A 144,179-nucleotide genomic window follows, 5' to 3' on the forward strand; every position below is an offset into this window, starting at 1 on the left:
AATATTCGTTTTGAAAAATATTTTCGACGATTAAAATTCTGGGAAAAAATTTTATTCCCAGTTTAAATAATGGAATTTTATTTTGTATAACAAACATGATGATTATTACGAATTGAAGTTAATATATTATTATTATCAAATACATACGATTGTATTTGTATAGATATGAATTTAATTTGTGAAAGGATTTTATGCCATCCGCGAGGTTTAATATCATAGCGATAAAGAAACGCGAAACACGCACTGAGAGAATTTATGCAAACTGCAAACTATTTTACATATTTTTATCGCAAACGAGCATGTTTCGATAGTTACATTGCTCCGTGTACAATTTAGCACGTATTTTACAATCTTTTATTAAAGCTAACTTGTCACTTTTAACAAGGAAAAAAATTGAAAAAAAAAAAAACTTGTCATCGCGAATAAAATGAATTTCCGTTTTTATTGACTTTTACTATCGCACTACTATCCGACTCTTTCGAATAAATTAAAATTCTATGAAGTTTTAATTTACTATAAACTATAAAGTTTTAATTTACTTGGCAACATGATACCACTTATAACGTAGCAAATTCGAATTATTGTTTATTCAAGATTATAAACATTCAAAAAATCAACAATTTCAACAATTTTAAAAGAATCTCTCAACAAGTATTTATCCATTAACACATCTAAATCAAGAAATTAATCTCTCTCGAATAAGAATTAATTTCGATCCACAACACGAATCATCGTACTCCGTTGTACAAAAATTTAAAGGGAAAAAAATCCAAGACCATTTTATTATCGTCATCTCGTCATCAAAAACAAAGAAGCAAAAAGAAAGAAGCATCAAACCCAACTTAACTTTCCATAACCATATCGCCATCTCGATTTCCCTCGATCTCTCGTGGCCGTAGTTTACGAGCGGTTTACGGATCGATCGATCGATCGATCGATCGGTTTTCGGTACGGTAAAGTAAAGTTTTCCTCGGAGCACGAGGGGAAGGTGGAATGGTAGCCCGGCCATTCCGCCGGTGCACGTGGCACGTATGTACGTACACCTACCCAACAGTCGCGTTTTATATCTGGCGGTAACGTTCGCGGCATATTTTATACTCGCTGACTTATGTTTAATTCAGCGGAACACCGTGGCTCCGTAGCTCGCATACGGACGAGAGGAGAGGATCGGCGAATGCGGGAAGATTGAGCGTAGATTGGCCGGGTCGAGGGAGCAAACGTCGTGAAAAAAGAACGGGCGGAACGGGTTAAAAATTGAAAACGCGGCAATAATTTATTTTCGCCAACATCCGAGCGCGCCTTCCATGTCGACCCGCTCCACGCCTCGAGCATTTCGATGCGAGCGATCGCCTTTTCGCCCTCCCCTTCGCCCTTCTCTCCTTCGCTCTTCATTCGCGTTTCCCTTTTCTACACAAGTAGAAACAAAGTATCGGGAAAGTTTTTTCCTCCTCCTCCCCTCTTTCGCTCGTTGAACGTTCAGTTGGTTCAGTTGAATTCGACGGATTCTATTTGTAAGTCGTCCTTTCATCTTCGTTTCTCTTTATTACAAGTTTGGAAGAATGAAGAATACAGCGTTCCTTTCTTTAGAAAATTATACCATTATGAACTTTCGATTTAATTTCGATTAAATAAAAGATGATAGGTTCTTAAGGGATAAAAATATTTATCTCATTATGGCTATAAAAAGTATTTGCACACAAAGTATTGCTTCTGTTAAAAATTTGATACTATGAAAATGAAACTTGGAACTGAAAAAAAAAAGATCCGTAAGTATCTATAAAATTTACAACTTCCTTCTTTCTCAACGACGAATCCTCCAATATCCTCAATATCGAAAATTCCCCAAGAAAGTACACTTACGTTACGCTACAATTTAAAATTATCTTGTGAAGTTTCACAATGTTGAAAACGCCTCTTCGCTCGATTCGATTCAAACCTTGCCCCCCCCGATTTTATCGCGCATCGAATCCACGAAATTACGGGATCACATCCTCCGCACATTCCCGATTTTTTCATTTTCCATATTCGCGCTGGTCGATAAAAGCTGGACGAAGGCGAAGGGGCGATTCGCAGGAAAAAAGGGGATGACGCGATTACGGGAACCGTTGTCGCAGAAAATGACACGGAGGCCGCGTAGGAGTTTCTCACAGAGTTTTCTCCTGTTCGTCCCACGTTCCGCCGGCCGTCGTCACACCCGCGAAACACCCGGTGGGCGGCACCCGTACCGTTTCACTGTATGCTGCTTTATAAATATATGTATATGTAACGCGCGCGCAATCTCTGGGCGAGGAGGTTGCACGAGGAGGTTTCGTCGTCGTTGAACGTCGCGCGAGCGGATGATATAGTGGGGCTCGCTCGAAAAGTCTGGATGATGAATTGATGACGTTACGAGACTCGGTCGGCGCTGTTCCCTTCGGATCGAGATCCGTCTTGGTTGTGGAAGGTATTGTCCGGGGCGGAGAATGGATGTCGTCGTGGTTATAATTGGTTAGATCGGAGCGGAGGAATCGCGGGACGAATGTATTAATTTGTTGTTCGAGAGGAAGTTTTGAGGGTGGAAAAGATTGGAGAAAAGAAAAAAACGAAGACATCGTTTTTCTTTGGATGATTTTCGAGGATATAATTGGATAAATTGTAATCTTGGAATTTTCTTCAAATGTTCGGGATTTGAGAAGAAGTCTGATGACGTTATTCGATATGATAATTTATTTTGAGGAAGATTGGAGATTATTGTATATCGAAAATATAAATCAAAATGCAGGAGTGGGTTTTGTTTGACAATTTGCGTTCTGGAAAGTTGAAAAGCTTTGAATAAATTTTAATAGATAAATATGGTAAACTCGTTTTCAGAAAGATCGAAAAGATATATTATAAAAAATTTTAAATGGACCGGTAAAAAAGATTCGAATTACCTTTTAATAGAACGGTATGATAAGAATTAATATAATAATTTGTTTTTTTTTAGAAACTTGAAAGAGATTCAATATTTCATTTTAAATACACGTGATAATTAGGTTTCTGAAAAAAAATTTAATCGATTATAATAGATTCTAAAAACTAGATTGCTCATAATGGATTTTGATAAGTTAATGTAGGGATTTGAAAAATAGTTTGAAAAAAATTTAGAAAAATATTATAAATCAATGTAATAATTCGAAAATAACATATTTAAAGAAATATTATTTTGAATCGATTTAATTAATTCTAAAAATATAAAAAATTTTAGACAAATTTTAAAAAATCAAAAGCAATAAATCACTACAAAAAATTGTCTCTTTTTTTGAACACGAGAAACGACTTTACAAAAATTTTAATAAATCTACATAATAGTTCAACTTTTAAACTGAAAAAAATGCATCATGATCGATTGGCATTTATATCTATTTTGATAAAACTTGTTAAATTTTTTTTATTTATATGATTTATTGATTTTATCATATAATTCTAAACATAGAGTGTGTTATATTTAAGAAGGCAATAATTATTATTATTAAAATAACGATTGGATGTGTGTATCAATTATCGTTTTAAAATTTAATTCTCTAAATATCATCTATATTACTCTAGAATCTAACTTCGTGTTATTTTCTACTTATAATATTGACGCAAATTAGGCTCAATTACATAAAATTTTGCTCGAATTAAAATCCATTAACAATTATAACATTATACACATCCTGCTATATTTTATCACAATCTCCATATCGAGATACTCTCCTATACAAACAAACGATTCCTGTTTACGTCTTATTTGCATTTATAAAATACCTTAAGAAACACCATTTTGCATATACGTAACATCTTTATCTATATCTAAATATCCGCGAATGTTAATTTTCCGTTCCATCGAGCGCAAATTCCCTTAAAATAATAAAATACAATCCCTACGTTCAAACATAAAATTTCGTCCAACTACCTAGAAAAACTAATCACTAATCCCCAATGACAACTTCATCTCAATTATAAACCGTCCTGTCAAAATATCCCTACACCCAAACAAAATTTCAACATCATCCAACATTACTATAAAAACAAACTTCCAAACTGATCATAATTCAAAAAAACAATCTCAATCCCAAATTAAACATCAAATTTCGAAATCATCCAACGTTAAGTATAAAACAAACTTAATAAATTATAAAATCAGGTGGATTTTCCAGCCAGAGAATCCTCTAATCCTGCACGTTACAATTCAACCCTCGTTTCGCAATTTTACCATCTGATTGTATCATTTTTTTTTTCACTCGTCTTACGAAATCGCGCGCCTATACATACATATATATATATATACATATATGCATCAGGCACGGTCTCGCGATAGGGACGTTCACCGTCGTATTTTCTATCGTAAAATCGCGGCGTACACTGTTGCAAGAACGCTCTCGTTCCGAACGGCCACGGGATACTTAGAGGAGAGAACAAGGAGGGGGGAGGAGGCTCGACGATTGCATCGACATTGCGGAGGCGAATGTCTCCGCGACTGGACTATCGTTGTCGAACGACAACGATGCAATCGAGGGCACCGATCGATGTTTCCTGCGAGGCTGCTAAAGACATTACGTTCTCATGTTTACGATACCAGGGTCGCGGCGATAATTCCGCACCGTGGTAAGGGCGTGCGGCTATTATTCCCCGTTTGTCCGCGAGAATATGCGACAGGCGCGGCCTTATTCCGCCAGATACGGAACGATACGCTTTTCTTTTCTCTCTCTCTTTCTTTTTACGCGACGATCGACACTGGGATGGGATCCTCGGGATCGGATCTTTGGAAAAATTTCACTCGCTCGCTCGAAGGCTCGGTTCCTCGGCCGCGCGACGTTGAGAATGAGTTGATCTTTGGATTCGCGGTGGAAAGGTCAAATCGAGGTATCGAATCGGAGGGGGGGAATTATGAAGACGATATGTGAAAGAATCGAGAGGTGGTTAACGTTGATGCGGTTACTGCCCGGTTGAAAAATCGAGGAAGTCTTCTTTATCTGTGTGAGTATAGATTGTGAGTCGATTAATTTATATTTGTTGAAGCGTTGTGTTCTTGAAGCGTTTAAAGTTTAAGAGTTGAGAATAATAATTTTGGCCATGATAAGGCTTAATTTATAATTCCAAGAATAATTCTTTAGAATATTCTTAAATATCATACGAAAATTATACGATATTTATTAAAATAGTTTGAAATACTCAAAGTATATCTTTTTGCTAAAATCCACGTTTAGAAACTATTGAAATATAATAACAGTGTTTTTGCAATCATGTATTTTCATAGTTTCATTCAATTACAAAAATTACGTCACTTGCATCATATTTCCTTTGAACCCTTATATATAAGTTGCAGCAACGTGATGCAGCAAAATTAGAAGCACGCCTGGAATCTGATATTTTTAGTCCACCTATCAGAAACCAACCCTAATTGTTCTCGTTTTTCACATTTCACAAAAGTGAATTGGTTACAAAGTAGCAGAGAAAGGCGAGGAAGATAAATGATACGATAAACGCGATAAGGGTGTGAAGAAACAATAAAGGTCAGGGAAGGTGTTCCTGAAATATGATAGGCTAATAATATATCTTTGGATTGGATATTTGCGGTTTCCATTCCCTGTAGTAAGGCACAAGTTAAACGAGAGAAAGGTTTCGTGAAAGGTCAATGCGAAAATTTTTCACCAAAGAATCGAATGGGGTAAAAATAGAAAATTCCATGGAAACTTGATATTTTCCGTCCATCCTTCGAAATTGATCCAACGTTTTCATAATTTGATACAGTTACAACGTTATAAATAGATAGGAGGTTGTCGTTGAAAAAGAAAAAAAAAAAGCAGCAAGTGCAAAAGTCAGAGTGAAACTTGTGAATGCGGTTTAACCAGTGAGCGACACGTTTTACTTTTTCCTTTCGAATATTAATATTCGTTCCTTATCTAAGTAGTGTATAATTTGAATAATATCAGCGTGAAATTACGAGCTCTTGAAAAAGTGCGAATGAAAAACATTGATGTAAAAATTGTAACTCATGCGTGTTAACTTTTAAGAGAAGGCAAGAAATTAAATAAAAATATGAGTTTGTTAGGAGTATTAAATCATGGTGAAAACGACTATAATGTATAATTTAATAAGCTAACTTTATATATATATTAAAGAGATAAATGTAATACAATTCTTTATAATAATATATTAATATACATGTATCTTTAATTTACTTAGATACACAACTATGCACAACATATATTAACTACATTATAACTACATCATATTTTGATAGATATTTAAGCAGTGCATTCATTTAAATACTCCTTAAAAACAAAAATTCTATTAAAAAAGAAAAATTCAATGAATAAAATTCATTTTTAAATTTTACAAAAATCTTAAACCTAATCACATTAATCTAAAATAATTATATTATATCTTGTCCCAATAATAATTGCAATATAATTCTAACCTAAAAATCAATTCTACTATAATTCTAAAATAACCCTAACCTAACTATCCCATTCAATTTCCAAACACCAGCACACACGGTGAACAATTAGATCTCCAGAAATACTTCGAACCCACGTAACAACAATCTCAGCAATATATCTAGTAGTAGCAGGATCGATAAATTTCCCTTCCCCATAAAGTTTAATTAATCGGGTGTCGACGCAACGAAAGCGAACCCGCGCAACGAACGAAACAAACGAAAAGACAAACGCGAGAGAATTCATGCCTAGGAAAGAGAAAGGGTTTCAGCAGGCGTTCCTGGAACGTGGTATGGATGGCATCCTCGAAGGATAATACTGTGTATAGCCGCATACGTGGACGAGTACACGACGCGACGATTGTGCTCGCGTAGCCCGGCATTATAATGGATTCAAACTAAGGGTTTGTATTGAGATATCAGTATGTGGCCGGGCACCGGTAATGGCCTCCCGTTCTAAGAACCCGCCTCTGTATATCCAGAGCAGATATAGGATATGCACGGGATACTCTCTCTTTCTGCATGTGCGATGCAAGGTATATAACTATCTATATACGTATACCGTATAAAAGTCAGATTTTGAAGGAGTTTCGAGAGAGAGAGAGAGGGAGGTGTAATCGAATTTGCTTGAAAATCGCGCGGAATTTCCATTAATTTCACTTGTATTCCAATATGGATGTTTAATTCTTGGTGATTTATATTAATATTTGTACATGAAGGGATACGTTTTTTTTTATTTCTTTGAATTATGAATGGGATTCGATTGAATTGTAATTGTAATATCGTAGAAATTAGGAATAATATGTGAACAATTATTGAAAATTGTAAATGGATATTAAAATTCCTCGATTTTGTGGATTAATTAATTGATAAAATTGCTTCGAAAAAGAAATATGATTTATTTCTTGGATAATTATTACTAATAATTAATTATTGCTAATAATTATCTATCGCTAGTTATAAATCCAAATCACTGATATAAATTTTCGTTTTTTTAATAAACAAATTCAAATTCGAGTATATTTATTCTAAAAGAATACTTCCGAAATTTCTTCCAAAATTTTCTAATAAAAGGTGTCCAAGATATGCTTGCCAAATTTCTCGCGAAATTGTTGGCGAGAACTACCTAGATCCACTAATAGCTATGTACAATAAGTAAAATATTTGAGAAATTAAAAAACACGTATACAATCAAATAATTATTTACACGAGGCAACAAATTATACATCAAATTAAACGAATTAATTAAAATACGATACGATTACAAGAAGAAATCTCGTGATCTCAAATGTTCGATTAATAATCCATAATCAAACCCACGAGTCTTATGAAACTCCCAGTGACAACATTTTACGAATCAAAACAAGGAAAGAAAGAAAGAAAAAAAAAAAATCAATCTAAACGAAAGATCTTTCCCCAGAACCATAAATCCTTTCAATCGTCGAAAACTGAAAAAATCAAGCTAAGAATTTACAGTTAGTCACGAGAGTCTCACGTTTCATCTAAGTTTTACGAGGATTTCATCCGATTAGGGTAGATCGAAATCGCGGATCCTTATTGAGATATCAGTTGGTTGACGCCACGGTAATGGCGGGCCTTGATTCTCAGAAGGGCCCTTCTCGCTTATGATACGCTGCATCGCTCTCTATCGCTGGCATCATAACTCACTAAACTTGCATTCATGAACGAAAAGGTGAGAGGGAGAGGCTCGAGTCGTAAATTTGCCCCGCGAGACGCCGTGTGCGCGAACGTGTAGAATTAAAACCCGATACTATAACTTCTCCAATGATTTTTTTTTCTCTTTCTCTCTCTCTCTCTCTCTCTGTCTTCCTGTTTTTCTCTGACGTTTACGCGTCGGGCCAACGTTTTAACTCAACTTTGATAAATATGAGACGAGAACTTAGCGCTAGGCCAACAGGTGTGAACTCTTTCAGGATGCATTAAATCTTGGCGGGCGGAAGACATCGAGGAGAGAGAGAGAGAGAGAGAGGGAGAGAGAAAGAATTCGAGAACTCGATGGACTGGTGGTTGTGGAACGAAGGAAACGAATTTTGTTGGAATTTATCGAACTTGTGGAAGAACAATCGAGTTCAAAGAACGTGCGAATGGATACGTAGTTGAGGTTAAATTGATCGATGGAGTTGGATAATGATGATGTTTTCCTGTTCGAGAAAGTTGAAATATGAAGAAGTTTGTTATTTTTTGAAAATGGTAATGTCGCGAGAGGAGGGGGAAGGGGGATAATTGTGTAAAGATTAATAGCCTTTTCTCGGGAAAAATTTTTTAACGACGAGAAATGTCGAAATTTAATTAAACTGAGAAACCGAGGGTTTTTAAATCATTCCGGAGAACGTAATATATATAGGAGTTGTTATGTTGCATAGCGCAGATTGAGTGGGAGAACGATTGCGTTAAGAGAACGTGCAAATGGATCGCGATTATTAAGCGTTATAAGAGTTGGACTGGCCGAGGATGATGTTCACTGTTTGAGAAAGTTGAAATATGGAGGGATCGTTTAAAAATTGTAATGCATTTTCGAATAAGAGTACCAAGATTAATAGATTTATGAAGATTTCTAAAGAGAAAAATTTATCATGGAGGGCATTAAAATTTAAATGGACTCATTGAATACGTCAAAACAAGACATCCATTTTCGTTTCATTGCTTTGCTAAAATTAAATATTCACGAAAATTGTTGTATGAAATTGTATATTATTAAGAAAAAACAAAAATATTCTATTTTCATACATCAACACATTCCTTGAAAATATCGTAGCTCCAGCCAAATAAACTCATTCGTATCTAAAATCGAGCATCATCTCGAACGATATGATTTATGTATCCGAGCCGATACGAGAAGTTCGAGGAGCATACAGAATTTTGTAATGTCATTAAAAACAGAGGTTGCGGCGAGAGGTGGTGGACAACGAAGAAAAAAAGATAAAGAAGAAGTGGAAAACAGTCACGAGCGGACGAGCCTCGGGTATCGTAAATCACTATCGACCTATTCTATTCAAATGAAACTCGTGTTCTTCCTCTGTGCAACGTCTTTTGCCTCCCCCTACCGTTATTTCTTTCTCTGTTCGTACAATGTATCCAATGGGGGATTTTGTTCTACTCGGAATTCCACTGTTAACGAAAGTATTAGGGACTTATCTGGTATTCCGAGTTGGCCGATTAAATTTGCGATTAAATTGAAGCCATTTGTATTCATTAAGAAGGAGAGGGCCGAACTATGCTTGGGACACTACTAATGAAATCGCATGACCCTTTAATGGCTCGCGTAGCAAAATAACTTATGAAGAAGTACGCTTATTTCGACTACGTTTTTAAATCTGTTATTCAATATATAATTTATCAAATTATTTTTTTAAAACAACATCTTTCCAAACAAAAGAAAAAAAGGATATTCAATGTATTCTCAAATGTATCGATTAGATCGTGTTTTAATTAATGAACAGATTTATAAAGATATTTATACAAAGGAGAAACAAAATTGTAAGATATTATTGTTGCAAGATTAATCGAAATTTAATGTTTCTTTTCATTTGTTTGGCGATCCAATAATAAGCAAAAGAATTTATATTTTTGGAATGATACAAAACGAGTTACATATCTCATAAAATAGTATAATATATTGAACGACATAAAAGTAGATATATAAATATAAAAATATATTATACAGTTAAGATCTCTATCTATAATTTATATTATAGTGTACATACATATATTTGGTTATACGCGTTCATGACATATCATGAAAATATTCCTTACATAAAAGAATCAAGACAAGAGAATAACGAGACTGCGAAACACAGCGGCGGCGTAATAAAGGCCGATTCTAGGACTCGGAGAAATCATCAACGGGAAGACTTTCTATCTAATCCAAAAGCGTTCGCGATTTCGATCGTTTGAAAACGAGGAAACGCGTTTGGCGCGCATGCGCGCGCACGTTCGATTTGTACCGCAATCGGATGCATAGTTGGTGCGTGAGGATACGAAAAACGAAAAGAGCGATGAAAAAGCTTTGAAAAACCGTCCATTAAACGTACACGCAGAGGCCTGCCCGTATGTAGGCGACTCGCGGACAAGAGTATCAAGCGGCCTAACGGTAAAGCCACGTACCGAAGAAACTCGGTTGCTGCACGACTATCTACGTATCGAAGACACCTATGTGTGCGCGAGCGCGCGCGCGCGTGTATGCGCGTAATGCGCGCGTCGACTGCGTGAGCCCAGCCACTTACGCGTAGGAAATTCAAGTGGACGGATAAAAGAAACTAATTAACACGAACGTTAAATTTTCACGATCAACTACCGCTTAATATATTTTATCATGTTTATCGTGTTGAAATAATGCGCAGATATAACTGCATATATGGACAGAATCGATATTTATACGCGTGCATTTGCGCAATTATCGCACGATCATCAGTTCTTCCTTCGAACAGGAAATTCATGAAATTTGTGAAATTCTTAAAGTATGATTCGATGACCCACTTGTCCGTGTAATTGAACTTTATTTCGAGGAAAATATTTAATCTTGGAAATAATTTATATTGATTGTGGATATAATTTATGTATACGTTCTTTTTTTTTTTTTTTTTTTTTTTGATAATGTTTATCTAGTCGCTTTCTGATAATTCTGAGTGGTTTGTCACGTTTGAATTACAAATTTGTAACAATTATAGGCAAGATGTCACGTCGATGGTAATGAATGAATATGAATATGTACGACGAAATAAATTCGATTTGAATTTCTTATCTCTTTCATTCGACATCATTTATGAATATTTTTTATTTTGTTTTTTAATTATATGTACGTTACGCTAATAAACTGTACGTATATGTATATATCATCAATCATAATTATTTACACAATAACATCGTATTATAGAAAATACAAATAATTGATGTCGAAAAAGAAAATGATTGCAATCTTCTGTAATAAGAGAAGATTTTTTTTTTTTTTTTAATTAATAAAAATAATAACGAGACATCGTGACGAGCGACCATAAAAGTTATTTTAACGTGCAACACGACGTAATTTTTATGATATGATACTAATTGTAAGAAAATAAGAATTTTAAAGTTTGAAAAATCAATTGATATCGATATCCTCGCCACGCGTTACGTGATTAACAAGATTTTGATGTTCGCAGTTTCATGTTCAACTCGAAAACGCATGCATTCGCGATTCTATAAAAGTAGAACGAGGGGAAAGCCAATTACCGCAAGCGTTTCATTCGCACAAGCGTGAACATCCTCGTTGCGTTAGTTGCACTATCACGAAAATTAACAAACAATTTTGCTTGTGAATCGAGATTTGACGCCCGATAGAATCCAGTTAATAGAAACCTAATAATGGTACGAAATAACGATTAATTATTTTCAGAAAATAACTCTATCGAAACGATTTATGAAACGATTTGAATAATTTTCTTTTCAATTTCAAGAAAGTACCGTTGAGTTGAACGACACCGTATGATCGATAATCCTATAGATATTAAATCATATTTCATTTCGAATCGAAATAAAGAAGAGGAATTATTATTCTGGAAGAATAATTTCCTTTATTTTTTTTTTTTTTTTTTTCCTCTTATTTATAGAACTCATATATGTCAGAATTGAGTATTATCGCGAAATAAACTTTCATTCAAAGCAATTATTCGGATGAATTCGTCTTTTTTATATCTACTCTATCATTTTGTCCTAAATATTATTATTTGAATAAATAATATATTTGAAAGATTCTTCATGATAGTATATTTCTATGTGAAATTTGTTTATATTATTCGTTGCATCATCTGGGATAAAATTTCCAATATTGAAATATTTGCATTTTAATGTGGATAAATAAATAATTAATTAACTATCCTGGATAAAATTGAATCTTTGAATAATTGAAAGCTATCAAAAAAAATAAAATTGAAAAAAATAAAATGTAATCGTTGAAAACATTGATGGAAAATTAACACATGTTTACCATAATTCTTATTAATGTCCTTGGGTATATATACGTATATACGAAAGCTGAAGTGATTAGCAAGAGAAAAGAAAATCTCAACGACAGAGACTTTTGTCATTACGAAACCATCGAAGACGAAACACGGTCATAAGATTCGCGACGATCGTAAAAAATCGAAGGTTACGAGTTTCCACGAAGATTAACGAATTTTTCATCGATTATTCTTTGCCTTTCCATCATATTTTATACGAAAATAGAATTTATAGCCGATACACGAGTGCGAGTATGTATTTCTACACAATTTTACATAGAGAAATAAAAGCTGAATGACTATGGTTATTATTAACAGCCTTTAATAGGTAAATATAATTAAAATATCATTTTTACGACATGAGCAAAATGTTGTTTAATAGATACTATAAATAATAAATAAACATAATTAAATAACAATTCTTACAAGAATTTGTAAAGTCTGAGCATAAGTATCGTAAAATTGTGTAATTGTGTAAAAATTTTTTATATGCTGCATATGCATGACATTGTATATATCTTTTCTTTAATTGCATAGAGTTTGCTTGAGACGTTAACCTTTGGATATAGTGAATTATTTATTACTATTTTATACTTGTATTAAAATTTAGTATTTTTTCAATTTTTAGTATCTTTGTTTTTTTTTTTTTTTTTTTTTACGATTTATTTCATTTCTCTAAATAAGTAGTTTTATATTTCTTTTCATAATTATGTTGGTAAACAATTATTTTTTTTTCAATTTTTACAAAGAATCTAATATATATAAATGAAATAAACATTTCAACTATGTAGAATAGAATAATATATTTACAATTATTATTATTTAATATTAACGGAATATCGAAAACACTTTGTTTGTTTTATGGAACGAAATTATGGTGTTATGGTATTCATCAATGAGCGAGAGACTCCATCATGGTACAAAGATCCTATTGAACGGAAACTTTCTTTCATGGAAACGGTACTCGCGCAAGGAAAACCGTTTTAATGAAAGCAGTGCGTCGTAATAAACTGGTAAGACCACGACAGACCGTGGTAACTATGAAAATGGTATAACAGTACAAATTCCATATTAGCGTTGATATAACGAAGAAAACAAATAGAACAATAACTATTTCCCTAATCAACGTTTATATTAACCACCAAATTAAAAAAAAAAAATATTATCATCTATAGGAATTGAAAAAAAAAGGTTAAAAAAAACTTAACTTGAAGAAAAAAAAAGAAACTAAATTATTTACGTTACGTAAACCAATTTAAACAATTTTTTACAAAAAAAAAAAAAAGAAAGAAATCATTTCAAATCAAATTCAAAATACTTTTTCCACTTTCCTCGCGAGACCCCCTTTTCTCCTAATCTTTCCCATCTAGAAAAAACCAATCTTTTTTTCCCCCAGAATTTAGAAAGTCAACTTTCATGCAATCGTCATAGTCCACCTACCAACGAAACAAGGGAGAGACAACAGAGAGAGAAAGAGAGAGAGAGAGAAAAACTTTGCCCTTTCCGCTCACGTACGCTAATTTCAAACTAAATGCTGCTCGTTGATTACGTACCGGCATTCAACTAATAATACCGACCATTACTATTCCGTTCAACGTCTCGGACCTTCGTCTCGGATGAGTGGCAAGACGATGAAAAAAGACGATGAAAACAAAACCAGGAAAAATAGAAGAAGGGAAGAAAAGAAGGAAGCAAGAAAGGAGGAAAGAAAAGAAACGAGAAATAGGGGAAAAACTACTGAAGAATAAGAAGGAGAAAAAGAAAGGGTCCGCCTTCGAAATGTAAATGCGGAAAAGCATGAATGGACGAACGGCGAATGGTCCCGCGACAACGATCCTTAATTACGTTTGCACGACGCGCAAGTAGTTACGGATAACGTTAGGGCAGACGGTTGGTAGCTGCTTGGGTAATTGGAATGCACCGCGGTGCAACGCGGTGCAACTCGGTGCAACGGCTGCTTATTGTTCCTCCTATTGGCGCGCGTGCACTTTTGCCCATTCTCTATCTTCCTCATCCGGATGTGCGTGAAACGGTCGTTGGTATCGCGGAATCCGGTCGCACTTGGACGTTCGTCTTACGTTCGAACGTCACAGAACATTAACCGGTAAGTATTACTCACCGATCTGTTCGCGCATGCGTGTGCATTGGCTGTTTACGTGTGCGGCTATATAAAGGCTTTCTAAAGATGATACAGGCCGCGTAGAGGCGTACACACGGTACGCATTGCACTAATAAAACTACTCGTTCGATCGATTAATTGTTTTTCCAAATATTATTAACGGATTCCGTATATTTGTGAGATTTTGAGCAGATGTTTCGAACGGACTTTAGTTGTTGAAGATAATATTGAGAACGAATTGTATTGCGTAGTCGAGCGAATTGTATTGCGTAGTTATACTTAACGAGTAAATGGAAATCACACGTTGCGTGATGAGGGTTTTATGTTTTCGAAAGAAATGAACAATATAGCGCGATGCATCGTAAATATTTTTTCAAAGAGTGTTAAGATCTAATTTTTTCTTTCCACTTTAATTAATTAAGATTAAGGTGTTGAGGGAGGGGGGAATCATGGGAGAGTTGTTCGTTCAACGAACCAAATAATTGTTAGTAGGACAGTCACATCAAATAACAGTAATTAAGATGGATTCATGAAATTTTAATTATGTTAATATAAACTGCGATTAATTTGAATCGTTATAATTGTGAGATAAACGCGAGATAATTACATTTTTATAAATTATTTCCTTTTGAAAAATTACCAGGACGTGTATCTATAAGTTACGGTATAAGTAAGTATTACATAAAATATTTAAAAAAAACCTGTATTCAAGATAGTGTTACAGTAAACAGCTGCTTCATGCAATTATTTAGAAAGTAATATGGAATTATTTCTAGAAAAAGAAAAAGAAAAGGAATTATCCGGTTACATGCGAAGTACAGTTTCCCCATCAAGAAATTGATCATTATCAATATTTTAAATTACACGTATACACACAGCCATTACAAGAATCTTTTTTCAACACAAGAAAACACGAACACAAAAATGAAGATACAATTTCTACTCCTGTACAAGATCGTCAATATGAAATTTCTGCGTAAAGAATATTTAACGTCAATATTTATTTCGCTTGCCATTCAAAAAAATTTTTTACAACGAAATAAAATATGGTGATACCTTCAACTTCATAAATATATTAACATCAATTGCATCGTTCAATTTTTAATGCATCCATGCTAAGGCATTGTCGAAAAGAAATTGCCTATTTAATACTGTTATAAACCGTGTAACCGTGATGATTTAATTTCCGTTTTAGAAAGTCCTATAATAAATAATTATCTACGACTAAACTTTTAAAGGAAACGTTACTCATAGGATGACCTATAATATAATCTCAATTTCGTGGCTCACTCTGTACACTAATTGCCCCTCGTCACGAAGAAAACAGTTTCCTCACACGTTACTAAATAACGTAGGCAGCGAGGAGTATTTTACAAAATGAAATCTAAACGCGCGCGACCCATTAATTCTGCCACATACAAGGATCACGTGAAAGGGATAAGAGCAGCAGCTTCGAGGAATGGATTTGTTAACATCGAATCAACGGATGAAATCCGTTTACGAGATGCATCCACGCGTACGCGAAACGGTTTTGCCCGGGTCGATTGTCGGCAAGGATCGGCGTGTAATCGCGCCGAGATGAAATGGTGTACGTGTAACAAACGAGGTGAAAGTAAGAGACGGGCGCCAGATCGAAACAACGAAACCTTGAGTGTGTAATAAGTACAGACGACGTTTCGTAAATGATCGCGCGCGGCATTAGACGACGACCGGTCTATTATCGTTTATTTCTGCAATTTCTAAACTGAAAAAAAAAAAAAAAAAACGCCACCGTTTAACCAAACCGCCTTTGTCACGCGTGAAATTTACCGTGAATGAATTTCGTTTGAAAAAATGTATTTCGTATTTTCAATTCTTTCGTGATGATCTATGACAAAACGATCTATATTTATATTTTTGTTAGACGTCTTTTCTGCGATATGGTTATTCACGATACGCTCATTTGGATAATATTGCGAATATTTTGTCAAATTGAATTTAGATCCATTTAATAAATTAAGAAATCACTGGGTTCCTCTGAAAAAAAGATAGAAATTAAAATCAAGAGTTTGAAGAACAGAGAACTATTAAGAATAAAGTTACTTTAATGAACAATTAATAAAAATAATTATAATACCGAATGATTACCATAATCATTTTATATATCAAGAAATATTATTCGATATTATTTTATAGATATCACACAAAGTAACTTTATTTGAAACTTATCCTAAAACTAATGAATTTTTTTCATCCTGGTACGGTATCAAACTCTCTAAACAAGTATCGATCTAGTTCCCAATTACCCGTTCTACCGCCTCCGCCGGTTCCCAGTAGTAAGGATCAACGAAAAATGCCCACTAGAACGCCAGACGCTTCTCAGAACCGGGTTAGATTTATCGTTAACCGCGGCAAACCGCGGCCATCGAACGAAATGAAGTCAAACGGGGGATCCATTCTCGCGTATTAAGGGCGGTCGCACGAGCCGAGCAAATCGTTTTGCAGGAAGGGAATCCCCAGGAGGTATAAGAGGCGCGTCGTTGCCGCGGTGCTCGCAACAAAGTATATTTTAAAGGCGGCGCGGAGGAGAGGAACGGACGTGGTTGAGCGACAAGACAAAGAATATCAGCCCGGTAATGGCCGCTGTAAATTTCGCGTTACCGAGGCTGGAACGATAGACCTAACGGACAGACGGATGGACGTTCACGTACGACACAACGCGTAAAGGGACTCGTTTTGCGACTCCTGGGTGGAGCGGGGGAAGGAGGGAGGAAGGGGGAGGAGATTGCGAGAAAAACGAAGCAACTGGTAACATCTACTCCCTCTGGGAGAATTTATCTCGATCCGTTAACCTTATGGCTCTTGGACCATCATTTTCACCACTGTCCTTTTATTTTGTCGATAAAAAATACAAGTTCTTGAGGAAAACGTGTGCGATTGTTATGGTTTTCTTTGAGATTGGAAATTTGAATCGGAAGTTCTACTTTTTTACTGGGACAGAATGAGCTATCGATGATGAGCTTCTCGATCTATCGATCCTATTGCAATTTTGTGAAAAATATATGTTGTAATTTTGAGAGAGAAATTTCTATTCTTTGGGTTAATATATATATATTTCGATCTTTGAGATAATATTCGAATTTTGAAGTAAAATTTCTTCTACCCTCTGAGACACGATAATTATCGAGGATCTATTAATTCTATAATTGTTAATTGGATTACTTTTTCATACTATTATGTTTTCTTTATGTTGAAAAGTTTCCTACAGTCGAAAAATCGATCTATTTCGTAATCTTGTGAATATATAAATTATGGATACATTGTGCGTTTTTTCAATTATTAGATTACTTGTTTGATTCTATCCTTCGTTTATCCTGATTAAAACGTAATATTTTAATAAATAACAGTGTAAGAAGAAATTCACAAGAAATTCACGATATCTGCAGCGGTGTAGAGTAATTGATTCCTCGAAGGCGTTGCACCAGCATTAATTCCACGGCGAAGGACACCCTCGAAAGGCAATCTCTTACATTTTGTTTTGCGAGCAAGTGTCGTATTGACAGTTTGCGGTTTGTCGTACAGAGATGTGATATAAATATCATATGTGAAATTACAGAGATATGTGGTATGTTCGTACATCGTCGAAGATGCTGGTCTTTCTTTCTTTTTTTTTTTTTTAACAATCTTTAAAGTTAATGTTAAAATATAATAACGATGTATACGTGTTGAGAATAAGAAGAAAATAAACAGACATAAGATAAATTGAAATTTTGAGTAATGGAATTTCAATCATTGTAATTATGTGTAATTATAGCAATTATTATAATCATTGTAAGCTTGAATATTTATTCAAGAAATTAAAATTGAAGGAATTCTGGTTAATCCTTTCTCGACGAGTATTTCGAACTTGACAAGTTACCTATTAAAAATCAATTTCTCGGCCAAAGATAAAAAAAAGGAAAAAATCACGAATATCTCGAATACTCGTCAAGAACATAACACGAATATTATTTCAATCATAATGCATTTTGCTCATGTACTAGTTTATTATTCGAAAAATATCAAACAACTGATACAGAATGTAACACCTTTGACAATTTTTCAACTACCTTGAAAAGAAAAAGATTATCAACATTAAAAATCTAATCTAAACGAGTGGAACTTTATTTTTATCTAATCATCAATCAAATTTAAAATCTAAATCTTCCTCCCTTTGTATTTTCCTCTCTTTCCAATCAATACTTAATACAATATCCATGTAAATTTTAATTTCATTTCCAAAAAAGATCAAATTCGAGAACTTTTAAATTTCTTAAACCAATTAAATACATTCGAGAATAAAACTCTCTCGAATTACTCTTTTGAATATTATTGAACATATCATCAAAAGAAGTATCCATTTACGAAAAAATACTCTCTCTCTCTCGATAATAAACTCTCTGCTCTCTTTTTCTTTTCTTTTCTTCCCTCTCCCCCTTCAATCACTTTCTCAACGCAGCGAACTCAAAGAAATATCAAGGGGCGATCGACCTTTGAAAACTCGCCTTTCGAAAATCGAGGCGCTCTCTAGCCTCGACCTCGCTCGATTTATCTCCGATCCGCCGTGTAAAAAGTTCCTGTACACACGCGCGCGCGCGCGCGTGTGTGTATCGATCATTACCACGATTTGCGTCAATGCTGACCACCCACGTGCACGCACCGAACGCTGATTAATGCCCCCGATTTCGGGCTCGAGATCGTTGCTAGATCGTTGTAGATCGCGACACGCGAGCCGGCGTCACTTTTGCTACACGTACCGCTCGATCGTAACGGTTGTGCAAGGCCTCGCCGCGGACACTTAACAATCCTAGCCGCGAAACGGCCTTTCTATTGGTATTTACGGATAATTGTCCATTGATATTGGTCGGTGGACAAGATGGAAACGGGTGTTAATCGGCTCGATTTTTGTGACAGCGTGGAAGTTGGCACGAGTGTTTGGTAAAGTATGTTGGTCTGTGGATACGAATCGAATTTTTCGTTCGTTTGAAAATGAAAGAAAAAATGATGGAAAGACGAAAATGTTCAAGACGAAATAAATAATAGAGTTGGGCATTAACCGATTGAAAAATTAATTATTAAAATGTTTGAATAAAAATTTGTTCCTAACTATTATAATTGATTTTTTGCTTTTCATGTAAATCTTGGTCGTTTGGCACTACAATTATTTGCGATTATTATTATTACATGTTTTTGAAGAATAATAATTATCGAAGTAACTTTATTCGTAATTGTTCGACTATTAAATTTTGCCCATCACTGTCGGATAATTGATTAAATTATCAATTACACGATGAGAAAAATAAAAATTGGATAATTTTCGAATACGAATGTTTCATATATGATGATAACAGAAAAATGGTAATATCGCGTTTAATTCTTTTAAAACATTTTGAATTGTTGTGTGGTAAGTCTCATGCTAAGAGATAACGAAGAAACTTCGATAGATTTCTTTAATTGAAATTTAAAATTTATGTTGAGATAATATCGAATTTCCTTCCCTCTACAAACATTAATGATACTTCTTCGTGTAATAAAAGTTTTATTTTTAACGAGTTTTATACGTTATATGATAACCTAGCAGCGTAAAACGTTCACCTCGCTCGAGCGGGACAGATATTGGTCCAAAAATGGAAGCATAATATTCAGATTTCTGAAGATATAATCGGATCGAATAAAAATATTTAGTAAAAACAAAATTTTACGATATTTAATTTCAAAAAGCGAGCGCAAAATCGCGAGTAATTTAAAAGTTATAAATAATTACTTGAAAATGAGGGAGATAATTGATAAATAAATAAAAGATATTTTCTAATTAAATCTGACTTTTGATAATAAAAGTTCAAAAAGTATGGCAGTACTAAATCTCACCTGACCACTTTTCAGACCTTGTTCAGACTCAAATGACCTTTCTATCGGAGTCTAGAGGTGCCATTGATCTTCGGTGTGGTTAATACCACAAACTCGGGCAGCATTCGATTGCATTTATTAATACTAAATGTAAATCGATACGATTTTCTGTTTTCTTTTACTATTAATTCGATGATCAACGAATTTGCAAAAAGTATTCAATTAGTAAACTAAAATATAAATCTGTTAATATTCATATATAATAAAAGCCCTCCCCCTCCCCCTCGAAAAAACTAAACTAACTCCTTTCAAATTACCTTCGAATCATTCAACTTATACTCTAAATTATATATGTATTTCTTCAAAATTATTTTTAACGTTCACGAAAAATAACTCTCGAGATAATTAATTCTCGCAATAATCTCACTATTCAATGTCCCAACAAAATCCCTTCGAGTATTTTGTTCAAGACTGTACCAATGTAAAAATATATCGATACACATCGATGAATCGTATATATATATATATATATAGGATGGACGACGAAAAATCGACAAATCTCACGTGTATGTAAATCGGCATTGTTCGTGCTGTTGTTGCAATGATCGCTGTATTGTGCCGTATGCGTGGAACCCGAATTGAAAAGTTGGCTACGCGGAGAACAAAAGGGGGTAGACACCTGAGTAACGCGGTGCACTTAAACATTTTTTCGCTTGGAATAATACCGGCGAATTCTTCGGATCCGCTTCGAAGCGGCGCAAAGGACAGAGGGGTGAAGAACAGGCGAAAGGGCGAAAGGGGACAGAGAACTGGATGCGGTTCCAGGAAAGTCGAGAAGGTCGCCTCTTTCTCAGTTACCAGAAACGAATGAAACGAACGAATGAATCTCCGGATTACCATTTTTTGCGATATAAAAATATCTCTATCCTTGACGATATTTGAAGATAATACAATTTAATTTTTCCCAAATATGTACATATTCTAATTTCAACTTTAACTTAACTTAGTCCAATTTCCTCAAATTAATATTCGATTATTATCGCGGATCGAAGGAAAGCATTAACGTTGATCGAAAGATATTAGATTTAGAGTCGCAGAGATTCGAGAAATCATAAGAATTTCGATCTCATTTTGGTAAAAGTGTATCCAAAATTTTTCCCATTCAATCTTATCGATCGTCGATATTACTTTTTCGAAACGGTCAACCGATTCGTAGTTACCGATTTAGATGACTCGATGGATCGAACATTTCGTAACCCGCGCCTATCGCTTTCCCTCCGTAACCTCTCGTCCACTCACGATCGAAATCTTTCGAATCGCCTCTCGAATTCGGTCACGCTCAGCTACTCGTGCAACTCGTTCAAGGACTCTTGTTATATCGTTTATCAATACCAGCCCGAGAGACACCTCTATTAATAAACACCGCGATTTTCTCGACAACGGTACTCCTCAATCACGATCGTAATTACAATCTCCCGAGTCCATATAGTTATATAACAACAACAACGTGCCTAAAGGTTTCACCAGCGGTGCGGTGTTTTCCGCCGCCCCGATCGACGAGACGCCGATCAGAGGAAAGAAGAGAAGGGAATATGGACAATGCGATCCTTATTTGCGGATCGTTGACGCGGCGAGAGAAATAAAATTGGCGAGAAAAAGGTGGAGAATCGGGGAAAAGTCGCGGTGTTGAAACGAGTCTGGTGCAATTACTACGAAGCTGCTATCCTCGGACCAGGAACGATCGGCCAACCACGCCCTCGCTAATGCGAGACAGGATTTTGAATTGCCTCGGCAAGGACATCAACTATATATACAACGCCCCGACACAAAGAAATTTTTTAATTACACTCTATTTACGTGGTCGGCCACGAGAGAGCATACGTGACTGTTTGAATGTCTCTGATCGTCCTGTATCCTGATAAACACTTGCAGTGACGCAATGCAATTGATGAATTATTTGTTATTAGAGTGTTGTTTTTTTGAAGAATTAGATTATTCGATTCCCAATTCCGCGATACGAAAGAGGTTTAAGGGTTTTTTTTAGAAAAGATTGAAAAGATCGAATTCAATGATGAATTGAATGACGTAATTCGAAGAGATTGGTAATTTTTGGAAATTGGAAACCAATGTTTTTGAATATTATTTTATTAATTCGAGAAACTAAAGTATTAATATTAGTATTTCAAAGAAGAAAAAAGAAAAAGATGTAATGAAATACAAATATTTTTCTAATGAATTCCGAAAAACTATTTCTCAATATATTCTTGAAATCGTGTTGATTTTGTAACGAAAATATCTACATATAAATATTTTCGACTGGAATTATACAGGAAGAATCGAATATAATGAATCATTACTTCTTAAGAATCTCAAAGAATTACCCCTTTCACATATTCTTATTAAATTAGGCCGATTTCATAACAATAACAACTTATACATAAGGAATTTCGACGCACGTAGGAAGAATTGGTACGATGAATCATTGCTTCTATGATGAAATAAACTTTCTTTTACTATACTTTGTATCACATGACAAATGAGTATGATCCATCGTGCTACGTGGACCAGGAAAATGTTTGATCAAAACATTTTAGCACGCTTTCAACTTGTCGCCTTTATAATTTTTGTTACGAGGATATCAAGGGTGAGGAAAATGCAATCACTTTTCAAATTTAGATTCCGACATGTAAATACAGAGTTTGAATAAAAGTTGATATCGAACGAAGGCCGAATGAATCAGGGAAGCATTTAAACTCTTGAAAAATTATGAACAAGACACGCGTATGTATTATATTGCCGGTTTATGACTAACTTTACGAGCACAATGAGATATAATCATCATTATTATATAGCTAAAGGGGAAAAAAAAGAAAAAAAAAAAAAGAAAAAAAAAGAAGAAACTTGAAGAAAACGAACGTGGATCAAGAAAGTGTTGGGATATTTCCATTTAATATCGCAATGAATAAAACGTATAAAGCAATATGATGAAATTAAATGTTAATAACGGATTTTAAAGAGCCTCAGCAGTGCGCGTTGCGATATAAAACATAGCTATTGGCACGAATCTTTATTAAAAAACTACAATGTAGATTTATAGAAGATTATAAAAAAAAATTCACGTTTAATAAGAAATCGTTAACGTTAAATGTAGAGGTACACGTAAAATGAAATGAATGTTATTAATCAAAGAATATTTGATATTTAACGTCCTATGCATTGCAGGACAAAACGACGATATATCTAACAATAATTCTAGAAATTTTTGCATTAAAATAATTTCTCTAAGATAAATGATAATAATAATAATATTAATAATAATAAGTATGGAAAATTTTATATTCCGATGAAACAATGTCTAATAATAATGGGAATTTCTAGAATAAGACGATTTTTCTAAAATAAATTAATAATCTTTTTAAAATATGAATTAGTGGCTAAATATTGATCTACACTTAAAAATAAATAATGATAACAAACACTATGGAAAATTTTACATGATTTTAAATGATCCAACGGTGACATTAGATGCTTAATTATTCGTGGAATTTCCACGTTAAGTTTACATATGATCGATCGAGTGCAAACATGGAAGAGAATACGAAATGAAGGTATCTCGCTCGCGGAGGAGGGAATATTTTAAGAATAAAGAGCGATTCGAATTCAACGCTCCGTTAGATGGCTTAAAGAAGGAATGAACACTTCGACAGTGCATATCTATAGATAAAGATGGAAAAAGATGGAAAACAAGGAAGAAAGGAAACGTTATAACATAGAGTCGAAGGACAAAGGTGACAGTGCAGAATGGCAAAATTTTATATACATCTAATACGTGAATATGGTAATGTAAAATTCATGTCGTTGGATTTTATAGAGCTCTTTCATGAATACATAATTCTATTACAGAACATATGCATTAACCAGTCGACAAAAAAAAAAAAAAAGATAAAGTAAAAATGATCGAGACACGAGATAAAGCTAAATGGCATGTGAAATAATTGTCTACAGTATCAAAATGGAGTCGATGATACATATTTCCTACGAGAAAATAGTATAAAGCAAAAATAGATCGAAATCGGTTACACGAAAAGTTACACGTAGCTCAAGAAAGAAATATAAGTAGAAGAAATGCAATTACAATTATTTTTCGTGTAAAAATAAAAATAAATTGTGAAAGCGAAATTAAATCTCGATATCTTGCTCTTTGCAAGAAAAATGGACGGACAAAAAATAATTTTAATGTCTCCGTCGTAAATGAAGTTTATCATCGAAGAAGAGATAAAAAGGAATCAATTATAATCACTCTCTCCTATCAATTCTCGCGTATTGGCTTGCGCCATTCTTTTTGTACGTAACATAAGATAAAAATTATTTGTATTTGAAAATAATTCAAATTTTCAATCGGAATATTGAAATTTTGAAGAAAGTGATAATCTTTATATGATTAAAAAGTTAATACCGAATTCTAGATTAATTAACTTTCAAAGAATCGAATTTGATGATATAAATAAAATTTATATAAAACTTTATATATTTTTGATAATAGTTTCGAATATTAAATAATAAATTAGTTTTCTCTTCTTTAAAAGTTCAATACTGGATATAATAAGAAAAAATATACAGATAATTTATTCTTATTCCGTATATCTATTGTGCGATATTTCTATTTTAATACACGATTATATTAATTGATAAAAGAAAAGAAAAATTCTGATAAAATATACGACAGTAATAAAAAATTTTATTCTCGATGAAGAGATTCATAATTAATATAACGATTGACAATTTGAATGATCGACAAGTCGTAAATGAAGAATTACATTCCCTAACGAGATTTCGATCAGAAAAATCTCAGAAGCCATCACATTTCGCCTCCTTTTTTCGCTATAAAATTTTCCATTACGTACTAGCCGAGTGAATTTCTCGTCTATCTGACTAGCTACAATTTAGTAGTAGTAGATTCGAAAGTTAGCCTTCCGCGCGATCGTCTGTTTGTGTCTTTCTACAACAGGGCCGTATCTACTTAAACAAACTGGGACAATGTGTTCGTAATAGCGAAACTGAGTTTACATTGATCCACGATGGGTAAGATAATGTGCATTGAATAATTTCAACGATATCGAATCTCGATTAAATCGTAAGAAAAGCACGTTTATTTTGAATGTACGAAGATATGAATCAAGAGAAACTGGAACGAATCTAAAACGAAATAAACTAGATTTGTGAATATTACGTAGATATTTTTTAAACGAAAATTGTGTATAAATAGTGCATATTAAATTTTATATATAAAAAAAAAAATTTGATCAGAATTCTAACTAATTTGATTCGAATTCTAAATAATTATCATTAAAATATTATTAATGATAATATATTTTTATCGAAATAAAAAAATAAATATATATATTCCTATTTAGAAATTAATAATTTCTGTTCTCGATCAAGATGAAACATTACCCCTAATTACATCATAAAATACATATACGTACAACTGTCTTATCGAAGTGGCTCGTTAAAAACGTCGAGATATAATATGAATATTAATCATCATAAAAGTTAATTACTATAAAAACAACGTTAAAATTTAATACATGATCCTTATCAAAAATCTGTATAAAATAATTAAGTTTAATCCGAGAAAAAAAATGTAATCATGAAACGATAAAGTAATAAAAATAATAATTATAAAAATAATAAATAAGAATGAAACAATGAATTATTAAAATTTCTCAATAATTAATTTAATAACATAATCTATAATGATATATTTATCATCGCAGAAAAATCAATCACGAGTCTACCTCAATGATCAAACAAACAATTTATAAAATGAAAAATAAAATTATACTGATTATTTAATCGATGCAATCATGCATAATGAAGAGGATAATAAAATAAAAATTACACGAACATTCATTATGGGATTTACATATGCGTGAACGAATACGAAAACATTTGTCGCAGAACAAAAATATTATGCAGAAGTTTCTTAGAATTCTACCTTTTATTCATCCACGTATGTATGTAGATATTCAAACGAGATAAATTTATCTCGCTGATTTGCAAATATGCTTTACAAGGATTTCGTAGTTAGTTACTAACAAAAGGACACATGTTACGCGAATATTACAAAATTTTAATCATCAAGGAAAAAAAATTATCCAAATCCTCGTTGACAGGTCGATGACATTTTTGCTCATTATCGTCAACCAGCCGGTTTAGAATGACATTTCACTTGTAAAACACCCGTTGCCTTTAAAGTGGCTCGGTCAAATTAATTCTAATTGCCGTGCGTGAGTCTTACGTGCAAATAGGTTTTACCTCGAATGTCTCGAGAGTTTTGTCAGCCAATTCGCGATAAAAATCCCATGAAATCCGCTAACTCATTTCCATTTTTCCGAGAATCTCGAACTTTTGAAAATCGTTTCGGCGAAAATATATTAAGTATATACGCAACATTATGTTTGTTAATTAATTTTGATCATACGTAATGATTTTATTATTATTTAATGAATTTTTCATTGCATTAAAATAATTAATATAATAGAAAAGAAAAAAAATGAGAAAACATAAAATTTGCTATGAAAATTAATTTTATGATTATTATTGTATTGAATTGAAAGAAAATTGAAAGAAATAAAAATAAAACAAATAGTCTTTATTTATTAATTACGAAATTAATCTTACGCTTAATACTATATTAAGATTTAAGTTTTCTTATTTTTTTCTTTTCTTTATTATATCTAATTAATACAATGAAAACATTTGTTGTATATAATGTGAATATATGAATATATAATATTATATGTGAATATATAATGTTATATGTTATATCGAGTGTTAAAGAATGGTAACTTGATGGCAATTGTTTTAAAATTCGCGCCTAATTTTGCATTCGTGTCGTGCGTAGTATATATTTGAATGATGACACTTTTGGCGCCAATTTTTTTCTTGCTATTATATATATATTCAGTACACAATCTTTAAAATACTAGTTCCCATTCAATATAATTTTTTTTAAATAAATTGTAAGATTTATTCAGATATCATGTATGTTTCTAAAATATTGTAACGTATTATCATTTAATAAGATATGTACTTCTACCAATGAATCAATAAATAATTTATAAATGGCATCTATTTTATAAATTTAAATAATAACTAATAAGGAACTAATATTAGACAAAGATGTATGTTATACGATTGACAATATAAACACGTACGCACGATGCACAAGCTGTTATCTTAAACAAAATTCGAAGAATTTTTCCACGCCTCATATAGCTCGCGGCATATAAACAAAAACATAACTCACCGTTTCCACCATGTCGAAGCCTCCTCCGTACACCATCTCGTACTTGTAGGTGCTTTTTTTCTCTCTGTTATCACACTTTTGCCAATTTCTCTTCCGTCTGCCAAACCGACGCTGCCTCGAAGGATAGCAGTCGATCTCTCGAATCGAGAAGAGAGATCGACTCACTCGCTAGAGCGGCTCCAGTCTTTACGACAAAAGACAACGCGCGATATAAGATTCCGCTGTGTCGTCTTTTCCTGTGTTCTTTTCTTCGAGTCACTTATCGTTCCTTCCCCTCACCTTATCCAATCTCTGTCTTTTATTCTGTTATGTTTCGCGCGTCTTCGAACCTCCCTCGACTCCTCGAGGCCTTCGTATGCCGCGTGCGACTGACTGACTGAGCGAACAGCGAGCGCGCGGTCGCCGCGAACGAACTTCGAATTCGAGCGTACCGAACGTATCCGAATATAGCCGAACTTCGTCGAACGCGATTCGACCTACTATCGTGCGCGCGCACACCTCTCTCGCGCGCTTTCCTCGTAAAACTTTTGACAATCCTTGTGCACTGATACCCTCTACGTAGCCGATATATTTCTATGAATTATTCGAATGATTATCTTTAAAAGTTACCTCTTTTTTTCCGTCGATATCCCATTCTTTCGAGGAATTTGTCTATCAGTCTTCAACGTGACAACTTCGAGAAAGGAATATATACGGTACATTCACTTGGCACATTCATGTGTTTAGAGGTTGTGTCAAATCACGAATCACTCAATTTTGAAACTTTTCAACGACTCTTACGTTTTATGATAATGACACGAATTAAAGGTGAAGGTGAAGGCACTTTTTAGTCGATTATGGGAATTTATACGCGTGATATATCTCGAGTTACTTTTATATGACTGAACGAGCGACGCGGGACATGTTCGTTCAAGCCGTTGACGCGACCTACTAAAGATTCATGCGCATGCGCAAAACGTACTTCGTTTTTACCGATGATACGATCACTGTACAATTTGCTTAACGATTTGTAATTAAAAGTAACGATGAAGAGTGTCTAATTTAATTATTTGTAAAACAAGAAAACTTATTACGTTTTAACCTACTTTGAAAAAAAAAAAAAGAAATATTTGAATTTATATATAAATGACGAGTACTTACAATAAATTTATAACCTTCATATTCACCATAAAATTATATTAATAAATAATTTTATTTTATATTTAATTTTGATAAAATTTTAATCAAAATAAATTAAATTAGATTAAAATTTTTTCAAGTATCAGGATTTTCTAAAAAATTCTTATATAATAAATTCCCAATTTTTATAATTTTTACATTTAAAAATTTAATTTCACTCCCACTTTTCCTTAAAAGTTTCACTATCCATATTACTTTATTCTGAAAATATATATTTCCAAGTGTCTAAAGACCAAAAAAAGAAACATCAAATTATTATCGTAATTAAATAACAAAATGAGTAATTATATTATTGTATCGTGTGCATTTCTTACGATAAAGAAGCGATTTGCAACCATTTTAAGTACAAGAGAAAGATGATATCGTAAGAATCGAAAATAACCGATGAAAAGCTTTGTTGCGGCAGTTTCTTTTCACTCGGGACGAAGCGCAGAATCCGCTACCAACCTTGATCCAATGGTAAATATCCCGGTATACACGCTCCTTGCACTCTATGCACTCTAACGATTCGCGCGAGAGCACGCAGGTATTTGCGTGGGCGATTAGTCGGCGATTAGATCCGCGACACGCTTTATAGAGGAAAAGTGGACACAATGGCCCTTTCTGACTTATGGCGATGCGGGACGATGGCGCCGCTACCAAGGATTGTGAAACGGATTCCAGGCCAGACTTTTCCTGCTCTGACGTAAAACTTTTGAGAGATTAAACTGTCTGCGAAGTACCGGAAATTACGCCTCGTTTATAATCGATCGTTTAAATTGTACGATGCTTGGGATAACACGATACTCGTGAATTAATGATCGAGATTATATTCAAAGTGTGATTATGCTCGAAAAGATGTACGTATTCGGAGGATAGATATTATTTTGAAGAATTTTACAACTTGATGACGAAACAAAATTTGAAAAAGAATTATTTTTTTGCTTTAATAATTTTCTATTTTTTGTACGATGTTGATTATGTGTTAGTGATTTTTTATTTGTATAAAATATAATATAGTAAATAAAATTATTTTATTTATGTATAATATCTTAAAAATTTATTTTTCAAGAATAATTGTTTCATCAAAAAGCAATCTCTATTGCTGATATTACTGTTTATCTTACGATAAAGAATTTTTATTGGACGATTAATCGTAGCAGCAAAGATAATTATCCAATATCTTATCCTTTATTTAGTTATTTAATAAATAAAATGTAAAATTGGTGTAAAATAAACCAATTTTGTATCAAAATTAATATCATCGTGACGAGAAAATGATAAATCTAAAAAAATGAGAAAACTTGAAACGTGGCGAATGTCGTGAAAAATTATTTTACAAGATAAGAATCACGACATCATCGTTTTTCATTATTCTACATACACAAGCTTCTGCAAAATAATAAATGCTCAGGATTCTTTAAATGTTTGCAACAGAAGCAAAGACACGTGCCAACATACATTTACAGTACATGCGATACATGACTAATCCGGTAGTGGAAGAAGAAAAAAAAAGTTTTCAACTGAGCGTAAATATAAGAAACAGTTATTTATTAGAAAAAAAAAAAAAAAAAAAAAAACGGAAATTATAAATTATAAATCACGTTTTTATTCGTAAGAGAGAGAAAAAGAGAGAGGAAAAAAAATGAGTTAATTTCTCTATCGCAAAAAAATATAAATTAAATTTTAATTATATAGTTGATAATGTAACGTTGATTACAGGAAACGATCAATTACGTGGTAACAATCAGTTTTTGCGCCTATATGCGTCACAAATTTGTGTTTTCCCCGTATAGATAGAATGAAAGTTTGCTCAAGAAATTAAATAAAAATGTAAATTTCATTCTCCCTCCCTCCTTTCTCTTTTTTTTTTTCTATTCACAGGGTTTCAAGTTTCATCAGAATCATTCTGACATTTCATCCAATGAATCACATTTAGATAAATAAAATGCTTGGTTAATCATTTGAGAGAGCTCAGCAAAAGTAATAAGTTTTTCATTAAACATATTTCTCAATAGTTTAATATTATTATTTTTCTTTTAAAGAATAAAGATTATTCATTTAATAATGCGAGCAATATTATCAATATCAGATGAAATTTTTTTGTCAGAAGAAATCTTCAATGTACTATAAATAAGAACGTTGGCTGTGTTACTATTAGAATGCCAAGCGCCTACACGAAACAGATAAAACACTGACAACCAGCTCTATTGTCTATAGCTCTCTTTGAATTGCTATACTTTTCAGTCTTCCTATTCTTTTAACATAATTACGACAAGCGAAAAACAATTTCAATTCAACAAAAAAATTAGAAATAATCGTGATCGATTATGGAAAATACTCGATTCAAGTTCAATAACGTTACTATATTCGGAATTTCATAGTCGATATTCATGTAATAAATATTTCCACGCAAAAAAAAAAAAAAAAAAAAGGCTAATTAAATTTCGATAAATCACGGTCAATAACGAAGATTTAAAGATTTAATCTACGGCTTATATTAAAATTTCAGCGCTCGGTTTTTATATCCGTATAATTCCAGAAACTCGAATTAATATTCAAGGTAGTACTCGCGATTAGTAGATCAAATTTAAGATAATTCAGGGACGATAAATTCTATCAATCGACAGGACACGATAATTTTTAATTGATTACAAGAGAGTAGAATGATATCCATTGATGCCGATTATACAACGGAACTCTCCACTCTGATCGAGCAAAAAAAATTCTTATGCAAATATAGGAGATACGTACGAGATGATAAATTTTACTGCCCTGTTGATCTATCGATTTCAATAGGTCTTATTACCTAATAAAAACACTTTAAACGTTATTGTAGAACCGTTCACGGGCTAACGATCAGGTTTACCATTCAAGCACGCAGTTTACGTGGCTGTGCTTGAATCGGTCTTTCCCCGTTGCGAAAGCCGATCCAGTATCCGGCTGGGAAATTAATTCATTTTCATTTGGAAAAAATCGATTTACGTTCATCGATGCAAATTATGACACGTAAGATATCTGTTTACACATGTCTCTCAACCGTTTCGGTTATATTTTTAACAATGTCGCATTACTTTCCCTCAATACCTGATTGATGATGAATCAAATTTCACTTGTAATTGTTTTCGAAGAATTTTGTTTATTTAAAATGAAATTATAATTGTAAAGTGATAATTAATATGGATATGAATAATTGAAACTACTCAAGGATTCTACTATTCGATAGAATTGACACGAAATTCAGAATATAAGAATAAAAGAAGAAAGAATTCACGTTTGAAATACTATATCCTAAACAAACTTTGCTCATCATCCTCCTTTCACTCATCGTGCTCGTTTTATTTTATTTTCTTATCATTATGTGAATAATAAATGGCACACAGGAAATCATGCTTGAATCCATAAAAAAATTCAATTTACACTTAAAAATCTCTCTTTTCATACATCTTACAAACAGGCCAGTTTTATCAATATAAAATTCTTTAACATTTCACTGCAAAATCATCACGTTCTTCTATCAGAAATACGACAATAAACCGCTGTATTATCGTTATTACTTTACACAAAAATTATGCAACATACACAATTAAAAAATTTCCTTTTTATTAACCAAGACTTTCCCGGATGACTGTACTACGTATCATCAAGTAAATGTATCGCTCATTGCAAAAACTGCATCTGTTCCTCTCCTTCATATCCTACTTTCTATCATCTTATCGTTCATCTGATTGGATAAACGGAATTGCGTCACTGGGACGGAAATCGGGGGAGCTTGATTCGGTGAAAACAATTTTGCCTGTCTCCCGGCCTGTTTTATTCACCCCGGTTTCTCGAGAAGAGAGAAAGAGAGAGAGAGAGAGAGAGAGAGAGAAAGAGAGAGAGAGAGAGAGGATCGTGTGAGAATCGCAGAGGCGAGCGGAAAATAAAAGCGTTCGACTTGCGGCAGTGACGTCGTTGTTCGCAGCGTTAACGTCGTTCAGCTGTGAGAAAGCACGAGAAAATAAAAAAAGGAGGAGGATTTATGTCGGTAAGAAAAGAACTGCGGCTCGTATGCGGCTGAGCCAAGTACAAGGGCACGTACGTCTTTTTCGCAATCTGCGACATTCGTGGCGGATATGCGGTGCAAGCTGACGTCGAGCACACGTTTCTATCCCCCTTTTTCTTTTTCTTTCTTTTTTTTTTTTTTTGGAGACAAAAGAAAAAAGCGCGGATAAGTTAGAAATATGGCTAACGAAGCGGGCTAACTTCATCGCTACCGTTATTGAAGACGATCAAATATTTGATAATTTTGTAAAAATATCAATTATATAACTAACCAATTATTTAAAATGTATCGAAAATTGGAAAAGTTGATCTATCCAATAATTGGTCTATTAATAATAAATATAGATAAATATTAATTTTTTTCAATTTATAATTGATAAGTTTGAAATATATTCGTAATAAACGATAATATATCGTTCATTAAATGATAAAAAGTATCGTCGAAAGTATTCAAGAATCAAATAGAGAAATCTTTCAACGATAAATAAAGACGGATCCTTTACACATCTCGTCTCATAATGCGATTCAACTTGTGACCATTCGATTAAATGGTCTCGCGTGGCAAGAGTCGTAAAACAAAACTGCGATGCCGATACATTATCGTACGTAAGCTCGAGCCGGTGAGCGGGTGAACAGAGGAAAGTGAACCAGATCACTTTTCCTTTCTTCAAAATTTATCGTGCCCCGGCCATCCCCTGGATATACCGTGGTATCCAATTATCGTTGATGCCATCGGTACAACCGAGGACAGAAATAATTTACGGCCGCCATTATCGTGGAATTTTCACATGTTTTCGTCCGGCCGAAAGAAAATCATTATTTCATCCACGATGAAACATTATCTTCCGGCAATCGAGCAATAATTGTCCACCGTAACCGAGTCGGTCCCGAAGATATCCCATTGTTCGAGGGATCTTCGCCTCAGATACCAGAGATTTTTCATCGTCCCGCATCTTCGTAACGTTCGCGTATTGCGACCACCCCGTGGTATCTTGCATGAGGTCTCCGGAGCATCTTTAGGCACCGTACACATCCGTCCAACAAGAAAAACACGATACCACGTTGACTCGATCAATAATCATTTTCCTGAATGAACCTAATCAATTATTCATTGTTCTCTTCCCTAAAAAATTTTAATATATTTTAATATATTATAATAATAAAACTCATAGTTGAAATTTACAAGGATTTAGAAGAGACGATAAATTGCGAAAAATTCCTCTCGACGATATCCGATTACGCAAAGGGTGGATAGGATGTTCCATTATTTATTCTATAAATTGTACCTGGATGAATTATCGATTTTTAAAATTGTTTAAAACCTGGAAAAATTAAATATAGTGAACAAATATTGACAAAGAGTTCACTTTTCACACGTTATATAATACGTACCGTTTCAATCGAAGAGATAAATAATTATACCATCGTAGGATAATAAAATTTTCGATCGTAAATATAAAATAACGTATAAAATAATCATCCCACAATCGGATAGCCGCATCGCGTTTTTGCCACCACCTCGTAATCGCGCCTCGCACAAAAGACCATTCCCTTTCACCTAAGCGTTATATCTTCTTTTAATAGCCGCGGTTAACAACCATCCACAAGCTGGATAATATTGCAATGATCGTCTAAGCTTCTCTTAAGCGGCTAATTAACAAGCCAGACGCCTTGTTACGCCCAGCGTATTCGCTTTTTCGCGCGGTTCATTAGGCGTTTACGTGTTCTTATCCACCACTCCCCTCCCCCCTCCCCTCCCTTCATCTTAAGGTTTACGCTCTGCCTGTAAGAGAGGAACGTTTCCTAAGGAAACGATTTCGCGATGTGGTGGAACGAGGTGGAACGAGGTGTCTCGTTTCGATGACGCGAAACGGCATCGAAAGTTATAAGAGGTTTCGCACCTGCGCGCGATGACGCAGATCAATGGCGAAACGGGCACGGGTTTCGTTAGATAAAATCGTGAAAGACAAGGCAACAGGTCGAAAAATGGTATTGAGCATAGGCGTGGAGGCCGTGGCAAGGTAATTACAATTCAAACGGATAATACCAGCCCATTATCCCGCGTGTATATCCCTGTGCACGGTGTTCGAGAAAAGGTTACGACACGACGACGGCATTGCAATTTCGTATTCGTAACCTTTACCCGTAGTAGGCACTGTCGCAACCTTTCAGAATGCGATTCTCTCCACGGATCGATGCTTCGTTATTATAAATTAATATTCTATAGTGAACATCTTGATTTATGGAAGGGAAGTGTTAAGCTGTCTCTGCGAATAATCTTTGTGTTTTCTTTCCTTTTTTCTTTTTTTCTCTTTTTAGGGAAGAGAAAAATATGTTGTTCTTGACGAAAATTTCTTAGCTTTAAGATATGGGGAAGAGAAATTGATGCGCTACATTTCTTTTTTTTTTTTTTTTTAAATTGGAATTCATGTTCAATGTTCTTCAATCAATGTTGCGCTTATTTCGTTAATGAGAATTAAATTAGAGAAAGAAAAGTCTAATTGGTCCACTTCACACTCCGTAAATCTCTTAATTTAACGTAAAAATTTATGATTGCTGTTTAAATATATTTATCCTTGTTTCGTTTCACGAGTTTCTGTTATTAACGAGAGAAAAAAAAAGCTGTTCATCTATACCGGAAAATTTCTTAATTTCAATCTTACAATATTTTTTTCAAGAATCGAACGATTAACCTCGATGGAAGATCGAGTTCGTTTTCTGCAAGGGGCAATTATCTGTCCTACGATGGAAAAAAGAAGAAGAAGAAGAAGAAGAAGAAAATCTTAAGACACGAGTGGAAAAACGAAATAAAGGAGGAGTTAGTTTTTTTTTTTTTTTTGCAGAATGAATTCAGGAGCTCTTAATATCGAAAGAGTTATGATTCGTAAGCGAAGGCAATAACATAGAACGTTGGAACAATCTTTTAACATGTCTATCCGCATGAGTCACTGCCACTCGCACACAGCTCCTCGAGTTATGAGTTTCTTAATGAGCATTCAGTGTCAGAATGCGAGGCATAAGAAAGAACCTGCCTCAATCTTCCCGTTATTACGTTAACATTAAATTACCAATGATTTATCGTGCATCTTCGAAAGCTAAATATAATAACTGATGTAATAGTGGGCTAAAGGCTAACGCGACATTAATGGACCCCCATTAAACATCCCAATCTCATTTCGCACCCCGACAACCGTTCCAATAACCCTTTTAGAACCTCTCTTTCGACATGATGATGATATTCAATATCGAATTCGAATTCGCCATTATTTACGAATAATCACAAGAACTTTGAAAATTCTTCGTTTCCCTCGCAAAGGAGAAATTCTGTCTCGTTGACAGAAAATCCTCGGATAAATCTTTCCTTCGAATGGAGCAAACGTTCGATCGCATCGAGCTCGCGAACGAAGCATCGAAATGATTGTTGTGAGCCGATCTTAAGGCGATCGGCGCTTATTGAAGAGCAACCTGAGCAGGGGGTGGAGAAAAAAGATAGGAGGAGAGAACTGTAAGAAGCAGAGAAGAGAAGAGAAGAGAAGGAGGGGAGGGGGAGAGGGGTCTGGAAACAACGAGGAGGAGAGAAAGAGCGGGAGAGGGGCGAAAGAGAAGGAAGAGAAGGAGCGACCACCTCCTCCTCTTCAGGGTGCTCTTACCGTGCGTAAATATAGGGCACACCACGTAGCCGAGTGCACCGTGGAGGGTGACCTCGATGACCCTTGGTACCCGAGGCAGCAGAGGTAGGACGGAGGAGGGGGAGAGGGAGGAGGAGGGGCGGGCAAGACGAACGGGAGAGGAACAAGTCGCCGGAGCGGAGTCGGCGAGCGGAGGAAAAAGGAAAGCCAAGCGAAGGAAGCCCGGAGCGGAGTCGGGATGCGAGAGAGGAGGAGGGATGCGAGAACGAACGAGGATAAAAAGAAGGAAGAGTGGGAGGGGGAGGGGCGGAGGTGGTACGCTAAAGAGACGTACGTTCCCACACGAACCCCCCAAGATGCGTCCTGGCATCGTCGAGCCTGAACCCCCGATGCCCAGAAGCTGATAAAAACAGCTACAAAACTGCCTACCGGTGTTTTCTGCCTTTTGCTCCTGCATTACTCCCACCAACCCCCGTCCCCTCCTCTCCTTCACCCCCTCGGCCAAGCCGCCGTCTTTCCTCGCCACCTTCTTTAGCTCTCCTCTCCTCCTTCGCTCCTCTTTCTCGCCTTTCGGTGAAACCTTTCGAGGGAAGAGACCGACGCCTCTCTTGCGCCCCCTCTCCTCTCCCCCTCCTCGAGAGAGCTTAAGGGGTTATAACGCGCGGGGCTCGTCTCGATTGACTCGTTTTCCAAATACCCTCCCTGATATCCCGCCTCGTCTATTCAACTTCTTCGACTCGAGATCGATTCTTCGATCGATCGATAAAAAAAAAAAAAAATAAAAAGGGATACCCTATTTTACTGTTTCATATATTCTCGAGCTTACGTTCGAATTCCGAGCTTCTTCGAGAGAGAGAGAGAGAGAAAAGGGAGAAAAATCGTTTCACGATCCACGTTGCACGATACGAAAGTAATAACACTCGAAACGGTGAAGTTGCAATTTATCGTATCATCGTATATCGCGTCGAGCATCGGGCAAGAAACCGGTGATACCCTCTCCGAGCCAACTCGATCCATACGGAATTATAGCGATCGATCTCGACCACGAGATAGGATAAATATATACGAGCAAGGACGTCCTTAATTATCCGCCGATCGGACGGATCGGCGAGCCAATTTGCGGTTGGCCGTGTGCGCACCGAATCCTTTCCGCGCTGAATCATAGAAAATATGTGGCAATACATGGTGGGGGAGGAGGGAGGGGAGGAGGGTTAGGGGGGATCTGAGTCACAGCCTGTCATCTCTGGAATCGTTGGTTGAAAGAAATCGGCGTTTCTTATTCCCACGATAGATCGGTGTCGCAACAGCGACAATGCGCGGCTCGATTGCGCACACGTGAGGAATCGAATCGCAATTACACGGCCTCCGCTCGTTCCGTCTCCTCCTCGTTCATCGCGCCCGCCACGAACGATCGGCAACTTTCGCGAAAACCTTCCCCCTTCCCCCTCCTCCCAATCAATGAAACGATAAATCGCTTCTTGCCCGCTGATGGACGACTTCGCTCCTCTCGGCTTTGATTAGCCAGAGGGGCCTACTACTTTCATCCTCCCGCTGATCCCGATCGATCGATCGATTCGCGCGTAATGCGAAAAATGATAATTTTTTGATGCGTTTGACGAAGAGAGAGAATTTGATTAATAAAATTTAAAAAAGATTCTGACAAAAGTTCGTTTCTCGACACTATAACAATTATTATATCCCTTTATCTATCTATTAAACAAGAAACTTAAAATCATTCTCTCGATGAAAACCTACGATATTACCACGAATTCTCTCGGATCAACAACGTATCGCTATAAACGATCGATCAATTTTTACCCTCCCCTATGCCCTCCTCGACGAAATGAATTATTCGATCCCCGATATACCCATAAATTATTTCCACTCGTTCCACCCCTTAACGAGGAGAACAAATACGTAGCAAAGTGTGGGGGATATAGGCTCGCTATGAGCATCGTGTAGAACACGGGACGATCAGGCATGGCAACAATAGCGAGGCGGCGGCACCGCAATGACAGCGCCGCGTGGAGAGCGCAAAATCTGACGAAAATAAATCTTCTTCCCTCGATACGAGACATCGGGAAATCCCGAGGTAAGAGGCTCTTCATCTTCGAAGATTTGGATCCTATCTAAGCCCTTCATCGATCGTGGAATCGAGCCAGCCGCGATAACGTCGCGTCTACTTGCAGATTCGACCGATAAATTAAATATCGAGAGGCAGCCTCGAGGACTGGATGACGCGTGTATCGATGCTCTTGGCATCCGTACACGTACGCGGATCGGTACGCATCCCGCATTCCCGACGACTGCCATTAGTACTGTAATTATCGGCGAGGGTAGGAAAAAAGAATTCGCGAAGCACGCGTGGGTGTTCCAATGTTACGATGCGTTCAACCTCCTCGTCTTCGAAAAAGATCCTCTCGTTCCCTCCCGGCTCTCTCCTTCTCGTTGCGGTGTCGTTGCTTCAACCTGGTCCAGGATACTTCGTTAATTTATTTAAATTGGCCGAGTATCGAGTGGCATCGAACGATTCGTGTATTGTGAGTATTCTCTTGTTGCTTATAAATTCCTTTTCGAAAGATTTTCAAGCTGATCGAGAATTGAAATTTTGTATATTTGAGTGTCGAGAACTTTTGTCCTCGACCGCCTTGGAATCGGTTGGACGATGGCTGAGCGGGACAAGTAGTCAGAGAAATTCAATTTCGAGTTCTGAAAAATGGGAAAGGTAAATGAAATTGCGTAAAAGGAAATTCGATCGTTGCTTGGAAGGAATGTCGTTCGATCGATGTGATATATAAATCATGGAACGTGTACTTACTTCGAAAGAATCGAATTTTTCGACAGAATAATAGTAGATTTGGTTTCAGTTGTTTATTCGATTCCGTACGCTATTGATGGTGATATAATTGCGAAACGGTAATCGGATATGGGAGCAGTGTCTTTTTTTGGAAGCATAAGAGAAAGAAAGATGCGATAATAGAAAGTGAAAAAATATTGGAATTGAATTTATAGGTGATTTATAAATTCGATTGAAAGAGCGAAGATTTAACGTGTGAATTGAACGGTCTCCTTGTTATCGAACGGATTATTCCGCAGTTAAAATATGGTAATTGTCGTTCCTCGATATACAATATATATTAAGATAATAATTTATCGATGCATAATTATTCCTTACACAAGTTGGAATAGTTCATTAAGTATTTATAAAGATTGTATTATCAGACGATCGGTTATTACGTGCTCAATAATCATCGTTTGATTAACTACATTGTTTATTATCCGGAATTTTTTTATATAATTTCCGTGGAAAATATAATTTTGCGAGTCATTTTCGTCCTATTTACAATTGTAATATTTTTTCTTCGATATTTTTAACATTTTTTTTTTAATTCGATCGATATTAAGAGTCCGTCCCGAACGGAGCATTAAATTGTATCGACGACGAATTTATAAATTTTCCTTTTCAAAGTTTCGAAAAATTAAAATTATCCGCGGAAAATTTTTCGGATAAAAGGATTCAAGGATTAAATAAAGTATTTAAAGTAGTTAGGGAGAATAAATAAGCGTGGATGAAGAACAAATTTATAGAAAATTAAACGTTAGAACGCGATACTTTGTAAATATCAAACATCGTTCGTGTTGAATATACTATTAAATTCGCATCGAACAATCAAGCACTTACGAGCGAGACTTAACTGTATAACGATAGTAACGTTATACGAATACCACATTTATCTTGGAATGCAACATCGTACGTTATGAACTCCAAATGGTACAAGTAAAGAAGGATGCACTGCATTTAAAGTCTGATTATTCTTACGATTAATTCCTCTTAACAGCCACTAAGTTAAATTATTTTCATTCCAATTATATAAATAAAGAATACTAAAGATATCGAAGAAAAAAAACTTATAATAAGCGACTAATTTATCAAAAGTGAAATCAGAGTGTTTTTTTTTTTTTTTTTTAATGGATAATTTAATAAAGAATTTATGAACCATAATATCTCAACGATCGTACGACTTATTAAATCAAAACTGATCGAAAAATAGAAACGATTACTCATTAAAAGAATTTCTGCATAAAATTCAACGATGTCTTTCTTTAGAATCGTAATTATTTTATATAGCTTATTCGAATGCGATCAATTCTTTAAAAATAATAATGATTCATCGCCCGAAACGTTTAAACGTTAAATGTTTTTTTTTTTTTCTATTCCATTAACCTAAAAATTAAATCGCTAATTTCTTAATAATCGCTTCATTATATGTACACCTATGATGATAGATGAGAAAACATTTGCACGTAATAAAATTATAACGAACACGAATAATGAATAAAATTATGTTATGATCGAGCAGAACAGATGATCACGATTCTACGAGAAAAGAATTTTAATTCATTTTTCTATTCATTTTGCATTTCGTTTTAAGTTAATCGTGCAATATTAATAAAATATTCTTATAAATATTTCCTTAAATTATATCGTATCTAGCTCGAAAGGATTATTTACGCGAGGGAGAGGAAAGTATTTTCTACTTTTTCACTTCATCCTATCTAGTCAACTGTCCCTAATGACTCTTAAATACGTCATAGCGTGTGATTAATATTCCAGACCGTCTCTTGATGTTCTTCTTGCCAAAGAAGGGGGAATACGAGGCGTGGAAAAAAGAAACGGAGAAAGAAAAGTTCCTTTCCTTTCCTTCTTTTTTCTCTCCTATTTTTTTTTCTCTTTATTTTCACTTTTTCCTCATCTCAAGAGATGAAAAACACAAAGTTATAATCGAATAACTTTAACTTGTTGGTTAATCGCTCTTGACAATTAAAATCGTGTATTGTGCAAGTTAGCTAATCGTACTAGCGAAACAAGTTTATCTTCACACTCTGATTATGCCTCGATGGCGGACGTTGTATCTGGAGCTATTTTGAATAATAATTTCTGTTCCGATCTGGAGTGACAAGTATAAAACGACTGCGGTGAGAAAAAAATGGCCGCGAACATGCGTCATAAGTTGTTGGGAACGATAGCAATGACGTAGATGTTTAGTGACTAAGTTCCCTATCCAATGTATCGTGCATTTCGAAGGAAATTTTTTTCATAAATTATAAAAATAATAATAATAATAATAATTATAGAGGAGATCTGGATATCTTATCGATTTTAATCATCTATGACTAACTAAATTTAATATAAACCTAACCTCAACAAAATATGTATAATACATGGTATAATTTTGATCTTTCGGAGGTGGGAGCTTTATAATCGTAATACTTGAACAAATTCACTGAGTCGAAACTAGAAGTAAAAATAATACGTAATAACATTTCAAATATTTATAACTCGATATATTTTTGGAATCATAAAGAATAAGGAGGATTGATAGATTTTTTTCACCAATATGATATATTTCTCGTGAAACAATTTTTGATCGAATCAACAAGGTAACGAGATATTTCAACCCTTTTATCTATCATACATTGAATCCAAAAATCCTACGCTACGTTTAAACTATAATTAAAAACAAACAAATAACATCTCCATCTACGATTTACCCGCGTCTATTGCATGCACGTGTCGATATAGAATAAAAAAATTTTCTCTCCCCAGTATTTTAGTAAAAGGAAGGTGATAATGATTCTGGATTTTGAAAGAAATCTACGTCTACGTTTCCCGAAACGTTTATTATAATCATATCCATTTATACAAACGCAAACGCAAAATCGTGAGCCCTACGATTATCGATTACACCTNTCACTGAGTCGAAACTAGTAGAGGTAAAAATAATACATAATAACATTTCAAATATTTATAACTCGATATATTTTTGGAATCATAAGGAATAAGGAGGATTGATAGATTTTTTTTCACCAATATGATATATTTCTCGTGAAACAATTTTCGATCGAATCAACAAGGTAACGAGATATTTCAACCCTTTTATCTATCATACATTGAATCCAAAAATCCTACGCTACGTTTAAACTATAATTAAAAACAAACAAATAACATCTCCATCTACGATTTACCCGCGTCTATTGCATGCACGTGTCGATATAGAATAAAAAAATTTTCTCTCCCCAGTATTTTAGTAAAAGGAAGGTGATAATGATTCTGGATTTTGAAAGAAATCTACGTCTACGTTTCCCGAAACGTTTATTATAATCATATCCATTTATACAAACGCAAACGCAAAATCGTGAGCCCTACGATTATCGATTACACCTACACACCTAAAAGCCGGAAAACAAAGACGGATCTCGGGAAAATTGGAATCCCACCTAACCTCTACGACCGATCGAAATTATTTATTTTTTTTTCGCGATAAAAATCAATAAGTACGGCGACATCCTGGCAACGGGATACGCAGCGTCGATAAATGTCCGATAGGGGAATACCCGTCAACATTTCAACCCTTAACACGATCGTTAAATAACCAAGCTTATTACTCACCATTACCACATACGAGCTACCAAACATACGAACGAAAGACAAACAAGACTCAAGGATCGTGCACCGTGCACACGTTTCCAGCTTTATCGTGTAAAAAAGGAGGGGAAGGAAAAAAAAAAAAAAAAAGGAACCGCACCGCATCAGAACGGCGAAAGGTGCTCGCGAATTCTACGTATCATTGCTCCTTTCACGCTTCTCCATATAGTGGCTCGAATTCGTTTGGATACTTTGCGAATAAATATTGCTCCGCATATATATTTGTTTGTAATAATATCGAGTTGAATTAATTCTTCAATAATATTTAATCTATGTTAATATATTTTTAAAAATATGTAATGTAATTTGCTGATTGAATATTTTTGAATATTTTTATGATATCATCTATCCTCGTTATTCAATTTATCGCTTATTCTGCATTAAATGTATTTCTACAGATTATAATTTGTTATCAACTCGATAACATTGTAATAAACGAATATATTAGAGCAATAATCTCCATCATATCATGATCTCAAAACATTAATGCGAGCCACTGTGGCATATACTCACGTCATATTCTCTCTTCTACATTCCCTATCACTTTTTCTCTTTCTTTTATACACATATACACACACGTGCACGCATTCTTTCTCATATGCTCGCTCCCATTCAGATATGTATATACGTTTAAGTTACCACCTTCTTCTTCTTCTTCTTCTTCTTCTTCTTTTTCCTCTTCTTCTTCTTCTTTTTCCTCTTGTTATTCTTTTTCTTCTTCTTCTTCTTCTTCTTTCTCTTAAGCAGTATCGTCGACGAGGTCGTGGTTAAGTCGATCTTTGTGGGTGGGCCCCGCAAATCGATCCGCGTTTCACACGTGGGACGCCGCGGATCGTCACTGTCTCGCGAGTCGTGACGAGGCGCGTCGTCCCCCCCTCCCGATTAATTACCTTAATTGCGACGAACGTTACGAATGTCTCAAAGAGGCAGCCGTCGAGAACGAGGGGGAAGTCGTACGGCTTTTACCCCCATGAAACGTTCGCAAGGCGTCGAGACGGTACTCGCGTCGCAGATCCGAGGATTCTCGAGTGTTGATTTTTCTCGTCGATGCAGAGGAAGTCTCTTTGACGATAGATAGTATCCACGCTTAAAACACGGAGCGTTTTGAGATCGTTGCTCGACTCTCGTTGGAGGAAGAATTTTAATCGAGTGAATTTTTGAGAATAAATTTTTGCGAATGAGAGAAATTACGAGTATAAAAATTAATGATAAAATTTGGATATAATCCTTCGAGATTCTATTTCGAATGTTTTCGTTTATTTGCGTTTCTATGATTATTTAAATAAATGTTTTTGTTTTTAGGGAATATTAAAAATTTCTTTGAAACTGAAATAGTGCGAGATAACTCCGTGTTTTAAGAATTAATATTAAGTCACAGTTAATATTTATCATGCCCGCTATTAGCTAGATTGATTAAATTAAAATATTCATCAACAATAATTATAAGTAATAACAGGATAAAACTCGATGAATTTCCAAGCAAATACTTAATCTGCCGATAATATTTCCTAAAAATACCTCTGTAAGTTGACAGTGAATACTTATCCAAAGTATCATTCCACTTTTCAAAGTAAAACTATAAATCGTTCTAAATTATCACATTTGTTGTATCATTCTAAATTTTGATAGATTTTTGCGAATTAATTTCTTTCATTCCATAGACTGTTTGTAATTTTTCCATTCCATCATCTTTATCCCATCACTTCGGATACAATTCTGGTGCCGTTTCTGACAAGCGATTGCAATTGTTGAGCAGCTCCCTGAAACACAAAGAGGGAAATACTGCATTATTTATATAAGAAAACAATTGAAATTTTTGAACTAAAACTCAAGCAAGAATATAATATTACAAATACATTTCTATCTGAATAAAACCCACTATTTAATTTTGTCAAAAGTATCTGTATATCTTCTAGTAATTATGAAAACAAGTAACCAATATTAATTAATAATTCTAATAATTTTTCTAACCAAAAGAATCAATTTCATAAATATTCATTTTCTAATTCCTCTACATGTAATAATAATCACAATTCAATTTTATATATCCCGTCTCTTCCTCTATTGTCCATCCACCAAGCAAACCAATAAAAAATTAGAAAAAAATAGAAAAATCAAGATTTTAATTTTAATAACCACAATAGATATACAACTTACGCTTATCGCTGCACCGAGAAATTGGCTGAACGCTCTGGTAGCACCGAATAACGCGCTATTTCCAGAATTATCGCCTCCACCGGGCGACTGTACCGGGGTACCGTAATTGGAGAAGGAGCTGAAGAGGGATGGTGGATACGTGGAGCTCGGCGACCAGGTTGTTGTGCGTATCCTTGGTGCCGAGGTTGGTCTCGGTGTCACCGTCTTTTTCGTGGTGTCGGTAGGTCGGGTTGCACCACTCGATGCCGGCCTTGTCGTAATTGTCGCCGACTTGGCCGCTGTGGACTCGGTCGGAGCAGAGGTGACACTCTGCCCAAGGCCCTGTTACAAGACGAGCAATTATTTTCTTTCATCGCGCCTCGCTCTTTGTTGCCTCGCGCTTCGCCCTTGCGATTCGATTAAAGTATTCGCCTCGAGCCTCGAAATTCTCCAATTTGTTGGAGAATTATATTACATCGTTAAATTTATTTTTTCTTTTTTTTTTCTTTTTGCGACTTTGATTTTTATTGGGATTCGAGTTAGTTGAATAATTTGATTTTTCGATCAAACCTTTAGAATTTTGAGTTTTTAATTGATCGTTGAAAATTTTATTTCAGAATTCCATTTTAATTCGAAAATCTTTTTTGAATCTTATTGAAAAATTCAAACAATAAATAATTTGATATTTACTTATAATTAGTAATTGATTTTCTTATTTAATGACGATATTCTGTTACGTTTAAAAATATAAGAAGTATTTCATTGATGAAACTCACCGCCAATTGCAATTGTTCCCTGATATTAGTGGCCGGAGTCGATGGTTCTATTCCTTGGGCCTTTAACAAAGCCGCCAACAAAGCAGCGTTACTGATTTCTGTCGTCGATGATGGCATTGTTGTTGTTAAACCTCGACCGTTCAAAATTGCTCTTAAGAAGGATTCATCATCTTGAGTTAACTTTGTCTTCTTCGAGGAACCAGCCTTATTATCTGTAATAAAACGGAACGATATAATAACAATGATCAATTGTTCTAATAAATTTCAAAATTACAGCAATTCCAGAGTTTAAACAATTTTTTTACACAAGATATTCAATTAAAACTTAACTCACCTTGTTCAACAGCACGCAGAAGCTCAACCAAGAATTTTGCATCTTCTTCAGGAGAATAGGTTGACGTCACCACGTTAGGCAATCGAGGATTTGGATTATTGATCAATGGTTTCTTCGTTGTAGATATTGGAATCGACGAGGCCACCGATTTATCCTCTACGATCGAATTCGGACTGCTCACTTGAATTTTCGAAATGTCCACAGTTTTCAGAGTTGTGGCGGAAGGAGCAGTTATCGTTTCTGATCTCTGCGTAGTTTGAATCGGTTTTGGAGTGATATTAACGGATTTTGGCGCCGTTTTTACAGATTTAGCCTTCACAGGTTTAGGAGTCGTCGTTGATGCGAATAAACCTCCACCGAAAAGAGTCTGCCATAGAAGACTGCCAAAGCCTAATGGCGCTTGGGTGGTGGTGGTCCTAGGTCGAGGAGTGGTCACTGATTTAATGGTCACAGGAGCTTTAGTGGTGCTTATCTGAGTAATTTTGGCCGTGCTCGATGCAGAAACTGTATTTGTTTCCACATCTTTTTTGCCGGTCGTGGTTATAACTGGTTTCCAAGTCAATTGTTCGGGTGTCGAACCACTTATTATCGATTTTTGACCGGTTGATTTCTGTGTCTGTGCAGTCTTCCGCGTGGTTGTTGTAGTGGTCGATGATGGAGACAAATCAATCACTATTGGCCTCGAAGTAGATGCGGATTCGAAAATTGAATTTGGCGTAGCATTTTCAATACTTATAGCTTTTGGCGCTCGAGTTGATCCTTGTCCTGCTTGGTTCAATGCTAGAGACAAGATCTGGAAATGCAGTATAAAATAAAATAGAAATAAGACACGTTTCTTCTTAAAACACCTTGTATATTTTAATTCTAAAATTGTTTGGATTCCTTTAATATTATCCTTTTTTATTGTATTGTATTGTATTTTATTATAATATTTATTATTATTTATTTAATATTATATCCATCCATTGATCGATCTAAAGTGAATCCTACATACAAAAAACCTAATACAAACGATCAAGAAAAAGAAAATCGCATAACTTCCCTCTTATTCGATCCACAAAAATTTATAATTTTCAAAATTCGTATCATCATTGCAATCAAATATTGAATTGCAAAATCCAGCGAAATAATCAAGTAATCGCAAAAACGGAAGAAGAAAACAAAATCTTAATCTTATATATCCTTCCTTTCGAAGCAAGATTAATTTTACAGATGCCGCGTCTACTGCTAATAGCTTTATTTACAAACGATGATATAAAAGCCTTTATTGCTGTTATATTAATGTCATCCATCTGCGGCGCGTTAAGCTCCGCATCGACGGTCAACGGCGTTATCGAGAGATGACATATCGGACAACTGTTGCGCGGAATAGAGAAGGCCGTTGGCAAGGTTGTTCCAGTCCATTCACCGTTGCTGTTCGATCGTATATATGATTGCGATCGGCGTAGATCCATCATTACGTCTTTCCAAGAAGGGCGTGACTAAAGATAATCCGCGAGATCTAACGAATTTTTATTCTCGCGTTCGATTTTCTCATAGTCGATTGCGATTTTATTTATTATAGGAGCGGAGGGAACGCGAGAAAGGAGATTCGGTTGAAAAGGGAGGAAAAAGAGGATCGGGGCACGAACGCGTTAGAAACAAAGTACAGTTCGTTGCACAGTTGTGCAAAGGAGTGAAAGGATAGCGTTGCACAGCGTTTGCATAGCGACTCGTTCCTCGATTTTCTCGCCGTAGATCGAACGATAATTGCGTATACTGTTCTGGCGAGGATCGCGTTTATTGGTTCAATGATAATTCCGCTTCTTCTAATTCTGTATCATTATATTTTATGCGAAAGAAATGATTCGGACGAAGATTATACCTTTTTTTTGTTGTGATTATTTTCTTTTTTGTCAAGCCTATTTATTAGATATACGGAAAACGATGCGAAAAATGTAAAAATGTCGAAATAATATTGCATTTGTTACTTACCTTATTTGCTAAGAGCTGTTCGACTTGGGTGAGTGTTCTCTGAGTGCTGCTCCGTGAATCATTCTGTAACTATACAAAAAAAATTATAATAGATTATTGAACTGTAAATATGTTATTAAATATAATTAATCGAAAAAACTGATGTACTCACCAATGAATTCAAGAAAACTAAATCATCGATCGAGGTACCAAAAGCATTTTGCTGTGGCCGATTTAATAAATTCATCATTTGTACATTCGTTTGAGAAGTTTGTGTTGTTGTTGCAGGCTGTGAAGTAGATGCAACTGTTGTAGTTGTTGGTTCCCTCGTAGTTGTCGTCGATGCCATTGTGGTTGTTGTTGTTGTTGTTGTTGTTGTTGTAGTTGGTGCCATCGTAGTTGTAGTTGTTGTAGTTGGTGCCATTGTAGTTGTAGTTGTTGTAGTTGGTGCCATTGTAGTTGTAGTTGTTGTAGTTGGCGCCATTGTAGTTGTACTAGTAGTAGTTGTTGGTGCCATTGTGGTTGTGGTTGTTGTCATTGGTGGCAATGTAGTGGTGGTAGTACTGCTACTAGTAGTAGAAATAGGAGTCGTTGATGTAATAGGTGTTGTTACTGGCGGTGGTGGAATAGTTCCTATGTTGCCTCTTGGAACACCAATCACGCTAGAAAATGGAGTGAAAACCTCGACATATGGATTGATTGGACGTGGCAAGGCAGGATTATTCGATTCCATTGTATCCTCCTGAGAAAGAAGTAAAAAATGAATTTATAAAATAAATTTCAAGAAATTTCAAAGCATAATAAATAAGCTTCGTAAATTTTTAAGTTTATCCTCAAGAAGATGAAATTTATTACAAACCAACGTATTTGATGCTACTGATGCGGTTATAACCGGCGAGGAGGTAGTAATACCAAAGATTTGATCCAAAGGATCTCTCCATGGAAATCCAGGAGGGGCTGTGACTTGATTTCCTGGCTGATTATTCAAAAGATTATCAAATGATGGAACCGAAGGTGATGGACCCACATTTGCGGAACTCTAATTAACATAACAAACAGAAAGAAATAAACAGAAGAAATAAATAAATTTCAAATCATCTTCACAAACAACGAAAGAAAATAAAACTAATTAATAATTATTGATACGTCTATCTTTTACGATTTTTTTAACATATTTAAAAAAAATATCTCAAAAATTCCTTCTATGAATATATCCTCGATAAAACAAGCAAGGAAAAGACTCGAAAGTCGTTGTTAATTCCTTTCGTTTTGGTTTTAACTTACAGCTACCGAATTTATATTCACACTGAGAGCGCGTGGGTTAGTGGTGGAAGCCCCATTGGTCCAATAATTGACGAACTTGTCCTGAAACATTCGACGTTGTTCTTTTTTTTTTTTCTTTCCTTTTACTTTTTTCCCCTTTGCAGAGATATGTTGCAGCGCTGAAAGAATCAGCCGCGGCGTCGTTGTAAATCATGTTCTGTCTTTCTTCCTTTCTTACCTGTCCGATGTACACGGAGCTGCGTTGACCTCCGGCCTCTTTCGTCCTGGTGGCCTCGTCCCTCTCTCGATCTTGGACGATACGACCGCCCTGCAAAACGGTCGGCGGTCGACCGGTACTTACTATCGGCGTCACCGATGCTGTCCCCATTTGCGTATTCAGCAGGGCATTGCTCTAAACAATGCGAAATCGTAAACGTTATCTCTTAAACGTTTCTAAACTTATAGTTACAGTATCTCTGAAGATGATACGTGAGATCAATAGCGAAAGTTTGATCGATCGTTCTGAATTATTCAAATATTTTGAAAATTAAAGTATTGGATAACAGATAAGTTTTGTGGATAGAGATATTTTCTTTCATTTATATGGAATATAATTGTTGTGGAGAATTTGATAAAAAAGGTACGGATTATATTTTGTGATGAAGTAAGCCGTCATATTTTGGATCAGATAAGAATTTGCAATAATGGTATTTATATTTCTGAAGTGAAAAATATTTATAATTGGATTATAATTTTATTGTTGTATCGAATAAGATATAAAATAAATGGATCAATGGAACGATGGATCAATATTTCGCTAAGCTCGATCACGTGTAATTTAATTATTGGGGATGAATGACGAGTGAAAACGAGGTACTTTCGCAATCCTAATCCTATAAGAGTGAAGAGTTTATCGAATACCATTTGTAAAAGTGTTAATTTCATTTTCTATTCTTTTTTCTTTTCCTTCTCTGTTATGGATACTTTCGATTTTTATTGTAATTTTGAATTGACGAAAAGAGATATAAAATATATAATATTTTTGATACTATTGTAACATTAAGTGCGTTTCAACATTAAACCGTGCGCGGTGCATAAAAAAAAACAAACATGCGATATATAATGTACAAATTATTTACAAATATACAACGAAGAATTATAATATAATGTTGTTTACTCTGAAAAATTAAAAGGTCTTATCAAAAATAAAAAAAAAAAAAAAGAAAAAAGAAATAAAATAACAAGATACATTGGAAAAGGCATTTGATAAATTCTTTTGACGAATTCTTTTGATAAAACAGAATCAAACGAATTATTTTAAAACAAGACATTTGTATAATGTAATTAATAAACACGAAGTTGGAAAATTAGTACACTACTACAAAAAATCTACTTCAACAAAACCAAAGCGTTAAACAAGAAGCAAGTACAGATGTGCCATTGTGAACATAAAAATTACATTAACATTGAGAGATTAAAAAAAAAACACATTCAAAAATATAATACATCTATTAATAAATTGAAAAGTAAAATAAAATAATCTAAAATAAAATAAAAGAATTACTAGAAATTCTAAGGAAGTTTAAAAAATCGTTCATAAACTTTGTCAATGGACATTTACAAAATAAATTCATATTCATAAAAATATTATTAAATTTTCCTATTCTAAGAAGATTACAACAATCTCATAAAACCTCTAAATCCGAAATATCTAAAACGAGCACTTACATGCAATAACCACTATATTAAAAAAACCACGTATATTAAAAAAATTCTCCAACTTTATGCAACAATGACACATTTATTCCATGTTTGATTCGAAAAGAGGCAAAAGTGAGACGCGATTCGAACGACTCGTATCGACAACCGATGGCTTAACGATCGATGATGATGAACAGGCGGAATAAGAGATACCATTTCGTTGGTGCTAGCAGGGGTACCAAGTGGCCCCGTATTATCGGGTCCACCTCCATTAGGGCCGACGATCGCGTTACCAGTAAGGCCAAGATCAACGGTGCCGGGACTTTGGACGTTTCTCATCGGTTCAGCGACAGGTATACCGTTATTATAGTACACAGGGCCTCGATACTGATTGTAAGTGCCTTGGTTAGCCTGGTTATAATACGGTCTGGGTGGTGGCCTGTTAGTGGTAGTTGTAGTGCTAAGTGAGAACACAACCTCGACCGGGCTCCTAGGTGGATCCGGTATTATCGTTCCATTCGGGAATTTCCGGACCAGCCTCCCGTCCGGGAAGATACCGAATATCACGTACGGGCTGTCCACGTTCCTAGCGTCGATCAGGTTGTCCTCTGGCCGTTTCCTCACGATCGTTTTATTCGGATAAATCCCGTACACCAGGTAATCTCGAAGAGGAGCCTTGGTGGTCGAGCTCAGGCTGAAGCGTGGCGCTGGTGTCAATCTGCTGCCACCGAATCGACCCAGGTACGGCGTCGTGGCGGTCTGAGAAGACGGAGTGGCCGAAGGACTCGTCGATGATGCGATCGTCGTCGCAGCACTACTCGTTTGAGTCGTTTCAGAGCTAGCAGTACTTTCAGGAGCCATACTCGTGGCGTCGTTCGTACCACCTTGGCCAGTGGTCACCGATCCCGACGACACGGTGGTCGTGGTTTCCGTCGTCGAAGTGGATCCAGTTTCGGTGGAGATCAGATTCTCTTCTATATTGACAGTGGTGGTCGGAACCGTGGTAGTAGTCTCCGTCACCGGGGTGACGGTGAACACGTCCATTCTCGTTGTTTGAGGCGTGGACGTTCCACCGTCAGGAACGCGTTCTGTACTCGTCATCGTGGTCGTGGTCGTCGTGGTCACGGTCATCGTGGTCATAGTCGTCGTGTCGACCGAAGACGAAACGGTCGAGTCGGTGGGAAGGGACGAGGAAGCGGAGGATTCGAATGTGGATGATGGGACGGTCGAGGAATCTTGGGTCGTGGGAGTAGTGATCTCGGTCGTTTGGTCGACTCCTGAACCTGCCGTCCCTTGGGCGGTTGTTGATGTCGTATCCTGGAAACGGGCAAGAATAATTGGAGTTTCGTTCTCGGGGTTGGGGGTTGTTTGGGGGACGCTTGTTGTTTCGTTATTAATTTCCGTGGCGGGCATTGGACTCGGTATTAGCGGAGGGGGCTGGTTAGTAGTTACTCCCGTGTCATCCGTGGAATTAACATCCTGGGGCGCAGCGGTTGTAATCGGTGGCGTGGTGGCTTCGAGGGTTTCGTTATCAGTGGTTTCGCTCACAGTCACAGGTGCCAACTGCGTTGTCGTGGACATTGCTTGGTTAGTTTCCACATTTTCTACGCCGTTTACGGTTTCGATCGAGTCTACGCCAGGTGCCATTGTAGTTTGCTCTGTGTTCGTATCGAGGGATGTCGATGGTGTGGTGGTGATCGTATTTACAGAGGGAAGTGTGGTTACGTCGGATTGATTAGTACTTGTCTCTGTCACAAGCTGCGGTACAGTTGTGAAACTGGTTAATGGCACAGTGGTTTCTACGGGTCCGGTGGTGGTAATCTCGGTGGTTGTTCGAAGGCCAGTCGTCGTGATTAAATCGAACGTGTTAGTGGTTAGTTGAAAATTCGTGGTAGATATCGTTTCTGAATTTTGTGTACTGGTGGTGGTTGTCTGTGGCCGGGTCGTGGTAGTTTCAAGACCATTTTCGAACGATTCTGTATTCGACTGAGTGATTCGTGGTCCGATCTCGGTCGTAAATGAGGGAGTCGTTGACTCTACGATTTGAGCAAAAGATTCTAATGCGGTTCCGTTCGTTTGTACACTTTCTACCTCATTATCGACGCTAAACACGTTTCGAGGGGTGGTTATAGACGTGTCTGACGAATTTTCAGAAGATACCGTTGTTGTGACGGAATTTGCGAAGTCCACTTCGTTCTGAGAAGGGTCAACCGAGAGTATGGTAGATGTTGACTCTATGCTTTCTGTCGTCACGTCTGAGGAAACGGACGTCGATTCTGCAGCTTCGGTTGTACTGAGTTGTACAACATTCGACAAATTCGGACTGTCTACCTCGTTTTCCAAACTAGACGTGTCGTTTAAATTTTGCCCTGCTGTCATTTGTTCGCTCATCTCTTCCGAAAAGAGTGTCTTGGCAATGGACATTAACTCTGTTAATAAAGTATCGTTGGTGGAAGTGATCGTCGATGAAGTGGTTACTTCAACGTCTAATCGTGGAGTCGTTGAACTGTTCGAATCACCTACCGTTGTAGAATCTGTGTTCGAAATTGTCTGAGAGTCTTGTGTAACTATTGTTATTGTTGTTGTTGGTGGTGTTGTGGTTGTGACTAGATTCATATCGTCCCGCGTATTGGCTTCTTGAGTGGGTGACGAGGTAGTGATTGAACCTACTGCGCTCTGAGTGCTCATTTCTTCACTTCTTAAACTCGATTGATCCATCGTGACGGACGACAAGGTAATCGTTTCTTCCTTCATCTGCGACAAAGATTCCAAACTACGATTGTTACTCGCTTGATTCGATATCTCGGTCAACTCAACGGGGGAGAACGTGGTCGAATCCACGCTTGGTACCGTGGTAGACAGGCTGGCTTGCAATCGAGACAGAATATCTTGTGCAAAATCTATCAACCTGCTTCGAATCGTGGACACAGGTATCGCCGTGGTCGTCTCTACGTCGATCATATTACTCGAATCTGCTTCTGTCGTGGGAGCATCGGTCGAGCTGGCATCGGTTGTCTGAGTGGCAATCGTATCAGAGAAGGGTATGGTATTAGTCTCGGGATTTTTGAACGTGCTCGACACGGTGGTAACAGTGCTAGTCTCCGTTGTATCCCGCGAAACTCCTATCGTCGTCGATGAAACATCACCGACGGTTGACGTTAACTGTTCCGTACTTTGCGCATCATTGCTACCAACAGTGGAACTCTCCTCGAGTCGAATAGCAGGTTGGGGTGCAGAACTCGTAATCATAGGAGTCGTGGACACAGGATTCATAGTGGTCATGGCAGTCGTAGTCGCAGAAATATCCGTGGATGAACTTACGAGTTCCTGAGTGCTCGAACTACCATTATCTACCATTGCAGGGGTCTGGGTGTCTTCCGCGCCTCCCACGCTCGTCGTCGTTGCATCTGTAACCTGTGAGACCGTCTCTGTAGTGGTCTGCTCGGTCACGGACATGGAATCGCCGCCCGTGGAAATCTGTTCCCCGGTGGAGGACGAATCTGTACTCGTGGAAACTTGCTCGGTACTGGAGAACGATTCTGTGCTGGTGGAGGTCGGTTGTTCGGTACTAGAGGACGGTTCTGTGCTCGTGAAAACCGGTTCGGTCGTCGAAGGGGTTTCAGGGGCTCCTGTGGTTACCGCGGGGGTGGAGTTCTCCGTGTCCTCGGGTAATCTCGGGGTCTGTGTGCTGTCCTGAATAGTGTTCGAGGTGGTGTCTGGGGTCTGTGGGCCGGTTGTCGCTACGGTGGGGCTTGTCGCGTCATTGTTAGCATTATCGCCGGTGACGTTAACGGCGGTGGCGTTAGAGTCTACCTGGGGAACCATGCCAACTTGTCGTCCCTCTTGCTGTTGCCCGCTCATGTTTCTCTGTAACTGTTCGTTCCTGATGCTGGCCGACTCCAACGCCTGATAAAGGGTCAAGAATTTCGACTGGCCAGGATTCGAGACATCGATGGGTGGTGCCGAACCAGTGTTCTAGAAACAAAAATTTTGTGCGTGCAGGGTGCTGTACAATACAATTATATACCGTATTGAAACAGGTATACGTGCTCTACGAGTGGTTCGACACTTTTCTCCTACGAAATGGCTCCTCTCTGTTATTCTACGGTTTTTACATTGTGTTCAACGCTTATCATGATCGGATGATATTTACAATGGAATCGTAAAAACACGCATGTTGTTCGTTCTTTCCAAGAATCTAGATTATGTTGGTGTTATGAATGAATGAAGCAGTTTTAATGCGCAAATTTATTGTTTATTGTTTGGCGGAGATTGATCGGGTCTCGTAATTGAGTGAGCATACACCATCTCTTGGTAAAATTATGAACTAGGCACGGAAGAGGAGAAACCGAGGTTGCCTTAATACACTTAAGAAACACTGGTATTCAGTAAAGGCGAGGTAGAAACTCGTTCCTCGGGCAAAGGATCGTTTATAGAGACTGGCTTGCCCGTTCACTTCTATTTTTTCCTTTTTATCGGGATTTCTCATAGCTATTAATCCTCTCTCATAGAGGTCTCCAGTGATATGTCTTCAACAATGTTGAGATTGGATAAAATCGAGATGCGATTCCATTTAACAATTCAATTTCAAATATTCTCGATATTGAAAAACAGGATCAAGATAGGAATTAATTCGAAAGTAACGTGTATATCTTTTCTAAATATTTGCATGTTAATGTTAATTATCTATATCGATATATAATTAATTTAAAATTTCGATTTTTTAAAGACTCGTTACAAAAAATCAGAGATCAAGATTGCAACAAGGAAAAATGAATTTGTGACCTTAAGTTGCGTATTTTTCTTTTTTTTCTTTTTTTGTCTTTGATCCACCTACATGTCCCAGATACCATTCACGTTAAGACAGTTTTAATGCATGCTTGTACGCGTTACGCAGCATCCATTTACTTTCACTCGTTATTACCTCGAACACTATGAAACGTACGAATCACGAAAATTTGCCTATGTAATCGGTATGTGCTCGTATTAGAAAGTCGAGTCTCGTTACGTATTCAAATGTAAAACATTTACTCGGTTGAAGAGTAACTTCAATGTTTATTCAATTTTCATAATTACGTGAATATAATCATGAAAGTATTCATTGAAGATGAAATCGTAGAAAAGAATGAATATTCGCTATAATATTTTACGTATTTTACTTTATAATATTTCTCAAATATTATAAATTTTAATTATATTTTATGTTTGAAAAAATATGATGTTAAAAGAAATAAGAAATATTTAAGCAATATAGATTTTAAATTTAATGCTTTTACTGTAAAATGTAATTTTGTAATTCGTCGTTTCATAAGTGTAATAACAAACATTTTGTAATTCACTCAGTTATAACAAATAATGTATATAAAATTTACAATGATGAATTAGAAATGCATCTATGTCAAACAATGTGGAACAAGGCAGTAAATATTTAACAATCTTAACGTATACATGCAAATATTATATGGGAACATAACACATAAAATAGAGATAGATATCTTTTGTGAAAAAATTAATTTCAATTGTATTTAAATTTTTCAATTATTATTTTTTAATATCCACTAGAGATCTTGAAAATGATATATTTAAACTAAAATTGATAAAAAAAAATTGGTTAGTACTTCTCAATATTATATTTTTTTTATCTTAACAAAATAATTGCAATAATTAAAAGAATAAATAAATGGTCTCTTTTGAATAAGAACGAACAACTGCATGTCGCGTGCGATCCAAGAACCAGAACATTTATTACCAAAAATATATATATATATATATTTATAATCTTGTATAACACAGTATATGTATCATGGTAATAAGTATCTGTACACATTAGTAAATGCAAACCCATTAAAACGAGTAACATATATTACAATAACTAATCGTTATTAATGGTTATTACACTTCAACACAAATTAATGATTATTATACTTTTTTGTTCATTTTCTTGTATTACTTATATCTTTTTTTTTTTCTTTTTTTATACTTCAATTATATCTAACAATATCTAATATGTAAAGAAATATAAAAATCACATTAGAATGTATGGAATGGACAAGAAACAGATGTATATTTAATATTATTAATATTTGAAACGAAAGCTCGATATACGACAATCTTTGACGAACAATGAAACACTGAAAAACATTAATGGAATAGAAAAATGATTAATAATCATTAGTAATCACATCGAACGAAATACATTTCGAATGATATTAGTTCAACGCAGATTATTCGTATCGATGTCATTAGAATCGAGACTTCCGGACGGAGTTGTGATGATACCAATGTGATCGGTCCACGATGGTGGTGCGACTGCCCCGATCTCCTCGGCTACCTTCGTCGTGAAAACCTTTTAAGCACAGAAAAAACGACCACACTAACTCACTGTTAACTACAACTTTCTTCTGCCACGTAATCTTACCTCGATAATTATCGTCACGATCCATTTCTTTCACATACGACCTTCCATTATTCTCTAATTCTATTTTACAACTTTCTTTTATTAAGATTATTATCGTCATTATATTGCTATATACATTCTATTACTAAAAATAGTATTTTTAATATTTAAAATTTAACTTATTCTTAATCGTTATTAATTGTTAATATTATTATTATTCGAATTTTTTGCAAAATGCAGAATTGTTTAATCTCTTTATAATTTTTATATAAACTTTCTTTTTTCTTTTTATTTAGTTGTTTGTTAGTACTTCCTGAATGTTTTTTAAATACTTTTTTAATATCTTACCTCTATAGGTGTAACTGGTGTAGTCGATGAACTAGTGACAGATGGCACAGTGGGCTGATAAATGTTATTTTGTTTCCTGACAAACAATTCCGCTCCTTTGTATCTCGCGCTAAAACGGGGTGGTTGTCCATTAGGGGTGATTCTCGGAGAGGAATTCTGTTCACAAACGAAACGACTGGTTATTACAAAATTGAGTGTCAAATTTATTAAACGAGCATAAATAAAGCATGTACAATTTTTTAAATATACAATGTTCCATAATTAAACAATATTAAATAAAAATTTGTTCAAATCTACGATTATTTCATGCTCCAATGACTGTTTTATTGCCATATATATTAATTATACGAGCAAAATTTAATTCAAGTAATCGATACTCACCGCATTGTTAACGTTACTGTAAGATCCGGAGAACACAGGTGTCCTGTTACCAAGAGAGTTCAACAACGGTGCCACCGTGCTTCTTAATTGTTCCAACAGGGTGTTGTTCCCAGCAAGGATCGTGCTTTTCGTAGGATTGAAGATATTCGAGTTACCACTGTCTCCATTGCTGCTGCCGGTAATTCCTGACGTCTCTTGTGCCGATTCGTTCGCGATCCTCAAATTCACCTGCGGTTCCTGCCCTACCGATCGAGAAGACACCGTCGATGTCTTCAACGTGGCATGATACTTTGCCGATCGTGGCGTGATGGCGACTCCTACACCATCTATCTTGGGAGTAGATCCGACTAAAGTCGTCGGAACCTCGGAGTGTCTTCGATAGGTGGCGGTTCGAGGTCTAAATTCGACTTTCTTTGTTTGCGATTGCGGTCCCCCCGTTATCACGGATTTCGATTTATCATCGACAGACTTCACCGCCGATTTTTTCCTCGAATATCTACTAGTAGGTACCGATATTTCTGTGGTAATCGTAGGTTGATCGATTGTCGTCCTCTCGTCTAGGAATTTATCCTTGGTTCGCTTAATGTAACGAGGCCTAAACGTGGGCTTGCTCACGCCGCTACCAAACTTAGATTTCTTGCTAAGATCCTCTTCCTGAAACGCTTGCGATTTTCTTTGCGCGGACCCGTTCGATTTCTTAGACGTCGTGAAATCCTGCTCTACCGTCGTGGACTGTTCCTGCAATTTACTGTTACGCGATAGGTAAGATTTTTTCGGTTTGATAGTCGTTACAGACTCGATATCCTCGGCACGTCGGGTAGAATAGAGCGAGACTTTGGCGTTCTTGCTCGAGCTCTCTTCCCTCGATTTCTTCCCTCCACGAGAGTTGCCCGGACGAATCCTCGTCGAATCGATCGTTGTCGCCGCTCCCTCTTCCGCGAAACCGATGATCGACGGATTCGTGTAAGGTAAGTTCGCGTAAGGTTTGGTCGTTTCCTCTATTGGTGTCTCTTCGACCGAGATCGAGGTAACTATTTGCTCGCCGATGATCCGCCCTTTCTTTAAATTGTACGGTCTTCCTGTGACCTTGGAAGAATCCTCGACACCTTTCCTCGGACTAGAAAGTTTCGAGGCTTTCACGCTCGCCTCTTCCCAAGAGGTCTGTAAGGGGGTCGAAGCCCTGTTCCGGCCCCCCGTTGCCTTTGGCTTCGCATATTTGGCGACCTTGCTCGTCTCATCGACCACCGGCACGCCGGTTGGCTTCGGTTTGCTGAAAGAGGAGGCCGTGGTTGCGTCGAGATCATTCTCCTCGATGTTCAACTCTGGCTTCACTAACCTCCTAGCCAGCTCCAACTTCATCCTCGATCTTTCAGCGAACAGAGAGGCCGATGATTTTTTCACCTGAAAGGGTCGTTCAAACAGCTCCGTTTTAGGATAGTGGTAAACCGCTGTCGAGGCTAAAGCCGGATCCGGAAGCTCGAGCGGGGACTCTGTTAGTGTGCCACGGTCTCGACGGGCATTCCATCGACAGGAGACGTTCTCAAGGTCGCTCGGGAAGCATACACTCACGACAGGTCGGGGAACGAAGGTAGGTGGTTGTGGTGGTTCGATTAAGGGAAGACGACATAGAGCGCGGCCGTTATTTTCCTACATGAAGAATAGGAGCTTGAGGAAGCGCAGAAACGAGACGATCCAGGCCGCCATTTGGCTCGTAACGAGCTCGAGCCACGATTTCACTGTACTGGACAACAACTGGAAATGTTTAATCAATGTTTGTTATAAGATCAGACTCAAGACGAGGCTGCTATGGTTTTGGTTTTGATTTTGGGTGCAGAAGAGAGAGAAAAAGAGAGAGAGAGAGAGAGAGCGAGAGGTGTGAACACGATTGTTCATTTTGTGTGAACGATCCAAGGGGTGGGCGGTGACAATGCGCGGCTCTGACTAATCGATGTGATGAAAAATTAAAATAATGCAAGCCTGATTTCGGTGAAGCTTCTTTTTTTTCTTTTTCTTTTTCGATTTCTTGAGATTACTTTTTACTAACTGTGAGAGAGGCTATCTATTCGTTCCAGTGTGGGGGGGAGAAAAAAAGAAAAGACATGTATCATCCGACAATTCTTCGAGGATGATTCTGAAAAAGCGTCGATCAAGCGATTAGCTGCGGTGAAGAGGTGGCGTAAAATAATGTTTCGCGGCAGTCATGAAAGTGCTTTTTTTTTTTATTTAAGTTTTTTTTTTCTATTTCGATATAAGGTTCGTGATATTTTAAGAAAGAGTTAACTTAAATTGAACGATTTAATAATAACGGAAAAATAAAAGAAATTGGATACTTGGTGCTTGCTAGAATTGATCTATATTGCAGCAATCTATATTGTTAATTTTATTTGGTATCTTTGGATGTAACTTTTATTTGAAAACAAAGGAACCTTGCCACAAAAGCAATCTCGTTTTAATTATAAGGCAGAAAATCGTTCATTGTTCGCGTTAGAAATAGAATTTTCCCTTCTCTTTCGTTTCATTTCCTTTCCATTCGTGAAGAATTATTTTTGCTCTTTGTTCTAAAGGATCTATTTTTAAATCTTCAGTAGAATTGTCAGAATTAAAAATAAAGAAGAAAAAACGTAGGGCTTGGATATTTAACTTTTAACGTTTCATAATTAATGTAGAACAGTATCCTTGAATTTGTAATTAATCATTGTTTTAATTATGTGAAAAACGAATTGAAGAATTTTGTATAAACTTTCGATTCATTTTTACTCGATATCATTTGTTTTTACTCGATAATATCGAAAAAATAATTTGAAATAAAGAAATATATATAGAAAAATAAATAGAAATTAATAATATAAAGATAAATCGAATAATATGAGATATAAAAAGAAACTGACTATTGCGCGAGTAATAGAGTAAATAGAGACTTCCATTAATTTTCGAAACGTTTCGATCTGATATGTCATTTTATAATCTTAATCGCTACACATAATAAACACAAGTAACAAAATGTAGCAATAGTTTGAAGTGAAAGTAACTAGTACACGGAGTTTCGCACATGTACAATTAATATTTCAAATCATTTTTATTGGAACGAATTTTAATTTCCACAATTCGTTTTTTCGCGTAAAATAATCTCACTCTGTTGCTCCATCCATCATCAATCATTGTACGATCCACGATCCAATGCAAAATATGGAAGCTTAAACATCGATAAGATAAATATATCTTTCTTTTATATACGTGTTTCGAAGATTCCTTCCAACAATAAATATCATCAATCGCTATTTTACGATCGAAATCACCTTACTTAATAGATCAGAACGCGTTAGATTATAGGTAGATTAAACAAACCTTCACTTTCTCCATCGATATTTCAAAGCAACTGGACAAAAACCAAAAACCAGTTTACAAACTGTGCAATAAATGTATCGTATGCCAGATTTCTTGAAATGTGAAATAATTAATTTTCACACATGGAAGAAATCGGAATTTTATCGGATGTGGAAAATTTTTTCCATCGATCGAAGCTTCGTGAGAGTTTTGGACCTTGAGAGAACTCCACGTCGAGGATTCGTCGTTAAAGGATATCGTTCGATCCAGTCGCGTTTGGAGGTTTCAACGATATCGTCGAAGCTGTTGGTAACGATCGTGTATCCCATGAATTAAACAATCCGATTTCTCGAAAATCGTTGGAATCGATTTTTCACCAACCACCACAGAAAAAGCTCTTTCGATTTCTTTTTTTTCTTTGTTAATCACGCATCATTGTCCAGTCTCGATTGGTCATCAATGATGTTAAAAGCGAACAGATGCAACATCAGCTACGTGGTTTGTAGCTTTTTACCTCACCACCAAAATTCAATCGTTTCTCAATATCTACTCCTTAGCGTTGACGAGATTTTTAATACAGGTTTGTACTTCTGTTCGAAAGAATTGAAAAACTGGAAGAAAAGTGAGAGAAAGAAGAAAGAAAGAAGTCATTTTTTACGTGGTCAATGTAACAGGTATGTATAATATGTATGGTAAAATATTATTTCTTAAATTACTAAGAATACAAAATAATTTATTATCAGTACAAAAAATATTATGTTAAATTTTATTTGCATAATTATAGTATCAAATTTTAAAAAAGAACTCCATCAAAACTGTTTCTTTTAATTTTGCCTATAATTCAAGAAATAATTAAATGGATCATTATTATAAGCATGAATTTCAAAAATAATTACACAAATTCATATTTACAAACGTACAACATCCTTCTAAATTCCAATACTTTCAAAAACAAATAGCGGTATGTATCGAAATAAATGTGTATCCGTATTAAAGTATCAAGCAGAATAATAGAGAGTAATATTATATCAAAAATCTTCAAAAGCTAATAACAACGAATATAATCAAGCATTTCTATCGAACGATGATCGACGAAACGATGATTGAAAGCCATTAATTCTAAGATTACGAGACAGGTTTGCATTCGTTTCTCCTGAAAGCATAAGAGAAGCTACGCATCGATGGGAAATGAAGAACATGCGATCACGCAATGCAATGATTTGTCTGTACTCTTACGCGTCGCAATCCTGTGCCATTAATCAACGTTAAGGGATTCACGATTAAACTTTCATCCGTCAAAATATTTGCTGAAGCTGCGGTTTCGAGGTCATCAGGCTCGACCGCCATCGAGTTCTTCCTCGAACGCCTGCCATAGTTATTCTTCCGCTGTTCCTACACGAATCGTTTTCGATTTCAAAATGCAAAAATACTGATTCCTCAAAATTACGATAGAGATGGTACCAGTGACTATTTTGTGGAATTTTTCCAAGAAAACTTGGATGAAAAAAAAAAAAAAAGGTAAATCGTGTGTTTAGTTATGTATAGCATGCTGATTAATTTTTGTTTAGTGTTAAAAAATATATTGTATTATTTGTATTTATTTGGTACATTGTATTTATTATGTCACAGTCAGTTTTTTCCTTTTTTTTTTTATTTAGTTATTTTACTAGATTTTTGTACCACGTTTAATCTATTTTACAACAGTCAACGTCAACAGTTATAATGTCTATGTAAAGGTATTGTTGTAATAGAAAGCTTGAAGACTGTTGAACTAGAATAGAAGCATAGAAATACATGTTACACCCTATTAATTAAAGATTGAGAGAGAATTTTATTTGGATGCTGTAAGCTGATTTGAAGGGCACTCTGGACTCTTACCTCCAATGGTGTTCTAGAAGTGGTTTTTGGGGCTGGTATTTTCGTGTTGATATTCTTCTGAAATCATACTTATCGATTAGCATGCACTATATTTTTTTAGAATTTTATCAAGACAGATATATATTGATCCTGACTTGAATATAAATCAATTACACTTTATATTTTCTGTAATAATTTTAAGTGTTTAAAAATATTTGAAAAAGCCTAAAAATATAGAAAAATAAAATTCAGATAAATAAAAGAGATTTTTGTCTCCATATAAGATCTCTTGCATAATAATTTAAACTATGGGACATTTGAAAAATCATTTGTGATAACATTACTATTTATTAACCTGAAATTTTTAAGAAAATAAAGTTTGAATGATTTCAGAAATTCAAATTCATCTAATAAAATATTTGTTCGTTCAATTTCTATCAATAATTTCTAACAATAATTATTAAACATAAAAAAAAATACCTAAAGTAGCATACATATATTGATGTACTCCAAATTACATCCATAAAATCGAATTAAGTGATAAAACTTACCAATTGAGACAATTTCGCCTTGAATTCAGGCGGATAATTGTCACTCTCCTCGTCTTCTGCAACCGCCTTGCCGAGTCCAAAGGTTTTATTACCTCTTCTGTAGCTCTTGGTCGTCGTTCCAGCCATCGTCGAGCTCTCCTCCGTCGTTTGCAGCTTCTTGAAGCCTCTTCTAGTGCTGAAACTTTCGGTCGTTACAACGTCGGTGGTCGATTGTTCGTTCGGTGGTATCACTTCGTTCGTTTGTTCCTTTGCCGAGAGTAGACTCGTCCCCGAAGGATTTTCAAAGTTGTTGAGATGAACTGGACGCCTTCTTAGGGTCCAGCCCGGATTTCCATGCGATTGAGACTCGTTTCTCGAGGATTTCTTCCAATCTGTCGTGTCGTTCAAGAATCCTTCGGGCAAAACTTTTCTACCCCTGAATCCCAATCCGTGATTGAAAAAGTCTTCTTTGCTCTTTCTTCCTTGGCTACCGTTTCTACCTCTTCCTCTACCTCGTCCAGAAGATTCCGTGATTGATGTAGAAGATGTGGAAGATGTTGTTCTTACGGATGATCTTGAACTGGTTGATGTAATTGGTCTTATGGTGGTACCCATTACTTCAGAATCGGTTGTCGTCACGTCGTTGTTAGAAATTGTTGTATCTAATGCAACGGTCGTGGTAACATCTGTTCGAGAGATAGAATTTTGCAATTTTTTAGCCGAAAAGATTAAAAAACAAATTTAAACTTTTAAATTTTTACGCTCACCTGCAATTATGGGCGTGGTAATATCCATTCTTGACGTTCTGCCTCTCGATCTTCCTCGCGTATCCTGACCGTCCTGTCCATGATTTTCTACGAACCTTGTGGCAGCCTCAGAAATCCTCGATCTTCTCTCCGAATTTCTCTCCCCAGCCACCTTACGTTTCACGTCTCGTTCCAAAGAGCCGGCATTCTTATTCTCCAAATTTCTACCCCTGGATCTCGATCTCGTCTCAGTCGTTGAATTCCTCTTGGTATCCGAACCCCTCGATCGATCTCTGGAAATCGTATTCCTCCTGGAACTAACGATCTGTTCGTTACTCTCTGTCGTTGTGGAATCGCTGAACTTGGAAGATCCTCTTCGAGAACCAGATCTTGAGGAGCCAGCAGCCTCAGAGTCGTTCAATCTTCCACGATTTTTCGACCTTTCAGACGATCCTGTTCTTCCATTGGATTTAGACGACTCTTTAACGTCTGATCTTCTCTGAGAAGCTATGCCAAAGATGGTAGTCACGTCAGGAACCGGATTTTGCGTTGTATCGATCGCCAGAGGGATGTCGACTCTGACGCTCTCGGATTCCGATAAGAGAGGATCCGGTCCTCTTCGTTGAATAGAATTATTCTCTTTGGTGTTGATCACCTTTGATCTACCAGATCTGGTACTCTTCTCAATCCTTTCTGTCGTCGATCTACCCCTTTTGAACGAAACTGTGGTAGTTTCATCTTCGAATTTTTTATTGGTGTACCTTCTGGAAGTGGGTATCTGGGTCTTCAGATCCTTCATGGAATAAGTCGTCTGAATCTTCCTTCCGGTTCTGGATCTCGAGGATTCCGTGGTAGCCAGAAACACAGACGGTCCTTTGTTGTCCAATCTTTCAGTGCTGCTTGAATTATTCGATTTTCTATTAAACGTTCTTCGAGAAATACCTTTTGTCGTTCCCATTGTTTGATCATTGTCCTTCAATTTTGCTCTCTCGTTAGCTTCAGAGAAATATCTTTTCCCATTCCTTCTATTAATCGGCGAATCTACGCTTTTAGCTTTCTCTGTTTCCTTTCTGGAAGAGGCTCTTCTCGAATCATTTTTAATTTCCGTGGCAGAGACGTCCCTTTCAGTGGTTCTGGTCGTTCTTACGATCGAGTTCTTGGTCGAATCGAATTTTGATTCGAAATCGATCACAGACGGTTGGGTCGGTACTTCGTTTGATCTTTCCAAATTGGAAAATCTCTTTGATTGAGCTGATCTTTCTCGAGCTGTTCTGGATCTCGATGTTGAGGTCGATGCGGTTGTGGCTTCTTCCAATGATTTGGAATGATACCTCAACGTTCCACGATTTGTGGTTTTAGGATCGTCGAGCTGAACAAATTGTTAATTTTTTCTTTATTGTTATCAATCGTGATACTTTTGCCTACAAACCGTGTAAAATATATCGTTTTATTACAATTTGAATAAATAATTTTTTATTCCGTTTTATTTATCGTGAAGCAAGTTGTGTGAAATCCTGTTACAAATGGATGGATATTTTCTAATGAATTCGTATTTTATAATTTGACACATTTTCACTTTTTTTTATCTAAATGATCAAATAATAAGATATACACGTTTTCAACAATTTCCAATGTACCATTCGCGTGATTCGATGTGTTCGTTCACTTTACTCTCACTTTATAATTATCTTTCAAAATTATCAAAGCTATAATAATTATGAGCTATAACTAATTATTAATTTTATGCAACGTATCTTTTTGTATATTATATTCATTTTATTATTTATGAGATGTTTATTTAGATTTTAAAATTGTAAATACGACTTTGATGATTAAATAATTATCAAAAAGTTATTAAGTAACTTATTTAGTTTTGTTTAAACGGATTTTTAAATTATATCGAGAGAAAGGAAGAGAGCATTAAAATGATTTATCATTTATTTTCCAACATAGAATAGTTATTAATTAACGTCTATAATTTAAATTTTTTTACTCTCTACTATATAATTTAATTTGCCTAAAACAATTTCTCCTCATCTTATTCAATTTATTTAAATGCAACAACGATACAACGATACGTCATGGCAATTAAATAGCACAAATTACACGTTCAATGACCAATTAATTCGATGTGTCCACATTATTTTAAATAAATTAATTCCCCATTGACGATGTATCCATTCAGAATCAAACAGTTAAACAGCTTTCGATTCGGCTCAGACATTCAAATTTATTCAAATGTATGCTGTGATCATGATCTCCATCATCGTGATTAAACTTCATAACAATCATAGCCAAGATAAAGAAGAGTAAATAACCATCGACTTCAACGTTCGTTAGGATAATATTTCGTTCGTGAAAATTGGCCATTTAATCGGCTATTAATAATCGGTTTTCGAATTATAAGGTAATTTCTTCGAGGATCACAGCTTATAGTGATCCATTATGGCGAATATGGCGATTTTTTTATTTTTCATAATGCTACGACTTCGAGGATAAACGATCTTGCATCAACGTTTCTAATGAGATTGCAATCGATTCTTTTGTAATCCATGTTGTCAAGATAGTATTCCCCATTTGGTAGTCGTCTATTATCGAGAAAGATATAATTAAGAAAAAGAACATCATATTTTCCAACTTTTTTTTCTTTTTTTGAAGTGAAGAAAACTAAGGATTCAAGTTGAGAGTAAAATTCTTGAACGAGTTGCAAGAACTTTGTTGCTCGAGATTTATTTTTCGATAATGGATATTGAAAATGAAAATTTTACTTTGGATGCGACATTTTGTGAAAAATATTTTTGATAATTCTCAAATTTTGAAAAAAAAACAATTCCTGAAATTGCTTTTGTAAAGTTATCTCTGCGACATTTAGTGAAACGCTGTTGATTCTCATTGAAAAAATCTCAACAATTTAATTACAATAATTCTATAAATAAAAGATTAGTTTTTATTTAACATCATCTAAGGGAAGATAGCTGTATTAAATAGGATGAAAATGTGTCTATTAAACAAGAAATACTTTAATTAGCAAAGAAAAAAAACTTGGTTAAAGGTGAACTCTTATGAAGGGATGTAATTAGAGCAAAAATAAATAAAAAAAAAAAATCGTGCCATGTAACATTGTGACATTTGCTTTGACGATCCTGTCGTCAATGAAACGAAATTAATATCCTTAATAGGCTAACATGTAATTATAGCATAGACGCGATTTTCTTTCATATTTATTTTACTTTCATTCCACGGTGTTGGTTATATTCTTGAAAATATAATAAAACTTTATTATAACTTATTTATAAGTTATAATAAATCTTTTAGAAGAGAAATGATTCGTGCAATAAAATTATTAATATATTAAAAAAAATATTTCTTTTTTAATAATGAATCTCATTCAAATGAATGCATTTTTAATTTCTATATCTTTGTATTAATTTCCCTCTTTAAAAAATTTTCCAACGTATTTACATAAGAATCAAGGAAATCCTCTCTAACTTTATCATTGATGAGGATAATTCTCGTTTGATTAATTTCAATTAAAGAGAAACTTAATAACTTCTTGTTGTTTCATATTTTGTAATAACTTTTTTAACAGAACACTTGTGACTCTCTGTTTATATAACGCATAATTATTCATAAGAAAAAGTAACGATAGAAAAAGTTTGAAACACTCTGTATATTGATTACACTGTAAAATAAAAAATCGACATTTTTAATTGGAAAATATACATGTGAATGGAAAATGCACGAGAAAGAGAAAGAGAAAGAGAAATAGTTAGGACGATTACAGCACCAGGAAGAGAGAACAGATTCATGAGAAGAAGTTAAGGTGAAAGCATCGCGGTTAAGGAAGATACAAGAAAATTTACAATACCTATATTTTTTAAATTAGATTCTTGATTGCTTGCTAAGTGTTATAAATTACATTACGAAGTAGTAAATAGTGATAATGATGCATGTAAGTTACGTACAGTAGAATTAAATGTACATCTTCGAAAAGACGCATCAGAATATTGTTAAAATCTAAAAAAGGTTTCTATCGAATTAAAAGAGAAAATATAATGTTTCTATTTTAAATTACAAATGTGTTTTTCTCAGATCGATCATCAATTAGAGTAATATTTCCTAAATAATTGCTATTTTATTATTTATAAAGCTAATATATTTTTTATAATGAAAGTAAGTTCATTCAATTAATTAATGATCTTCAATCAAATATAAATTAAAAAAATTTACATATATTATTCTAAAACTATTTAATTTTATTCACAGTGTATAATTAAATGAACTTCAATTCTTGTATCATTATATATTAATTTACTATGATAACATTTAATCGAATAATAGTGATTACGATAAATTATTCTTGACTCATTGCACTTCATGAAATAAAAAAAGGAATATTGATTTAACGATTATTCGCAAAACTTAGGATTAACATAAATAAGAATAACAAATAAACTTCTGAATCGATAATCACCTATAATGGATAATAAATTAACAAGTCGTCATTAAATCAGGTGAACCAGTGTTCATCTTAAATTATGATTCTATCATGTCCAATTACAATAAATAACAGTTTCGTTTATCGTGCCATTAACTATCTCCAGTCACGAATCAATTAATTAACTGTTTGATCAAAAAAAGAAAAAATGCAAATTTGATGATCTCTATAATTTTCATCGACAGAATTAATACAAGGCGATTTATTCCATCGCCTTTATTATATTTATAATGACAATTGAGTTAAACAAAAAAAAAATTTCACGAAATAGAATTCTAAAATTATTGTTCATTGGTCGACTATTATTTCCAAGTAGTTGAACATAACATCTCAAATAGTGGCGGTCACTATAATTTTCCATCGCATTGACTTTTTCTATTACAGTCTTTCGACTGTAATAATCGTGACGGTTTGTTCAAATTCTTTAATTTAATTTAATTTAACAATATTCAATTTATCATTTTCGTTCCCCGTTCGTTTCATAAAATCCATCGAATACGATTTAGTTTACGATTAATTAATTAATAAATCGATCTTTGAAACGATAGAATTTTCATTTTATTGCGAAAAAAAAATTTTTTTTTTCTTGTGAAAATGAATCAGATGTAAAATATCATACGTTGCAAAATCAAATTTTCTCGGTTATGAAAATTAACGGGATAATATCACATGTTACAATAGAAAGCGAAATTATTACACTTTTGTAACAATCTGATAAAGTCAATACTAATGATGATTATATCGTTATTATGAAATTTTTTAATTATTAATTGATTTAAAAAATGAAAATTCACTGAGGATATTAAAAAAAAAAAAGAAAAAGTTAATTTTGATACGAAGTATGATTCTTCTTGATCAACATCATTCAATCAAAATTAATACGAAATAATTAGAGAATGAACAATATCGCTTCTATCTTCTTTTCTACTTTTTCTCTCTTTCAACATTGATTTCCTAATGCAAAAATCTTATATATCCTCTTTTCATCCCCGTCAAATTTTTTTCTATCAAGATCCTTTCAAAAACCAATAGAAAACAAATTGATAATCCCACACCAACCACATCACAGGAACACGCACTAGAACTCATCATACCATTTCACCATAACCACCAGAAAATCCATTTCCTCCCGGCAAAACCACAAGCAAAAACCATCCTCCTGTCGCGTTACAGCGACTGTAAAAAAAAAAAAAAAAAATTAAAATAAAATCTATCGTTGCGGTGACGCAGGTGAACCCTGTGAACACGGGTCAAGAGGCCTTATTTATCTAACAATTTTTTAAATATTGCAAAGGAAACAGCACGCCTTCGCGTTCCAGTTTCGTTTATCCTTATCCACCGGCAAGACACACGTAGCGTGGAACCGATGCTGAAAGTAAAAGTCGGTGTTTCACGTCACGTTACCTAGTCAACCATGCAGCCGAACTCGAGAGCAGCCTTAAACACGGCTGGCTGAATGCGCAGTTAACTACTGCAAACAGGCGTGCAAAAGTTTCTCAAACTTGGATCGCCTGTTTTTCAACGAGACGATTTTTCTCAGGCCACCTGAGAAATCGATCAGAAAGATTCGAAGAAAAGAATGGAAGAATGAAAGATAATCCTTTTTAGGAGGAGAGCAAAAGACGACGAGGAAGAGTATCCATCGATCGTTCCTTTCGATCGTGAAAGGTGTTTTCTTGTCTGATAAAAAGAAAAATGGATGCTGATAGAAGTGAAGGCACTTTCGCTACGATACGACGTGATTTTGTTGAAAAGATTATACTTTGGTATATAATCCTTATAAATCCGATAATCCTTTCAAAACTGAACTCTTTAAGTATGGAATAAAGATAGATTTGTGATATAATATAGTAAAATATTGAAAGGGAATAAATAAGATATGGAAAATATAGATATATAATATAATTAGGGCGAATTTTGAGAAAGATGAAATGATATCGAGTTATTTTTCTTGTGTCACTCTTCTAGAATAATTAATGAAGTATCCTAATATGTTTTGCTAGTGACAAAAAAATAATTTTAAATAAAATTAATCGTTATACTCGAAAATATTAAATACAAAGAAAGAAATTGTTAGAGATCGTTGCAAATAAAATAAATGGGTTTGCTACACGAATATTCATTAATTTCTTATTGGATGGTAAAATATTAATTTCATGGTCGAAAAATGTTTCGTTATTTACTTTAAACGTGATAAAATATAGAATATATATAGAGAATATTAATTATGATCAGAATTTATATTCCACGTCTTTTTTACTAAATTTTTAGAATATCTGGATGATACAACGATACATTTCAAAATGATATTTTCCACTAGTGTCCTACTAAATATATTCTTTCGCTTCAAACAGCTAATCAAAATAGTTTTTCACCTGTTTAACATAAAAAGAGAAATTTTGCCCGAATACGACCTCGATTTTAATACTGCACAACGACGTGCAATGAAAATATAACGAGTTGACAGCATAATTCATAATAATTCAAAATTTTCACGTCAACTTTCTTTATCTTAATAGAAAATCAAGCATTAAAACAAAATCAAAATTTCACAGAATTTTCCACTTCTATCTTGTATAACCAAGCCGAACTATCATCCACTCTTTAAACATAAATCATCTAACTACTCCTCGAGAACTGATCCTGAGAACTATTAATTACATTTTCACAATCTGCCATTAGTAACAGAGATTCTAACGTATCACCCTCGAGGTAAAGTATTTATCCCAGAATCTTCTCGATCTTCAACAGCTAAATGATACTTGAGATTTCGTAATGTCGAACAGATGAAGTTAAAAAAACCGTATAGAAAAATTAACTGTATGAATAAAACTACGAATATTATACCTCCACGTCGAAATTATGTTTGTACTCGACTTCGAAACAAAGTCGAATGACGATTTCCTCTATTCGATGTAAACGGTGATTAAATCTTTATAATGTTGATATACAAAGAGCGTGTTTAGAACGAAACGTTTAGAGAACATTCTTCTATAAATATTTTTCGATTGAAATTGGTTGGAAATTGTTATATTATATGAAAAATCATCAAGTATTTGCACTTTTTTATTGCACGCATTATATTCACCTCGATTTCGAGACAAAGAATCGTGTTCCGATTTCCAAGGTTAAAATTATTGCGAAATCTTTTATTATTTTTACCTTTTTTTTCTTTTTTCTTTTTTAATCTTTTTAGATCTCGTGCCTTGGATTGATTTGCATTGATTCGATCTTTGCTCGGATTAATACGAAAAATCAGATAACATCGGGTTGTTTTTTAAATCTTTACGTACAATAAGATTGGCAATTGATTATTTCGAAATGAAAATCATAGTAATTTTTGTTAAATATTAATTTAACAAAAGCGAAGAATTTTTTTATATCCGAAAGGAAAATTTATATTTCATTTTCTAAGACATATCTTATTTCAGATATGGAGAATTTAAATAAATTACAGAGTTGGAATAATTATTTGAAGAATTTTAATCTACGATTTCTTTTTTATAATTAATATAATCTAATATATCTCGAAATAAAATTACAAATAAAATGATACAAAATGTGACAAAATTATTTTCTTATGCCAATCTTCCAAAAAATATTTCAACCATATGTTTCAATTTTTTCCATGAATGTACGTATTCAATTACATTTTCATAATATAGTGAGAAAAAAAAAATCGGTAACAAATAATCTTGAATTTTTCCTTTCGAACGAAGATTGCACGAAGATACTTGCAACACGAATATCTCCTGTATGCAATTACAAATTGCTTGTTTATTTGCGTAATTGGAAGACATGGAATCAAGATTTTTGCTTGTTAAAAAAATCTTCTTGTTCAAACTCCCATCATTGGTAATTACGAATTGCGTCCCCTTTGATTATACAAGCATGCAATGTGTAACAGTAACACGAAATGGCAAAATACAATTGGATTGGCACGATATTCCAACGATTAGATGAAAATGTAAGCTATGGCTCTGGTGCGAAAGATTCGTGTTAGATTTCTGTGTTCAATTAAACACACACGGTAGTGAAGTAACATTGTTACGTTAACAGGGCAGATATAATTTATTCCTGATAGACGAAATAATAGATTCGATAAATATGTTGCACAAGCCGGTTAATGGATTTTACAGTGAGAGTTGAGGCATTAACATGAAAAGTGAAGAAATATTCTAATTTCTAAAGAAAATTTTTTACATAAATTTTTCTGGAAGAGAATTGTGCGAAACAAGGTCGAGCTTGTGAATATTTTTAATAGTTGTAAATTCAATTTGATTGATTAACTTTGATATGCAATAATATTTTATATAAAATTCTTAACAAAATTAAATTATTGTTATATCATTTCCTTAAAAATACTTGTTCTAATATATTTAATCATTCTGATTAAAGATTTCATACAGAATAATTTCATTTTTTCATTTATATATTGAAAAATAAATCCCAAATCAATTCCTTGTCAACGAATAAATTTGAACTTTAATCATAATCGAATTCTTTGTTACTTTTATTAGCCATTCATTTTCTATGGATTTCTAAAATCTTGTATAAACAACCAAAAGAATTTGTATGAACTATTAAAAATAAAAAAAATAAAAATAAAATTATTATTTAAACATATTGAAATGTATTCATTATATTCATTATATAATGTGTTTCAACGATATAAAAAACAAGACTACCTTTAAAAAAATAACATAATATTTCTGTTCATCTCATAAATATGGACATGTATCATTTACACAATGAATGAATTAAACCTGTTTCACTGCAAAATATTAAAAACAAACAATAAATCATCGATATCTCAACTTTAAAAAATGAAAATATCAATTTTTATCATCCACAGATTTTAAGTAAAGAGCAGAATAAAAAAAAGCAAAAGCAAAAACTTTCAGCTCGCCTTTCATGACCCAGTTTTGAAAAAAATTTATGATCATATGATCCAGGTACATTCTGACGCAATAACAGTACATTCCAAACCGTATCATTCAATTGATAAAACAATATACGACACTGACAAAATTTAATTCCCCTGAGGAAAACGAGGCTTGTGCTCAAAAGCCTCGATTCTATTGTACAAACTCCACGAGGATCTCAAGTTTCCCCTTCTTTTTGTCATGTTCGATTTATATTCCATTAAATTCTGAAAACGAGGCGATCCCCGCCTATCTGAAACAACTTTACGGCTTCCCTCTGAGGGAATACCTTTTGTTGAAGAACAGCTATTCCTCGATCCTCAGTCTGTCTATCCATAGCGACTCACTCGTGCGTAATATCGTGCTGCAAATTATTGAAAAAAACGTATTACGTTGACAGCGGTGAGAGGCTATATCCTCGAAAGTAGACCGCTTCGCAACTACTAAAGTCCGGAATTATTTTTTGATCTCCTTGAATACATTTCTCCAACTATTTAAGATATTTTATTTTTTTTCTCTTTGTAACTTTTCTAACATGAATATGAAAGAAATTATAACGTATAATTGTTAATTTTGTTAATTTAACGAAGCACTAAGATTTAACTAGATGAGAAAGAAAGAAGATTGTTTGAAATTATTAATTTCCTAATTCTATTTTAATATTTTAATTTTTAATATCGTACTTGAGATATTTCAGATTTATAAAAATAAAATGACGGTTTCATAATTTTTTTAAAATAATAAGATTAATTATTCTATTAATCTATTAAAAGTTTCGCTCCATTCAATTCGAATTTACGCTTATCCCAAAATAATTCGAATTTGCAAAGATGAGATCACTTTTAAATAATTTTAAATTTTTATCTTTCCAACATTTTTTAAAGCAATAAATTGTATATAAAAAGAAAATAGATACGTGTTATTTAAGAACGAAACGATTCAAGGAGAATCAAAATCGAACGTTCCAATATTTAAGCGCATTGCCCTTGGATTTCGACAGGGTTCCAAACAGTTTGCATCTCAATCAAAATCTACTTTCACTGTTTAGAATTCCGACATCGGTGAATCTGCAACACGGTCGATTATCGGGTTTACGAGTTAGAACTACGAAATTGGCACTCTCCCAAAGCCAAAGGATCGATTATCACCGTCTCGATTTAACCTGCAAGTACACTCGGGTAACGATGAAATTATTCATGGAATTATTAGTGATTTTTCATGTCGTTTGACTCCGTGACATGAACGTGATTTCACTTAACCGCTGCAACCACCACCAGAAGATGATGATGGAACCTTTTGTCCAGGCTCGTGACTCTATGAACCTTTTCGATTCTTTCACAGTTACTTAAGTGGATGTTAACTATTCGTTGTTGCAATATCGTGTCAAGTGGTATAACATCGAAATAACGTTGGGCGTACGATGAATTTTACGAAATTAAAATTATGTTCTATTTAAATAGCTTTTTGTTGTAAGTGGCGTAACTATTCAGTCTGTTGTAATTCTGTCAAGTGGAATAATAATTTTGAATTATCTTCTGTTCAAATATTCTTTTCATTATAAATGCCTGTTCACTGTTCACTGTGTAATTCTGTGTCAAGTGATATAATATCGAAATATTGGACATAAGCGAGAATTGAATTATTTTCTAAATTAATAAAGTTGTTATATATTGGATTTGGAACTTTTTTGGAACGAGGAAACGATAAAAAGTTAATTTAAATTTTTCTTGCATCTGTGTATAATTCCTTTTCCTTAAAAACTTAAAATCGAAATCGAAACTTTATTACATTCATTTTTACAATGCCAGTCATGAATGTACAAATTTATTAATATTCCGAGACAAGCTGATTAAATTTCTGAAGTTAGATTATTATTTTAAATGTTACTTCCCAATAAAATAAACAAATAATATAAAAAGATTTAATAAAAGAAAGAGAGAATCGGAACTAATAATTTTACCAAACGGTAAACAGATTACGCAATGAAAAAATATATGAAATTTTAATCGAGTTAACAAGTATATACGAACGACACACGTTAATATGTAGAAGCGACCTAAAAAAACTGGTTCGAAAAATCCAAGGTGTGGTTCTCGTTGGCCCAGTAATCCAGAGAGGTCCTTTCACGCATGATCTGCTGTATCAAAGCTTCGTTAAGAAATTTTCGACTCTCATTTTATAAACGCGATATATGTGCAACGATGTGCTCTTTCCAAAATCCAGTTACACCCTGCCAAAAAACGTGTCCTGTTTTTTAAATCCTTCCTAGTTCAATCGATCCGTAAACTTACAATCGAATTTGTACGTGTCTCACTTTGGAATTGTAAATTCCATCGTCGAATAAATATTCATCGAAATTCTGGAATACCAGAAAAGAAAACGTGTATTTCTTAACTCTAAAAAAGAAAGATAGAGATTTCGATGATATGATCAAATTTGCAAATTTTTGATTTGGTCAAAAAAAAAATGGAAAGTTCCTTCTGGCGTTTAAAGAGATGAGAGAGAAATTGGCGGAAGCGAATTAAATATGTCTATTTGAGATATTAAAAAAAATCTTGATCTTTGAAACGAGACATCGTAATTTTTATATTATTCCAATTTTTTGACAATTTTTTGATCGAATAAACTATGGAGTCATTGAATTCTGCATTGAAATTGTTGTTACACTTATCAAATTGACGATAACACGAGAAATCGTTTTGATACCATTATGTTATTCTTACTTAAATCCTAATTTTTTTCCAATTTCAATTGTTTTAAGTTTCAATTGTCAAAAGGTAAGTTTTAAAGATTTAATATTTTAACATAGCATGTTTTTTATATTTCTTTTTTAGAAATTTAAGAAAAGAAACGATCGATAAAGAATATAGATCAAACGAGTTTTGCATCCACATGTATTCGATTGAAATCACGACGACCTTTAATACAAATTCGAATGGATCAACTTTCTATGGAGCCTGAGGCAATGGAAATCCCCTTTATCATTTACCTCCATGCAGAATTTGTAAATTATTATACTACCAATGTCTTCTATTATGTTCTTTTATCTTTAAATGATTGATCTAAATACTATGTATGTATTATTCCATCAAGATGATGGAATAATGTATCTTATTTTAATATTTTTTTTTTCAAGATTTCTATGCATCATTCTTTTATATTAATGAAATGTTCAACATGTTAATTTATAAGGAGATAATAAAAAAATGTTGTTTAAAAAATAATAAAAAGAAATTGACGATTATAAAATTGTTTTTTTTTTTTTTGTATTCAGTTCTTAATCGAATATGAGATAATAAATAAAACGCACAACAAAGAAACAAGAATATATTATAATTCTTGATTCCATTTACGTTTCACAGATTTTATAGATAATAAAACAATTGAAACATTAAGCAAGATTTCACTTTAAACGATGTTTGAAGCGTAAAAAAAAGTTTAACAAGATGTGAGTAATACGCTAATTGACGTGATTTAACAAAGAATTTTCTTTTTCTAACAATTTAAATGTTTACACATACGCACTTGAAATGTTGAAATAATTTTATTATTTTTTTATATTGAAAAATATAATAAGATGAATTATAATTTAATAGTGATACAAGACTTAACAAGGTAACATTATATATTAGCAATTAAAATTAATTTAATTAAATGACAAATTTCATTTTCTTCATGAATTTTTATATTATTACTAAATAATCTTGCTATATATAGTTTCAGATCAATCAAAAGATTGAGCAAAGTGAAATTTAATTTCTGAATTATTTAGAGTGATCTATTTGACATATATTTTTTATTATGTCATACCATTTTGCAATTACTACGGACATCTAAAATTATGCAAAATAGAAATCGTAGAAATCAAAAGAGAAAGCAATATTTACATTTATTCGAAATCTTTTTTTTTTTCATTTTCTAAAAATTTAACGACTTTTTTGAATATCATACACAAACAAATAATGTCATTATTCGAGGAGGAATATGGAAGAGATTGATTATCGCGTCATATTATGCGATCACTTTCCACTTAACTATCACTTCCGATCAACAACTTCCGCCTTTCCTTTGTAATTATTACAAATCAGAAATTAATAGTTTTATGGAATGTTATTTTTCTATAAATCTTTTCTTTTCTTTTTCTTAAAAATAGAACTAAGTCGCAGTATTTACGTTTTATTAAAAATTTAAGATATACGAACTTTTACATTTCATATGTATATTCATTAATTATGAAATGTTTTAATTTACATTACTTTCTCCATGAGAAGTAAAAATTTTGATATGAATATGTAAAAAAAATATTATAAATACGCAATAGCCAATTTTATTTTTAAATTAAATAGGGAAATACACCGTACGAAGAAAGAAAAGATCAATCGTAAACTATGAAAAATAATAAATATAAAAATCGAAAATTTGAATTATATTTGATTTTCGTTCATATAAACGCATTTTTATTTCACAAAAATTAATTATACAATAGAAATATAAATTGATTGATATATATACACGTGGCATTGTTAAGCCATGAACTGCCTTTTTCTCTAAAATTCACGAGGAATCGTTCTCCTATTAAAGAGCTCTAACCAAAAAGTAAGTACCTACTTACAAGTTGCGATTTTAAAGCGCCATTATGAATAATGGAAACGACGATGTTAGCACGAATTATGCAAAACTCGAGATTCACACGTTACATCTAATTTTCCGATCTCGTGATCCTGATGAATAATGAAACTGTACTATGCTAATACAGCAATTTTCAATGTGATGATCTTTACACGGTGAACACCTTGTGTTGAAATCGATGACAGATATTCGTAGACAATTCGTGTACAATTGGTCATGAAAGTATCGTTGTTCCACTTAACTTTAAGAAAACTAGAAAAACCGGAAAATGAGAAAATTACGACACTTTGAGTAAAAGTGGGAATAGTCCAGATCCGTGATACCCTATTCTTCAAAATGCTAAAACTTCTTTTAATATCAAAACACGAAGAAATTCTTTCTTCGTTTTGATATACCTATAATTAATAAAAATTTAATATATTCATAATGAAAACATTCTTGATCCCCGTCGCATAATTGCTTGGAAGAACTCAAACCAGTTACGTATGAATGAATCGAGCAAACTTAATTACAGACAACAGCATTGTCGATGATGCAAGTCAAAAAGCAATCTGCAGCATTATGTACAGTATGAAGCAATTTTCTAAGAAGCAAGAAATTTCAATTAATTTTTTATCTCTCTTTCTTATTTATTTTATTTTATATGCATTAAAGAAAAAATAAATAAATAAAACAGGCTTTGCTATGCAACTATTTTTATTCTTCCATATCAATTCTTCCCTATTTTCAATCGAATTCAATATTTAACTCGTTCTAATTGTATACAGTTCATTTTTACATCTACATTTCAATGAGATGGATTTCCAAGAAGTTAAAAATCGTTCGAATTTAATTCCCGAAACTTAAACCTAAAACAATTGCACGATAAAACAGCGTAATGTCGAACAACGATATAACCACGAAGGGAATTAATTGGCTTTGTTTTTTCTAAGATTGAGGAAAAGAGAAAAAGTGAAAATGAAATTAAATGTAAATACGACGAACTCGACACTCACGTGCCAGAATGAAAATTGCAAACGCGAGAATCGCATGACGGTGCATACAATGCGATACCGCGAAGGATGGGCGCAATGACAATGGTGAAAGAGAAACATGGAAAATTGGAAACAGTGCCAGAAGATCGACGTGGATCGCTTTTACATCGGTCAATTGTGTGCGGGAAATCAAATGGAAATCTGGGCGAAACGAAACGCGAAATAATTGTCGACGGTTGTCTCTTTATTTCACCTTTGTTGCTCTCGATTTCTTTCGAGTTACAAAGGAACGCGGAAACACCGGAAACGCGTATCTCTTCTGGGATGGAAACGTTTCTTCTGGCCAAATCGTCATAATTTAACGAGACAATTTAATAATAATCCATTTGAAAGTCTACTTTGAGAGAAAATAAATAATAAAGTATGAGTATAGAAAGAATTGTGCAATGTTTTATAATGAGGCAATTACATCAAATAATTAGAAAAATGTAATTTATGTATCTTTTTTCTTTTCTTGCGTTTGGATAATTTGTCCAAAAGAATTTTATTAATTTGTTAATTATTATTTGAGAAATTGAGAAGATCGAGGAATTAACGAAGAAGAAACTTAAGATTTTTATTATCGAATAATCACTGTTTCGTTTAACAGTCTATTCTTATAATTTAAATCTTTCAAAAAGAAACTTGATCTAAAATAAAAAAAAAAATAAGACAAACCCAAATGATAGACTCATTTGTCAGAACTTTAACATAAAATAAAGAGTTATTTTACAGGATCTTACGGATTATTAAGAAATGTGTAATATTCTTATGTTAAAATCTAATTAAAAAAATCATTCAATTCGATTCACTTAATTTTTTTAATTTAATTTAACTTTAGTTAAGTCAAGAATTTTCCAATCAAGCATCAAATGGAATGGAATGGAATAACAATACGATGATTCATGAAATTTGTAATTATTATACGAATCGTTTCATAGAATGGAAGAAAAAAAGGAAAAGTGGAAAAAATAAATAATAATATAAAGAAAAATAAAAACTACGCGAAGTTCAGGAAGTTAGTTGAACTAAGCCATGCAGAAGAAACGCTTTCTCCGAAAGGAAAACCTGATTTAGATTATGCTTATGCACGCTTGTGCAAGATGCTAGGTTCATCGATGTGCATCTATAGATACACACTTTTAAACGATCGATAACTGTGTGTTTGTACCGGTACATATGGATGCACTTGCTCAAATGAGAGGTTCGAAGTATCGGACAAACGATAGTCATTTGCGATTCGTCGCACTTGGTAACATTGAAACGATCATGTGTATACGATCCTTAAAGAAAGATGGAAATGCGTGAAATTTACAGATATTTCATCAGTATACAAAATCATTGCAAATATTCAAGAAATAACAATACGTAGCTTATTAAAAATTTCCACGTTGGTTGTTGAAAGTTTCCATTTTATTTCAATTTATATTTGATCCTTTGAAATTCTGAGTGTGGAATTTTATAGCCTAAGAAATTAAAAAAACTACGTATGAGAGATTATCGAAAAAAATGTTGGATAGTTAAATGATTCTATGAAAAATACTTATGAGAAAAAGATATTGTTTTAGTGTTCCTTTTTTTTTTAAATTTGGCACAACTTTTCTTGAAAATATTTATCAATGTACTTTCTTCAGATAATTATCATGACTCTCTATAAAATGTATCTACTATAACATAAATGACAATTAATCGTAGTAAAAAAAATGAGATATTACTGCTTATATACATATGATATGAAGATTAACTATATAAAACTATATGTTCATATTCAAAAACGAAGAAGTTCGATTGCAATTATAATTCACAATTCCCTCCCTGATTATAATTTGAATGATAACCATCGTTAGACCACAAAATAACTTCAACTTGCATTAATTGCAAATGGACTCGTACAACAATGATGTAACAGAATGCACGTAATGCAACAAGTTAATGCAATGGGACATATTAAACGTAATCTTGCAACAAGATTAGAGACAAGACGTATAAGTAAGCTCTTAGTTTCAATCATGAAGAACGAGTCTCCAGAAATGGACGAAGCAAGGAAAAAATTTTCCTTCATTATTCAATCAATGTTATATACTTGAAATACTCGTTTCGACATTAGTAGTTGTTTCAGTTGTTAACGAAACTAATTTTTTTTAAAATAAGAATTTCGGCATTCGTCATTAACGATAATTGATAAAATTTATAAACGAGCTATTAATTTTTACAACATTAAACATTTTTATAACATCAAGTATTGAAAATCATCGAACATAAGAATTTTTCAAGTTTAATTATTATATAAAAGACTATGAGCAAGAAAGAATGTAATTGTTTGTCTTTGTTATATGTGCAACAAATAAAATATATTCCATAGAAATATCTAATCATATATTCGAAATTCTCAATAATAATACTGCAATTAAATACATTGTTTGTAATTACAAATTGAAACAAATCAAATTTCACATATCTATTGTATTTTATGCAAATATAACATTCCTCTAAAATATTAACTCATTTAATTGCTAAAAAAACCATCGAAGAATGTTCGAACTATATCATTTTATTCTTTAGAAATAAAACTCTTTTCAAAAAAAAAACTATCAAATGTCAAGCTAAAAGGAGAACTTCCTTTCTTAACTTTTTCTACCTTAAATTTTCAAAAATTATTTTTAATGCCCTAATTAACATAAAATCCAATTAAAAACACGCGAATCTTATTGAACCCATTTCCATGATAAAGCATCTTAAATTGCGAAACTTGATTCGATACATTCTTCGACATTGTGGGCGATGGATGCAAGGGAAAAAAATGCAAATTAAATACAGACAGATTCTCGACACGCTCCAATTTTTTTCTCTTCCATCAATAATCGATCAAGGATACCCATATCCTATTGATGAGGTTGATAAGAATAATAGAAATCCCGTAGCAAAAGTGGACGACCTTGGACCATGCACCTTATTCCACAAGACGATTTATATGCTCGAAATGTTAATGCTCTTTCGTAATTATACATGATCAGGGATCATTGGATACACGTATCTATAATATAACAAGAGGGATGTTGCAAAGCATCTGGTAAAAACTGATCTGGATTAATAAAAAAACTTTCTTTGCACAATCTTTCACTTGTCCACAATACGTGTCTCCTTCTTATCCAAGGTTCATAGAAATTTCTCTTATGCAACGACGCTCGATAAATATAATTTAATTGCAATTAAACTGGATTTTATCAACGCGTTTTATCAACGCGTTTTAATCAAGCTATGAATATGAAGAAATGTCGATTTTTTTAATACGCTCAATATTTATCCGCTGGACGATCTTAGATAATATTAGCATATAAGGAGAAAGGGATATTTTTCTTGGAGTGGAGATTGGAGATGGAATTGTAATCTTTTATTAATGGAAATAGAAATAAGTAACAACAGTGGATTATTTTGACGAATGATATCAACTGTGATGTGAAACTTTGTCACGTGTATATTAGTTGCATTTATTTTTTGTTTTTTTGTTTTTATTAAGAGATTGTTGTATGTAGAGTTTGTTTGTTTTAACGATAATTCTTTTGAGAGAAAATGTATTATAATTTGAAACGGATCGAATCGTTTCTCGCTTATTGATTTGGTAAGAAGAATTTATAGGATTTGTGGGGGAAAAAAAAAATATTTGTACGTAATTATATTGATCTGATAAACCGCAAAGCGCAGAAACTTTCGCTGCAAACTTATTTTGCGCAGAATTTTAATTCGGCTCCGCGAATTCATTATTATAACGTGTATCCGTGTAAACTTTCATTATTCAAGGTTCGCGGTCATATTCTTGGGATAGAACAAAGACCCATTTTTTCCGCATTTTCACGAAAATCCTATAAAACGTATCTTACGAAACGTGCAACTATAATATAATAAATCAAAACTACATTCAATGCTAAATTAAAATTGATATCTGGCACATTCTTTCAAGTTTCGATTTAAGTATTATATTTTTGCAATATAATTCTTTTTAAAGAATATAATCTTCTTCATTGTATTACCAAGATTATTTCTTAATTAGAAACTTCATTCGGTTACAAAAGGATCATTAAATAAACTATTAAATAGATTTGAGAAATGGAATAAGCCAAAGTATAACAAGCTAATAAATTAATTTATTTTTCTTAATTAATGCAAAAACTTACTTGGAACGTAAAACAGTAGCAATTAATATCTCGAATTAACTTCAAGATAAATTATTTTTAACCATCTCATCCTTATCCTAATTATAACTTAACAAATGTTTATTATATAAAAAATTTAACTGTACGATCTCAGAATCTCACGTGATATACGAAGCAAGCATATTAATATTTAAACGATGAAACAGATTTTTACTTCCATTTGTGAAAATTGTACTTGTGAAAATACTGATAATCAGTCACTTAAACGATCAATTTCAAATATTCCCTTATCTTTTTCATTGTTTCACAAAATAATCCAGTATTATAACCTATTATTACTTTTTTTATTATCGAAACAGACAACCCTTACTTGACGAAACGAAATCCGCTGACCTCATCCTGCTGCTTCTTCTTTTCGCGTTGCGATTCGATTGCGCAAAACCGAGCAAGGAATACGAAATGCCGTAACACGGGAAGCAACGCTTGTAATAGATGTGTAATTTAGATTAAGGATGGTACGATGATGTGCATTAACTTTCAGCGAGATCAGGCCGTCCTTTCCTCCTCGAATCCTTCATCAACGAACGGATCGGCATAATAATAAAATATTTCCAGGCCGATTGCGTGTTTGCAATAATTACAAAAAGATAGAATCGATAACGGCCGTGCTATTTTTCGATTCGAGATACGGTTAAAAAGATTTGCCAACCGAGTTTCTATCTTGCGTTAATCCGTCGAGAATCAAAGCATGAAATCGAATTTAAACTTGTTTTCGAATTGATGAACTTTGAGGAAAAATCGATCAAAAGAAATCTGTGTGTATAATATGAATTTCATAGAATTTGAATTAAGTTTAAGAGGGAATTAGATCGAAGCTATGCCAACTTTAAAATGGTAAATCTGTTAAAGTTGTTACTCGTATTATCTTATTAGAGAAAATTTCGATGTGATTCCTGGAAAATGATTCTAAATTTTTGGTAATATATAAATTTATTGAATAATTTGGTAAAAAGTATTGGTAAAAGCAGATTTACCCTTGTATTCGTTATTTTTCTAAAGCATCTAGAAAATTGGAATGAAATAGACTTTAACTGTTATTTAACACCATATTGCGTAACACGAAAGCAAATAAACAGACAAATAAGCTAAATTTTCTCACTAATTAAACAGAAATGAAAATAAATCTTGGTAACAGAATAAGTTATGATGACCCATTTTTTACCATTAATGGAACATTATTATTTGCTTCTAGGAATAAGTGCTTTTTACCACTATGAAAGTCGGTCATTCAAGAGTTATTTTCAGCCGATTGCATTCGTGTTCGAAATATCGCGCATCTGTTCAACAAACTTCTAAATGCCAAACGTGTTTAATCAAAATTTTTGAAATAAAGTTCAAGTGTTAAAATATTTGCATAATCACGTATCTTTTTCCACAAATCCATGAAATTCCTCGCAAATTGAGGAATTTAATTATCGAATACGAAATGGATCACGATTCGAATCGAATTAATTAACCTAAGATAATTAACGTGTGATTAATCGCATTAAACGGACTGGTAATACACGTGATACCGTATCGAAATTTAGAATAGATAATCCTGCAAAATGCGCACTCTCTGCAACGTATAAAGTTTATTAAACGATTGATACCTGAGCGCTTTGTATAACGGGTGAACGAAATTTATTTATCCTGAAAATTCTTTATGAATTTTTTAGAGAAATAACAGGGTGAACGTAAATTAATTTTTAATCAAGAAATTGGAGGATAAATATATTTTTAATTGATCAAATTTCTACTTATAAATATAGATATAGATTTCAAATATAGATATATTTGAAGACATACAAATATAGATTTAACAAAATATAATATTGTAACAGATAAAAACTATCAGATATCTTTTTATTTTTTTCTCTGGAGTATTAAAATATCTGATAAGGCAATAATCGATAAGAAATAACTTAAATGCTATTAGTTCTAAGAATGTAGATATATCTATAAAATATATATATATTTATAATAACATTTGTACCGAAATAATTTTTCTATGAAAATATCGATTACATAAATACGATCTACTTTAATAAATGTGAAGTGATCATCATTATGATATAAGAATTCAACACAATAATATTTTGGATTTACGATTTGTAATAATTGTACTAGTTATTTACCGTGATTTTTTCATGAGAATTGAATATAAAATAATATAACTCATCACAATAGAGATGAAATTATGAGATTATGAGGAATCGGCCTATATTTTGAAAAATTCTTCAAAAAATTGGAGATCATAAACAGATTCAATATAAAAAAAATTCAATAACTTTCACTCTTAATATGTATAAATATTCATCAGCGAAAAATAACTTAATAAATTCTCGAGAGCAACTTTCAAAAGTTTTACTCTCAAATATATTTGCATCCTTATTTCTAGATATCTTGTTTTAAGATGCATACAATTGAGAGAAAAATTCTCGAGAATCATTTCGAAATGAATATTTATTATCAATTTTCATTCGAAACTATATCTACAAAAAATACAAAAAATAATTCTCGATCAATCAACTTTCTCAAATCATTATTTAACTTAGTTCTAATCCTCATTAATTACCCCTAACTTAATCCAATAAATCGAGAGACCTATCGAGACCAAACAAATACAAAACTCCATTCCAATCATATTTTCCATCCACTTCAATAACGATAAAACCACTATTCCATAATCACGCATAATCGTGTCCGGTTGGAATCCTATCCTATCAACCATTCAGCAATCCAACAGACTGTGTAAACACCTACCTATCATTCGTCACGTGAAAATAGTCAGCGGTTGGAAAATTTACGACCACCCGTTGTATTATTCGCAACCGAGAGACCAGCGCACGACTAGGCGTGGTCCACACGAACCTGCACCTCTCTTTTCTTCCTTTCTTTTCTTCCTCTGTATCCATTTCTGTTCTGTATCTCTCCGCTATCGAGCCGCCTCAACCACGGAATTCGAGCACGTAACACAATACACCGTTGTGTTCGTACGAATTTTCGGTGCAAATTTCGTTGCAAACTCGCTCTAATAATGGAACGAAATAATAATGCGGGAGACAAGTTAACAAGAAAAATATTTCACCGGTGTTTCGAGAATAATTTGGAAATAATTACGCAAGAGAATTAGAGGATGAAGTATTGTTGGATTAGAGAAGATTTTGATCGATGAATTTGTTTATGCTGATGATGTAATTAATTCGATACGCATCGAGTAATTGTAAGTTTAATATAACGTGATAGAAAAAAATCTATTTTGTGGGAATGGAGTAATGATCGTAAGATTTATCTTTTTTAATTAAAAATATTTGAATTTAAGAACAAACGACTGTGAGAGTCGAGAATGTACTATGTTTTGTTTGGAAGAAATTTTCTGAAAGAAATACGAATCTTAATTATTAGTTATTTTCCATATTTATTGTACAACTATTGTTTTTATATTTGCTCAAAGAATTTCATACTTATGGTATATTTTAAATATTTCGATAATTAAAAGAATTTAAATAAATTTTGTAATGTTCGAGCCTTAAGAAATAACGATCCATTAGAGTTTAATCTTAAAGAGGATGTGGTAATTTAATATTATTATAATGAGAAATTTGAGATATAATCAATATATGGAGTAACTAAAATAATTGAAATTCATTATTTAAAGTTTAGAGTATTTATAATGATTATCTATTGGAGAAAGATATAAGATGAAATTTTGGTCAAATTAAATTCTGACAAATAAAAATAAATGAATGGATACACTTCCCTTTTCCCTTTCCTCTACAAGTAACCTAGAAAATGCATCTAGCACAATTGGATCATTATTAAACTTTCCAATTCGACACGTGGCTAGATATTTATGAGTTACATGAACGATGAAAGGATTCATGGCGGTCATTTTTTCAATCGAAAAACACGTTTCGATAACCTTTGCGGTGAAGGAATCAAAGAATGTTCAAGATAATCGTCGTTCGCCATGATTGCATCACGTATAACATCCAGAAATCGGTTCAAGGATTAGAAGATATCGATCTTTATCTCTTCATTTTATAATGTTCATCATTTTTAATGTGCATGTCAAATTGACATTAAAATGAGAAAAAGTTTAAATTCCTTTTATATAAATTAAATATAAATGTAAGAACTTTTTAAGAAGAGAATAAAAAATGAGAATAGAATAAAAAAAATATATTACAACTTTATAATAATAATAAGAAATTAAGAATAGAATTTTAATTTTCATCAGTATCATATATGAATTTTCAATCATGAATTAAAAGGAAAAGTTATGCACTTAACTGTAATTTCTAAACAAGTATCATAACTACTTCTTAAGTCAGAGGACTATTACTTTCCACATTACCTCCTACGCTTCGTATACATACTTCGAATTAAATTTCCATTAAATAGACCTGACATAACTATTACAATAAAAACATGAAGTTTACTGACATTTCGCTAGAAATGTTACTATTCCTCTTACTTTCTTTTTATTATGTAATTTTCCGTAAATAAATAAAATAGTTCAAAGAAACAATTTCCAAATCATTTAAGCAGAAAAATATATTTCATTCGGAAAAACTAATTTTCGAAATTCAATAATGAATAAAATTAAACAAATCAAACACAAAATCTTTCGTGATATACAACAAACAGGTCGATATTTTTTTCCCTTCGACGAAATGGAAGGGAAATAAGAATAAACTCGATCTCCATTAACATTAATTTTATGGAAAGTAAATTCGTCTATTCAAGTCGCTTTCTATCGAGAAACGAACGTCACGTTCCTATCTCTTTAACTAATATAATTAACTTCTTTCCCCTTTACAATTCTCTCGTCTCGATCTCTTCTCGATCCCGTTCGATCATTTTCTACGTTCGACTAATTTCTAAATAACAGTTTACCAGTCGCGCACGAAAGTTTGTAGCACCAAACACGAGCGTTACAGTGAAAACTGCCAACTTCCTATCGCGATTTACCAACACCTTGCGATTTTTCCGACCATTTTCCGACGATTTCTTTGATAACGATATCCTTGCTAAATCGCGTGACACGATTAGGTCGACATGAGATCAACGCTTTGAAGATCAACGAGAAGATAGATGAAGATGCGACTTAACGACAGTAAGAAAGGAAACGCGTAATATTCTCGATAAAACATGAGAGGATTTCCTTTTTCAAACGAAAATAGTCGTCGTAATAGAGGATCTTTTTTTTTTTTTTACAAATAACTCGCTTCCTCGATCGTTAATTGTCCGTGTGTATTTACGAGATTCGATTACGAGACGTTATTCAAATTATAAGGATTAATCCGTTCCAGCGGCGCGATAGCCTTCGTGGACAATGAAAGAAGAAAAAAATGAATTAACACCGCCACCATACCAAACATTGTACGCCCGCAACACGGTATCCTTGACACGGAATTGAGATACTCTTGGTTTTGAAGGGAAAAATCGCGATTGATTGAAAAATACTAAGATAAAATTATAAAATATGTAATTCGATCGAATTTTTTTATAAGTATAATATAACGATACCTTGAATTTTTTAATCAAAATGAAAAGGAAAATATTGTATATTGTAACGAATATTGCAGTAAATATATTTTGTAATTTCGATGGAATAATGAATGACTCCATTTTGTGAATATACCTCACTAAACGATGGTGTAATTTAATAAATGAACTTACTTAAATACTTAAAACTATATTTAAAGTGCTCTGTCTATCGAATCAATGTCGAAACGTTTAAAAAGTTGCATTAAAAGTTATAGTCTCGACTAAACCGTGAATAATTTTCAGAATAATTTGAAGTTTCACGAAGTGATTGGCCATCTCTATTTAACAACTATGAAATAGTCAAGACTTTCGTGAATACATTCGATAAAAAATATAATTCTATTGTGAAATCTTTCTTTCATGTTTATCTTACAATGTAATTGCCTATAATAAAATTTTAACAGATTATTATTATTATGTAATAAAATGTGCTCGTAACGATTTCATACATTTCAATGAGAAGATAAATATTACCATTAATAAGAATGAAAGAAAAAAAAAAATAATATAGAATAAAAGTAACCAAAAATATTAATCATGTGTTGAGATATCATTAATTTAAATTTTTTTGCTCCCATCTAAATGAAATTTTTCAGAAACAGACCTTTTCAAGATAATTGTCCACTTACCTGAGTACTGCGTTCACGAAGACCTTCAGTTGTGACGAAAAGCAGCAGCACCACCAATGCAACCACCGTCGTGCACCACGAAAATCTCCCCACCATTCTGCAATAATAAAAAATAAATATATTAAGTAACATCAAAAAAAATAAAAAAAAAATGAAAGAAAAGTTGTTTTTTCAAATTATTTTCTTTCAGTTTTAAATATTTAAAATTCGTTTTGAAAACACGTGATGAAATTTTTGAGGAAAATTTAAAGGCAATAAATATATTTTCAATGAGAATAATTTGTATCAATGCATCATTTGTTTCAATGCTTTTTTATGTTAACTACTTTCTGCTTTCTGCTTTTTCAATTATGACTTCTTTCAAGTAATTTATACCTATCCATTTTCTCTCGTTTAAACGAATTTAAATAAATATAAATTATAATGGAGGTTGTACTATATTCTAGCTAACATTCAATATTCGAGAAAAATGTTCCTGATAAGTATTTTTTACAAAACAAAATATATCAAATAAAAATTTTCCAAATAATACCATAGAAAATAAAAAATTAACAATTTTTCAATCAAAACTTAATAATCCTAAATATTTCATCATCTTCTTCTACTTCTTTCAGATCACCCTATACGTAAGACTACTTAATGCATGCATGTGTGAAAGTCAAGAACCACCTTCTCCATTTAAATCTACTTTTACTCGTATTATCCTCAGCCTGTTAACCGGCGCGTATAATTCTCAACAACTATACCATAATATGATCGAACATCTATGAGATCACATGTTCAAGTACAATTATACATGTTTCCCAATTTTCGCGTATCGATTCCAAAAAAGATATACCTTCTCAAAATTAAACCTCTGATATTAAATTATATCCGACGTGTCTTTGTCTCGAATCTAGATTATTTTTACATCGTTAAGGATGAATACCCAATTATCCACTTTGTTTCTATATCAAAAAGATCGATCGAACCCTTATTTTTATCTCGCTATGTTGTGCCACAACGCCTTCGTCTCCCTATTTATTCCATTAAAAATAACACCAGTTGACACCCTGTCATTTAATAATACCGAGATCGATTATTATTCCCTTATATTCTGAGAAAATGTTAATTAAGCTTCAATCAATTCACGTTTACACACAATGGTTGAGAAAAGTACATAGCACGCACATTTTATCATTTTATTATTTTTCATCTTCATTAATATCAATCATACTTTCATACACCACCCATTATAATTGATAATATGAAAGTACGATCGATATAAAAGTGAAATCTGATAGAATGTGATAGATAGATAAAAACATATTTTTACTCGAGAAAGAGAGTATTTGCGAATAAGTTTTTCAAGTAATCCTTGTAAATATAAACATCGCGTTGATCTGTTTAATTGAAGTGATATTGCAAATGATTTCTTTATGTCTAAAAAAAAAAAAAAGAAAAAAATAACATCTCAGAAGGAGGCCAAGGCTCGTTTCATGCCCATAGCTCTTGTTACCCCACCCTGTATATTTAATGGAAACCTGAATCGCTTTCCATATAGGTTTTATAAAAACTGTATCAATTTCCAGAAATAGTTTCATTACTCTCCTCTTTATTAAAATGTTCTTCTTTGAATTTTTATATTCAAACCATTCATCTTTTTAATTGAGAAATAATATATTTTTTTTTTTTCGATAAAAAGATGTACATCTTCAATTATGAAATTCTCATGGAGAAATCTTGCTCCATTAAAAGGTTTGAAATAAGGATATTTTTCTTGATTTACTTGGGGGTAAGAAAGTATTCATGAGAAAAAGGTTGTTCAAAGGAAATAACTTTAATGGCAGAAGAAAAAAAATTTTTCTTGAGATTCTCAATCGTTCTAAGAAATCGGAAATAATAGCGATACTGAAGATCTTTTTCATTCAAATAAACATTTTACTAATTGATATAACTTTTGCTAAATAAAAACTTCTCTGCATCGCAGATTTTTAATTAATTATTTATTATTACGAGACATGCATACTAGTTAGATTTATTTATTAATTCATCTAACTTTCGTAATCAAGTTATTAATCAATATCCAGACATCTTTCTACTTTATCTATTTTACACTTGTCATCAATTTATTATTTTAATATTATTTATTATATTACAGAAAAATTATTGAGATCAAATTAAAAATTTGCATCGTGATTAAATACATGACATTAAAAGAGATTGAATGCGTAATTTTCAGCTTAACGTAATATAATTGATAGAATTATCGATGGTCTAATTTAGCGTAAAAAATAAAAAACCGGTTTGAAAATGTTTAGAATTTGACGAATCTATCGGCAGATCTATCGAGGTCGTCTCAAATATGAGGCCAGTCGTGAAGATCGTGAGTTCTTTCCTCTGTTGGCACGAAGATCAACAAGGAGAGGAGGAAGATCAAGATCAACCATGGATCATCGACCGTACTCGAAATACCGTTAGACTCAGCTGAGTTACGATTCATTAATGAAATTCATTCAATTTCTTCTTGTTCGTTTTGTGAATTTTTTTTTTTTAATATTCGTTACTCAATCTTTACAATTTTTCTCACTTCTATGTAAATAATCAAACTATTTCTCGTTTAAATAATTAAAAATAATTGATTAATTCGGTGAAATATAAGTAATCATGATAAAAGTGTTTGAAAATTTCTAATAGAATTAAAAATTATAATATTAAGAATGGAGAGATGATTCATAATAAAATATATCAAAAAAGAAAAATTTTCAATGAGATTTCTAATAAAATAAAAATCTTTATATCGAAGATTTAAATCCGGTCGAACGAGTTTTATGTGCAATTAAATCGCACGTTTACAGAATTCATCGTGAATTCATAGAATTCATAGAAAAAGAAGATTCGTTAATTCGTTCATAATTTATTACGAACTCGGGTTAAAAACATTCTCAAGAGAACAGTGCTCCAGACTCTGATTCCTTTCCACGATCGTTCGTGCGCACGAATCTGTTACGCGCCAATCGAAAGTAAATTCTGCACAACGGTATATGCAATTGCACGTATCAGGTTTTGCCCGCGATTGTAAAGCATATTCCGTAGAAACTTATTCAATAGAAAGCGAAAATCATTGTAAAATTTCGTCGATCGAACAAAATTATCGAAATATTCTTTAATAAAATACAAAAAAATCGCAGAAAGAAAAATTTCCACTTTGAAATCTTTTTTATCACTCCTCTTATAGAATAATAATAAAATGAATATTATATAGCAAATATTGTAAAAAGAATTACTGTAAAACTATTAAAGATTTCCATATTCTGATCTTTATTATCGCAATACAAATTATCGATGATTTATTGCGTTATTTTCATTGAATCATTCTTATTGAAATATCTTATATCAAGCAATATCTTATATCAAGTATAATATTACTTTTTCAACAAAACATCGAAAATTATAAAAGCAAACAATACGAGTTTCTTCTTCTATAATTTCCATCGTAAACTTAACGTTTCCTTTTAATTTTTAAAAAATTTAATTTTTAAAAAGAAACGATCAACAAGAGAGAATGCAAGAACAAGGAAAACAAATTTCTCCAAAACACATTGCTCGTGCATCTCGAGCTCAATTTTCAGCATTATTGTTTGATTTAAAACCGCGTGACGAGCTCGAGGAACAATCTACCGATCATCGTCACAGGAAAAATATCATTTCGGCATGGACAGCTCGGATAACCGAGTTTTACGTAAGAAACACCAGGAACATCTGGAAGTTTGAGCGCGTGAAAGTGGACTACCAAGTTACAGGCAACGGTCAGTTAATTCCGCGGCCGGTCGGTTAATATTCTCTGCAATTCCAGCCAGTTCCACTATAACGATCACGGAACTTCTAGCACCGACATTTTTTTTTCTGATTATCAACTTTTATCAGGTTTTTCCATTATGTGGCCTCCATCTCGGAAAAATTTAACATCTCAAGGATGATATTATAATTTTTTCTTTTAAACGCAATCGATTCGAATCGTTTCAGTTTTCGAAGTATCGACATTCAATAGCGAAACGAACCAAGCTATTTTCTAATGACTCAATGCGCGTATTAAACGATTGTACAAGCGATTTAAGGACGATTGTTTATAAACTACTCGAAGATTGTTTCCGTACGCGTATAAACGATCATATAACGACTGTGACGAAAAAAAAGAAACGTAATCTAAGTAGGCTCATCTATTTTCAATTGAAACGAACGACCTTGCAAAGTTTCAATAACCGACTCATGTTTTTCCCATGCCAAGACAAAACAGTTGAATTGTTCCGGTCGCACTTGAATCCCACTCACCTTGCGGCTTCTTAGACCAGCCTGATCCAATGTTTCATTTCAGTTCACCTGGCCTGCCACCTGGTCCTCCTACACCCTCCCTTTTTTTGCGTATCACAGGTTATTCAATCACAAGAATCACAATATTATTATTATTATTATTATTATTATTATTACAGTTTATCAATTCTATTGGCTTTAAACGAGATTTCGAGAAACGAGTTAGAAAAATTAATTATCCGTTATATTTATTACGATTACGATTTTTTGCACATTCGATCCGGAAGAATCGTCTCGATGATCACTGAGAACAACCGAGATCGAACGAGTCGACGATTAACGACGATTGTATTCGCGATTATATGCACATGAGACTCAGATCAGGTGAGATTGAAACGATCGACACGCATCTTCGCGAGAGATATATATGCACACCGGGTGTTATGCTCGGCGGACGTTAGTCGGCGGAAAGCTCGGAGACAAATGGAAGTCGATCGAACGACCGCCGTGTCAAAAAACCTGGCTCTAAATGGGGGAGAAAAAAAAGTGTTCGCTCGACCATTTTCCCTTTCGCCCGACTCCACGCCACCACCACCGCTACCACCACACCACCCAACAACGTTCCTGCACTCTGCGTGCTATACGCTGCCCCTACCCTGGTGCACAGGTACCTCGAAAGCATCCCCTCCCGCGACAAGCCGCCTCGTTCCTCTTACTGACTGATAGCCACTTCGATATGCGTGATTTCCTGCGATCTGAGATTGTGTATTAACGCGGATACGCGTGGCCCTTGGTCATATTGAATTAAAGTAAAAATTTGTAACTTTTTTTTCTCTTTTTTTATTGTTTTCTAATGTTTTATTAATTTTGATTTTAAGCGAAAGAAGTTCGATATGCGTGATTTTCAATGTATTGACGAGGATGCATGTGTGATCTCTCATTTATCTTGTTATATAGAAGATAGTTTTTTTTAGATATATAGGTAAGTGAATCGGTTTTTGTCAGAAGCAAACTAGTTTAATTTTTTCTCTTATGTTTCTTTTTCTTATTTACATGATTCTAAAATTTATTTTTATATGTAATCAAGTAATTCATGTATTTAAATAAGCTAGGTAATATAATATGATTTTTTGCATATTTCATATTTATTTTATAAAAAAAATTAGAAAGTATGGCAAATGAATATATTAAAGAATATTTAATAAAAATTTAAATTTTTATGCAAAAGATTACAACGATTATTTAAATGATTTGTAACTTAAACAAATAATATATTGCAGAGATGATATATTTGTAATTTAAAAAAAATGACTCTAATTATCATTTGAACGAAACATATATACTACATAAATATATTACGCTGTTGTAACATTTTATTCAAATGAAAATGAACTACAACAATCATGTCATGTTTAATAACAGCTGTATTTTTACGTAAAATTGTATTCTTCATTAAACATTTTTGAAACAAAATATATTTTTCAAAAAACACGTAGAATTATTTTGATAAATTTTGATATATGTATAAAAAAAAAATACGTTAACAAAATATGTCAAGAAGATACAAATTTTTTAATGTGAAAGAAAAATATGAAAATTTTTAATGTTCTTTTAACTTTATGAAATAAAAAAAAAATTAGAATTTTAATTGAATTATTTATAATCAAATTATTTCTAATTATAAGATAATTATTAATATTATATCAAATCTTTATCACATCGTATTGATGTCGAAATAAAATATTTCTTTCTTAATCTATTTATTAGAAGATATTTGCAACATCTACTTTTTCTCCATCTTTTCTATTTTGCAAAATGTAACATAGTTATTCAACTGAATCGATAAATACTTTTATATAACTTGATGATCTAGAAATCTTATCCACGTATACCTTGATCCACCGACACTAATGACACAATATAATCTAATTTACATGATAGTTTAGTTATTTATGCCTACGTTATATTTATATTATGTAAAAATATCATTTTAATATAAATTTCAAATCCTCGATTATAAAACGTCTTGCTCAGAAATTCTCATCTGTTATTTTGAAATCTAGTCGTATTGCATAAATTAAATTATTAAAAATATTGCGTTATTTGGAACATGATGTTTCACCACCATCCTTGATTAAATATTTTAAAAAATCGTCAACGATTCCTTAATCGCTTATACAAAGTATGTTTAATCATCGATGTACAATTTTATTATTATAACATTATAAATTACTATTCTAACAGACGTAAAAAAAGAATTTATAGAACTTTCTAGTTAAAGAAGCATGAAATTCGAATAAAAGAATTTCACACTGATGAAATAACGAAAATATATTTACCAAAAAAAAAAAATATATTATAAGTTATTATAGTGCTGAATAAAAATATTTGTTGATAATGTACAAATGACGAATAATATGAAAAATATTGAATAGAATGATAGAACGAATAAATAATATTATAAATTTATATTTCTATTAAGAAATGTCATTATAATTTGATAAGAAATATTAACTAAAGTAATAGACTAATTATCAAAATTAAATTAAATTAGAAAAATATAGCTTCTACCGAATTATCATTGCGTTGCACATATATTGCATGGTTTTCCCTTGACATTCTAATCCAGGAATAAAGTCGATCGTTTGCGTTCCAATTCGAAAGTAGATCGCAAAACTGAACAATTATCCTTCCTAATAATCACAAGGCTATTCGTTTCCTGCATAAACTCCATAATATAAAGAATATCGAGTTTTCGAATCGCAAACGCAACGAGTGCGTAATATTAATGGACAATGAGGTTACATCGAACCCTTTTATAGCGCGTTCCACTTTTCTTTGTGCATGATACGTATGTTAAATTCTATTATTCAGAATAATAATAACGATATTTAATTTTATTATTTTATACAATGAATATTTTTGTGATTTTAACGATATTAAACTGATCAAATTGTTGCAAAGCAATTCACATTAATATAAATATTTGACGAAAGAAATTGCACTTATACATGCATAATTTTTAATTAATCGATTAATGTGAATTGGTACATATTTATATATGTAATATATAATTGGGGTAAAAATTTATAAAATAGTTGAAGTAAAATGGTTTTTTTTTCATAGCATTTTGTAAATTATAAATAATATTTAACAAATTTTATATAAATATTTTTTTCGTGTATTAATACGAAGAAATATGTTGATAATATCAATGACAAGGAATCATTGATAAGATATCAGTAATAATACGTAATCATACATAATGTAGATTTTTACAATTCTTAAGAAATCATATAATTTATATGCTAGAAATTATTTGATAATATTCAAAAAAAATGCCATAATACTTGAAATTCAATTATTTGAATTTCGAATTTATCCTATATAGTTTATTTATATTTTGTATATTGCTTAATAAGAAAAAAAGAAAAAGATATGAATGAATAATTTATAATATAAGTTATTTATCAATATAGATAAATAATATTAAAAAAAATAAATGTTATTTAAGCATGATGTTTATGAGAGATTATTTTTTAATGAAAAAATAATATAATTGATTAAATCTTGACTTATAAATAAACAAATTAATGCACTATAAATAAGGGAAAACATAAAATAAGAAAGATAACTTTCAATTTACATATACATATACGTAAACGAATATTGAAAAAAAAATAGCATAATTTTACTTTTTTCTACTTTTATTTTATACTTTTTTTATGAAATAGTTATCTTCATCGATAAAACAGTATAATCCTATAGATCATTTATAAAATGTAAGTGTAAATTTATTTTTTAACTTAATTTTTTTCAGTAATACTATTGAATATCTTTCAATTCCAAAATGTTAAAAATATATATCATATAAAAATATTATTTTGTACTAATATTTCAAATTTTCTTAGTAAAAAATATCTACTATACCGATACTTTTTAGATTTTATTCAACTCACAATAGAAATATGTAAGTCGTCGTTTGTACTGTCACATAATGAACACCGATGAAATCGCATGTGTAATCAATTGTGATTGTGACAGTGACTTCTTACGATAATGGAATTATCTGAAATGTACATATCAAACTTTTACAAAATCATGTGAAATTTATTACTTTAAAACTGTTTATAGAAAGAAGACTGTTAATATTTATAACCTTAATAATAACGTGACATGTGACATTTAGGATATGTATAAATAAGTATCCTTTTATAATATCATTAAGCTTTTATTCTAACTTTATACTACGCATTTATATTTTAATTTAACCATCAAATAAGATTATATATATTTATAAATTATAATATATACAATTCGTAATTAATAATATTATTATTGATAAACTTATAATAAAATGAATTTATGACAATTCATTCCAGTCTCTGGTAACTTATATATTTAATTGATCTATTGTCAACATTCTAAGCCCCTCCCGCGCACGTTAGATCATTTTCTGAATCAAATCCATCAATTCTTTATTATGGCATTTCTTTTGTTCAACTATATTATTATCTATCTTTTAATGAAGTATGTTTTTATTAGTTCATTACTTTTGAATGATTCCTATTGTTTATCTATTTCTCATTAAGAAACCTTTTTAAATATTGTAAAGAAAAAAATGTTTGTGTAATTTAACAATAAAAATATATTATAAAAATAATTTGACTTAACTACATATGGTTAGTTATTTATTGATGATTTTGTAACTTGATAATTTTCCACTAATAATGTCTAACAATATTTTAAATGAGAGAAGAACTGAGAATGTTATGGACCATTCAGTTCTTCAAGATTCGGAATTTGATGATGCATTAGATGTACCTGATTCATTAGAAATTACTGTGAATGAAAATGATGATACAATAACTGTTGAATGTGGTGGAGATGCTAATAGCATAGGTGAGTTTATGATTTTTATTTATTGTTGTGATTTTTTTTTATTGTTATTTATGTGATTTTTTCTGTGTTATTTTCATTAACATTTTTTATATGTAATATCTACATTAATTATATTTAATAACTATATTTAAGAAGTGCATTGTGTCTTGTTTTTCTTTGTTATATTAGTATATCCTGGTAGGATACCTTTCTCTGCTATATATGATTTACCAAAACAATTTAAAAGTCAACATCGTGATGTTTTTATTCCTGGTGAAGAAGTGCATGTAAACATCATAGATTATGAACGTAGTGTAACAACACATCCTCTGAACCCAAATTTGTACACTATTGAATTTAGGCATGGACATTTCACTTGGACAATTAAAAAACGATACAAACATATCCAAAACTTACATAATCAATTGAAAATATATCGTGCAAGTTTAAATATACCTTTTCCAACTAAAAGTCACAAAGAAAGAAGAATTAGTTTGAAAAGTTTAGGAGATGTAAAAGAAGGAAAAGGCCGTAAAGGTGCATTACCAAGGTATTAGAATTGCTTAAAAATTTTCAATTTTGCAAATAATAAAATAATAAAATGAAAAAATATATTCTTTTGTTTAGATTTCCAAATAAACCCGATATGCTAGTACCTTATGAGCAATTAGATCTTAGAAGAAAAGTATTAGAAGAATATTTGACCAATTTATTAAAAATAAAAATCTATTTACATCATCCAGAAACAGTAAGTTAATAGTTGACTTTTTTATATTATGTATATATATATATAATGTTTACTAACAATATAAAATATTTTTAGATCAATTTTTTAGAAGTCTCGCATTTATCATTTATAGAAGATTTAGGAATGAAAGGCAAAGAAGGTACTATCTTAAAACGAACTGGATCAGGTGCAAGAACTAGATGTAATTTTTGCGGTTTGCTTGAAGGCATGTGTTGTATTAGATGTAATCATTTTTGTACATCTTTATGTGGAAAATGGCATTCTCGACATCTCGTTGTTAAAGATACTTTTGTTGCCTATATTAGGCCCAAAAATGGTAGCATAAAATCGGTAATTTTAATGGATAATGGGTTTGGAGTCAGTTTTGGCATGTATACAACAGGTTTAAGAAATGGTATGCAAATAGCAAATCTTAGCAGGCATATATTAATCAAATGTTGGACAAGAAGAAAGGCTAAAGAATGGATGGAATTTATACAAGAAATCAGTAACAAGGAAGGTAAGTTTTTTTAAATTAATGCAAAAACTAAAAGATAAAAACTCAAATTAATATTAATATAATATATTATATTCTAATAGGTCGAGATTTTATACAATCAAATCCACACAATTCGTTTGCACCTTATCGTTCGCCTATAGCAGCTACATGGTTTGTTGATGGATCAAGTTATATGTCTGCCGTTGCAGATGCATTAGAAAATGCCAAGGAAGAAATTTTCATTGCAGATTGGTGGTTATCACCAGAAATTTATATGAAAAGACCTGTTTCTGACGATTATTGGCGACTAGATAAAATATTAGAAAGAAAAGCTGTAAGTATTATTTAAACTTTATTTTTATATTGAATATTGAATAAATTTTGCTATTCTATTAATGCTAACTAATAAAATTCAGGACTTTTGGTAAAACATAAAATATTTTCACTAATTTAATGGAATTATTATTATTGTTATTATATTTATAATGATCAATTTTTTATTTAGTCTAACGGAATCAAAGTATTTATAATGATCTATAAAGAAGTAGAAGTTGCATTGGGCATAAATAGTTTTTATAGTAAACAACGATTAGTTGAAAAATGTCCTGAAAATATAAAAGTATTACGTCATCCAGATCATGCAAGAGTAGGAATATTTCTCTGGGCACATCACGAAAAGATCGTGATTGTTGATCAAAACATTGCTTTCCTTGGTGGAATCGATTTATGTTACGGCCGATGGGATAATAATGAACATAGATTAATAGATTTGGGTATATAATACATAAAATTAAATATTTCTAGCTATCATTATTAATTATGATTAATTGTATTTTTTTTTTTTTTAATTATATTTTTAATTATAGGCAATACTCATCAATCTAGCATTTATATTCCATCTAAAGGAAAATTTACCAATACCAGTAGTAAAAAAATATCATGTGCTAATATTAATAAACATGTTTTACTGCCATTGGCTATTGCAACTAACACAGTTGTAATGGCTACTACGAAATCTATACCAGTATTGTAAGTTCTTTTATTACTATTTTTCTATTAATTTTGCATTTTTTAAATTAAATGAACTTAAATATTAACATTTAACATTTTATTATTATTATCATTTTTTCTTCTTTTAGACCAATGATAAGCAATAAAACATCACTGTCGCCAGCATTGCCACAATTGAATGCTGGAGATTTATTACTAATGCAGCCTTTAGAAAAATCAGATACTATGAAATGTGATACTCCAAATACAGAACGTAAAAATTTATTTGGCATGGCAAAAGATACTATGGACAGAATGAAACATAATATTAAATTAAAAAGACAAGAATTAATTAATATGGTATATAATCCATATGAAGGAAGTAGTGATGAAGAAGATACAATTGATAAGTAAGCTTATATTCTATTAAAATATAAAAATTAAAAAATTTATATCTTATAAAGAAATTATTTATTTTCAGTAATACAGTACAAACTGCAATTGAAAGTAATGAATCAGTGACATATAGTGGAGATGTATTTTTAGAATATCCAGCTGTATCTAAACTTTGGCTAGGAAAAGATTATGTGAATTTTATTGTTAAAGACTTTAATGATCTCGAAAAACCTTATCAAGATCTAATAGATAGAAGCACTACTCCTAGAATGCCGTGGCATGATATAGGAATTATGGTACAAGGTGCAACAGCAAGAGATGTTGCTAGACATTTTATTCAACGTTGGAATGCAATTAAAGTAAGTTTTCAATAACAATCTAATAATTAAATATTTAAATAATTCATATTTTATTAGATGGAAAAAGCAAAATTAAATCCATGTTATCCATTTTTACTTCCAAAATCGTATAAAAACTGTAGGAACTTTGTTCCATTTCTTGAAGAATCTGCTATACATAATGTTAATTGTCAAGTATTAAGATCTGTTAGCTCTTGGTCAGCCGGTTTTCTTGATTCAGAAACTTTAGAACAAAGTATACAAGAAGCCTATCTTGAAGCTATTAGTAAAGCAGAAAGGTAAAATTTATTTTTATAAATATCTAATTATAATTTAAAATAATTAATAATGTTACTACACATTAATGAATTTTCTATTCAAGATATATATATATAGAAAATCAATTTTTTATAACACTTGTATCTATGGAACGAACCACAGTAAAAAATCGCATAGGAGAAACATTATTCAAACGAATTTTAAGAGCACATCGAGAAGGTGCGGTATTTAGAGTATTTGTGGTAATGCCTTTATTACCAGGTTTTGAAGGAGAAGTTGGAGGTCCAACTGGTACTGCCTTACGTGCTATTACACATTGGAATTATGCTTCTATATCAAGGTAAAAATTATATTATGAAACGAAATAATAAATAAGAATGAAAGATATAGAAATTGAAATTGGAATCATTTAAATCATAAATAGGGGTAGAGATGCTATCCTAAATCGATTGATTGAAGCAGGAATAGAAGATCCTAGTGAATATATTACATTTCATGGCTTAAGAGCGCACGCAATGTTGAATGGTACACTAGTAACAGAATTAATTTATGTTCATAGCAAATTATTAATTGTAGATGATAGTACTGTTATTTGTGGTTCCGCTAATATTAATGATAGAAGCATGATAGCAACGAGAGATAGCGAAATTGCAGTAATAATTCATGTAAGAAATATTAACAATGTCAAGTATTTTTTATTATTTCAATATTAATTATTTTATAATTTTAGGATCAAGAATTCGATGAAGGAAGAATGAATGATATTCCGTTTCCTTGCGGTAAATTTGCAGGATCTTTACGAAAACAACTATTTTCTGAACATTTGGGATTATTTAAAACAAATGAAGATATAGATATAACAGATATAATTAAAAAATCATTCTATAAAGACATTTGGTGTGCAAGAAGTAATCGAAACACAGAAATTTATGAAGAAGTATTTCATTGTATTCCTACAGATAAGGTTGTTAATTTTTCCATGTTAAAGCAATATCAAGATGAAGAATCACTTTCTTCATTAAATCCAATTTTAGCTCAAGAAATGGTAGACCAAATTAAGGTATAAATAATATAAAATATGTTAAATATTATTTTATTAATTTTTTTTCATAATTTTATTTTAGGGCCATATAGTAAATATGCCATTAAAGTTTTTATGTAATGAGGATTTAAAACCAGCAGCTGGTACTGTAGAAGGAATAATGCCAACAGCATTGTGGACATAAATTATTGGTACTTGAATTTTTATTAATGGAATGTTAATCAATAATTATAATATTTTTGCAGATGTAAATAAGTTAATTTAACTTTTAATATTTTACTGACCAAAGTACAAACAATCACAATGTTTGTGATTAGATATTTTATTATATCCACAAAAGAAATACAAATATGTTAAAATTAAGATTGCTATATGATATTTTTATTAAAAAGCATTTAATAAGTAGCAATAATTTAATTCAATATTGATATTCATGGTGTTGATTTATTCATAAATATTTCTGCAATTCTAATTTCATTTTAAAAATACGATTGTCAATTGATTAAAAATAGAGAAAAAAATGAATTAAATGTTAGTAAGAATATGAATCAAAAAGATATTTAAATTATTAATTATATTTCGATAATTATAATTACATTTCAACATTCCATAAAATCTACCTCTTTTAAAAAATGCAATATTATAGAATAAATGTTATTAATTTAAATACAATTCTATTTCATCATTTAACGTACTTAAATATTTTATATTATAAATTAAAAAATAATTATGCTAATATTTAAACTTTCACAATGTGCCTCTTTTTGAAAAATTGATTTTTATATGAATATGATTTTTATTTTATGAATATTTATTTGTATATCAAATGATACATGAAATAAATGATACATATTATTCTTAGATTTTCCTATATTTTTTCTTTCTGTTCTAAACGCATTGTGAATTAAACATATGATGAAATTAAATTTTTTGAATAGAATAACCCTTATTATATGCATAGTAAAATTTATCTAAACTAAAAATTTCTTGATATATTGAAAAAATATATATATTGTTATATTGAAAAAATTGATATATTAAAATATTAAATCATTAAGAATTTACTATCTAAGAAATCAGAATTTGATAAATTATTAATTAAAATTAAATATTCTACTATATTCATATATTTCAATCTAAAATTATTTGTTAAAATAACGCCATTGTCGTTTTTTCTTGAATTCGAAATATCAACTTATTATATCAAAATATTATGAAAACTTACCTAATTTTTAAGTTATTTTCCCATAGGTATGAAGCCAGCATTTACTATCATGATATTTTTCTCTCTTGAAGCACTTTATCACATATTTACACATTTCACAAAAAATTTTTGAAGACCTCACTTATTAGAATCTTTTCGTGTCGCGCGAAGTCGTAAAACTAATTGAAATCAAATTTTACTTTTGCGCATCTTCTTGCGCATCTTGCGCATCTTTTTACACATCTTGCGCATCTTCTTGCGCATCTTGGGCATCTTCTTGCACATCCTGCGCATTTTCTTGCGCATCTTGCACATTTTGCGCATCTTTTTGCGCATCTTAGGCATCTTCTTGCATATCTTGCGCATCTTTTTGCGCATCTTGCGCATCTTGCGCATCTTCTTGCGCATCTTCTTGCGCATCTTCTTGCGCATACAAGTAAGAAACATTTATAAATCCAAATATTTTTTTTATAAATTATTCTGTTAGATATTAAAATATTTTTAATAAATTCAATAAATTATAAAATTAATAATCAATATATAATATTAAAATTTAAATATTTCATATTTGTTCAAAAATTATAAACAGTTATTCGTATTATTATCGATATGCCCGCCAATTCATGATTTATTTTAAATATATATTTATATATTTATATAGTAATAATTCTAAATTAATATTCGAAAATGTTATAACGTTAAAATAATTATTATTATTAAAAAAATATTATTCTAATTTAAAATATAATATAAAAATTATATAAAAATCATTTTTTATATTAGTAAAAATTATATATCAATTATTCCATTTTTATTATTTTGTAAGAAATGAATTTTATCATTCTAAATATATAAATCAAAAAAAAATTTAAAAATTGTTAAACTATTATTTACGAAATCTACTTATGACTATTTTGTAACTATTCTTTTTATAAAATGGCAATTAGAATATTTTAACACAGCTATAAATCGAAAATTAATAATATAAAACAATAAATCTAGTTTTAATTCGTAAAAATATATATTAATTATTATTTATAATGATGTAATGAATTATTATAACCATAAATTAATAATAAAAATTTAAAAATTGTTAAATTATTGTTCACTATATTCGAAAAACTAATTTTAATATAATCGGCAAACGACGTATGTATTCGGCAGACTTCGCCACAGTTCGCCGCGACCTTCTATAAATACGAGTCAAGTTACGAAAAGCAATCATTTCTTATCGAATTTCTGTACTGAAAAGATCGATATTATAACACTTTGATTAAATTTTTCTAAAAAATTTTAATTGTTTACTTTTATAAAATTTATTTTAAATTAACATTTAATATTATTAATATATATTATTTACACATTTTATTTTTTAATATTTTTTAATATTCATTTATTGCTTTATTTATTTGATTACTTTTACATAATTTAATTTAATTTATTTAAACATTTATTAATTTTTAATTAGTTTTAATTAGTTTTAAATTTTTTAATTATTACATTTTTTAATTATTACATTTAACGTATTTATTTATATTTATTTATACTTCTATTTAGTAATTTACATTTTTATTTTTGATTTATTAATATATTAACTTATATTTTCATTTATTTATACTTTTATTTTTTAATTATTTTATATTTTTATTTATTTATTTTTCATTTACTTCTTTTTTTTATAAATTTATTTATTTATTTATACTTCTGTTTTTTTATTTTTTATTTATTAATTTATTAATTTATATTTTCATTTATTTATACTTTTATTTTTAAATTATTTTATTTTTTCATTTATTTTTTTTTATAGATTTATTTATTCATTTACTTATAAATTTATTTATACATTTATTCATAAATTTATTTTTTAATTATTTATAAATTTATTTATACATTTATTTATATATTTATTTTTTTATTTATTTATAAATTTATTTTTCATTTATTTTTTTATTTACTTAAACTTCTATTTATTAATTTATTCATTAATTTATTTTTTTTTATTTACACATTTCTTAATTAATTATTTATTTATTTTTTCATTTCTTTATTTTCTTATGTTTTATTTACTTTGATAATTTAATATATAAATTTATAATTAAATATTTAATAATTTATACATTTATTTATGAATTTAATTATTTTTTTAGTTATTAATAAATTAATTTATTCATTCTTAATAATTTTAATTCTTTATAATGTAATGTAAATAAATTTTAATAATTCATTTTTATTATATTACATGGGTCTCGACGCGTAGTCACCTCCTCGTCGGTGAGACTCGGTAATTGGCATCGCTTTCCATATTTTTTTCAAAATTTATCGAAATATTTTATGAATATTTCATTAACAAATTTTTGAAATATATTAAATTTAGAAATAAAAGATTTATTTAATTAACAATAATTTTCGGAAAGCGATGGCAAGCGAAGAACTACGCATATCTGCAGTCCAATCTAAACTTTGCATAATTCTTTTTAACTATTTTTTTCATTAATTTTATTAATTTAACAGATTGGACTGCAGGTATTAATAAAATAAGTTAATAAATTATATTAGTTACAGTTAAGTTACAAGCGCATTCTGTATCAAGATACACTTTTTAATTTAAAGCGAAATCTCAATTTTTTTACTTCTTCATGTATAATCTTAATAAATCTTAATGTTTCGTTTTCTATTTTCATCTTGAATTTCTCATTTTTATAGTTATTTGATCGTTTTATATCATTTTTCAATTTCTTCCTCAATTTATTCTCACGTTTTGTAGATTGTAATTGGTTTTTTGTCGCTTTCTTCACGTCAATCTCATGTCATGCAACGATGGCAAGAATCGTTGGACGGGTGCTCTACTTCCGGTGGCTAGTTAAGGGTCCGCACTTTGATCGATTGGTACTTTCAAGTACTCGATCAGAGATAGGTCTTATAGTCGAATGTCATTCTTGTAAGTCGGCTCCGGTGGTCAGGAATTTATTTCTTGCTCCTTCCTGTGTCGTCAGAATGTAAGTCGTTCTTCTACAAGACCGTTGTCGTAACCCCTAACTGGTCACGACTGGAAAGTATCATTTGTCCATCGATTTTCGTAAGTCCATTGATGTAAGTCGTGATATGAGGGCGATAGTGATGTAGGATTGATTTTTTTAAGTTTTATCTTCTTTTTTATCGATGATGATTCGAGTTTTGGTTTTTCTTCTTTATTTTTTCTTTTGCGCTTGTTTGTATCTTCTTCTGAATTATGTGTCTTCTTCTGTCTCTTTGAAATGATAGGAATATTTATTTGATTTAATAATTAACAATTTCAATTTTTTCTTATTATTTTTTTCGCTTTAAAGAAAAAAGTGTATCTTTGATACGAATGCAAATAGACTTAAGATTTAGTATTAAGCTAGATTTAAGCTTCATCGTTGAATGATTAATTGTAATAAATAATTAATGTAAAGATCATTGTAAAGATTCTTTGTATCGAAAATTTTTATTTAAATAAGAGCGTATTTTTAGATATATATAAATTTAAGATTTAGTATTAAGATCTAGATTAAGCTAGATTTAAGCCTCATCGTTGGACGATATATTAATTGCGAACGAGAAATTGCGACAAATGTAAAGATTATTGTAAAGATTATTGTAAAGATTATTGTAAAGATTATTGTAAAGATTATTGTAAAAATTATTGTAAAGATTATTATAAAAATTCTTTGTATTGAAAATTTATTTTACATTTTAGATTTATTTTATATGATATTTATTTATGTGTTGTATATTTTGTGTTTTATATTTTTTTAATTTGTTTAATTAAATTAATCTTAATATCTTTCTTTTTTTTTTTTTTTAGCTTTAGGTGGGTCTCGATGCGTAGTTACCTCCTCGTGGTGAGACCTGGTAATTGGTATCGATTTTCGATAAATTAATCTTTGGAAACTTTTCAATATTTTCATTGAAAATTTTTCAAAAATTAATCTTTGAAAAGCGATATCAAGCTAAGAACTACGCGATTCTTGTATCCATTCTTCTCTGAAAATAATTTATGATTTTTTTACAGATATTCTTTTCTTTGGGGTCTTGAATGATAATAATTGCATTGTATATTTGTCTTGCATAACTGATATTAATCAAATGCAAAGAAAGATTAGTAATAATTATGTTAAAGGATTAACATTCATATATACTGATAAAAGTTTCTTAAGAAATATTCAATGTAAAATTGGGAGCAAAATGTTGAGTGGTGATTTTCTCCACTATGTTTCTAGTGTTGCTAGGTAATTCAAACGTCGATAATAATTATTGATTGCATTATACATGTACGATAGACAGGTGCAAAAAAGCCACAATAAGAGGAAATATGTGAAATATGAAATGGAAAATCGTATACACGTATATACATACATCTTTCAAATTTAATATTTCCCCATCATGAAATTTCAAGATAAACTAGTTAACAGTATCTTCAACCATAATACGTAATGCATTGAAATACGACAAAGATGTGTATAGATACTGCAAAACAATAAAGGAATACGAAAAAATATCAAATAATAACAATTATTACGAGTAAAAAAATAGAATAAACATAATACCTTCCCGTAATAAGATAATGAAAGTGCAGGTACAATACCATTAATCCCAAAACTTTCGTATTTCTGAGATCTTAAAATTATAAAAAGTATCTTTCTTTGGGTTCTGATGTCTCTTCTGTACCAATCCATATTGTACACTTTTGTAGCCATTTTCATTGTCTTAGGATAAAAGATGAAATTGAAAATGTTTCATTGTCAATTGAAATGTATCGTATCGTGATAATTTGATTACCATGTGCATCAAGCTATCCGCTGGCCAAGCGTACATAAAGAGTTCCACGCTGGCACTGAACACCACGATAGCGTATAAAGCCTTCAGGGCTAGTGGCTGATTCTATTTCAGAAAGTTTCAAAATTTCAATTGATTCTCAGAATCAGTTTCAACGTTTTAAAAATTAAATTACATACAGCAATTAAATTTAAACTGCCGAATATCACGGCAATGACAGTTGTTCCATTTGTTGCCAAAATTAGATATCTGATAGATCGTCGAATTTCCCTTGTATGTCTGTGCGAATTGGATAAAATCAGAATATCAGAATAAAAATATATAATTAAATACTGTGCATTTAAAATTCTATACATTTAAATGCATAAAAAAGTATTTTAACATGCAATTTATACAATAATAAATACAAATCAGTACGAGAAGCTTTATAATATTTAGATTGTAAAAGGTGATTACCTTAAGAGTTCATTATGCTTCTCTATGCAGGCGTCGAACTCACCGTCTGATTTCGCATTACTGAATTGAATTCCTAAAATCTCGAATCTAGCTGCGGCATATCGTAAAAGAAGAGCGATCTGAGTGTCAACAGCCATGCCTGAAGACACTTGAAACCCAACGAACGATTGATGGAAAAAGATTAAACCCTTGTATGGATGACGTCTCACTGAAAATGGATATATCGCGTGGGTGGGGAATGTTTGCGCTGTGTACAATGGACTGCATATGACGAATATCGTAGTAAGAAAACTCCATAATATATAGAAACTATGAAAATATTTGTATCTATCAACGTAACGTTGCAGTATGATCTTTTCTTCGTTCGTGGCCTGTTTGCAAAAGTTCTCCATTTCAGAGTACAGCACCTAAAAGAGCACTTTGCTCGAGATGCACGATTATTTTAATTGAAATAGAATATAAAAAATAAATAAAGAGAATAAAAGAATGAGATAGAATAAAAAAAATAAAGATAAAATATAAAAAAAGGAAAACTTTCGATCTTTGATTTTTTTTCTTTTTTTATAAATGAATATTAAAACATTTCTCAAGAGTTAAAATATTTCTCCTCTCATTTTATCAAGAGAGTAATGAACTTACTTGAAAAGGTTTCTGCTGCAAACGACATATTATCATTTTAATCGTCACTTGAGCAACAGCCGCGGTAAGGCTCACCGTTTTCCCAAGAATAATAGGATGCTTACGATATTCGTAAATGGCGGCCAATAATGGTAAAAATAATGTGACAGCGGTTAAAAACGCAATGCACCACAATACATTAAAGAAAAGATGTTGAGCTTTGGTTGCAAGAGGAGAAGGAGGCCAGGAACACGTGAGAGCAACGCTGAGTTTCGTGAACAAAATCGCTCTTTCTGGTATTAAGCGATTTTTCATCTTGATGATGTAGCCCAATATATTATAGATATATTAAAGCAATAGTACATTGATATTATGCAACAAGTTTATTTTTAATAGAATTCGAAATCTCATAAAGAATAAGAGATATCGAGAAACGTGATAGAATCTTATATTACGTACAAAACTTAATTTATTTTTTTAAAAATACGAAGAAACGCGATTTCGAAAAATGCAAAGTTTTATCGACTGATAATGTTAACTTGATGTTAACATGAATTTAAAGTGACGGTATATACCTCCGTACGCCATTGAATTCGAGATTAAATTATAATGTAACGCACAATCGTGTAATCAAGCTAGAATGTAATCGACATTGATCGATGCGTGTAATTATTTTACCGCTCCGTGAGAATACCATGTGTTCCTTGAATAGGGTAAAACAATAAATGTTTATGGTATGATATGCTTATTACGTCAAGAAAGACTATAGATAAGTACTTAGTACATGGAAAAGATTCCACAATATATCGCGAAGCAAGGAACGAATGTGATATCACAATTAACTGTATTAAATGCTTTAAAGATTTTGGGAAAATTATTTATTTATATATACACATATATATAATTTATATTTTAATTTTTGAAGTAGAATTGTAATTTTTTGACAGTTTTATTGACAGTCTGCTAAAAAGTGTTTACAAATAAATTTTAGATATTATTTTATCGAGTAAGTATAAATATTTTTTTCCTTTAGGTTTCTTTATTTCACATTCATGTAGATTTTATAAAAATTTTATAATATAGAAAATATAGAGTGACTACAAAAAGTATTTGCATTCTTATTTTCTAATAAAGCGTTTTTTAAAAGATTATATATTTTACTTTTATAATTAAAAGTCTTATATGAAAATAGTACAATACAAAATATATATTGTTGTATATAATTAAAAAATATATATATATATTATTAAAGTCTTATAATCATATGAAAATAATACAATAAATTTAATATGCACTTGATTACTTAAATGCTATATTTATATAATATTATGTAGATATTTTTTGTAGTCACTATATAAGAAGTATAAAATTTTATTCTTACATATTTACAATACAAATTTTTATCATGTTAATTTTACAATAAAATATATTTCATGACATTGTATATTTTGTACATGTGTATAGTAAGTAAAATAATAATTTAATATTATCATAATTAATTTGGCAACAATTAATTTATACAAGTATAATACTTGGTTATATTTTTTTCAATCTTCAATATTTTTTCTTTTCCTAATAGGTATAAAAAAATAATTAATTTTAATCTAACTGACTTAACTTATACTAATAAATGCCCAATGAATTATGATTATAGTCTTTTATATCTATTGCTGCTCGCAAGCATTTGTCCATTTATATCTCTTTAAAAATCATAGATTAATAAAAAAATAATTTTCACGATAAAGGACTAATATAAATTTCATTTCGAATAAAATATTACAAATTTTATTCGATTCATATTGTATATTCGTATCATATAAATTCACATATAATGAAAATATCATTAGCAATTTTGTTTAAAATAATTTCTATTTCCATCTTTTTTTATTTTTATTTTTATTTTGAATAATTCATATATATATAATAAAAATATTAACAATTTTTCATCTCAATTAATTTTCATTATATACGCATTATTTATACAGTATAACATCACTAAAACGAATAAAATGATAAAGTTTCAAGTCGCTTGTGGCGATGATACTTTACTCGAATGCGAGTGGGTAGGTTTCGGCCCGGTAGTTGGTATTTTAGCAGAGATTGGACACAAAATCTGCTTGTAAGCCTCTCTGTAAAGCTTGTTAGTGCCGGCATAAATGAAAGGATTGATCACAGAAGAGGCCCACGCGAGCACAGAAGCTATCACGTGCAAAATTGGGATTTTTATTTTATCGTCGATCACATTGACGAGCATGAGCGGCATGAAACACAAAAGGAAGCACAGAAATATAGTCAACATTAATCTGGTCACTCTAGAGTCTTCTCTTCGTTGAAACCCTCCTGCTTTTCTTCTGTTCGGGCCGGCATGGGCTTCCAAATTTTTTCTGCTCTTCCTCACACGCCAATAGATGCAAAAATAAGAAACACTTATCACAACGCATGGCACGATGAATCCTAGAACGAATAAGAATTTCTTTGGGCTGCTACCGTTCTTCTTTAGTATAGTGCAAGAGAAGGTGGACGGTTCCAGGCCTAGTGTTCCCCAGAAACCGAGCAATGGCGGCAAAAGTAGAGTGAAACTCAATGTCCAAATGGCGATTAGCATTAGAATAATCCGTTGAGTAGTGTACAATTGAGCGTATATTTCTGATCTCGAGATTAATATATATCTGAAATTTTGTCAATCGATTAGATGAATATCTGGAAGATATAATTTTCAATTATTTATTAATTTATTATTAATTGTTTTGATTTTATAATTTTATGTTTTACAATCTTTATTTTAATAATAAGTATTCTTAATTTTTTAATCATTTTTATTACAAAAGTATCGATTTAAATTCGATAATTGCTAATAATTTGCAATTCAACATAAATAGCAGCTGTTCGTATTGGATTTATCACGCGTACATTTGATCTTATTCAGATGAGCAATGGATTAAGTTCCATTGAAGTATGCTGACTTTGTTAAATCAGTCATATAATAATTCGTCAGCATACTTTAAAATAAATTAAACAAGAAACTTTGTTATTACAGGTGTCTTACTGTGTGACAAAACATTAGGGAAAATATCGAAAGATTAGAAAAATATTTGAAATTCTTATAACAATTATTTATTTTTATTAAAATTACCAACCGATTAATCGTGATTGCCACCATACTGAGCAAAGACACCGCGACATTTCCATAGAAAAAGAGCGGAAATATTTTGCACAGAGTTTCACCCAGCACCCACGCCTCGTTTAAATATCTGCTCGCAGTTAATGGTAGATTTACCGCGGAAAAAATCAAGTCAGAAATGCTGAGACTTATTACGAAAGCGGTCGTAGCATGCCGTCTCAGCCTCGTGTATTTTAATAATGCTATTACTGTTACCAAATTGCCTGAAACATAAGAAAAATAATTAAAAAAAGAAAAACAAGTGAAAATTACAAATACAATTTTTACATTTAATTTAAAATAATTAAATAACAAGTGGATATCATAGATATTAATTTTTAATAATGTGATAAAAATAATCATATCATTTAAATAAATATATATAATAATATACAAGAAATATGTGAGGAATATATTCGCGCAATTGAAGCTTCGTTATTTGAAGTCGTAAAAGAAGCAAGCGCATAATTAAAATAGAAGGAATTAATCGTTCTAATTCTTGACACCCTCGTGCATAATTTAAGGGCGTTTAATAGCTGTTAAACTGAGAAACGCCACCATGGGTCAACAAGAACTTAACCACAGAATTGAAACGTACAATTAAAGGTTCAGTCACATCTGTATGGATTATTTTCCTCCTCTATTTCTGAAACCTTTTCTAACGATGGAAGACTTTTATAAAATAAGTTTCACAAATATAATTCTCTTGACGATTATTTTATGGAAATATTCTTTTCTTTTTTTTAAGAAATTTCTAATTAATTTTGAATTTTATAAAAACTTGCAATCGATATGAAATAATTTATTTCATATAAATGTAAAGAAGTAAAGAAACTGGATTTTACCCGCAACTCCAACGACACTGAAAATTATCGCGCAAACCGCAGCTGCGATAGTGACTGGCCGTGGAAAGTGCTTGAGACTCTCACCTCCGGATTCGAAAATTGTGTCGTTTGTTACAGAATCGTCCATTTTGTATCGTGTTTATGTGCTTCCTCGATGTGACATTTTCTTGGACAGTGAAATACAGAACGAAGTGCGTACACTTTGAGAAAAGAGAAAATTGATATCATTAGGACACCTGGATTTAATGTCAACTATACATTTACGATACAAATATATGATCATATCAAATATACGAAATTTTACAGAATTTTTACATCCATTACATGAATTCAACATTTAATAAATTCATATTGATATTATATTAATTTAAAAATACATCTTCACGATTTTTCTATATAATATAAAATAAAAATAAAAATAGATGGAAATTTAGAATAAAATTTCAATTTAAGATATACTTACGTCACAATTGTGATATTATTCATCGTGTTTATACGTGGAAATTTTTGTTTCTTCTTCTCATTCAATCAATTTCAAATTATTCATCGATTTGTATTAATCGAACGATATTTTTCCAGATTTTGATGTGAAAATTTCGATTCAAGTTGCGGTTGACTTTTTTTATCACAAGATGAATGAAGCCAATGTTTACCACTGCCTTGTATTGGCCCCATCGAAAGTTGACTGGTCTAAAACAGAAAGCAACGAGATAACATAACTTAACTTAATTATCCATGATTCACGTATCAAGAGAGAAAAAAAACCTTGGTTTATTAATTGAAACAACGATAACAGAATTCCTTATCGACGCCCTTTCACAATTTATTACAGACACTGTTAATGAATCTTTCCCAATAACGAATCGTTATAAAATTCAGAACTTTCCTTCGCGATATTCTTTCTCGTTATCTCAATTTTAATTAAAAGAAGCTCTCGCACGATAACGAGAGACAAATTATTCGTGAAGTAACGTATCCACTAACGTCACGTTTCGATATAAAAAAATTCATACAATTTAATTTTATTACTCGCAGAAAACGAAATCTAAAAATTAAATTGAAATAATTTAAAAGACATGCATACGACGTCGAAAATAAAAAGTGTAGATTTAAAAAAAAAAAAAAAGAAATTACATGATAAAATACATTGAAAAATAAAATATCGTATTTATTGGAAAAATTTCGAACGAACCTCAACAACATAAACACTTTTTTATTCTTATTATAAAGAGGATTGAAGTTTGAAAATTCAACGAACCACCGCATTTCTGTATTGTTGAAACTCTGTGCCACTAGATTTGCATATGCCAATCGTCGCTCCACTGTCTGGAACGATTAAACGCACGAGGAGGGCTCCTTATCCGAGCCAGCCATTCGAATACAACTCACTTCTCCTCTTCTTTTTATTCGTTCATTAGCAGCGACTCGTTCTATCCGTTCTCGTTCTCCGATTTTCTTCCCATCGTCGTGGCGACATCGAAAAAACGAGGGGCCGAGGGGAATCCTTCAGACCTCGACGAGAAGAAAGAAAACCTCTTCCTCTTCTTTATCCCTTCCGTTTACTCTGGAATGGTCATGGGATTTGAACTTGTTGCGACAGACGCGGAAAGTTGTTCTTGGAACTATCGGAATCCGCTGAACTTCGACCTTGCCTTATTGAAAATAATTGATTTTCACTGGTTACTTGGAAATACTGGCATTGACGCGATATGTTCATTTCCAATTTTCCAAAGATCTTTCTTCGTCTCCTCGAAAAATCTTGGAAAACGAAGGTGAAGATCTTGGAAATCTTTGAAATATATTATCGACGAAATTTGTGAAATCTTGGAAATTTGAATAAATATCGATAAAAGTCGTGGAGGACGCTAACAAAAGTTTTAGAAAACTTTGAAAACTCTTGAAAAATATGAAGAAGAAATAAATTTTTTACATTATTTCGACTCGATTCTAAATTAAATATCTGAAATTTGTGAGTCAATTGATTTCTAAGTATTATTTCATCAAATTTCTTTTTTCAACGTTGCCATTACAAACAGGTAACTTATTGTATAATGAATAATCGCTGTTATCTTCAAATTCCTATCTTCTTCCTGCTCTTTCTTCAAATCAAATCATCATCGATAACACCTCACAAAGGGTCACATTCAGTTCAGAAACTCGATTATTCAATACCACTCTATTTCACTATGTTTCCTCTTTCTTTCTCACCACCAAAGAAATACCCTTGTAATTTTTATATATACGATAACACCTTATCCCAAATCTATAAACCTCCACCATTTCTCTAAACCAATCTCGATTCTTTTTATTAATTATTCATCTTTTTCACTCAAGAAGCGATCCAACAACAAACTTTTTTATGACTTCTTGAGTCTTGCAAATAAAATGAATAAAATTATTTTTTATTATTTAATAAAATTCCAAAACTTTCAAGTTCCACACTTTTTGCGTAAAAATATTTCTCGCAATTCTTTACAATACTAGAACAGTCGCAAACTCGTTTCGCCTAGTTGACACAACGATCATTCCTCGACTGACGAGATTCGTCGACGCTTTACTCCCCTTTTACACGAGGAATACACTTCTTATCTGCCACTTCTTTCATATAACTCTCTCGCTTCCTCCATCGCTGCCTTTTTTACGGTTCTTTCGTATTCCGCCTCTCTGAACCCTTGCCTCTTTCGCCCAAGCATCACTGCCACCAAGAAATCGTAATTAATTTAATCTCTCTCTCTTTCTCTCTCTTTCTCTCTCTCTGGAGATCATTGTTGAACCGAGCATCGTTCAAGTACAATCGAGCAAAATGATACTACTCGAGCTGTGGTGGCCATCGTGAGAATTTTTGGACCCCTCTCACTTGTGTGACACTTTTAAAAAGATAACTTCTTCTTCTCTAGTTACGATGTCTTTTCGATTTGCATTTTTTCTTTTTTTTGTATTTTGTCAATTTTTGTTTTTCGTTGAAAATCTTGAAGAATAAATGGAAATTTTTGAAATAAATATTAATATATGTTGATTAAAGTTTTGGAATTAAGATTTCGAGTATCATTTTCTACAAAACTTCTTACAAAAATTTATTTTGAAAGAAGGCAACTGAATATAAGATTTAAAAGGTCAAAACGACTGAGGCCATGGTGAAATTTTATATTCTAATTTATTCCTCTTCTGCTGTCATTGTTGGCGTAAAAGAATTTAATCAACGTGGAAAAAGTAAAAATAAATCATTCAAGTGCTTCGATAATTTATATTCAAAAAATTATAATACAAAATAAAAATCCAGATTCATCTTTTTTAAAATTTAAAAAAAATTTAAATAAAAATGAAAGTTAAAATTAAAAATCAAGGAGAACAATTTAAGAAATTTTAAAATTATAGACATTTATTTTATTTATGCAATTTATATACCAAAATCAATTTTATTTTCCTCTTTCTTTTTACAGTTTATAACTCGAGATTGAAATTTCATGTATGAAGAAACATCTTTCTTCACATAGTAACCTTGTTTCAAATAGCAGCAAATATAGATGTTCAAACAAATGAGAAATCATGCGTGAAAAAAGTAAACTGTGAAAAGATAGAACGTAAAAAATATTATTTCTAGCATCAACTTTTACTTTCAGATCCTTAATAACAAGTTACTTATCTTATTTTTAGATTATAAATCTGATCTCTTTGAAAAAATGCAAGTATTTTTATAAATTAATTACTTATTTATTTAAATATTAATACCATATGATATTTAAAAAATCTATAATATAGATTTCAGTAGTCAAATATTGCCAATATATACATATATTCTATAAATTTAAATAAAATATATAATTAATCTGTTTATACGAATTATATTTACTAGTTACCATTAAAGATTGTCAATGATATATCATAATAACATCGTAACATTATCGTAATATTAACTACATATTCACAGATTACTATTTCAAAATATTAAAAAAATTTATCTTAATAATTACCCCTTTTATCAAATAAAAGTTCCTCGATTCAGAATGCTTCTCAATCAAAATTCTTCAACAACACTTGATAACAACAAAAAATTTCACAAGAAAACTGTCCCCACAAATTAACTTCCATCTCAAATCTTTCTTCAATTCAAACCAACACACTTTCCTGTTCTTCCATCAAACTTACAATCAACATTACGTTTAAACATAAAATTTCATTCTTTATGAGAATTTTAAAACTTTTCGAAATCTAAAATATTAAATCCTTTCAATCGATTAACGTAAAACACGATTACGAATTCCTTTTAACATCGTCTTGAATCAGCCTCGAAACACGAGGCTCTCCTTCGACCTTCTTGTTACGCCTCGCCCGCACGCGTTCCTCGTACTGACGAGTCGTTCCTCGCACAGAGATCGAGTCGATGGTCGAAAACAGTTGGGGGATCGGAACACGATTGGCACGCGCTCGAATTAACGCGGTCAACAGGGTGCAAAGGGGGTTGGCGGCGAATATTAACTTTCACGCATTCCTCTGTACACGCTGTAACGGGCCATTAATTGTTCGATTAGCGGTGGTATCGATTGGACGTTATTACTCGTACACCGTCGAGTTATTGAAGTAGCGCTTGATTATCCGATGAAAATGTAATAATTCAAGTGGACAAAAAGAAACAAATTCGCTCGAATTGCGTGAAAAAAAAAGAAAATGCGTGGAATTGTATTTTATTGCCCGATGCGTAAGGATTATATTGAGCTTTCAATGGGAATTAATTGATTTCCTTTAATTTCGGGATCGATTTAATTCGGGGGAGAATTTTGTATTTAATTATCGGTTAATTAGATTTTTTTTGAGATTGGTCAAAATAAGGAGGAGATGAAAATGTTTTTCCCATGAAAATGTTTTTTTATGATAAAATTAATATTGTAATTTATTTTCATAACATTACTTACTTTAATCACAATAGATACACTACAGGCCGATAATTTGTTTCTCGAATCTTTTGTGATTTATTACTCGATTCCAATAAAAAGGAAAAGTATATATATTTTTTAATTCGCGCATAAAGAGTTAAGAATAAATTATTTTATAGACGATGTTCGAGCGACAAATTGTAAGTAGTCAATTGTAATAGTCAATTGTAATTGTAATAGTACAATCAAAATTGTAAGTCGTCAATTTTTCATGTAGACGATAAAATAATTCGCAATGGTAAATAAAAAAAGTGGTGTAATTCTTATCAATAGCAAGACAATGCAGAATTTCTATATCGGTTATTTGCTAGACCATTTTGATCCCCAGCATGGGCCCCTGTGTCAACAGTACTAAAACGTAATTATGCGTCGACTTTCTCATGATGTATTTCAATGCAAGTTAACCCCCCGTTGATGTTAAAAGATAGCCATACGGACGACTTAGCATCGCGTAGGCCAGCTGCCTGTGGACTCGGCACAAAGCCCAAAGAGCTTAACAATCGGAAAGGAACGGTCCAACAAACAAAACTTCACCCCTCCTTGCCCCTTTTCATCCCCTCGATACCTCACCTGGCTCCCCACCCTAAGATTAAAGGTAATCTTGGAAAATTCTCGTTTCTTGCGTCGATCAGAGAGAGTTTATTGTTAGTTGACAAGATTAGATTATAAAAATATATCCTTTTGTTGTTATTCGTATTTCGTATTTCTCTTCATATTAACGTTAATTCGAATTAGAAATATCGGCTTCGTTATCTATTAGAAATAAAATGAAATTAATCTTTTATCGAGTAAAATGTATATTCTCATTTCGTTCTCGTTATTGGTTATTTCACAATGGAAAAATTATATTATTTAAATTTATAATTGTATAGGATTAAATTTTTCAACTTTATTCTTTTAATGGTTTAGAGGAAATTTTGGCACGATATTAAAAGGCAAAAGTATTCATTAGATTCGTTAATCATTAATTAATTGTATATTATTCAAGAAATTTATTTTTAAATTATTAAACAAGATGAAATGATTTATGAATAAAAAGTATTCGTTTATGAAAATAATCGACTGATGATTACTGTCAACGATTGTGAATTATTTCTACAAAAAATTTCTCTAAGTTGAAGAAAAATATTTTCACTCCATCCACTAATTGTTCTTTTCATCCTTTCCTTTCAACACTTATGCATTTTAATGCAATACTCGTTCTATTTCTTTGTCAAAATCCAAATTTTTCTATATAAAATGGCACGAAAACTTCTCGTGCCCCGAATAAACTGTTTTGCATAACCAACCCCGATTAGGGATTCGAGTAACCTGCCTCGAAGAGGAATGCACCGTGAGAAGAAGGATATTTTTTCTGTTTGTATACATTTCTCAGGAGAAGGGAGGCCAAAAATTTATACTTTGGACTCGCGTAATCACACTGTGCATACAATAGATCTTTTTTAAAATCTTTCGCTATCTTTCGTAATATTTCATGTTTGAAAGAAAAAAATATTCATCTGGTTATCTACCTTCGAAAAATAATTTTCAATTTACACAAGTGTAACATGGAACAAGGATTGTGTAGAATAAATTATTGGATTTTACAAATACTTTCGAAAATACGAATTCTGTTTTAAACATTTTATTTATTATTTCTAATTAATTCTTAATTAGAAATTCTTAATTAATTCTTAAAAATCTTTTTTTTTTTTGCGAATTGAAAATTATATTATTTCCAATAAATGAAACATCGTATCGAGTATATTTAAACTGCAAATATTCTATCGATTTTTCGTTTATATTTGAAAAATTGATTATCAGATTTTTGATAATATTACAAATATTTAGAATTACAGATAATTTTAGTGCAGGAACGCCGGAATTCCGCCGTCTATATTTATTACCGATAAGCTATCTGCGATAGGACATCCAAAACCAGGCCTCGTATTCACACTGATTAATTTTTTTTTCTTTTTTTTTTTTTTCAGTCAATTAACAGTGATGCTTTCAAGTTTGAAAATTTAAATTTTAATTTAATACCACTTAAAAAAAAAACATTTTAAATCTAATTTTATTTTATCTTGCTTTAAAAATTGATTATTATAGAATTTGTACATATTCTAAACGAAAGATACATCACATAATGTGACAAATTTATTTTTTATTTTCGTATTAAAATAATACGATTCGTTTTATTGTTATTAAATTATGTAAATTATGTATATTTATATTTGTATAAAATATTTTGTTTATAAAATCGATGTATTCATTAAGAATCGGCGAAATTTTTCTCCTATTCGATAAACATATACAATCGAATCGGGACAAGATAATCAAAAGCTAAAATGACGAAACTGGTGTGTACAATGGCTTCATAGAAGAAAGTTGTTTCGCTGCACCCGGGGTAATTAACGATTTCTTTATGGCAAATGATTGTACATCCCGACCGGAAAGCCTAAGAATCTGACCACGCATAATGGTTACTAATACGCGAGTGCAGATAGCCGTAATCATCGTTCAATAAAAGTGATCAGTGGTTATAAATTTCACAAAGCAGTACAAGCGTCGATAAGGGGAATGAATTGTGTTTGCATCGAGAAAAACTCTTTGTCGATGATTAATCGCCACTAGGATGAGATATTTTTCTTTGTATCTACGATTCAAAGACTTATAAATATATACATGCACACATTTTCTTCCGAAGAATTTTTAGAATTTAGAAATACTCGTATGTATTTTGATCTCGAGCAAAATTGTAACAAGATTTGTAAAAAAACGATTTTTTTTTAATTTCTTATTCTATTATTAACGTGTTAAATGAAAGTGTTAAATTATGAAAGAAGAGAATGAAGATAATACTCCATTGAAAGAGATCAGTTTAATGTTAAAATTGTTTGATCCTTTTAATATTATTTCTTTGAAATAAATTTTTTAGATTTTCATTTCTATAGTTTCTATAATGATCGATAACTTAAATAATGATCTTGTTTATGAAATTTTTAACACTTGTGTTTCTAATAGCAATGTTGGACAACCACTGGCCCGCGTTCTGAATGAACTCATTATGCATAGTCCCACGAGCCCATACACCATTTCAATTCAACAGTGCTGTCTATTCACGAAATACTACAGCGTCTGAACTCGATTCTAAAAGCCAAAAGGGTGACTTGAACATGAGATGCTTCGAAATAATAAATTTAAAAAAAAAAGGATTTCCCCATAGAAATACAAGTCTTTAACTCTTATTATGCATCTCTCAAATATAATCGATTATTATTATCGCCATTGTTTTAAATTTAATATTCTGTGAAATGTATTTTTAACAAAAGTAATGCAATTTTAAACTTGTATCTTTTGAATTACTCGGAGTTATGGCTTTTAAAATATTAAAGTCGATTACAATAACTTTTAATTTAGAATTATTATCACGTTTATTCTAATTATTTTCACAAAAATTTAAAAAAAAAGGATTGCTCGATTGAGGATCTCTGTTAGATCCAGTTCTAATGCCGGTTCAGGAAATTCGAATGCAGATAGATGGGACATGGTGTCAAGATTTTCGACAGGGATGCACGTGTAGATTGAAACCAGACTCTGCGATAATAAACTACAAATACTATTTTTATAAAGATGCCGTGTTACACATGTAACGATCGAAATAAAATATGCTTGAGAACCTTTATGTTTTTCTTGTGATAAACCTTCTGAGTTCATCTTATAAAGGGCAAAAACTTACAAAAAAAGTTCAAAGTTACCGATAGTTTTTTTATAGAAAGAAAGGAAAAATAATTTAAGCAATAGTAGATAAATTTCTCTTTGATATTTTATGTTTTGTAAGAGTTTTGGCAAAAGTGGCACTTTTAGCATGGAATCATTATCAAGATGAAAAATTTAATATTTCTAATAAAAATATTTTATCAATATTATCGTGCTTTCACATTTCCGTAAGTCCACAGATGAGATACAGGATAAACATTATATTTAATATAAACATATATTTTAGCATATTATGTTCTGAAATATCGAATTTAGAAAAATAAAGTTAGTTTTCATAAGTTCTTTATGTGTCTAACTACGGAAAAATTAATAATATCAAAATATAATTTCTTTAAAACTATTCAATTTTTATTCGAAATTTTTTTTAATATTATGAAGAATAAACGACATACTAAACATATAAAGTTATGCAAGATATCTAAAAATCTGTAAAATTAAAAAAATAAAAACATTTAATACTGCAAAAGAAGCTCTTATTATAATAAATATGCAAAAGATAATTAATTAATATCTTCTCTTTGATTTTATAAACTTTTAAAAAAGTAGATATTATCGATAAGTTAGATAGAGATTAAAAAGTTTCCGACATCATTTAGAAAGGAAACATAATAAAAAAAATAAGATATTGAAAAAGGACAGCAATAGAGTATAGTAAAGACAAAGAGAGAAAATAGATAGAAAAGGACAGAGATAGAATAAAAATATTGAAATCAGCGCCATCTTCAGTGTGCCGCAAATGAAACTCACGAAGAAAGGATAAAAGATAGTAAAACAAGGATAGAGATAGAACAAAAATTGACAAACTAACGCCATCTGTTAGATATCAAAGGTAGCTCTCTTCTTTATAAGATAAGGAATATTCAAGAAATGTCGCTATATTTAATTTCTATTCTACTTTATTTTACTTTATAAAATTTTAGCCAAAACTAAAGCAACCTCTATTAAAAATAAAGATATTTAAGTTTTTAATTAAGATGTTAATTTTATTTCGATTAATTCAGAATTATTAAAATAGAATGTTTCGGATAATATATTATATACTTAATTAATTAATTAAAGATTTTTTTTTAATATCACGTTTATTTTTAATGATAATATGTTAATAGCATATTATTTTTTAATAGAAAATAAAAAACATTGTTGTACAATTGCTTTCGTAATTTAATGAATAAAATAAATAAAATTTTAGCCAAAAATAAAGCGTTCTCTATTAAACATATATTCAATCAATAGGTTAGACAAAGAGAGGAAATAGAAAGAGAAGGACAGAGATAGAATAAAAATATTGAAATCAGTACCATCTTCAGTGTGCCGTAAATGAAACACACGAAGAAAGGATAGAAGATAGTAGGAAAAGGATAGAGATAGAACAAAAATTGACAAACTAGCGCCATCTCTTAGGTATTAAAGGTAGCTCTCTTATTTGTAGAATAAGACACATTCAAGAAATATCGTCATATTTAAATTCTATTCTACTTTATCTTATTTTGTAAAATTTTAGCCAAAATTAAAACAATTTCTATTAAAATTAAAGATATTTAAGTTTTTAATAAGGATGTCAATTTTATTTTAATTAATTCAAAATGAAATAAAATGTTTCAGATAATATAGTATGTTATACATAATTAATAATTTTTTCTTTAATATCATATTTATTTTTAATGATCATATGCTAATGGTTTATTACTCAATGGAAAATAAAAAACACTGTTACAATTGCTTTTGTAATTTAATGAATAAAATAAATAAAATTTCAGCCAAAAATAATGCGTTCTCTATTAAACATATATTCAATCAATAGGTTAGACAAAGAGAGGAAATAGAAAGAGAAGGATAGAGATAGGATAAAAATATTGAAATCAGCGCCATCTTCAGTGTGCCGTAAATGAAACTCACGAAGAAAGGATAGAAGATGGTAGAACAAGGATAGAGATAGAATACGAATTGACAAACTAACGCCATCTCTTGAGTACGAAAAACAATTTTCACAAGGAAAGATAAAGTAGAGTAAGAATTGAATATAGCGATATCTTCTGGATATTCTATTTTATCCTACAAATGAAACAGCTACCTTTGGTAATTAAGAGATGGCGCCATTGATCAATTCTTATTATATCTCTATCTTTTTCCTACTATTTTCTGTCCTTTCTTCGTGAGTTTCATTTGCGGCACACTGAAGATGGCGCTGATTTCAATATTTTTATCCTATTTCTGTCCTTTTCTATCTATTTCTTCTCTTCGTCTAACCTATCGATTGAATGTCTTTATTTTTAATAAAGAACCCTTTATTTTTGGCTAAAATTTTATTTATTTTATTAATTAAAATACAGAAACAATTGTAATAGTGTTTTTTATTTTCCATTGAGTAATAAACCATTAGCATATGATCATTAAAAATAAATATGATATTAAAAAAAAAATTATTAATTATGTATAACATAATATATTATCTAAAACATTCTATTTTAATCATTCTGAATTATACGAAATAAAATTAACATCTTGATTAAAAAATTAAATATCTTTATTTTTAATAGAGATTGTTTTAGTTTTAGCTAAAATATTATAAAGTAAGATAAAGTAGAGTAAAAATTACATGTGGCGACATCTCTTGAATATTCATTACCCTACAAATGAAAGAGTTATCTTTCTTCTCTAAGAGATGGCGCCAGAGATCAATTCTTATTCTATCTCTATCTTTTTCTTACTATCTTTTGTCCTTTGTTCCTGAGTTTCATTTGCGGCACACTGAAGATGGCGCTGATTTCAATATTTTTATCCTATCTCTGTCCTTCTCTATCTATTTCCTCTCTTCGTCTAACCTATTGATTGAATGCCTTTATTTTTAATAGAGAACGCTTTATTTTTTGCTGAAATTTTATTTATTTTATTCATTAAATTACGAAAGCAATTGTAAAAATGTTTTTTACTTTCCATTGAAAAATGTAATAAGCCGCTAACACATGATGATAAAAAATAAATGAAATATTAAAAAAAAAATTTATTAATTAAATATAACATAATATATTATCTAAAACATTCTATTTTAATCATTCTGAATTATACGAAATAAAATTAACATCTTGATTAAAAAATTAAATATCTTTATTTTTAATAGAGATTGTTTTAGTTTTAGCTAAAATTTTACAAAGTAAGATAATGTAGAGTAAAAATTACATGTGGCGACATCTCTTGAATATTCCTTACCCTACAAATGAAAGAGTTATCTTTCTTCCCTAAGAGATGGCGCCAGTGATCAATTCTTATTCTATCTCTATCTTTTTCTTACTATCTTCTGTCCTTTGTTCCTGAGTTTCATTTGCGGCACACTGAAGATGGCGCTGATTTCAATATTTTTATCCTATCTCTGTCCTTCTCTATCTATTTCCTCTCTTCGTCTAACCTATTGATTGAATGCCTTTATTTTTAATAGAGAACGCTTTATTTCTTGCTGAAATTTTATTTATTTTATTAATTAAAATACAGAAAAAATTGTAACAATGTTCTTTATTTTCCATTGAAAAATATAATAAGTCACTATATGATCGTAAAAAATAAATACGATATTAAAGAAAAAATTTATTAATTAAATATAACATAATCTATTATCTAAAACATTCTATTTCAATCATTTTAAATTATTCAAAACAACATTAATATCGTAATTAAAATTGATTATTGATTTTAATTATTTTTTTTTATGAATATTAAATAAATTTTATTATTAATTGAGTATAAAGTAGAATTAATTTTTTTGTTTATGGAAAGAAAAATAATTATTTTACATTACACGTTAAATTAGTATTAACTGTAAGATAAATTAAACTCGTTTGATAATAATTTTTATATTTTTGTTTTTATATTTACATTTTTCTACATTTATTGGAAGTTAAATAAACGAATACATTTAAAATATTTCGAAAATTTATATAAATATAAACGATATTCTTATATATACTATCGATCATAAGTTTGATATCACCCTAAAGAATTATTTTATAGAAATAATATCGACGATTTATACATTCATTCGTCATTCAAAGAAAGAAAATTATTTTAATTAAAATAATTGCTCATATTTTTTTCAACTTTTTATACTATTTTACACGTGCTCTTAATTCATTACTCCATATTTACATACACTTTTATTTACACTTTTCGTGTATTATTGTTATACATGTATATATCTTATTGTTTTCATTAAATAAATCGTTTGCATTAAAATATAATATACATAAATGGCAATTACTTGTAACTTAGAGATACATGCTATTTTTAAATTTATATATATAACAAATGAAAAGTTTAATCCTAAATTACCAACATATAATTAATTAACCTTTAAAGAAATCATATTACACTTAATCTATATAAATTACTTTATCTTTAATAATATATTTATACAACAAACTATAACTAATAAGGGCAGTAATTAACAATTAAACTTATGATCTATAGTACAGATAAGTATCATTCGAACGAACGAATCATAAAATTTTGTAAAAGTTAAAAAATTTGGGCATCGCTCGTGTCGAAAAGAACAAATGAATAAAATAAATACGGCGCACTTAATCATAAACGCCATGACAGTTCGGCCGGATTCGCAAATATATAGTTTTGTACTACGTTTTCTAAAACGAAACAAGTATTCAGCTATATCTATTTACTGTACAAGTGCGTTCCATTCGACGCATAATATTAAAGCTTTTAAATTAGAGCTATGTAAAATCCAAGATCATTGAAATTGAAAGATCATTGATTATTTTCAAATAATAAGTAATCTTTTCTTTACACGTAGAATTTGTTATTTTTTAAATGTATCTTTTTTAACAATTTGACAATCGTTAGTCAGAATAAATTTTAAATATTCTGATAAACTTATAGTGATAGCATTACATCTAAAAAATAATTTTCGTTCGCTTCATTATTAACACAGCCAAATTTAATTCAAATTATTTTTTAATATCTACATACGTTGATCCGAAAGTTTTAATTAAAAGTTATTTTACTTTACACTTCGTCCATTCCGTTTTCTATATTTTTCTGAGCTTTTTTAATGCTCCGTTGCTTTTTTTCCTTCCTTTCTTCTTCAAAAACCTGACTATGTTACACATAGTCTACATTTCATTTTCACTTTCGTGAATTTAATAAGATTCTGCTAAAAAAAATTTACAAATTTAAAAGTTTGAATCTATAACAACTTTAGTTAGTATATTTTCTTCCAATTTCTTGGAAGATATACGTGTATTTCACTTTTCTTTCTTCTTTTGCGTCTTTTTTTTTATATCTTTTTTTTTCTTTTTATAATTTTAATATCGTAGCAATAGTAATATACATGATGATCATTTCGCAAAACATGATCATCAAAAGCAAAAATTTCAGAAACGTTACATCGAGATGATATCAAGCTTTCTGAGAAGAAATTTCCGCGTAATATCGAAATATTTTTAACTCTAAAATTTGCGAGTATGATATTACGAGTAAATCCACTCTTTGATCAATAACAATCGAGCAGAAATTTACACGTAACGATCTTCTTACAATATCTGCTTACTGTTTATTCACTAGTTAATTCAATTTTATATTAACAATTACACGATTACCAATTTATCGATAATTATCTCGACGACAATTATCATCAATGGGAATTAGTCTCTTACGACAAAACACGTTAATCTCTTAACAATATTATTATAGTTATAAATTTAAAACAATTTAATAGAAGACTTTAAAGTATTAGTAGACTTTCGATATTTTTTTTAATTTTTACAAACTCGAAACAATCGTGAAATAATTTATTTGAACGAATCAAACGATTCATTCAAATAATTCCATATTCCTTATACAATTATTTTTAGCTCTTCTCTTTTCTCTGCTTCGTTCCCTTGTAATCGAAGAAGAAAACGACAACTTATTCGCTTTTTTTTCTTGTTGTCTTTCGACAAATCGACGAATGAGTCGTACAGTATTCAATTACATACAATTACAATACAATTGAAATACTCTTCAAGTAAGTATTTTATCATTATCTCTTAGTATCAATGAATCGAAGTGAATTTTTTTATCTTTTCATTAAGTGATATGAAAAATATAATGATGCAATAACGAAAAAAAGTATTTCTCTTCTCTGGAGAAGTGGAAAAAGTAATAAAAATAATTCAATTGCAAAGAGATAGAAATTTTTAAATTTTCAAAATACTCGAACAACATTCCTTGCCAATCTTGTTCTTAATTACATTTTAATAGATGTCATCTCATCGTTTTCTTCGCAATTGCACCATTATCCTCGTTTCAATACCCTGGCCATTGAATCAACACCATTGCAACACACGTAATAAAGCAAGCGATCAAAAAACAATAATTGATAAACTTGCATATCTTTCAATTTTACCATTATAACATTTAAAAAAATTCCAATTCAATGACCACTCTATCATTCCTGTTAACAATACAACAGCTTCGAAAAGAGACAGAACTTTTTCATATCTTCGATTCATTTTCTTCTCTCTCTTTCTCCCTTTTTCAGAAACACTTCCTCCGTCCGATATCTTCTTTCCCAGCATCGACGTTTCCGGTCTGTTCGAGTTTGCCACGATTTCCACGACGGCTTAAATGTACTCGGCGAACATTATCCAATAAGTTACGTTCAACACGGCGAAGAGGAAAGGGAAGAAGACGCGGGAGACCCGATCGATGTTCAGGGCACGCATCCGCGCCTTCTGTGCGGGTGTTGGGCCTGGCGGTGGACCGGTCGTCGATTTCTGCGATCGGCCGGATAACAACATTGCGTTTTCCTGCGTGACAACGATCACAACTTGAACCGCCGCTGTGCAGACAACCCCTCTGTGCCTCGGAGAGATGAACGCGTGGACCGATGACGCGACGCATCGAGAAATGGCCGCAATTATCTTTCCTCTCTCTGCTTACGCGCGATGTAATGCGTTCGAAGAAAAATTAAAATTTGAAGTTTTTGAGTCCAAGTTTAATAACTTTATTCGAAACATTGATTCGAATAATGAATTAGGTGAGTAACTTTTTCAAACTCCCTTCTTTTTCTTTCTTGCCCAACTCTTTTCATTTTCATTCCCTTTCCCCGAGGCACAGAAGTTGTCTGAACCGTTCGGATGTTCATCCAGGCGTTACCTTAGTGGCGATGTCGAAAATTTTATCGAGCTTGGCGGAATCGGGGCCGCTGGAGGACGACGGGGGAGGTGGTGGCGCCGGTTTCGGGGGCGTGTCCGAGTCGCCGAGGACGATGTTCACCAGGCAATACTCCATCAACGCCATGAACACGAACACCGTGCAAACCGACATGAAAGCGTCCACTGCCTTTAGATACGAAACAGGTGGAAGGGACGCTTGACTCTTGGCGTGTTGCGTCGAGAGGGTCAGCAAGGAAGTTACGCCGAGCGTCACTCTGGCTGGCGCCGCTTCCGGTTTTATCCAGAAGGAGACCCACTGTACACAGAGGTAATAATTAAAGATTCGAGTTATATACGTTTCCTGTTTTCTTTTTTTTTTTTTTTTTAATTACGTTTAGTTTCCAGACTCACCGACATGATTACGATCAAGCAGGTTGGAATGTAGGTGTGAAACAAGTAGTAGCCGAGCCTACGTTTCAGGACGAACACTACTTCAAGGCAAGTGAAGTTACCTAAACGGGACGATTTTTAGTTAATTCAATAATTCTTCTCAATTAACAATAAGAAACGTTGAATTGTTCGAATTTAAAATTTTTAAAACATCAGCGGTCCCGACATCTTTTTCAACAAAGTTCATCAGATTATTTATTTATTCCTTCCAGTTTCTATACCCATATTGAAACGGACACACGTGAAGACAACGTGAAACGTCAATATCGAATTAAATAAACGTGGCCATTCGCGCGAGAACAAATTCACTTTCAACCCTTTCGATTCCTCCTCGATCTCGTGTCGAGATTTGAAACGGTTAATTAGGAACAGAATGAGCACGAGGTTCCTCTTTCTTTTTTTTTTTCGCGACACAAAACGACGACACTTACCAGTAGAATAGACCTGCGTGCAATCGGCCGTGTAATTCTTAACCAGTTGGAGCTGGGGCAGCTCGATGTTCTCGTCGACGACGAGTGGCACGTCAGGATCCCACTGGAAGATCATTTCATCCGTCGTGTGCGACACTGTTGACCGAGTTGTTTTGTCCTTGTGAAATCGCACATTCAGCCCGCAAAACTAAACGATAATTCATGCGGGTATCGCTTTCGAAATGTGAGTGTAAAGTTCTCCTTTTTAGATGCGCGATTCAACTCGATTGTTGTTAATATCGGACGTTTCTTTCTTTCTTTTTCATCTATGGAGCTTTCTCGATGGATCTTTGATTTGCTTCGAGATTCGTATTGCGCGAGAGAAATCGCGATTGAATGGAAAATTGGAAAAGATGATAAATGCATTAATACGTTGATAATCTTCTATTGATTAAAAAAAATAGGATCTTTGACAACTGGTTGTGGAAAGATGAATCATTTTGCTAAAGATCTAATTTACTAATGATTAAGCAAATTATACGTTAAATAATTTGTAAAAATTCACTCACGACTTTCCATTTGTAATTTACACTCTTGAGTGTCGTGAGGATAGATCAAGAAGTTCATGGCGCACGATAACTTCAATGTTAATCTGAAATAAAAAAAGGGAAAAAAAAGAAATGTTATTTCGTGTGAAAAATGATACAAAAATATGGAGAAAGAAAGATAGGAAAAATAGGAATTAAAATAAACATTGAACACAAAGTTCAATGAAAAATGTAATAGATCGTTTCTTCTTACTTGACCATGTATAAAATAGTCTTGTCTTTGTACAACCATAAGTAATGATTCGGTATAGTCATCGTTTGGAACGTCACTGATTTCGCGTTCTTGAAGAATGAATCCGGCCGCCACATATTCTTCAGCCAATCGACTTCAAGTAATCTAGAATAACAACATAATTTAAACGATTTTTCGTATTTATTTGCGGAAAAATCATTTTTTTAATAATTCTCAATACTTATACATCGATATCTTCGAGTATATTCGATAAATTTTAAAAACACAAAAATTATTTTTTAGATTAAATCACGATGATTTCACGTACCTGTATTCGGATGTCATATTTTCTGGTAATCGGAGCCTGTTGTCCTTCCAAGTTTGGGCGAAAAATATGTCGGCTGCATAGGTCTGAAAGAGTGGATATATGAAAATTGACACTTTAAAATTCGGTATGAATTATTCATTAAAATTTAAATACTACCAAACGATGTACGATGAAAGTAAGTGTTTGGAGTTCATTTCAAGAATGTAAAGAATTTTTTCAAGCCTAGAATATTATACAAATTGATGAGATGGAATTGATAATAAGCTTTTTATTTTAAAGCAAACGTTTTTGAATATCAATCCTAAGAAAAACTCTGTTTTATTAATTTTCTCTCTGAACATCTAATGAATGCCTCTATCGATGATCGTTCAGTTCTTTCTTTCTTTCTTTTCTTCTTGGAAAATGAACGAAAAAATTGAAAGATCTGAGTGACAAGATTAACATTACGTTCGTTTTTAAAGTGATAAACAGAACAAAGTCGTGAATTAAAATTTGATAAAGATTGAAATTCGCACGATACCATTGAATTCTCGTCTATGGAATCGAGACCCATAACAGTGACGTGGAAATAAACTACGGTCGCCTGTCCATCCTTTTTTGGCGGTCGCATTTTGTCGTACAATTTGGGATCTTCCGGTAGAAGGTCGAAGAATTCCAAGCTCCTCCTGAAATTTCGAGTGGAAACTTCAGCAAAAACTCAAACACTTTGTTAGAACACGTAAACTTCGTACGAATTTCCACGCAAATTAACAATAATCGAGGATACTTTTTATATGCCCGTCAATATCAAGAATTTTAAATAGAATTTATATCGATACAATGATCACGTTGCGGTATAATTAGCACTGTATTAAATTTTGCACGAATTTACGTTCAAATGTTTCATTTATTATGCCGCATTTTCTTCGTCGTGGTTTCACGTGTCTTGCACAAAATAAGAAAAAAACGCACAATTGAAATTCATAGAAACTTAAAACAATTATATGTACACTTCTTCTACGTTTGTTACATTTCGTTGATTATTTTTTTTTCTTTTTTTAAACACGTTAGAACATATACAAATCACAAATACACTTTTTTATTATAATTATTATCGAATAATTATTTTGTCATTGAAAAAAATCACTAATTTATTAATTCGTAATAACAATTTTATCGCACATTAATCACAGCACTTTATGGATTTCACTGAACTTCTTTCTGGTGATTTCATCGTGCTTTATCCTTCGTTCCTTTTCATCGTGAAGATTTATACAATTAAAGTAGTGCTGTAAATATTATTTCAAATAATAGAAGAAATTTACTATCCTGGAACTTATAATTTTGCCTCTACTTTCTTTTCGTCGATACCTCTTCAATATTACTAATATTACACCGAGAAAATAATATAAATTTCTACACTTAAAAAGAAATTTTACATCCGCAAGAAAGTCTTCGTTTTTCCAATAATTACTTCCCAACGACCAAATTTTTATCACTTTAAATTTGCCAAACAAAGGGGAAAAGATCCTCTGATAAAATCCTTTCGACAAGACACATCCTCGAAACCATAAATCTCGAGATTATATAAGAAATTAAATCAAGAAGAAGAGGAATCGTCACATCTTCACGGTTACCGTAAAGATGGCCGGTGTATCGTCGGCACGGGGACACGGGGAAGAGGAATAGAATGGATCAAATCAGAGAAGAATCTTACTGAGCGTCCACGGTGCGTCCAAGCAGGAGAAGAAGCACGATCGAGGAAAGGATTGCGGAAACCATGCCGCCCCCATGTGTCTCGTCCATCGACATTCTTCGTCGATCGCTTCTCAGCGCATTTTCTCTCGCACCAGATGAGCAAACGGTCGAAATGATAAAGGAGAAGAGACGAAGAAGCCGATCGTGGAGCGTGTCGAACTTAAGAAAACGAGCGGCGATAATAAGATTGGGAAAAAGGAAAAAACGAAAAAGGGAAAAAAATTCGTTCGACAACCCTTCGTCGAAGACCGAGGGCTCTCAGAGCTTGACTCTTTTCTTTTCTCTCTCTCTCTCTCTCTCTCTCTCTCTCTCTCTCTCTCTCTCTCTCTCTCTTTCCTCTCTCTCTCCTCTCTATCTCCCTCTCTCTCTCCCTCTCCCTCTCTCTCTTCCCCCTTGATCGTTATTCCCCGAATCGCGGGGACGTGCAACCGTCGACTGACTTCTTCAAACGACTTTGCCGAAGCTGCAGAATCCTCATCGTCGCTCACGAGGTAGAGAGGCAGAGGTGGAGGTGGTTGCTCGTTGGTAGCGGTGGTGGTGGCGATGGAGGTGGTGGACCACACCACCGGTGGCGTACAACGATACACACCTTTCCTGCCTACACCCCCGCCGCTTCTTCCTCTTAACTCGATACAGAGGGATGAAGAATAGGGGGAGGGGAAAAAAGAAGGGGAAAAAAAGAATCTCTCTCTCCTCGCCACACACAGTGGTTCAGTAACAGGAATGAAGACAGAGGATTGTTCGAAATGGTGAGAAGGAGAGGAAGAAAGAGAGAGAGAGAGACGAAAGGAGAGGAGGACGTGGAGAAAGAAAGGTGGTGGTAATCCCCGGTGGGTCCGTAAAGCGTCACGAGAGATGGTTCCAACGACACGAATTTACCCCAATGCGGCATCCACCGTGGCATCCTCCGCTTTAGATATGGATATGCTTCGCGATTCGAACACATTTAACGCGTTAATTGCTAAAGATGAACGGCTAAAGGGGGAGAATAACGCATGATCGAGAGGGATGATGGAACGGACATCGCATGCCAGTTAGTTATTTTGGATGATGTCGGATGTATAGAGAGATAGGCTTGCTTTTTTGGGGGGAGAGAGAGAGAGAGAATTAACAATTGGAGATTTTACAAGTGGATATGGAGAGGAGTTAGATTTATATGTTTGAAAAAATTATATGAATAATGTTTTTTAAAATAATGTTGATATAAAAGAAATTTAGAAATTCTTTGGTAAATTTTAAATTCATTTTTCAAAATTACTTTGTTGGTCACTTGTTTCAATTTTAATTTGTAATAATTAACTTTCAATGATCGAATAAGAATCTATTATTTTCTAAAAAATTCCGCATTTTAATCTAAATTGTTTTTGAAAGATCCATTAGTACGATTCATTGCGCGTGTTTATTTGTTAGAATCCTCTAGAGATGCACATAACGAGTAGTGAAAAGTACAGAATATCAAGGCGCCGCTTTCATGCACGCCACGTTTCTTTGAGTTGCAACTTAAAGAAGCCAAAATCATCTCAATTCTCTGACAAGATCTCGACTGGTTAAATAGGGAAACGAAAAAATGTTTAATGTGTATAATTGATAAAAAAAATCGTACAAAATACAGAATAATATAATTAAACAAAGAAAATCGCCAACTAGTTTGATTTTATTTTTTCGTAAATTTAATTTAATTTATAAGAAGAAGAAGCTTGCAAAATTAATAATACAATAAATATATCTATTAATCTTTCTTTGCATCTCAAATGATTCTCGAATTTAACTCGAATCAATTATTTATAAAAAAGATTCATAATAATTTTCTTTTCGCAGCTACCTTCAAAACACGAAGAAACCCTTCAAAACACGAGTATCATTTTCGATTTTTAACGATCGAGATCGAAAAAAATAACGAAAAGAGACGAATTCGAGCACGACGAAAGAAGATAGGATGCAGGAAGGAACATCATCGATGACAACGGGGAAGAGAAAGGAAAAAGAATCGAAGTCGAAAGGGGAAAGGATCCTGCAGTCTTCCCTCTCGCCCACCCTTCTCGAGGGTAACTCTTAGAGACGTTAACTACCGTGCTATTTGAAGACATCGTCGTCGACCGACGGGACACGCCGCTCGATATATCGATCCTCGAAAATTGTGCCGCGAATAGAATGCTACGTGTTCGCGCCGCTCATGCATCGTCAAGTGGCCGCTCTTCGAGAAGGTATACATATATACACGCACGAGGACCACCGCGCGCGCGAGCCAATACACGAGTATGTGTGTGTATGTGTAGCCATTTCCTCGAAATTACAATGCAAAAAGGAAATGTAACGATGAACATGAAAAGATGCGCATACTTCTTGAATTTTTGCTTCTTTGCTCGACCGAGGATTGAATGAAAGGAGTAATATAATATATAAATAAGAAGTAATCGTAATTTACTTTACGAGGAATGGAGACAGAATAAGAATTGTTTTTTGATTGTAATTTTAAGTAAAGAGATAAAGTTAAAATGATATGTAAAAAATTATTAAAAAGCGTTATAGTGTATATTTATGAAATGATGCACTTCTTCGCTCTCGGACTCTCGGACTCGATATCAAAGATGGACATCAATAATTCCTAGAAACTTTGCATTGTTGAATGCAAAACACACCTCTATTGTGTTATCCCTATCTCAAAGAGAAAGTTGTTTTATATTAGAGATAGTGCAATAAAATAAGCACAATGCTTATGATTATCAAAATGAGAAAAAAGTGTTTTTATGACGTTAGAAATGATAGAGAAATTAGAAGAATATCTTCAGTCGAAGTTATGAATATCATTCTAATGATCAAATAATCATTGGGTATAATTATTCTCATTAATGTGGATCAAGCTGATAAATATCATTAACAGAGAAACAGTCGAGGTCTAATCAAGATGTTCTACCTTAAAGTGACACTTCTTTGACACGTGAGACGTGAGGATGAAGACGTACTCATTAGTACCAACCACAATTAATAACGTTATCTCCTTTGAGCTTCTTCATATTTCACGTTGAATCGTAATTCACATCGCGATGACGTTTACGATAATTTAATTGATTTCTCTTGGATATCTTCTTGGAAATTTATAATATGGACGATTGATTTAAAAAATTCATGAGGAAAGATTTTAATGAGATTAAAATAGATAAAATTTATAATGGAAGAGTAACAAAAGTTTTATCGTTTATTTAAACTAGTTATTAAAATTTATTACAAAGAAATGGTAGACAATATAAGAGAGAAATTTAATTGGAATACGTTTAAGATATGGAAAATTAGCGCTTAATTAACAAATAATACTTGCTCAGGGTGAATGTATTTACTCTTACCTTGACCTCGTGACATTACCTTGAGAATGATAAGAACGAATTCCTTTTCCCTTCACTGATTCTAAGTCGTAGTATCGACCAGTCTCTTTGAAAAGCGCGTTTCCACAATGCCTTTCTAATTGTCGAGTGGTGGATGCGATATGGCAACACATTGGCGCAGACGTTGCTACATAAAGAACTTCTTCTTTCAAGAAAGAAAATTATCAAAAAAAAATTAAAAATCTCAAGCTCGTGTAAAATAAATGAAATATCTTCTTTTATTTCTAAGAGAAATCTATCGTCTAGAAAAAATTCTTTAAAATATACAAAATATACTTGATACCAAAATAAAATATACGTTATTAATAATTAAATAAAAATGAAAATATCTTTATTTACATACATTCGTTTCAAGAATTCTCATGTTTTTCAAACATCTTTCAAATGGTTTCCAAATTAATCTTAAAAAATTTGATGAAAATACAGCAATTCAATTGCAACAGGATCTTCAGATGAAATTTATTAAAATTAGTACCAGCTTTGCATTTCTGCATCATGATCAATTATTTAATACAGTGTCTTCATCGAACAATTAATCTATGAATTTTTTTGTAGAAAAATAAATTCATATACAATATACAAAAATATATAAAATACTCATTACAATATTTACATAATGATGAAACGAATTTTTATTTAGATATCATTTTATTTAATTATAATCATAAAAATTCGCATAAATATTCACATTCCGCTAATATCACGTCTAATAGAAATCAGAGATCGCACTTGGCATCGTCGTAATCTCCAAAAGATTTCCGTACACGGCCAGAGTAGAACCGTTCTTTATCCACATGTGTTAAAAAACGAATAATACGACGAACATTACATATGTCAGAATCCATTACACATATATTTCTATGCGTCTGGTGACGTCATTTTTCGTATCACTGACGTCGATACTGCGGCTGGCTGCCGTTAGAAAGGAAAGAGTCGAGAGAAATGGATTGCTGAAGGAGCGGTTCGAGTGGTTCGCGGCATTCTGTTATTCCCACTGGTGTTCCAGGCCCAATGATCTGATTGTCGAGGCAAAAAGAAGCTGCTCTCGATGGTTCGTTATCATTAGACACGTGAATCATGTCCTACGGTATTACCTTAGAAGGGAACAACGTCCCGCCACTCTGGACACGATTCGTTTTTCTGTTCCTTAAGACAGTTTTCAGTAATGGATAACTTCTTCTGCTATCTTGAACCAGGAAAGGATTCGAAGAACTATAAATTGAAAAGCTTGAACGATTCTTGAGGATGAGTGAATGATTTTGTTGTTTATTACATACGATTCTGTGTGATTGATGATGCGATAATGTTATAGTGCGATAGTAAAAAGAAATAATTTTAATTGTGAAAATTATTATGGAAATATTTTCTAAAATTTTATTTATTTCTTGCTTTTGAATCGTATGCATATTATGCTAAGCTCTAAGACTTACAAAGAACTCGTTAAGTTTTTAAGATAATATTGGAAGTTCTACAATCAGAGTGTTTAAATAAAATGTGAAAAATAAAAATCTTAAATTATCAATGCTTCTTCTAAAATTTCATTTTTATTTTTCTGTTATAGAATATATATTGATGAATATTAGAACGAGATTTTCATACGTTTTATTGAACATTCTTTTTTTTCTTGTACTGGGTTAAGATTCTTGAATAAAGAAAAGCGATTATCGGAACAAGATCATCGTATTATCAAATTTAAAGATCTATATTTGACTCACTCGAGGAAAAGCGCGGAGAGGAACGTTTAAAAAATCGAACTCGTCTCAAGTGGTCAAAGTGTTGTCAGCTTCTCTTCGATCACCAGCCACGAAGCATTTACGTCAAAGATTTTATGACGTCACTTAACAAGCTAAAATGTCAGTGAAAAGGTTAAACATCAAATTACCTTTTTCTTCTTCCTACGAATAAATAAAAATAAAAGAAAGAAAAATAAAAATCAGTGTCAAAATGAAAACTTATAAAATCTTTCTTCTTACTCTAAAAAAAAAAAATTAGATTATCCCTCTTTCTTTTTTTTCAGGATATAAATTCTGTTAATTTTTCATCTTACTATAGAGCTATGTTTGGATTAAAAAAATTTGTAAACGTTTCTTAAAATATTTTTATTAGTAATTTATTTATTTGAGAAACAAGACATTTGTGCCATGTCTTTCTAATTATAACAGAATTGCTTAGATGAGAATACCGTAATATCTACGATCTTCGAAAATATAAAATGTATCTTCACTTATAAATAGACAACTGGTACTCAATGGGTTAAGCATCAGTGTTGTCAACTCAGCATATCGATCTCTTATGTAATTCTTTCTGTTTTTACGTGCTACTTCTTATTTCCAATTATGTGCCTCTCGAGTACATCAACTGCGTTATAATTAATAAATGAAGTACCTCTGTAACTTCTTTCTTCTATCTTAAATTAATAAGATTAATTTTTTTTTCAGGTATCGATATACGATTGAATGAAGATCTTCCTACTCGATATGAAACACAATATCACATATTTTGATTGTACGACGATCGATAAAACAACAATCGATATAAGAATCATCAATCATCGAATGATAATTCGCCAAATAAGGATCGGTAAAACAGCAGATCAAATATAAATCGAACTATAATTGTAAAGTAACAACAAAAACTTTGTAATATCGATCAACGAAAGAACGATTGTCAAAAAGCAACAATTGATCCAAGATGAAAAAAGCTATCAAATTAAATTACCAACAATCTTCGATAAAAGAATCGACCAACGAAAGAACGATTGTCGAAAACAACGAAAATGTCGAATTTACAATTTATCAAATTATTACCTTAAACTTTCATGAGACGGATCGACAAAAGGATCGATTGATCGATGAAACAAAACGCGGTCGTGGTGATTAGTTAAAACGGTGTGGAAGATCCTGCGATGTTTTACAAGATGACACACGTCGTGGTGTTTTTGCGAACGTCAGCTGAGATACTCTTGGCCGAGGCACGTCGAGAAGTACGGTCGGGTGTGGAGGGACACCGGTCGGGCTTAGCTTGTCGTTGGAGGAGAGTTTCGAGGCAGCTGGAGACGATGCACGATAAGCACGCCCGTTCCCCTTTCTTTTCTGACCTCACGCCGGTTTTCATCCCTCCTCCCCGCCCACCACCCACACCCCCGCCTCCCTATTATTTTCGACCGATTGCCAATTGTCGTGCAACTGCCGACGTAGGTGCTCCTGCTGGATGATTCCGGTTTACTGCAGAAAGGTAGCACAACTCCTGGAACGATCGCTGCCACTCGATCCTAGAATTTTCCACCCCCTTATTCGATCTTCCCCTTCTTGTTTTATTCGTCGTCTATCGGTAGTTGGCATATTTGCAAGGGTGGATATGCAAAAAGATACGTATTTCTAAACGAATGGATCTTTTTTTTTTTTTTGCGATAGAATTATTATGATTGTAACGAATAGATTAACTTTGTTTTATCTTTTTCGTTAGGAAAATTATTGTTCGATTCTTTTATGGATTGAAATCATAAAATGTTAAAAAGAATTAGAAAATATAAATCATCATAAGATCTATGAAAAACTAAAGGAAAGAAGAAATTTAAAAGAAAGAAGCGACGATCGATCGATGATCGAATAAATAGTCGGCGATGGCCGATGACGCGCAAGATCGCCCAGTTACCTCGAGATTTCGAGGTCGATCACGTCCTCGTCCCAGAAACCCAGGGATGAGGATGCACTCTGTTTATCCCACGGAAAATGGCATACTCGGCTACTTGAATTAATTATTTCGTTGCGTCAATCATTTTACATTTTTTTTTCTTTTCTTTCTTCTGAAATTATTTACATTTATGCAATTGTAGAATCAATTTATAATTGCGTAAAATGTCAAAAATATTGATTTTGATTTCGTTTTATTGTTCAGCAGCCATTTTCTCGTAAAATTTCTTTTCGTGAAGTAAAAAAAAAAAAAAAAAGAAAAAAAGTTTCCTAAAAATAATTATTTCAAATATAAAAAACGTTTGTATTTGTCGTATATTAGACGAAAGAAATAGGAATGCTTGACAATAGTAAATGTTTTAATATGTATCTAAAATAAAGTTCGTATCTGAAATTGAACGAGAGCACTTAGGATCTGGAAAAATGTGACAGGAAACAAACAGACGATAAAAATCCAAGCACACGACAACCCTGTACAGCCTTAAAGTTTTATAAAACACAATCATTTGCGCGCAATACAATCAGTTCATCCAATAAAATTAATCGTGAAAAACTTCGATATATCCTTAATATTTATAAAAGATAACGGAAATACAAAAAATTCACACCTCCATCCTTCTATTTTCCTTTTTTCTTTTTTTTCTTTTTTTTCCCCCATTTTTTAACGCAATATAATCCAGACTCGATCGTCCGAATGTGCTTATATATTTAGAAAAAAACGTGATCGATTCGTGAAAATTCTCTCACGCGTTTGATTAGACAGCCATCCCTCCATCTGAAACGAAATTTATCAACATTTTGTCTTTGAATACCGCTCGAATTCTGTTCCACCGCTATTCTTTTTCCTCCATTTCTATCTTCTTCTTCTTCATCATCATCTTGTTCTTCTCACGAACTCTTTTAAGTTCGTCGTGTCGAAAGTTAAATATTTCCACGAACATCGAGTGTGATTGTGTCTTACGCAATTGTATCGTTAAAAAAGTATACGTGATCCATCCAGACTTGATGAACTTGGATCCAAATATCGTTTAAAAAATGATGGAGATAATTACATTTTTGATCAAAAATTTTGAAATACTTTTGCTGTTTCTAATTATAATTTTAGTATTTCAAAGTCAAGGAATTTTCTGAGAATGTTTCAACATTCTCAGAAACACAATTTTTTGATAAATCTGATTAATTAAGGAAAAAATATATAAAATCTCGAATTCAAGTCTGGAGGAATTAGTGAGTTTACAGCGACGATTAACAAATTTATTTGTATGATATCGTACTTATAAAGAAACGTGTGTAGTGTCTTCTCGACCTTATAAAAATCGAAAAATCAACCATAAAAATGGGAACCTTCGTTTTTTTCTCAGTACTTTGTAAGTGTTTCAATTCATTATGTATTGTTCGGGATTAATCTTCATGATTTACAATATATCGAATCGAAATACATATTTATCCCCATTTAATGAACTTATTAACATAATGATCGTCAGCATTATTTTTAGAAACATCGATTACTTCGTGACAGTGTGGATTGAATATTTAAAACAATCATATTTAAATTAGATGATGGAAGAATAGACATAAAAAAATATAATTCCAAAAGAAATCTTTAAGAAATTTAATAAAAATTATGAAAATATTTAATTGATATTCCTTTTTTATTGAATTTTCTTTTATTTTCCAATTTATTTTTTCTTTTTAGTGCAAACAGAATATAATTACTAAAACTATTTCTTTCATTTTTTTTTTTAAATTCATCTATCTATGATCTTATCCACGCTTCTCAATCCACTCTGTGTGATTTTTCCAAAATTTCCAATAGATTTTTGTTAAACATAAAACATTTTGCAATACCGTTGACACGAATTTTTCGAGATAACTTTAAATAAAATGCGAAAAGATTAAAAATTCCATATTCTGATCGAAAGAAAAATCACATTTATCGATGTAATTTCATTATTCATTGCAGAAAGAAGAAAATACAATATTATCTTCATCATTTTCAACATAATAACATATGCATATGTCGTGTAAATTTTAGGTCGAGAAGTGTATTAGATAATTTCAAACTTGACCCTTTACACTCGTACAATATTTAATTATAAAATACAGAGAATATTCGGACAAGGGGAAAGGAAAAAAAAATGAAACGTTCGACAAAATGCATCAGAATTATTCAGACACGTTTCATTTTCATTTTTGTGTTCGCACGTTTGTTAATCCATTCACGTTCGTTAAAATAAATCGCTAAAAGGAATCCTGACGATCCCTCGCGTAAAAGTTTTTATAAAAATAATTATTGTCCTCATGTATCTCAATATCTCCGTGTCTGGTTAGCGAAGAGCGCTTGGAATTTCTGCTCGATGCGTCCAATTAAACAAGAGGAATGAAAAATAGAGAAATCGGCTCGAAACGCAAAGGGTCTGATTGCGAGTGTCACGTGTATATAATAAATCAGTCGTAGAAAGTCTGTAAGTGGGAACTTATAACACCTGTACACAACTCTTATTAAAGCTCTCGTCTAAATTAACACGTTCAAAGTTCTATGATTGCAGAATTCGTACGAGTATTTTGATTAGCAAAGATCCGTTTTAACAATTTTCCTCTGCTTAAAATTTCTCGAATCTTTTAAAGTTGAATATTTTAAAAATATTAAATAACGTGGAAGAATATGTTATCTAAATTTATAGTTTTTTTTTTTTTTTTTAATTAAGGAAATTATCTCTTCTCGTTTTTATAATATTTCATTAAATTAATTAAAATTGTAAATTAAATTTCATTATTCGTATAAAATTTGAATGTATATTAATTCTATT

The 144,179-nt window shown here is 32.1% G+C and overlaps 6 protein-coding genes across 12 annotated transcripts in view; 1 reads left to right on the top strand and 5 right to left on the bottom strand.

The window, feature by feature from the left end:
* Positions 1-28,076, bottom strand: part of LOC122720466 (DNA-binding protein D-ETS-4) — a 64,200-nt gene extending 36,124 nt beyond the window's left edge. The window contains exon 1 of the mRNA XM_043947211.1: positions 27,735-28,076. Within this exon, the coding sequence (XP_043803146.1) occupies positions 27,735-27,770 (36 nt within the window). The 5' untranslated portion in view covers positions 27,771-28,076. The remainder of the gene's footprint in view (positions 1-27,734) is intronic.
* A 14,677-nt stretch (positions 28,077-42,753) lies between these two features.
* LOC122720445 (serine-rich adhesin for platelets-like) lies at positions 42,754-95,034 on the bottom strand. The gene is made up of 18 exons (XM_043947186.1): positions 94,550-95,034; positions 90,239-90,335; positions 64,820-66,167; positions 64,074-64,738; positions 63,544-63,600; positions 62,902-63,057; positions 58,342-59,742; positions 57,961-58,116; positions 51,429-55,190; positions 49,753-49,926; positions 49,536-49,616; positions 49,111-49,290; positions 48,424-48,993; positions 48,273-48,341; positions 46,299-47,091; positions 45,965-46,176; positions 45,210-45,530; positions 42,754-44,812 (listed from the first exon to the last, which is right to left on the bottom strand). Exons 2-18 carry the CDS (start codon positions 90,332-90,334, stop codon positions 44,744-44,746), a joined length of 10,110 nt encoding a protein of 3,369 aa, XP_043803121.1. The 5' UTR covers position 90,335; positions 94,550-95,034; the 3' UTR covers positions 42,754-44,743.
* Positions 95,035-98,532: 3,498 nt separating this feature from the next.
* Positions 98,533-104,077, top strand: LOC122720390 (phospholipase D2). Of its 2 annotated transcripts, XM_043947075.1 has the most exons (15): positions 98,533-98,732; positions 99,216-99,430; positions 99,599-99,959; positions 100,037-100,157; positions 100,233-100,656; positions 100,737-100,969; positions 101,141-101,408; positions 101,502-101,664; positions 101,775-102,035; positions 102,107-102,380; positions 102,438-102,658; positions 102,742-102,978; positions 103,063-103,303; positions 103,369-103,698; positions 103,763-104,077. In XM_043947075.1, the coding sequence occupies exons 2-15, from the start codon at positions 99,259-99,261 to the stop codon at positions 103,862-103,864; spliced, it is 3,408 nt and encodes a 1,135-aa protein (XP_043803010.1). In that variant the 5' UTR covers positions 98,533-98,732; positions 99,216-99,258; the 3' UTR covers positions 103,865-104,077. The 2 variants fall into 2 exon arrangements, with proteins under 2 accessions (XP_043803010.1, XP_043803011.1); XM_043947076.1 differs by lacking the exon at positions 98,533-98,732 and having other exon boundaries at positions 99,292-99,430; positions 99,771-99,959.
* A 5,376-nt stretch (positions 104,078-109,453) lies between these two features.
* On the bottom strand, positions 109,454-111,615 carry LOC122720616. The gene is made up of 4 exons (XM_043947412.1): positions 110,762-111,615; positions 110,138-110,544; positions 109,861-109,960; positions 109,454-109,786 (listed from the first exon to the last, which is right to left on the bottom strand). The coding sequence occupies exons 1-4, from the start codon at positions 111,068-111,070 to the stop codon at positions 109,613-109,615; spliced, it is 990 nt and encodes a 329-aa protein (XP_043803347.1). The 5' UTR covers positions 111,071-111,615; the 3' UTR covers positions 109,454-109,612.
* A 1,091-nt stretch (positions 111,616-112,706) lies between these two features.
* LOC122720408 (protein trapped in endoderm-1) lies at positions 112,707-119,052 on the bottom strand. Of its 5 annotated transcripts, XM_043947121.1 has the most exons (6): positions 118,732-119,052; positions 116,019-116,412; positions 115,224-115,450; positions 114,761-114,960; positions 113,893-114,139; positions 112,707-113,424 (listed from the first exon to the last, which is right to left on the bottom strand). In XM_043947121.1, the coding sequence occupies exons 4-6, from the start codon at positions 114,885-114,887 to the stop codon at positions 112,776-112,778; spliced, it is 1,023 nt and encodes a 340-aa protein (XP_043803056.1). In that variant the 5' UTR covers positions 114,888-114,960; positions 115,224-115,450; positions 116,019-116,412; positions 118,732-119,052; the 3' UTR covers positions 112,707-112,775. The 5 variants fall into 5 exon arrangements, with proteins under 5 accessions (XP_043803056.1, XP_043803057.1, XP_043803059.1 ...); XM_043947122.1 differs by lacking the exon at positions 116,019-116,412; XM_043947124.1 differs by lacking the exon at positions 118,732-119,052 and having other exon boundaries at positions 114,845-114,960; positions 116,019-117,249.
* Positions 119,053-127,467: 8,415 nt separating this feature from the next.
* On the bottom strand, positions 127,468-134,567 carry LOC122720629 (glycine receptor subunit alpha-3). Of its 2 annotated transcripts, none has more exons than XM_043947438.1 (9): positions 134,257-134,567; positions 133,081-133,225; positions 132,561-132,643; positions 132,254-132,397; positions 132,022-132,104; positions 131,474-131,608; positions 131,004-131,104; positions 130,594-130,908; positions 127,468-130,211 (listed from the first exon to the last, which is right to left on the bottom strand). In XM_043947438.1, exons 1-9 carry the CDS (start codon positions 134,349-134,351, stop codon positions 130,059-130,061), a joined length of 1,254 nt encoding a protein of 417 aa, XP_043803373.1. In that variant the 5' UTR covers positions 134,352-134,567; the 3' UTR covers positions 127,468-130,058. The 2 variants fall into 2 exon arrangements, with proteins under 2 accessions (XP_043803373.1, XP_043803372.1); XM_043947437.1 differs by having other exon boundaries at positions 127,468-130,244.
* Positions 134,568-144,179: the final 9,612 nt, after the last annotated feature.

The sequence above is a fragment of the Apis laboriosa genome, unplaced genomic scaffold (genome assembly GCF_014066325.1).
Source record: "Apis laboriosa isolate Shangri-la unplaced genomic scaffold, ASM1406632v1 scaffold12_cov154, whole genome shotgun sequence".
Taxonomy (NCBI): Eukaryota; Metazoa; Arthropoda; class Insecta; order Hymenoptera; family Apidae; genus Apis; species Apis laboriosa.

Coding starts and splice junctions, on each gene's coding strand:
- LOC122720629 (XM_043947437.1), bottom strand. CDS start 134,351: ATGTCGATGGACGAGACACATGGGGGCGGCATGGTTTCCGCAATCCTT. Junction 132,398..132,560: donor AATATGACATCCGAATACAG/GTACGTGAAATC, acceptor TTGTTATTCTAG/ATTACTTGAAGTCGATTGGC. Junction 130,245..130,593: donor TTTTCGACATCGCCACTAAG/GTAACGCCTGGA, acceptor GTTGTCACGCAG/GAAAACGCAATGTTGTTATC.
- LOC122720390 (XM_043947075.1), top strand. CDS start 99,259: ATGTCTAACAATATTTTAAATGAGAGAAGAACTGAGAATGTTATGGAC. Junction 99,960..100,036: donor CGTAAAGGTGCATTACCAAG/GTATTAGAATTG, acceptor TCTTTTGTTTAG/ATTTCCAAATAAACCCGATA. Junction 102,659..102,741: donor GCTATTAGTAAAGCAGAAAG/GTAAAATTTATT, acceptor TTTCTATTCAAG/ATATATATATATAGAAAATC.
- LOC122720616 (XM_043947412.1), bottom strand. CDS start 111,070: ATGAAAAATCGCTTAATACCAGAAAGAGCGATTTTGTTCACGAAACTC. Junction 110,545..110,761: donor TTCAAGTAAGTTCATTACTC/TCTTGATAAAAT, acceptor GTGCTCTTTTAG/GTGCTGTACTCTGAAATGGA. Junction 109,787..109,860: donor GCAGTTTAAATTTAATTGCT/GTATGTAATTTA, acceptor TTTCTGAAATAG/AATCAGCCACTAGCCCTGAA.
- LOC122720408 (XM_043947122.1), bottom strand. CDS start 114,887: ATGGACGATTCTGTAACAAACGACACAATTTTCGAATCCGGAGGTGAG. Junction 114,140..114,760: donor CAGTGTCGTTGGAGTTGCGG/GTAAAATCCAGT, acceptor CTTATGTTTCAG/GCAATTTGGTAACAGTAATA. Junction 113,425..113,892: donor GTGGCAATCACGATTAATCG/GTTGGTAATTTT, acceptor ACAAAATTTCAG/ATATATATTAATCTCGAGAT.
- LOC122720445 (XM_043947186.1), bottom strand. CDS start 90,334: ATGGTGGGGAGATTTTCGTGGTGCACGACGGTGGTTGCATTGGTGGTG. Junction 49,927..51,428: donor CTGCTAGCACCAACGAAATG/GTATCTCTTATT, acceptor CGCATTGTTTAG/AGCAATGCCCTGCTGAATAC. Junction 48,994..49,110: donor CAGTAGCATCAAATACGTTG/GTTTGTAATAAA, acceptor CTTCTTTCTCAG/GAGGATACAATGGAATCGAA.